The sequence below is a fragment of the Aulonocara sp. 'chitande type north' Nkhata Bay genome, linkage group LG10, assembly GCF_057382095.1.
Source record: "Aulonocara sp. 'chitande type north' Nkhata Bay isolate Kocher_YH1m ecotype deep benthic linkage group LG10, A_spYH_male_GT1.1, whole genome shotgun sequence".
Lineage (NCBI taxonomy): Eukaryota > Metazoa > Chordata > Actinopteri > Cichliformes > Cichlidae > Aulonocara > Aulonocara sp. 'chitande type north' Nkhata Bay.
The window spans coordinates 1,580,448-1,724,626 of NC_141353.1; the positions used below are offsets into that span (position 1 = coordinate 1,580,448).

Consider the following 144,179-nt stretch of genomic DNA (forward strand, 5'->3'; position numbering starts at 1 on the left):
AACAAACAAATGCATTATTTTAGTGAATAAATAGAAATCCCACATGCAATAATTATAGTGTTCAATATCTTTTTCATAACCACGTGTTTATGATATTACTGCAATTGTGAAGAGGAATAATTGCATGCTTTTATTTTTCCGGAAGTGCACCTTACTGTCTGACGCGTGTCTGCACGTGGACGGCTAACTTGCCAAAGATTTGACCACGAATGAGCCAATAGGCTGTGGAAGGCAGAGTTGTCCCTGTGGCCGCCATTAAAGAAAGGAATCCATGAATTCAAATGGAAACCAACAGGAACCGAGGCTGAAATAATGATCGAAATAATCGTTAAAATATAGGCCGGTGCCAGAATTCGAGAGGCTGCTACAGGATGTGTTTCGATTTTAGGCTAAATTTTGCGATGGAGGAGTGAGACAGGACGTTTTTATTTTTTTAAGCGGAGACCGTTTTAGGGCTAAGGGGGAGGGGGAGAGTTGCTTCTTTGCTCTCCTTTTCTTTTTGTTTTATGAACATTTTTCGCTTCCTTGAACGCGGTTTTACTGTGTGCTTTTGACATGTCGACTTAAAGACCACGCTGTCTTTTTTATCCGCTTTTATCCCCGGTGGGAGGAAACTGTAATCGGAAGGTTGTTGAATTAACTATCCTCCAGCCAAATGTTAGAAAAAATATTTCTCGCTGATTAAGCCTGTACATCTTAGAAAACACCGATCCACAAATTCTTTTTATTTAATTTCCCGGGAAGTGAAATGATGGAGAGTTGGATTTCGCAGTGAAGAAGGATGAGTTCTTGTTTTGTACCAAACGGGGCCAGCTTGGAGGATTGCCATTCCAATCTATTCTGTCTGGTAAGAGATTTAAAACTAAAGGAAAGCAGCCATTTTTAACTAGCTGAACGGGGGCTAAGCTAACGCTAGCCACAGAGGCATCAGTTGATAGCAGCTTAGCTAGGCTTACGGCCCTGTCGAAGCTGACATCGTTTTAGGACAACAAGGTGTCCCACTTTGCTAATATTACCGCGTACGCTTGTTATTTTAGTAAGTTTGGCCCCAGGTGTGACCGCTTGCCTATTATAATCTTCTTTCCATTACATTTCCGTTTCCCAGTTCACAAACAACACACTTGAGGTTAACGCCAGTGGCTTGCAAAGCTTCATTTACTTTATGTCATAAGACCCATACACACATACAGAGCAGCATATAGTCTTGTTAGCACGGAAATAAATGTTGTGCATTTTACTGCCAGAGGCAGGACCGTGCTGCCCTGAGTGGAGTTGTAGCACTTTCTCTCCTTTCGCCTCAGCACCTTGTTTATTATTAACTTGCTGCCTCGTTCTCATTGCATTTCCACTGTGTTTTATCGAGTGTTGACCCGTAAACCAAACATTTCATGGACTTCAGTTTGTGGCGTTTAGTCAGAGTCTGACGCTGTGGTGCCTTTGAATACTATTTTCTTTCCCGTGTGTGTGTTTGTGTGGCACTGACAACTCCTGGATGAAAGAATGTCGCTGCCCAACTTGCAGAGCCTGTCGATAGAAACACGCCCCTTAATAAGTCTTGTCTCGAAAGCTCTTTCCTTTTAACAGGCATGTTACTGATATTACCGCCGCAGTTGTCTGTTTGCAACCACTTATCTATTATGTCATCATCTTGTTTATTGGTGGGTTTAATCTCCTTGGACCTCATTTTCTAGTATTCACACCAACTAGGGCACAGGCCCCAGGCTGATTATATAATCTGTGGCATTCATCCCTGGGCACTACATCACACGGGGAAGCTACACACCTCAGCTACACCTAACGTTCTACACCTACCACCACCATCAGCATCTTGCCAGTTGTGGCTAGTTGGCATCACCCTAAATAGTTGTGGTTATGCTTCTAGCAGCTCAAAGCTCCCCAGTATTCTTTTAAATCCCGTGCACTAAGAGCCAGTCGTGTGGTCTACAGTCTTAGCCACAGCAGCAAATGTAAAGGTGCTGCTTGAGCAGAGCGTCTCTGGGATAATCAGGAACACGGTCTGAATGTGTTTGTTGTTGCAGTTAATTGGCTTGTCAGCAGGCTTAACTCCAGTTTCACTTGTAGGTTAGCCGAGGAGCACAATGTGCTCGTCTCCAACCGCAGGAAATTGTTAATGTGATTGTCAAGTGCTGAAATGCACCCTTTAGAAAAAGGAGACTTCTTTTATAGATTAAATGACATAGAAACCACTCTGTGGTGCAGTGGCAAGGCTGCAAAGTGCATAGATTGTGACTCAGTTTGTTAATGTTATTATTAGTTATTATATTATTATTACATGAAAACCTCAAACAAGAAGTGAGACTACAAGTGCATCACAAGTAATTCTGACACAGAATCTAGCATAATAACAGTTGAGTGAAATATTACACTGTTCTTACCACAAATTGACACAGCTGTCCGCCCCCTAAAGGTAACGTTTTGCTGCAGAAAATCCCCACTCTCTCAGTACTGCTCTGTTGGGTCGATTGTGTGTGCTGAACTCATAATTACAATGTTTACGACAGCACTTGAAGGCAGCGTTGGCTACAGTATACAGGCGAGATAGAGGCTGGTAGTTGTGGTGCTGTGCCTGTCTGGCTGACATTTTCCTGCACACTGAGACTAAGCATAACACCACTGCTGTTATGACTCACTTACTGAACAGACTCCACTTTGTGGTTTTATGGTGAAAGAATGCGAAGACTTTGTGGTAGTCTCTCCCCCCCGTTCATTTTTCCGTGGATACTCTCCTCTGGAGTATGATACTACTTGTTGCATGCTTTTTCTTTCTTTTTTCTTCTTGGCATTTTTAAAGTGGGCTTACTTGGAATAACTCGGAGTGTAAGGTAAATTTATCTGTTCCTCCACTATGAAACACAATTGCAGCTGCCTTGTTGTGAAATTTATAGTTGGACCTGCGATACATTTATGAGCTGGAGAAGGCTGTAAACTCTAAAGAACCACTTGGCAGAGATCTTCCTTTCAGCGATGTGCATCAGTTGAAACTGATTGAATTTTTGCATTCTCCTGAACTCGAAATGCAAACTCACACTTGTAGTTTCAGGTTTGTTTCCTGACAGTTAACGGTGGGAGAGGGGCAACAGGCAGGAAGAGGGACTTGCTATAAAAGGAGCATATGTGGTATGATTAGTGAAGCTTCACCTGTTGCTTGTCTCTTATCTTGAAAGGCATCTGCTTGAACACAGTGTTTCCATACCAAGAACCAGAACTCTTAAGTTGCTGGAGGGAAGGTGAGCAGCTGGCAAAAGCAGGGGTCATAACCTCCCCTGAGCAGGCATCACCTCAGGCAAACTTCCTGCCTGTATCCACTGGCTTTTTGGCCTTAGCTTCCCTCGTAATGCAGCAGTGTGATTTTTTTCTGGTTTGGCATATGAAAGACAAAACTTCTCGTGACCCACATCGCTTACGCTGCCGGGACATCTGTATAAGCTGCTGCTCACATACCTGAGCATTTACTAAGACACAGACGGGTGCCTGAAATGTTCAAGGCACACTCGTGCACACAGCCGGGACAGCATGAATGTTGGAAGGAAATACAGATATCCTTGGCATCCCCTGTTCTTTTTTTTGCGCACACACACAAGCTGCAACTAATTTATTTTGAAAGCACAGACAGAACAATTGCAGAAGGCACATTTATCCTTGATAGAGCAGTCTGCCTGTTGGATATTGTTGATGGGAGGCAAAGTACTGATGTGTCCGGCCTTCAGTCTCTTGCCTCTTAAAGCTCAGGACAATCTAAGGACAAAGGGAAATATGTGGTTTGATTTAGTACACTGTCACATGTGTTTTGTGTCAGGTTAAAGACTGTTATGACAGCTAAAACAAAGCAGGGAAACAAACTGTAAGCAGGCTGACTGAAGGTGTCTACATTTGAACTACATGAGTTGCAAATGTAATTTAACACCAGTGTAATTCCTAACTGATGTAGCCAACTGTGCGTCTGTGCACCCTGAGAGATTACTTGTTTAAGAAACAGGTTGTATAAAAGCCTTTCACATGTTGTTTAAAGGTTGCGCGCAACTCAAACGACAGAACGTCGCTGGCAGGCAGTGCTGCCGAGAACTTTATCACATGCACACAGAGACGATTTGATCATCTATAAATGCAAAGATGGACTTTTAGCATTTGATGTTGTGGTGTTTGAAGAATTATAATTTACATCAACACATTTTCATTCGTCTTCATTGAGTCCATCCGTTATGAATCAGCAGTAGAAATATTTGGCTTACTTCCCGTCTAAACAAAGCAGATTCTGCTTGACATCTTGCAGGAGGAGACGGGTTTTTATTACTAAGTGGCTTGAGACATTTTCTCATCCAATTCTTCCCAGTAAGCTTAGCGGGTACAGATGTGTCGATAAAATAGAGCTGCTTTTTGTGGTCTTTGCTTGGCAATCCTATTGTCAGTGGAATAGACCAGAGGAACTCGTCGGTACAGTATTTACCCGAGTAGCTCGGTCGATGTTACGTTAGGGTTCAAGTCAAAATTTTTCGTTTATTTCTTTTGTGTAAGAAAATGTGTCCACGGACAGATATGAAGCCATAGCAGAAATGTTAACCATTTGCTAAGGGTTCACTTAACGCGTTGCATAAGTTGTCCTACACTGTGCACAAGCTTCATAAAACTCAGTCTCCTGTATTCAAGCAGCCACCGTAGTTTTTGACTGACAGCATTTCACTGTTGAACCAATTCACCATATTTTCACCTTCTAGATAAGGATGAGGCTGTGATAACATTGACAGCCCTGTTAAGTTGTTGCATTGTGTAACAGGGATCATTTATTGCAAAGTAAATAAAAGAATAGAGGCGGCTGTAGCAGTTTGATAAAGTTTCTGTTAATCATAAAGTCACATATCAAGGTTTGGAAGTGTCAGATTTAAAAAACAAAAACATGCACAAAGGCAGGCAGTTACTTTTTCACTGAAACGATTTGTGTGTGTGGTGTTTTTAAGTTTTATTATTCTAAGTTGTAATTTGATTGCATACTGCACATTAACTGCAGTACAAGAAAGTGTGTAACAAACAGCTGATGGCTGCAACTGCAGAGTAAGATGAAAATGTTCTGTTTCATTCATTCAAGCAGAAGTGTTACTCAGTGTTTTAGCAGTGACTTTGGCATTAGTAGGTAAATCTCAGAGCCACACTGGATGTGGAGAGTTAACCAACTGTTTAATCTTCTCAGCTGATCAGTTTTTATGCATTTAAGTGCAACACGGTATAGTTAAGCCTCTTTTTTTAAGGAACTTGTCAGAAATACATTTTCACTTAATTGACTAAATATTAATGATCTTTATTGTTTTATTATAGATTACAACCGCTTAATTGCCTGTGAATGTAATACTTATGTGAAAGAACAGAGTAGGAAGTGATCAGATAGAAGAGCCCTGTAGCCACTATGTAAATTCAGGGAAGGCTTTTTATTGCTTGCTTGCTTAAGATAACTCGGCAATAGCAAAATGTCAAGGTAATGCTTATTCCAGTTGTATTTTCAGTGTTTCTCCATAGACGGCTCGACAGTTATTTAAAAAAATATCACAGGAAATATTTCAGATGGTGCAAGTATCTGGAAAAGATAATTATACAAACTGTATTGGCATTAATTCAGTATAGAAACTTGTCTGAGTAACGGCTGATGTACTGCGACCGACTTGCAGACTGTGTGCAGCGCACAATCACTTCTAAATGTGTGAAACCAATATGGATGAGTGTGAGAGGCCTGTAATAAAATCTGTAGTGCACTCAAGACCAAAACCTTTTATATGGTGAAATGCACAATGCCATGGGGGACAGGCCATGGTCAGTAAGCTGATGAGGGCTGTTCACTTGCTAATTGCCTATCTGTACTGCCTATGATCTGGTTTCACAGTTAACCGTTGTCTTCGCCCTCCCTTTGCATTGTGTGCACAGATGTTTCCGAGCGAGGTGCAGGTGTAAAGAAGCGCTTCTCGCACTCCAGCAGGAAGGAGCAGCCTAACTGCTGCAGCTCTGTTACACACAGTTGTACACAGACTCATTTCTGCTGCTTAAATCTTGGAGTTTGTCCTCAGCATGTGCAGCTGCTTTGAATTCCCCAGGAGTCTGGTTGTGCATCAGAGACCATGGTGTTTTGATCATACACATGACTATAAAGCAACCTTGGGCTTTTTTGTGTTTGACTCTCGGTTTAGTGGTCGAGCTTGTCTGTATTTGAACAAGCAGCCAGGCTGTTTGTTGCATGTTGTATCATATAGCGAGCCTTTACAGGATTCATGCTTAAACTGATGTTTTTTTTCTGCTTGTGGGTGGAAATATTCATGGTGTCTTGATCTCCTAACTTCTTGTTGTGATCCAACTCGGCCCCAGCTGACACAACACAATGCCTCCCTGTCCCAGCTAACACCATAACGCTAACGCCACTGCTTGACCACAACCGCTGGTAATCACTTGCTCTGGCTCAGCGCCTTTGCACTTGAATTAGGACGTCCCTTGAACTGTAATGGCTTAATTGGTTGAATATACAGACAGACAGCTTGCCAACTCGGCCAGAACGAAATGAAACTAAATGGTGGGAAGATGAACAGTCTGTGTTGTCGAAGATTACTTAAAATGATGTGCCCCTAAGGCATTGTGTGTATGTGTATTTTTTTATGGTAGTTAGCACGTGTGCATGTGTTTAGGTAGACATGGGTAGTCAGTCAGCGCTTGGGTGATAAGCTGCAGTGCCAGCCAGCAGCAGAGCGTAATGTTCCTGTTTTAACACTTAATAACCCCACCAGTGATTTACTGCCTATGAGGCTTTTTCCTGTGTGTTTTGTTCTCTTTATAAAAGCCAGACAGTGTTTATAGAAACCCCCCCCCCACACACACACAGTACTCTCCAATAATGAGGATTAAGCTGGTGAGACCACATTTACCAGCATTAGTTTTTTCCTGTGAGTGTTTCCAACATGTCTTTCATGATCGCAGCTGAAACATTAAGTACAAGATCTTTTACAGAAACAGTCGAATGTCCCACTTTGTTTGCGGCTGTTTCTCGTTTGCGTCTGTAGCGAAATGTTTTCTCCCTCACAGTCTCGACAGCATGGGGTGTTGTCAGGATAGTTAGGGGGTGAAAACCCCCATAAAAGAGGATTAATACTTACTCTTAACACTCTGCTCACCACATGTTTCCTCAGAGGTGCTGAGTGGGTCCCAAAGCAGCGACTCTGCACACTAACAGTTTCTCCCCCCCCCCTCTCTCTCTCCTGTCTTGCAGGCTGACTTGACAGGGATCAAATGGAAGAGGTTTGTGTGGCAGGGTCCCACCTCTGCACCAATCCTCTTCCCGGTGACGGAGGAGGACCCCATCCTATGCAGCTTCAGTCGCTGCCTGAAGGCTGATATACTAAGCGTGTGGAGGAGATGCCAGCAGCAGGGTCGGAGGGAGCTTTGGCTCTTCTGGTGGGGTGACGACCCAAACTTTGCTGATCTCATCCACAATGAGCTTGCAGGTGGGAACTCTTTTGCATACACAGAAGTGCCATTAATTAGAATAAATAAGCAATGCATGTTACATTTACTGTTTAGGTGCATTGCATTTCTGCAGCTTCCTCTCTCTATGAAGGTCGGAGTCAGTTATAGGATAATAGCCAGATTAGTACCAGAGTTCAGAGGAGCAGGGCTGTTTGATAAAGAGATGCCCCTCACAGTTTAAGAGCAGTTCATTTACACTACTGCAGAAAGATGAACAGATAGTGTGGCAAGTTGTTTGGTTTTTTTCTTTTAGATGATGATTGAGTACAAGTGGAATGTTCTTTTATTTTGTCAGAGAAATGACTCAAGGCAAAAAGCCATTGTAGGAATATGAAATTCTACTTCTGCTGCCTCTGTCAGACTGAACCAAGGTTGCATAGCTAAATGAGTAATGGCTGTAAAAGATAGCAGAAAGTGTCGAGGACTCGCAGCTTGTGTAACAGAAGCACTTGAACATGCATCCCCCTATCAAGAAACGTTATTGGTTGTACAATGAAAAATGATACAGATGTCACCGCTTGATTGTCAGGTAGGCACAGGGGAGGTACGCTGAAAGTGCGAGCCTCAAGCAAGTGTCGCTATCTGTGTAATCCAACACCTCCGTAGTGCCCCCACCCTTTGCCCTTCTCTGACTGATAACCCAGCCAGCCAGCCAGACTGGTAGTGCCAACATCTGCAGGGCTAACTCCCTCTCCCTGGAGACACTGGGCATCATGCTGTGTTATTATTACTTGTGTGTTTAAAACAGGGTTAACATGTCTGAGTGGTCCTAGGCTGCGGCTAAGGAATCAGCAGCTTGCCTTTTGGCTCGAACAAGCAAGTTGGAAGTCACATGTCACCGTTTTGCACAGGGTTAACAAAAAAGGAAGAAGGTATAAGAAGCAGAGCAGGGGCAGCCATGCAGAAATGAGGCACATGCACCCCCACCCCTGACCCTGCTCTGCTTCTTATTTAACTTTTTTTTAGTAATAGTACAATTACTGGTGGAAGATGGGAAAAGGCCATCTTTATGCATGCTCTCTGCCATGTAGATTGCAGTTTGGAGTCTGAGCTAAACCCTAACCCCCCCCCCCCCCCCCCCCCCCCCCCCCCCCTTATTATGGGGCATTGGGCCTGAAGTAGCCTCAAAATGGGAGCTGAAGGCTGCAATGGGCAGCACATTTAACTCTTAACAGGTCCTGGTAGTAACCCAAAGTGTTTGGCTCAGGTCTTCTGATGTAGGCTGCTGGGGTCACTGCTGTGTTCTGGCTTTGGGCAGATTAAACATATTTAGTGTTTCAGGAGATGGATATTAGGTAATCAGATATTGTCTAGAAAACCTGGACTGGTATTTTTCCTTCCAGGTATTTTAACACCAAAAGGATGAATCATGTTTTTGCAGTAGTCTCGGCAGCTCGTCTTTGAGGTGTGGTGTTATTTGAATTTTTAATTAACCTCCATTGTGCCTTTTCCTCTTGGGACTAATCTTGACACGGACAGTCAGAGGCTTTTTGCACCGTCCTTGTCTTTGGGTCTTTTCGTGGGGCTGTGACAGCTCTGTACCATTAATGCCAGTGCTGAGCGTGTGAGCGCTCGCAGCAGTATTCTCCTGAACAACAACTGTTGCCACTCAGACAAAAGCACCTCATTGCCACTGGTATAAGTGGAAACCAGAGGCTAATTCCGTTTGAAGTCGGAGATCGGAATCTCCGAGTTTTCGGTCAGAATTTACAACAGGAACACCCGATCAAGTCGTACTTCCTAACGGGAAAGTCAGAGAAGCCGCATGAACCCTGACTTAAGAGTCCAAGATGGCAGCAGTGCATGTAAACATTAGTGAAATTGTAAAATCTGTAGCATTACTGCCGTTTATGTCTGACTGGTTAATTAAGACACACAGAGCACTAACCAGCCTCTCTCCATCAACGTGCTGCAGGAGTGTTGTACTGCCAGCATGAATGGCTTCACCCTTCTGAGGAGCAATGTCAGTTTTCCTCGCTTTCCCGACTTTTACTATGGGAATGCACTTAAACTGAGAATGATGTCACTTCGAGGCAAATGGATTGCTTCAAATGAAACACTTTGTCAGAAGTTTTCTTTGGGGTTGCAAATTCAACAAGTCAACCCCAAATTTCTAAAGCCACATCTTTCCAAACTGTTGCAGCATCTTGTTGCAGCGTTTTATAACCCACCTGTATATCTCTGCGTTCCTGTACTGACGTATCATAAAGAACCGACGGGATTGTACGCTCCCGTCTTCAGCCCAGCGCACGGTTACATAAATTGCTGCGCAGGAAAACTTCTCAGTTCCCAGATTAGAGGTTTTATTCATTTCAGCTCGCAACAGAAAGTCAATTGAATGTTAATAAAGTAGAAAGTGATCATCCTGAACACCAGGACACCAGCTCGAGCTGAGTGTGGGTCTCTGGGCGGGTGTCCCAGAGGAAGCAGGGTGCTGAATGAACACTTGCTTGTGTTTATGGACTCTTCGGGGTACCCTCCCTGTTGAGGTGTGAACCAACCTGTGCATCCAACCGGAATGTCACAACTGTTGTCGCCTTTTAAGCGCCTCAAACTCTCTGTTGTCGTTCTCTTTTCTTTGGTTCCTGGCATCTTGGGAATTTGAAAAAGCTTTATTTTCTTTTTGTTTTTTTTCCCAGCCTCTATTTTTTTTTTTGTCTTTAGTGCAACGTTGGCGGTAAACATGAAAATCCGCTCTTGTCCTTTCATTTCAGCAGCTGAAATGGCGCTTGCTCATTCCCCCACACCCTCCTTTCCACCCTCATTAGATTAGCAGCCTGTGAAAGTCTTTTAATTTTGAGCAAGTGCCATTTCTGTATACCAGTGTGCCAGTAATCCCTTCTCTCCAGGGAGATGAGGGGAGAAGGAGCGAGCCAGAGAGATGGGAGTAGTGAAGGGCGGAAAACTTAAGGGATCTTTTAACGTCAGACTCTTAATCACCATTGAAGGAATGTAAGGGGAACAAACCACCAAGCCCCTTTTCCACACTGTTGGACAACCCGCGTTGCTTGCACTTACACAACGAGAAAACTAATTCTAATCTTCCCCTGGCCATGCACAGAAATTATTCCCAACAAGTGAATGCCATTGCTGAATTAAACCCCCCCCCCCCCCCCCCCCCCGCCCCAACTGGGTTAGTATAGGCATGTATTCTTATGCAAATGCAGTGCTCTCTTCATCGTCGTCTCCCCCTCAAAAGCTGGTGGAGTCTCCTGACCAGGGGCAACCAGAGCGAAAGATAAATGCCTGCCTTTTCCTCCTCTCAAAGACCCACTGATCTTTCTTCTTTTTCCTGTTTTGCATAGAAATTAGGGAGTGGATGTCTGTCTGTGAGGGTAATTGCTCCATTGCACATTTGTCCTCAGTCTCCACTAGCTCGCTCAGGTCCTTTTTCTCTGCAAACTAAGTCCCGCCGAGGCTTCTGCTGCCAGCAGCCTGACACCACGTTTCTCTGGGGTGATTCCAAGTTCAGTGTTCCCCCAGCTGAACGTGACCGTAGAGTTGGTGGAGCTGCACTCACATATCAGATTTTTACATTTTTACATTTCCATGTTACGTTTAAGCTGAAAAAAATAGACAAAAATTCTGAAGATTTTTTTTTTAAAGAATAACTGAATAGTTCAGTTTAACTTCAGTGTTGCTGTATTATAATAGCTAATGTCTGCCTCTGAGTCGACAGATTTCAAATTGAAATGATCTGTTTCTGCTGTCCAGAACGGATTATCAGCGGCCCCTCTCTGCTTCGGTCATTGGTGGCCCCACATCTATTCATTACTGGGTGCTGGGTTAGATCCTTGAAGAGAGGAGAGACGATGGGGGCGGGGAGGTTGCGTTTACAATGCCCACCTCCTCCGTCAGTTTGATGATGAACACACTGAGACGTGTTCAGCGATGGAGGGAAGAAAAGTGCAATTTAGCAGCACTCTGTGGGCTTGTTTTTGCACTGATCATCTAACAGTTGTTTAGCTTTTTTTGCTGTTACGCTGTAATGTGTTTGTAGCTTTGCCAAACTTTTGGAGAATTTTCTTTTGTTGTTGTCGTCTGATGACTTTTGTCTGTGTTTGAATCAAGGATGAAATCAAAACAAGCCTGCTTTGCACCTCAGGGCAGAATCTCCAGTTCCAAAGGGCATATTTCAGTAGTCGGTGAGGGTCTGTTAGCTGAAAGTTTCACTTTCTCACAGGTCGGCCTAACCCCACCCCCCCCCTGTGAAGATCTCTCGACTGCGTATTTATTGAACTGCCCTCAGATCTGTGACAGGTGCTCTGTTTGAAGCACGTCCTGCAGAATACAGATGCATGTTGACAATATTCACAAAATTCAAATATTAAGTGTTTGAATTACTGTATTTCCCAGACTACAAAGCGCACCTGAATATTAGCCGCACAAGCTAAAATCAGGGGAAAATCCTGTTTTGTACATACATTAGCCGCACCTGACCAAAAGCCGCAGGTGGTTCAATGTTGACTTATCATATGTAAGAGTAGAGCTGGGCGATATGAGATTTTTTCATATCACGATATGTTTTTTTCATTTCAGGCGATAACGATATCTATCACGATATAAGCCAAATAACTATATTTGTAAGATTTAAATGTGCCGTTGCTCACAAGTAAAATGTGAAATAATCAGCAGCTTGTTTTTATTTAAATATTTATTTCCCATAATAAGTTCAACAGGGTAGATGTACTTAAGGAACATGAGACTTTTTCAGATAAATAAAGGCAAATATTGCAAACTACACAAAAGGCAGCCGCTAAAGCGTTTAAGTTTCAAAATAGAACAAACGAAACAGACTAAACTGTCAATTCCACTTAGAAACAAAATATTAATTCTAAAAATAAATCTTAGTTTGTTTTACAGAAGAACAGACAAAACTGACTAACTTTTGTCAATATCAAATAAACTGAGAACTAAAAGGAAATTCTCAATCTCTCCTTGTTGTATAGCTGAGCTTTTCAAACAGTTTTAACAGTTACTTTAGTCTGACAAAAGCCGAATGACGAATCAGCGCTTCCAGTCAGAGACTGAGGCTACGTCCACACGTACACGGGTATTTTTGAAAACGGAGATTTTCCGTTTTCGTTTTAAAAAATAATCCCGTCCACACATAAAGGCAGAAATGAAGGAAAACGCTGCTATGAACATGCCAAAGCAGCAGGTGGCGCTAGATTCCTAACCGTGCAGAAATGTTGGCCAATCAGAAGTCTAGAAGCCTCGGTGGGAAAAAGTAAACAAAGCTGGGGCATAGAAGCAGAACCGAGTCGTATGTGTGGAGGGACAGTAACTGTGTGTATATGTAAGCATTTAAACACTGCAGAGAGTAGAATTAACAGTATTGTAGAAATTCATTTCACCGAAACAATAACGTGGCGCACAGTGTGACGCATGCACCAGTTTATTGTATTTCCAGACTTGCTTTCGGCACAATTTACAGTGCACGCTACTCTGTTTTTTGTCAGACTTGAAATATCCGAAATACCTTCACACTACGGAGCTTCTATGGCTCTTCCGTTCGACAATCTCTCCGGCGTTGGAACCATCATCTGTTTTCTCTTCGGTCACGCTCGGTTGATTTTTCTAGTCGGCACACTCATTTCCTCCATTACCCGCTGGCTGCTTCCCAAACAAACACACGTGCGGCTTGGCACTTGTGCTGTATGTAACAAGTCACGCGACGTGACGCTGCGGCTGTGATTGGTTCGGCTCTGCGCTACTTAATTTGGATTGGCTGTTCTTTTTATTTTTTATTTTTTATTTTATTTTAAGAGGACAAGAGTGGCGAGGTCTATCGCGATAGCTTAATTTCTCTATCGAGTAAAAGTTATATCGCGATACATATCGTTATCGTTCTATCGCCCAGCTCTATGTAAGAGAATATGCACAAAGCGAATTGTCAGGAAACAGATGGCTGTTTGGAGACACACCCCTTTTATTAATATTTTGAAAAACAAGTTATGGGTACATATTTGCATAACCTTTTAGGTATATGTACAAGTAGCGGTAATTACAAGTAGGACACATGTACTGTGCTTCATAAATGAGTAACAAATGTAGTACATAACAATAACCTGCAGCACACCAGAAAAATAGATTCAGACTACCTTTTAGGCTCAGGTGCAGTGACACGGCTTTAACAAGAAGAAAAGTCAGTCATTCACCATCTTTCTTTTCTTCCTGCGCACTGAAACCACCAAAGTCCTCTTCTCCAGTGTCGGATACAAACAGGCTCAGGATGGCTTCGTCATCCACTCTCAGCTTCTCTTCTTCGTCACTTTCAAAACCAAACAAATCCTCGTTGTCAGTGTCAGAGTCGAACACCCTCAGAAGGGCCGTGGCGGTGTCCTCCTCTCCATCATGCAACAGTCCAGCCCTTCGAAATCCGTTGGTGATCGTGGATGTTTTCACACTTTTCCACGCTGTCAGAATCCACCGGTGGAGTTGAGCATAACTTGCTTTTCGCAAGTTTATCACCACTCGTCATCCACGCCTCCCGCTGAACGCTACTTTGAAGTTTGTTTTTCGAGCTGCTTGTACGGCACTATGTTGCCTGGCGGATGGACATGTGACCAACATACCACTCTTGAACCCCGATACTGTGTGTCTGATCACATGCCCTTCCGCCAGGCAACGTAGTGCCGTACAACAGCGGCACAAACAAAACAAATCGTCTTACGATATGACAAAAATCACGGACAATCCAGAGAAAAGCCGCACCTGACTAAAAGCCGCAGGGTTCAAAGCTCGTGCAAAACGTAGCGGCTTATAGCCCGACAATTACGGTACACTCCCTCATTATTTAAGTACCATTGATTCTTTAAACTCCCCATTGCGAGTTTAAAGGTTGCCTCTGCTGTTAATTTTTTGTAAGCCATTAATTAGGGTCATTTTTTTTTTACATTTTTTACAAAGGTAAATGTGGGATGTTTCATACATGACATATCACCATAAGACTTTGTAATCTAAAGTGATTTTCTTTGAGATTAAATTACAAATGAGTCCAAACAGATGCTGTTGGTTACTGACTTGTGATTGGTTTAAAGCAGGGCTTACCCTTTTGAAATTGCTCTGTGAGCTGATTTATTCTGTGTGTAGCATGCTGATGCGTTGCATGTGGTAGCCTATAAGTGACTTTTTGCAATCTGAATTAGACAGATGTGTTTATAAAAGCAACGCTTTTATTAGATTGAGTAAATTTCCGTTACATTAAGCTCAGTCCCTCATCATTTTTTCCTTGCGGTTGCCTGGTTTGAAAGACGTGGTTGAGACTTGCGTCGGTCTAGGATCATATGCGTACATAGCAGTCATAGTCCTGGCACAAAAATGACGAGCCATCCGTTATGTGAACGTCTGACTCTGTGGACTAAGATTCTCACTTGGATAGTGACAGAGGTGATGACACGCAACACGACTTGTGATGCAGATTCAGTCCCACGATGATGTAAGGCCAATTGTAAATGCTGTAGCCCAGTGGATGCCCCAGGCAAGGATTCAGAAAGGAGAAACGCCACTCACTCTTTTAGAATTTCCAAAAATTATTGAGGCGGACAGCCCGTGAAAGTCAGACTGAATTTTGAAATCTCCAAGCTTTAGCTGTAAACATGAACAAAGAGTCCACGAAGCTTTGAAGTGGAGCGTGGTTGGCGTACAATTTAGAAAGGAAACATTGTTTCTTTTTCCTTTTTTTGGGTTGTGTGATTGAAAGTTAATGTCCTACAGATACTTTAAAAGTTGCATTTTGTATCTAATGATGCTATAAAGGATGTTTAATGGAAATACTTCTTGATTGCTACCAAACACTTCTGCCCACACATGCGGTAGATTTGTTGAGCTATACGCTGGGGATGTATAGTGGAGATTATTAGTTACACTTGGTTAACCCTAATTTGGGCTTTTTGGTCCCCTCTTCCTTTAAAGGTGGTTCTACACTCGAGTGTGTAATGCAGAGATTGATGAATAGATAAACCCAGAGCAGGTCTTATGGAGAAAAAAGTGGAAGAGGCCGACGGCTTTTTGTGCTTGGGGATCAATTTTCCAGGGCTAATCTCCTGCCTGTGAACCACCCTCCGCTTTCCTCTTTTCCTCCTGCTCCATCTCCCTCGGCCGCTCTCTCTGATGGATCTCCTTTGGCTGGCACGGCACAGGGACTCGGCCATGCATGCAGCTCTGGCCCATGGGTGCACTCTTCCCTCTCTTCTCTCTCAATCCCTCTTTTCCCTCTCTGTTCAAGAAATATTCATTAATTAGTAATGGAGACTTTACAGAGCACTGCTGGTTCTCTCTTTCCTTGCAGATAAGGATGAATAGAGGGAGAAAGTGGAAAGAGAGGAGAGAACCTTTTGGCCAGACTTGGTTAGAATACCCCTGAGCACAGTTGATCACAAGCCATTAATCTTGCTGTTTAATGACTGATTGCTGCCCTAATTGCTTATATACACAGTTGAACATATGTGTGGGTGGGAGAGGGGCCTGTAACATATATAAATACCTTTGAGATTGTCTAATGTGCAGCACATTTTGGTGCTTTTTGGTTTACCGCTACTTCACCGGTTACTCTCGTTGCATCATAGTAAGGAGAAAAATGGGCCAGGCCTCACTCTTTTTAAAAAATTTTTTTTCACCCTGCAGTTATAATTGGTAGGTTAAATAGAAGCGCGCTCTCTGTAGGGACAGAGGATGAACTTAAAACTTTTCACTATGTTTAAATTGTATCAGTCACATGAGACTGATCTCAGTCAAGTCAGGTGCAGTTTAACAGCAAAGAATGTGAAATGTTCATATTTAACCTTTAAAGCTGGCCGAACGTTTGCTTCAACTCACAATGCCCTTCTCTGTTTTTGTAAACACAGAGGACACGCCTCATCATCTGTGATGGCCGAGTTTCTGCTTGTCATTAATTTATGTTTCCTCTGCAACAGTTAAAGCTCTTTCCAAAAGCCTTGACAGGCAGGTTACACTGAGCTGAACTAACATTTTTAGTGCTTTTTATATCTGAGCGACTCGATATAAATGGATTGCTAGCATAGCAACATTAAGACAAAACAACAAAACAGACTTGTAATCTCCTACGTCAGCCTAAGAGCGATGGAGAATCTTCAAGTGTGTAGATGTTAATGGGCCTCGGACAGTTTGGCTCGTGGGGCAGAAAACTTTGCACCGAGCGGTTCGGCCCTTGTGTTCCAGCTTTTTTCAGTCAGCTTGTGTTTCTTTTCTATAGAAGTAGATGTGAGTTTGCCTGATACTGATGAGCTGCTGTGCTTCTGCCTAAGAGCTTTTATAAAGGTCAACTCATCTGGGTCTGCTGCACAGGAGGCAGAGACATGAAAGTGTCCTAACCATCAGCTGAGCCCATAAATCTTTGTTTAAATGAGGCCACTCATCTTTCACCCCCATGTGCTGACCACCGCCCACCACGCACCACATGTGCGCTCGTTGATCTGCCAGAAAGCTGGAATTTTGGACAAGTGCACATTTATCATGGTTTGGGAAATATTTCGAATATTTTTATTTATTTTCAGAGTCATTTCCAGTCAAAGATGCCAAACATTTTTCAGATGGGAGGATTTGATACTTTGTGTCCTCTAAAGTGAAGCTGATGTGTTTGAGACTATTGGGCTGACGTGAAAACGAGCAAATCGGTTAAATAAATGTAAAGGAATATTTTTATAAATAGTGATTTGTCAGTTAAGTGAGAAAATATTATTGCTTGTTCCATCTGGTGTTTGCTGGAACAGTTCAGTGTGTTCTGCAGCTCGTCACCTTGACTGTGACCTTTGCACGCTGTGAAGTGGATGGATGTTAAGTTACTTCAAGTGTTGGAAGTTTAGTTTCCTTCCTTCCTTTTTTTGTTTTTAAATGTGATTGTGTCTTTTGGTTTAGAGAGGCGGACTGGTAGATTTTGAGCAGAAAGTTATTGTGTCTGTCTGTCTGAAGTGTATTGCAGCGGGCATTGCATGATGAGCACGAGGTCGTTAAAAACACTTGAAGCAAACCAGATGTCTGTTTAAGAGCTACTTGGCGCTGGAGGGAAGGGACAGGCGACGGGGAGGAGGACGAACGGGGCAAATGTGGGTCTTGGCAGAGAAAAGCAAATGGGATAACCATGGCGGTCTTTACAGAGGAGGCCTGAAATGGGACTGGAGGTTTAAGCACTTACTTTGATGTTTTCACGATTTTTCGTCTTTTGAACATTATCGGTCTCAATGATCTGTCTCTCGAATCCTTGATTTCGGCCTAAATCCTATTTTGTTTTTCCCCCTCAAGTCCTTTCTTTTAATCTGCCATCAGTGCCTCAGTTAGTCGGCTTTCTTTTCTTGCTGACTTTTTGCCCTCTCGCCTGTAATACCTCTTTAGGATGGCCTAAAGACCAGATGCTAAATCGCTGAAAGCAGGCTTGTGTTAAGAAAAGGTCCTTCTTGTCTGTTTATGTCCACATTTTCTAGAAAGTTAATGGCTTTATGTTGTTGTTAAAATATTTTTAATCCACTGTTAGCGTTAATTTTTAATGGGGAAATTGTTTTCCTGCCCATTTCCTGCCTTTGCCGTACTTTTCAGTGTTCCTGATCTTATCCCCGAAGATATGTGTGCACCTGATGAATTAGTTTGTTTCTCTGAAAATCGTTGGGAACATAACCCCTTTACTTGGCAGCTAGCCTGAGGGTGTTTTTCTTTTGCTCGGCTGTAATGATTTAAAGGCTAGCCGGAGCTGAAGTTGACTGGATTTGATAGTGTTGGTAATATTTTCCTTCTGAATTGGGCGTCTTTTACATGGCAGGCAGATGTTGCATCCTTGCTTTTCTGGAGTTGAGTAAGCTACAAGCTCTCAGCATCTTAAACCTGCCAAGATCGCATAGAGCCTGTCTCATTCAAAAAAGGAAGCCAGTGTAATTTCCCATGTGAATAACCTTGCAATCATTTTAATTTAAAATGTCGTTACCTGAACTCGCATTAGAACAGCAAGCCAAGAGTTGGCTTAATAATTCAATAAAATTTTGATTAACTTGCTTCTGGGCTGACTCGTACCGCTCTGGCACACGGCGAGCTGACGTGAAGGTGGGTAGGTCACACTCGGTGTTTGTTTCGACTGCGCTCACGCAGAGACGGCACACTCGGGGAGATGTTTGCTGCAGACTTGACTGAAAGGAGCTTAAGTGCTATAAGATGTGAGCAGTGGCTGTTAATGAGATTAGGTCGGCATTCAGGCCAACACTGAATGTGAATCACAAAGCAGCTCTGATATGGGCCCGATCGTGCATTTCTTCATCCAGCGCGGCTAGATGGAGTGTAATGGGTGTCTTGTTTTATTTCAGTTGGACATGCAGACCAATTAAATACAGTCCTGTGCTTTTACGAGTAGTACAGCATCAGGTGAACACTGTAGCTAGGACATTAGGGCATTGTACTTTCCCAATACAGTGGGCAAAAATGATGTCTCACCACTGGACAACGAAGCTCTCTGATTCTCTTATCAGATTTCATTTGTAGCAGCTGTGTAAGTTCCTTCATAGAGAATAACAAGGGCAGCGCTTTTCAAATTCTTTTGCTGCCTCCAGGTCTCCACAAAGCTCTAATAGGTGAAAAAAACCCACACCTGACTTTTTGTACCCGAAGCTGTGGCATTACGCTGACACGTTGCTGTTGTATCGTAATCAGCCTACGGTGATGTCATTATCTCTTAAGGAATTTCCTCTCGTTTGTTTTCATTCCTGAGACGTCTCTTTCTTAAAAAGCTTTCCGCGATAAACATTACGCCCCATCAGCAGAGTGTTTACAGCTGCGCACGTGTATCGCGTGGAATCGGCGATTACTTTTCAGGAAGAGTTTGTGAGGAGGAGACTTATTGGCAGGTGAAAGCAGCGCAGGCATCATCTTATTATTATAGGTGGTTTGAAGTAATAATTCATGTCACTGAGATGTGTAGTAAATTTGTCAGGTCTGAAAGCAAATGGTGCTCGAAGTAAAAAGTGGAAGGGAAAGAATCAGTGCATGAAAGGACGAGGAGTCGAGAGGAGGAGGGGGATTCAGGTGCCAAATCATCATAAGGCTGATTCAGCGTTTGCATGCAGGAGCGTTTCTGCCATGCAAAGGAATGTTTTAATTTTAATAACAGTAAGAAAGTAGATGGGCGTATAAATATACTGGACCGATAGTGTTCACGTGTGCAACATTCTGAGCAAGACGATATTTAGTAAAGTCACTTTGCAGCATGCGTGTAACATTTAAGTTTTACTCTTTGCCTGAGACCAACTTGGGTTCCTACCTGCTGCTGTTTATGGGCGCACTGAGCGAGTGAAAAGGGAGTTGTTGGAGTCTGGAGATCCCTGCTCACCAAGAAACGGCATCACACACAAACTGTTTTATTTAAGGGGGAACTGGTGGACGTAATGGTCACAGACAGTGAATAGCAACGTGAATACAGCAAACATCTGCAGTGAAGTCTCGGTTTTTCCCCAGTGACCTGAAAGCAAAACCGGAGTACTGTTGAACTGTGAATTGTGCTCTTCCACTCCTGAACCCTGGTACTAAACACAAAACATCTGAAACCTCCACCACCTGAAAGCAGGCAGCGGCAGCAGGTTTCCACTTAACCGCTCCCTCTCTCAGTGATCGCACTCTTGTTTGCATGTACACGGCCTGTTTGCCATCTTTCTGACTGTTTTGCATTCCAGGAAATGTTTAATTTCTGTAGCAGAAGTGTCTCTGCGTCCAGACTGTGACAAATATCATGTTACAAGACTGTAACCCGGTCTCCTCTAGTGGTTAAATGTGAATTCACACCGCTGGTGTGATTGGTTGCCACACGTCAGTTTATTTGACAGTTTGTGATGCTGCAGGGTGTTTCATAATGACATCTATAGAATGAAAGGGCCATTTAGTCAGCGTGGATTTTGTTGTGAAGTCATGGACGCGGCGTGCTCGTGCTCAGTTTGTCAGAAGTTTATACATATTCAGCAGTGATGCGTTATTAAAAAATAAACACTTTCACAGCATTTATGTGTCGCCCACTGTGAAGTCAGATGAGGTCATTCTGGGTGATGAAACGTTTTTAGTGTAAACCTCGGTGTTGGGTGTGATGTGACGATATGTTTAGTTATGACAGTTGGCGTTGCCATATGTAATGTTGTAAACACTGATAAATATCCTTATTAGTGACAGAGCCATCTGATCAAGTGTGAGGCTGCTTCTCCTCAGCACAGCAGCGACACGCTCTGTGCTCTCGTGATTGACATGATTGATTATTTGCCCTGCAGAGTTCTTACTGTTTTCTCTATAAAAATGGTACAAAAGCACTCAAATCTTCACCTTTCTGATAGCTCTTTTCTGTTTTCTTTACCAGCCGAGGGCGATGGGCTTTGGGAGAATGGCCCTTCCTACGAGTGTCGCACTCTGCTATTCAAAGCCATCCACAACTTGTTGGAGCGCTGCCTCATGAATCGCAGCTTTGTTCGCATCGGCAAGTGGTTTGTCAAACCCTACGAGAAAGATGAGAAGCCCATCAACAAGAGGTAAGCTGGCACTGCTTGTTCTTGGCCTTATCCTCCTCTTTTTATTTTATAACATTGCTGTTTTGAGTGAGGCTGTGATGTGTTTGGGTGCAGCTGAGTGGGATGAGCCCTGACGTTAGTGGTTGTGTTCCCACTGTTCACTTGGCATGAATACATGCATTCGTGTGCTGGCTGTGGGGAGGAGCAGGTATTGGATAGTATGGATCGTACCAGGGATTTCCTGTTGTGTTTTTGCTGCAGATCCTCTCAGTAAACATTGTGTTTGGGCTGTCTTTCATGTTTGGCCCTTTTGCTGGAGCCCGAGCAAACAAAGGATCTGGCTTCATATGTGTTTGTTGATGTTTTGAAGCCTGGACTGACCTCAGTCCTGATGGGTGCATTTTTGCTGGGGAGGGGAGGAGGTACCCTTGTGCCAGCACCGTCTGTTTCCTTTCTCTCCTCTCACTCTGTGTGATTGTGTGTGTGTGTGTGTGTGTGTGTGTGTGTGTGTGTTGTGTAGCTGAGGTGTCCTCCACCTCCTCGTTGCTATCTGCTGAGCTGGGTTTCTTGCCGTCTGTGTCAGAGTTCATTGATAACAGACAGAGACACGGCTAGTGAGGACAAAATGACCATAGCAGTTCTTCCCCACCAGCTACCCTCCTCACTTTGTCTTCACACTGAACACACAGCCACTGGCTGAAAGCTCCATTGGAGGTCTTTGTAGATAATGCTTTTAAAAACTGCATTTGTAATGTTAGGTGCTGACTAAGATTAAACCATTTGGAGTTGGCATGGTGCTTTTGGTCAGATTTTCCAGACAGCTGATCACGGGGCAGTCCAGCTATTTGATCTTGTGTAGGCACAGCCACGTTTGTTTGTGTTTGCGAGACATTTGCAGCGTCCAGGTTAGAAATTGTGTAAACTGTATCTGCTGCCAGCTTGTTGTTATCACTGCCTCACTGTCGCGTACGAATACGTCTACTGTTTCACTCTCCTACATCTGTAGACAGTTACTCTTGTGTGGTAGCTTCATTTAAACACTGTTATAATAATAGACAAGATGGTACTGAAGATCAAGTAGCTTCTCTCTTGAGCTGTACACATGCCCTGTTTTTAGCTCTATCGCCTCTTTACCCAGTACGCTGATTGCAGAGGGCCCCGGTCAAGGGGAAAAAAACACAATGGTCTTTTCCTCTGCTCTGGAATTCACAGGCCACCCTGTCTGTGCGTCTGGCTTTGCCTCCCTCTCTTTCTCTCCCCTTCCCTCCATCCCCCTCTGCTGTCACGGAGCAGACTGGGCAGGTTATAAATAGTGGTGCAACTACCCTGAATCTCAGTTGTCGTCAAAGATTTTCTTTTCCTCCTCTCCTTTGGTGTGATCTGCAGTGCCCCAGCCGTGCTGGGATTTCAGAAAACACAGCGCCACAAAAGGGTGACAGCAAAGTAACCGGGCTAGTGTCACTGCCGTGTCCCGAACTGCTTTTAATGTAATGCTGTACTGTTAGTTATTCATAAATGGCTCTAGTAATGTTGAACACAGAGCAGAGTCTGACTGTCTTATCCTTCTTTGCCTCTTGTCTCCATGGCAATATTGAAGCTTGCCCTATCAGTACTGTGATAGAGAACTGAGTGTTTACCCCTCGGGAGACCTGATCGTGGTGTGCAGCATGACTCGTTATGACTTAAGTCAGTGCGCATATCCAACATCCTTGTCGATGACTGGTTGAGTCCACTGGGAGTGAGTGGAGTCGGAGGGAATTCCCACTCTCATTGTCTTGTGAAAACTCTACTTAACTGTACAATGTTTAACTCCCGGATGCCCCCCACCCCAACTATTGTAACACCATGTAGTTGGATTACTTGACACAGTCGATGTTTGCCAACATAAGCACCTTGCTCTCCTTTCAGTGATTTAATTTAGTGTGACTTTTTCTTCTAAAACACTAATCGACAAGCAAAAGCTAAAATATGAGAATCAGGACGTGGTAAGAAAACTGCAGGTGTGCATGGTCTTTGTAGCTGATTACTATAATCAGAGACGCTGTGTCCAGGAGATACTCATTGTCTTATCTTTCATTTGGAGAGATGAATTAGGAGAACAGTAGTTTTAGAGATCTCCTCATTGAAGCGGTGTAACATAAAGTAGATTTGAGGTTTCTAGACTGAGTCCACGACATCATTGTCCTGCAGTTATAGTGCCAGGTTTGTTCTTACTGTATCAGTCATAAAACCTTCACAGTGGCCTGCTTGTGTCGTCGTAGCATGCTGGCACCCCCAGTTTAGTGAGTGACTCTGTGATCAACATGTAGACTGAGCGCTTCTTGAATGGCTGTTGGTCTTTTTTAAAAAAGAAAAATCACTCCAGGTTGATTATGGGGGCTGTCCTATCCTGTTTGCCCCTCCTCACAATTCAAACTGACTTTAGTGAGATTGGAAGGTGAGAATTTGAATTCCATCACAACATGACAAAACCAAGTGTTTAGACTATTACTACATATATCGTTATTATATTACCTCAGTCAATGAGGTTATATGATCACCTCGCTCGCTTATGTCTTTCTTGATCTGTCACCTATGCAGAAGCATGCAAGAGCACATTTTTATATTCATTATTCCAGGAATAATGAATATAAAAACTGACTTAAACAGTCATGGAATTAAAAGAAAATCAATGAGAATATATTGTAAATTCTCACTGTGTGCATTTCTACATTTAGTTCAAGTCAAGTTCAAGTTCAACTTTATTGTCACTTCAACCATATACAGTTTAAAAATACACAGTGAGGCGAAACAACGTTCCTCCAGGAACCAAGGTGCTACAAGACAAGTTAGTGCAAAAAAAGATAATAATATATAATATATCTAGTAATAATATTGTGCAAAAGAGCATTTACAGGTTGGTGTGTGCGATGGTTTGGTGGTGTAGGTCAGTGTGTTTGCGCTTTGTGTTGGTTAGTCAGTCCAGTCTCAATGTTTTGAGGTATTTGAGTTAAGCTGAGTGATAATGTTAGTGTATGTGTGTGTGTGCGTGTTTATCAGTCAGTCCCTTTTTGCTGAGGAGACGGATGGCTTGTGGAAAAAAGCTGTTGCACAGTCTGGATGTGCGTGCCCGAATGCTTCGGTACCTTTTTCCAGATGGCAGGAGTGTAAAGAGTGTGTGAGAGGGGTGTGTCCGATCAGCCACAATGCTGGTGGCTTTGCGAATGCAGCGTGTGGTGTAGATGTCCTCAATAGAGGGTAGAGAGACCCCGATGATCTTCTCTGCTGTTCCCACTATCCGCTGTAGGGTCTTGCGGTCTGATATGGCACAGCTCCCAAACCAGACAGTGATGCAGCCGCTCAGGATGCTCTCAATAGTTCCTCTATAGAAGGTGGTCAGGATCGGTGGTGGAAGCCGGGCCTTTCTCAGTCTTCTCAGAAAGAAGAGACGCTGTTGGGCTTTCTTGTGCAGGGAGCTGGTGTTGAGGGACCAGCCGAGGTCCTTCTCCAGGTGTACGCCCAGGAATTTGGTGCTGTCAACGATCTCCACAGAGGAGCCGTTGATGCTCAGCGGTGAGTGGTCGCCTCGTGTCCTCCTAAAGTCAACAACCATCTCTTTTGTCTTGTCAACATTCAGAGACAGGTTGTTGTCCTTACACCAGTCCGTTAGTCTCTGCACTTCCTCTCTGTACGCTGACTCGTCGTTCTTGCTAATGAGACCCACCACGGTCGTGTCATCAGCGAATTTAATGATGTGATTTGAACTGTGTGTTGCTACACAGTCATGAGTCAGCAGTGTGAACAGCAGAGGACTGAGCACACAGCCTTGTGGGGCCCCAGTGCTCAGTGTGGTGGTGCTGGAGGTGCAGTTCCCGATCCGTACTGACTGAGGCCTTCCGGTCAGAAAGTCCAGGATCCAGTTGCAGAGGGAGGTGTTCAGGCCTAACAGGCCGTAACTGTTTTCAGATGTGATCTGACTGCAGTTGAATCCTCGCTTAAATCCAAACAGGCTTGATTGATTTTGCCCCTTCGTGAGTGCTGATGCGTTATTCCAGCAGTATGTTGTTCTGGATACAAGTGTCTGCTGCAGAGAGCCCAGTCTGGTATAGCTGGACCACAGAGCAGTGCAAAGGTTTACATATACTATTGCTGGATGTTCACCTGTTAACTTCTCACTGCTTTTTGTTTGCTTTGTTGTTCCCTGGTTGGCACTGAGCCACGGTGTATTTACACACTGTATTAATCTGTGTTCAACAGGGCCAAAGTACTTCCATGGAATTGTTATCATGTTGCCTCTTTTCAGTATTTTTTCCCAGTTTTGGAGGAAAATGCACGTGTGTGCTTTGTATCACTTTTATGCCTCTCATTAGTTTTGCTTCTGTGTTTTATGCACCTGTAGTTCAAACAATGCTTTATAGCAGAAAATGTTTGTTTACTTTGACGTTAAATCCATAAGATGCAGACCGACTGGTTGTTTATTGCTGTTGTATGATGGGCTGGTAGATCAGTTGTGTGTAGGCTCTTTGAGAAGTGGTTCTCATCTGGGGAAATATGAAATTGTGATAGGCACATTATTTTCTGTACATACATAGGACGATAAGTATAAGTCACAGTGGATATTTAATGCAATATACAGTGTAGTGTACATGAGTGTACTGCTGGGGCATACTTTTGAATTGGTCAGCAGTCCAAACTTCCAACATTGGAAAAAGATGTTCAAAAGCTGGAACTAATAAATACTGAAACATCTTGCTGGGTGTATAGCTAAAAATCAGATCTGCAGATGGGAAACGCCGGTCATCCCTCTGATCAGCAGGCGGCTCCTGTGCAGCATCCAAAGTCTCCAGTTGGTGGAGGCTGGGGCCAGCTGACACTGTTCATAACCTCAACCCCAGACCTCAGCACGCCCGTGTTGAAAAGCTTACATCATCCCTGCCCCTCCTCCTCCTCTTCGCTTCTCATTATAGCATGATGTATGTGGCAAACAGTTTTTCTCAATCTAAAAATAATAATAATTAAAATAAAAAACTGCAAAAAGTTGCTCCTCTAGTTATCTTTTATTAGATGACAGACTCGTTTCCATTTGATAAATAAATGGCTGCACGCTGATCAGTTAAATCCCTTTTGTTTAAAACGTGAGCTGCAGCAGCATGAGTCGATCCAGCTGTCGGTAATTCTCTTTGTTTGGTGAAAAGGCGGCTCCAAGTTGTGTAGCTTCTGTGAACCTTCTACTGCGAGGTACACTGGCTCCAAGAAAGACAGAGAGGGGGGGAGGGAGGCGGGGAGCGAAGGAACAAGCAAGGGAGAGCTCCTCTTGGTTGTCATGGCAGCAGGGAAATGCACCCTGGGATCGAGTGTTTCCAAGGTGAAGCGGGATGCTCGTGCTCCATTGGTCAGCTTAAGGCAGACTAACTCGTCGACTTGCTCCTAATTGGCTGTGCCACTGAAATTCAGAGCAACATTAAATCCAGCCTGCTTTGAGGTTTCAATTTGATCAGGACAAAAGGGATATTATTTCTTTATCTGCATGGCGTGTGCCGTGTACTTGAAGCGGCATTTACAGCATCGACAATGTACTCCAGCTGCGCTGCAATCAGTGTTAGATTACCACTCCACTGTATTTAAAATGTGTGTATTTTTGTTGTGCATGCAGTTGTTGTTATTGTTGAAAGCATCGTTAACAAGTCAAGCTGTTATGAAATGAGGCCAGTCTGCAGCAGCTCGTATTACAAGAGACACACACACTAACAAACATGTCTCCCACACATGCAACTGTCTGCACTTTTCTGCATGACTGTGGCTTATGTGGATGAGCACATTCTTCCGCTATTGTTTTGGCCCGATGTTGGGAGGTGAATGCGCGAGTCCTGGTTCGCTGTGGCAGGCGGAAGCAGAGAGCAGCACTCTGTTAAGTAGGACAGTGCAGGATAAAGGGCCACTGCCTCCAGTCTGGGGCTAAAGTGCTAAATTTATCCCCTCCCTGCTCCCAGCACAACACAAACACACAAACATGTTCGTCAACAATCAGTATGCGAGCCAGTCCACATCGAGGGCAGTCTCGGTGTTGGCACGCAAGTGGCTGGACATAGAACCCGCAGTCAGCGAGGAAAACGCACGTAGTGCAGTCGCACAGATATAGACATGCAGGAGAGTTCAGCACCTCTGCTCGGTACCCTGCCCCCAGCACTCGACTGCCTACCCCCTGATCTTGCCCACACTTCATCAGTCTCTCTCTGCAGCAACAGGAACTCCAGGGAGACTGGGCTGAGGGACCATGTGACCCGGTGCTCTGGATATATCATGTTGCTGGAGAGATCCTGTCCAGAAGATAAATATGGCTCTTAAAGGAAAATACCGATAGCTTTCATTGGTATGGTTTGTTTGCTTAATTGCTGCCCAGTGATACAATATTAATGATTCATTTCCCTTGGCGTTACATTAGTGTTACATTTTTAAAGTCCTTGCACCCTCATCTTAGTAAGACTCTATAATCTGTAGCTGTCACCTAAGCTTAACTACATACCGACATCAAACCTGTCAGCTGTGTTGCAGAACTCGTTACCTCATTACTGTAAATTGGTTACAATTTTGAATATCGGAGCAGTTTCCACTGTTTAGTGCCAACCAGAACTGATCAGTCTCTGTTTGTACTGTACCACTGAGAAAACACATTTTAGAAGTCAGCAGTGGAATTCAAGTGCAGCAGCATGACCAGAGTTCCTTGGTCATAGTGAACGATGCGTTCTTAGGTTTCCCCCCCACTACCTCGAAGTCACCCTCTCATTTCCTCAGCAGCCGGTGACCCGCATTCCTTCCATTCCTCTCATCTTCCTATGTGACCAGGGGCTATGGTGCAGTACAAGCAAAGGTCTCAAAGAAGTCGTCATAGTTAATCCGTCAGGCGTCACGTCCCCTCATCTGCTCTGCTCTTTTCTGTGATTTGTGTGCTACTGTCTTTAATCCCAACGTTCTGGCAGATGGTCACATTTAAAGATAATATCTTATGGTCGGGGGCATTTCACCTCATCACTGCAGACTCCTGTGCGGCTGCGTCACAGCCTGACCTAACCCTAAAATGTCCAAAAAAGATGGAGGCAGATTTATGGATTGCCAGATGTGTAATCCCTTCCATAGATTACATTGCCAATTACACACACATGTTGTCAAAATAATGACAAACCAGATGTTTGGTTTTAGGTAAATGCCATCTTATCTGGGCTATTATGATAAAAAAAAAAAGGAAGTAATCTGCAGCAGTACTCGCCAAGCACGCTGCTCCAAGCATCACGGAGTTGCCACAGCTCTTGTGTGGGTTTATTTTACCCCCAGTATCTTTTTATTTCTTTATGTAATCCCGAGCTGACTCCGTGATTTTGAAACTGGGGCTCTTTCAGGGCCATAGCGTCTGTTGCAAGAGTCCTTGTTCTTCCTTTTGCTTGAAGGTTTTAATTAATGGCTAAAACCTTTTCACCACATGTGCAGCTTGAGCTTTTAACCTGCTAGTAAAGTCTTGGGCCTCATACTTGCAGGCTTCTGATATTTGTTCTGTTAATGAAAGAGATTCTGCCTTTCTGTTAACCTTTCTTTGTTTCATGAAACCTGTAAATTTGGTCATGGCATTCATTTACATTTGCATATAGTGTCTTATAGATGGTAAAAGTGTTACATGCTTTTCAAAAAGCATATCAGCTTATTAGAAAGAAAAGGGACAAAGCGGGCCTTGTCATTGTGGGTTCACTGCAGAAGCCCAGCTTTAATCCGGGATAATGCTGACTAATTGCCCTTAGCTCCGAGTAATAAATCTTTATTATTACAACTGCACAACTCGCTTACTTGTGTCATAATGATCTAATGACCCAGCACACTTTTAAACAGGCTTAAAATTATTTTGTCATTACATACTAGCATAGTAAATGTCCCCCCCCCCCGACAGGTATACGCTGTTTTATCCTTTTGTCTCATCCTTTAGTTTATGAGTGTAGCATGCTTTGAACAGACTGAATATTTCAACAGATTGGTATCACACAGCAGTGACACGAGCTCCTCTTTGACATGAACATGTGCACCGTCACAGTTGTGCTACAGTTGCAAAGGGATGATGTAAATGTGGTAATGTGCGTAATGTCTGGCTCACATTGAGAAAATGGCTTTTAGCTGATTGTGTGTGTGTGTGTGTGCGCGCGCGTTTGTGTGTGTGTGTTACATGCTAAATGGGGAGGCAGCTAGAACCCGACTTGCTGTCAGGGTTATGTCAGTATTATCTTTAGTCAGCTACGGCAGTATCCGTGTGCGGTTGTGATACACTTGCAGAGGATCGGATTTCTCCTCTTTTTATGGACTTGTCGTTCTATCTCCATCCATTTTTCCTTCCCTTCCAAGTTTAATCTGACGCGTATAAAGAGACTCAGCCCCCGTCTCCGTTCGTGGCAGAGGGAAATCAATTCAGCGTAATAGAGCTCTGCATGTGTGAAAGTGCTGGCCTTAAGATTTTTAGTTTGGTGTTTTCCCCAGCTCTGAGCCTCCTGTGTACACCAGCTAGAGCTGGTGTGTGTCTCTGGGCCTTGTGTGTTTTTGTGTTTATGTTACTTGGCAGTAGACAGCAGTGTTGTTTTTCCCAGTGGTCAGGTGGCTAGACAGTAGGGAAGATTATATCACCCTGGAAATGTCCTCAAATTCACTGCTGTTTACCGCTTTAATCCTTTTTCTTCTTGGCCTTGCCCTGCTGAGCAAAATGACACAAATGAAAATCTTCTGTTTCATTTCTCAAGCCAAAGGCAACCGTGGCATTTTACATTAAAGTCAGATTTGCACCGCCTTTCTGTGTATGTCCTAGTAACAGGCATGCAAACTAAACAGTAACACTGTTAAGGAAAACAGACTGTTTTGTTCTTTGTAAGAGAAACGCCTTTCACAACTAACCACACTTTCTTAGCATGAACATGGATAAACAGTTGTGACTGAGCGGTGACATAAAAGACTCCGTGTGTGATTGCTGCCAGCTCCAGAATCATTGTTTATTAATGTTGTGCCAGAATCTGTGCCTATGCCAGCATGTCTTGTCACTGCTGCAGCACATGACCAGTCAAAACATGTTTACATGCCCCAGATTGTAATAACAAGCTGCTACAATGGCAGATAACCATGTATTGGACAGCCCAGAGGTGACTGATGTTTACAGTAAAGCAAAATGACCAGAAGTGAAAGGGCCTTTGTTTTCCCCTGAGGAAGGCGCACTGGTTGTTGTGCTGAGGAAGTGTACAGCAGCTAAACGGAAGCCCACGTCTTAGAGCGGAGCAGCCGGACGAGCTCGACAAACATCTGTGGAATGTCACAGCTCGACTGTAACCTTCCTTTTTCTCTCTTCTGTCTTTTCACAACTTCCTCCCCCCAAACTCTTCTTGTCACTTCATGCTCCGTGGCTTACAATCGACTTCTGATTCTGCACAGGTCAAGTTTCATATTACCTTTCTAACTCTGTGCGTCGGTGTGTCATTCCTATGCTCAAACAATACAACAGTTCCCAGAAGACTTTTTGGCATTCTCTAAACCTTGTTTTACACTCTCCCAATTAAAACTGGATTAATAACAATAATAAAATGCTTTATTATATGGTTTTATCCAACAAAAGGATGTCTTATAAACAGAAACAAATGTGAAAAGCAAGAAAGAAAGTTATAACAGTGATACCACCAAAGTGCAGTTCACATGAACTTAATGTAGCTCAGGCAGTGAATGGTTTCATTGATTTCTGGGAACCTTGGATAAAGATGATGGCAATGACAAAGGTAAACAGGTGTACTTGGACTCTGGGTGTTGTGCAAATAGAAAAGTGGCAAAAGGCAAGGCTAATTGTGTTGTATGTGAGACACTAAGGAAGGAACAAAGGACTTGTATCAATTACCCAGGCAGAGAGATCGAGCTGGAAAGGATGTGCAGCAGGCTGGGGTGATTAAGGATGTGCTAACGAGGGAAGGGAATGTGCTCAGATGGTGGAAGGAGCTTTTTGAAGAGTTGATGAATGTAGAAAATGAAAGGAGCACAGTGAATCAGGAAGTGCAGATAATTGGTAAGGAGAAGAGGGGGTAGCTGGGAAGAGGAGAAAGGTAGCTGACCCAGACGAAAGTAGCAAGGTTTATGTGCAGAGCTGTAGTAAAAACAGGGGATTAAGCTGTTGATCCACACCAGGAAATTATGCTGAGACGAGAGGTGATGATCATTGAGCAGCAGTATGGCTTCATGCTGAGAGAGAGCACTACAGATGTGATGTTTGCTTTGAGAGGTCAGAACGAGTTTCACTCTGTTTTTGTGGATGTACAGTGCCAAGAGAGCAACCGTGGGACTGCCTGAGGAAGTGAGACGTGGTAGAGACGTATGCCAGGCTGGTGCAGAATATATACGAGGACAGTGGTGAGGTGTGTGGTAGGAGTGACAGATGGGTTCGAGGTGGGGGTGGGATTCCACCGGGGATCAACTCTGAGCCCCTTCTTGTTTGCACTTGTAGTGATGGACAGGCTGACAGATGAGGTCAGGCAGAGTGAGCGTAGGGAGCACTCACTACCGGAGAGGCGGAGGTATGTTCTCCAGAGAAGGAGCAAGACAAAATAACATGGAGTCGAGGTAGTGAAGGTTGATAGGTTTAATTACCTGGGGTCAACCATCCGAAGCAACAGGCAGTAGACACGAGAGGGGAAGAAGAGTGTGGAGGCCGGGTGGAGTCAGGGGTGACAACAAGACGGTAGTGAGACCTGCTTTGGAGACTGTGGCACTAACAAGAAAACCAGAGGCTGGACTTCAGGTGGCAGAATTGAAAATGCTTCAGCCTGTGTGTGTTGATGCATGTGAAGGCGACAGAGGAATACAAGAAACTGAGTTGTTTGTTAGTGAGACGGTCATTATCATATCATCTGTTTGTGCTACTTATCAAACTATCCCTGCTGAAGGTGCTCTCCGTGCTCCGGTCCACCTGTGCCGCCGCACAGGTCGCTGGTCTTCAGCACCTCATTTTCATGCCAGTCCAGCCGAAGGCAAGTGTGCCCACCTGCCGCCTTTGGTATGTGGCCACGCTTCAAACCCTCACCGGATTGTCTTATTGTTTCCTTACCAAGCTGAGGGCCATTTGCATTTGAGAGGTGAAGCAGGCCTTGCCTCTGTGGACAATCAGAATGGCATGTGAGCAAGCGTCTGCTGTGTGTGACAGTGAAGAGAGTAAAAGGAGGAGAGCAGATCAGAGAGCAGCCTAAGCCATTTGCCAGTTAATAGATGAAGAGCAGAAGAGAGGGAAGTGGGAGGAAAGGTGGAGACGGATAGAAAAGATGATTAAAAGATCTCGAGGTTGCTTTTTCAGGCTACGTCAGCCTGTTTTCTTTTATAGTCGTTCTAAACATGACAGACATAAAAATGTGAAGCGGGATCCCACAAATCTAGTTAATGAACATAATACTCTGACAAGCATCACGCTGTTTTAAAGGCTGTTTAACTCAGCACTTTAGATGCACTGCAACCTGTTTCATCACATCATTCTTGAAATGATGCTTGAATTCCTTTAATAATTTGACAGACCAGAGGAGATACTTAGTTCTTTCTGTGTCCATTAGCTCGAGCTTTGTCTGCTGTTGACAGCTGGTGGTTTAATTGCAGCCACGCAGTCTTTTGTGGTACTCAACGCTGGCCTTGACTTTTGGCCTCTTTTTCCTCTCCAAGTGCAAGCAGTGTCTCGCTGCGGTGGAGATGACATTCTGAAATCCCAGAGAAGCTGAGTCTTGAGGCAGGTTCAGCACAAAGTAACAGACACAATGCGTGCCCCAAGGGATCCCTCTGGGGATTCCTGGTGAACCTTAGGCAAAGTATAAAGCTTCTGAATGAAGTCATAATTTCATTTGGAATCGAGTTGGGATGGGACTCCTACAGGGATGTCAGTGTTGCTTTTAAAGGAGCATCGTTTGCACATGATTTTTACATTTTTGTGATTTATTTTTTCGCGTGTATTCCGTACAGACTTGAGAGCATTACGTTTCAGCATGAAGGTCAGTAATGATTAGAGATGGGGGTGACTTGATAGAGCATTCTATCAATGCAAATATTCAGAATACTATAAACAAGAGGGTTCATCTCACGCACGACCATCCTGGGATAAGGTCAGCCGAGCAAACTTGCATCAAATTGGTTCAACTGAGAAATCATCCAACCCTGGACACACTTAGGTTAACAAAGTTGCCTCCTAATTCAAAGCAAGCTAATGGCACAGCAACCTCCTGCCATGTCTGGCAGGTTGGTTGCCCAGAGCTTGTTGCACGTTAACAGCAATTTCTAATTGAAAGGCAATAGGAAGCAACCTTTGTGCAAACAGTTGCAGTCTGACTTGGACCAAGTGCGAGTTTGTCAAAGTTGTGTAAATAATTGCTACCTGATATATAAATGCAGACAGAATGCCAACATGTTGCCATCAGTCTGAATTCATCTTTGTCACATGTTGTGTGGGCTCAACTAGGGCTGTGCGATATGACCAGAATCTCATGTCCCGATATAAGACAGCTGCGCGTCATGTAGCTGGAGTCGAGTGTTTTAACCGATGCATGAAACGATAAATTTTAGACATAAGTTGTAACGGCGCCGTTTTCTTTGTATTTATTACACGGCGTGCTGCGGGGAAAAGCCTGTTCTAACGTTTGAGTCTAAGCTTTATTTTTTAGCACCTGGCGGCTCTTTTTTACTTCTCATCTGTAAATAATCTGCTCTTTCACGTGATTCAGTTTATTTTGAAAAGTCTCAACAGGATCTTGAGCTTTATTGTGAAAGGTTTATGTGGAAAATAAACAAGCGGACACGCGATGCTGTTACCGTCGTTGTTGCTAACGACAACGCATAAAAACAGGCGCTTGTCTGTCAGCAGTGTGGGTATATTACATATAAGAGAAAGAGAACTTTAATAAATGAATATAACCACTACAGTGACCATCAGAACGATTAAAAAATATTGCTGTAAACAGTTTATTTTGCGACACCACGAAACAAACGACAGCGTAAAATGAAACGATTTTTATATCGTCATCCGATATATAGGGCTGCTTTGGGTATTTGGGTTGCTGCCCCAAACGTAATAATTAAACGCAACAGATGAGACTTTCAGTGATTTATCGCAGTTTATTGCCGTCTTATCAGAAACAGATTGCATGTAATTGCAAACTTGACCACATTTAATTTCAGACTGATAGCAGCGTTTATAGCAGGTTTTAGGGACGCTGTCATTTTGCAGCCACAAAACAACATAATTTCCTGTTTTTAAAAAAGGTTTTAAATAGCAATGCAAAATGCCATAATATAATCTATCTTATTGTGATGATATCATACCATGGGGTGTCTGCTCTGGTGATTCCCACCTATAGTAGCCATGTACCAAACTCATTTACTCAGAAGTCCCAGTACTGCTCGACTCATCTTAGCTAGCGGAACAACCCGCCACTCTTACCAGCAGCTGTTGGCCGCTGTATGTGTCTGTCTTGCACACTGTGTGCGCACATGGTTTTACATCCTCCAGCTTGCTGTGGGTGTTTGGAGAAGGATTAAAGTTGGATCAATGCAGTGTGTTTGCGAATGTCACACGTGGGGACAGGATGGTGAACACTAGCAGAGAGACTTGACAGTTTGTGCTACATTTAGTCACAGTGCAAGTTTTACCAAATCCTGCTCCTCGTGTGTGTGTGTGTGTGTGTGTGTGTGTGTGTGTGTGTGTGTGTGTGTGTGTGTGTGCGCGCGTGTGCGTGTGTGTGTGTGTGTGTGTGTGTGTGTGTGTGTGTGTGTGTGTCAGCAGTGAGGAAATGTATCTCATGCTGTTGATGTTGCGGTGCTTTTTAGGCCAAGTGCTGATCAAGCACCTGTTGACATTTAAAAGCATCTCTGTGCAAATTGCTGTGCAACTTGTAAAAATCACATTTAATTTGCCGGCCTACAGGATTCTGAAACACTGAAGTTACAGAAGGCAAAAAAAAAAAAAAAAAAGATTTTAAGCTGCAACTACATATTTAAACAGTTTAAAACAAGACGACAGAAGGATAACGTGACATTTGGGTGTTTAAAGCGAGATTCTCACACTGGGAAGTAATATGATAATTTAGTATGACTGTTTAAATGTCAGCAGCTGGCATGTCGAGTAATCTTTTTAACCTGTCAGCTGACACACTGACACACCAATCTGTACAATCACATTTGTAAAGAAATTGATTTGTGTGTGTGTGTGTGTGTGTGTGTGTGTGTGTGTGTGTGTGTGTGTGTGTGTGTGAGTGAGTGAGTGAGTGAGAGAGAGAGAGTATTTGGTTGTACTTCTGCCTGCTGAGCCACAGATGGCAGCCCTTTACCTCAAGCTTACAAGTGCCCCACAAACACAGATGTGTGTGGTGTCAGGTTTTCTTTGCATGTGAGAAGAGAATGGCGTGCTGTATTTCTGTCGATGTCTGCAGAATGTGCCGGCACATTTTTACCTCACTCCCTCCCTTCCTCTTTTTTTCTCTCTCCTTGTCACTCTCGAAGCTGTTCACCTCTTTCCTTCCATGTACATAAATACACTACTGTATTAGTAAGTTGGCCTGGTTGGCCAGCAACAAAGACACTGCATTCAGTGCACGACAAGAGCAGTCTATCCAATTCTTAGAAAGCCAAGAATAGATCCTGAGGGGGGGCGGGGACACCACTACCCCTGCAAGCCCGTACTAGTCAAAATTTGCCGCCACCTTAACAATTTGGCTCCACGCCGTGAAAGCGGGAGGGGTGCTGGTGGTTTGGCGACGCGTCTTGGCTCCATAACTGGAGGGTGTTTTTCACAGCGCACACACCCCGTAAGATACGCACTGCAGTCAAAGAATCCTGTTGTATATGGCTGCCTGGTTACCTGAGCTGCTGCGACACACCTCCCAGACAAAGGTGTCTTTGCTCTCTCCTATCATGTGGCCTAATTGCCCAGATGTCTCCTTGCATCAGTTAGTTAAGAAATGTCTCCTTGCCAACTTAATGGCAATAAATGTGATTTGTTATTATTTACATGTAGGTACAGACACGATCTGCGGTGGTTCTTCAGCTTTAGTCATTCAGAGTTTTACTGTAAAATAATTGTAAAACACACGTGAATCAACAGTGCACGAGAACCACGTTTAGATACGATTAGAAAAACGTGGAGTTGTTTAAGCCGTCATGTTGTGATTGCACAGAGGGTGCTGGTTCAGGCTGTTCCATTGCAAATGAATGCCACAGGTACAGCACAGCTGCACTATGATGTGTGACTGTTGCACATGTGACTTTGTTGTTTGGGGGTTAAAATAAAGGGGGGGGGGGGGGGGGTACCCAAAATCAACACTGAGAGGAAGTGTCAAAAGTCATAAGATAAGATAAGATAACCTTTATTAGTCCCACACGTGGGAAATTTGTTTTGTCACAGCAGGAAGTGGACAGTGCAAAAGTTATGAGGCAAAAATTAGAATACAATAAGAATAAATACAGTACACAGCTGTACAGAATAGAATAAAATACTATATACAGTAGAATAAAATAAAATAAATATACAATAAGATAAAAATAGAATACAAATACAAATACTATATACAACTGAGTAAAAATACAACGATGCCAGAAAGGATTATTGCACTTAGTATTATTGCATATGTATGGATGTGTGTGCTTGATCAGTTAAAGTCTTTATTATGGAGTCTGACAGCAGTGGGGAGGAAAGACCTGCGAAATCTCTCCGTCCCACACCGTGGGTGCCGCAGTCTCCCACTGAAGGAGCTGCTCAGTGCTGTCACAGTCTGCTGCATGGGGTGGGAGATGTTGTCCAACAGGGATGACAGCTTAGCCGCCGTTCTCCTGTCACTCACCACCTCCACTGGGTCCAGAGGGCATCCTAGAACAGAGCTGGCCCTTCGGATCACCCTGTTCAGTCTCTTCCTGTCCCCAGCAGAGATGCTGCCGCCCCAGCAGACCACGCCATAAAAGATAGCAGAAGCCACAACAGAGTCATAGAATTTCTTCAGGAGTGGGCCCTCCACCCCAAACGACCTGAGTCTCCGCAGCAGGTACAGCCTGCTCTGCCCTTTCCTGTAGAGGGCGTCTGAGTTATGAGTCCAGTCCAGTCTGTTGTTCAGATGAACACCAAGGTACCTGTAGCTGTCCACAGCCTCAATGTCCATACCCTGGATGTTCAGTGGTTGCAGTGGAGAATGCTTGTGCCTGCGGAAGTCTACCACCAGTTCCTTGGTTTTACTGGCGTTGATCTGGAGGTAGTTCAGCTGGCACCAGTCCACAAAGTCTTGAGTCAGTCCTCTGTACTCCTTGTTGTCCCCATCAGTGATGAGGCCGACTATTGCAGAGTCATCAGAGAACTTCTGCAGGAAGCACTGGGTGGAATTGTGGGAGAAGTCTGCAGTGTAGATGGTGAAGAGGAACGGAGCCAGAACCGTTCCCTGTGGGGCCCCCGTACTGCAGACGACCCAGACCAACCGCTCCAGGGTCTTCATCAGGTGGGATGTCAGAGCCACCGGCCTGTAGCTGTTGAGGTCCTTGGGGCGTGAAGTCTTTGGCACTGGTACAACACAGGAGGTTTTCCAGAGCTGTGGGACTCTTCCCAACCTCAGGCTCAGGTTGAAGAGGTGCTCCATATTTCCTGGATTACAGTTGCTTATTGATTTAATGATAATAACGACTGATATGATCTCTCATGTCTGTCGTTGTAACCACAGGAGCGATCTCTTGCAGTTGACTTGAAACAGTTTGTCTTCTTGCTTTTTTTTTTAATCACTCAGTAAAGCTGGGCTTACACTCTGCGATTTTTGTCCCATTTTAGCCGTGCGACCATTTTGGTGATCGGCCCGATTCTGGCCTTCATCGTGCGTCGTGTAGTATACGCCGGGTAACGAGAAGCGATTAACACCTCACGACCAGCTCCCGATCATCAATCGCTTGGTCGTGAGGATTTCAAACCGTTGTGAGGGTGTCACTGCAGCTGCTCACACTGAGCACGTGCAAAGACATAAACGTCGGTGAAAAAGACGGAGCAGCAGTGCAGCGTGTGATCTGGACACAAGCGATGGAGGCACAACTTGTAGAACTTTGGCTCATCCGAGCCTTTTCGATGTGGCCTCACAAAATTATCACGACCACAACAACCGTGAAAATAGTTGGATTTACTCTGCTGCTCAATCACAGCTGCCTGATCAATGTTTTTCATTAGCAATTTAGCAAAGTTGATGTGGTGGTGTGTCTGTGTGAGTGAAAGACAGAGAGGGAGAGCGACAGATTTTCTGTTATAACCTCATATATCCATTTTTATGGACGCACAGTGTGAGCACTCGGGTCGCATCAGAGCATCGGGCCGTATAGTGTGAGACCCTGCATCGTGACCTATGAACTTCTAACCCTGCGAGTCAATCGTGCAGTTTGAGCAGGAGCTGGATAACGCGACTGAAAAAATCGCAGTGTCTGCCCAGCTTAAGTGAGCTGCATATGCAGGGCAGATCTGCAGTGTAGAATCGAGGCTGAGGTTACAGATTGCATTAGTGACAAGAAAGAAATTGGACTTTGATTAACTTTATTCTAGCCAAACCTGATCCATCAGACGTGCCAAGTTCGGCCCAGGCACTGACCTTTGCAAGTACGACACCTCTTAGTACAAACAATTATGTGTGGCTCATTAAAGGCAAAGAAGCAATCGTGCTCTAAAAACCTCATAACAATGGAGAATGCCCGCTTGATGTGTGGAATTTGATTGCCATCTGCAATAACGCTCACTTGCTCAGGCTGCTCACACTTTAGGAGAACTTTATCAAGGCAATTTGTTTTTCTTTCACAAGACTGGAAGGTCTTTTCTCCCCATGTCGATCTGCCTCGCTCTGCTCCTTTCCTTTAATCCTCTGCACAGGAGGTGTGTCAGTGCCGGAGAGACGGGTAGAGAAGACTGATATTAGCTTAACCAAATCCTCAGAGGAGGCAGCCCTCTCTGATCCACTTCCAAATTCACTTCGTCCTTACCCATTTGGTCATTTGCCACACACGCTGCCTCTTGCGCTAACTGTGTGTGTGCGTGCATGTACACGTCAGAGAGAGGAAAGCCTGCCGACAATGCTGTGCATCCCCCCCCGGTCCCTTCTCCCTCAGTATGCCCCGTTCTTGCTTTACTTCTTTAAGTTGTTGCTGCTGAGGTCAGACTGGCACAGGCAGGCTTTGTTGTGAGCACAAGAGCGTGTGTGAGGGAGGGAGGGAGGGAGGGAAAAGGTACTGTTTTGCTGTTAAGCATTTTGGCCACAATGCCAGAAGTAGTCGTGGCTCGCCTTTCTGTTTTACTCTGGATGAGATGTACAGACGCACACTTGAACTCCAAACCACCTGTAAGCATAGCTGTGCAGACTGACTTGCATCCCGGTCTCTGCACATGCTATTGAAGTCTTTAAATACCCACTCATGTGTCATCGATTGAAAGGATTAGGATTGAACTCTGGAAACCTTTATCATCCACTCTGTTATCGGAATAAAAAAAAGTGGCGCAGGCTATCGGAGCAATTTAATAGAGGCATAGGAGGCAACTTTGAATCAGATAAATAGCTTTTACTCCCTCGGGTCTCTCTGGAATCGTTTTTTTTCTTTCTATCCAAAGTCTCTGTCATGTTGAAGCAGGATGTAGGTGAGACGTGAGATTCCATTATATCTGACACACACGAAAGGGAAAAACCACACACAGGTTTCTATAATCATTTTTTCTCTCTCTACCTTTCCTCTCCTCTGTTTCTGTCTTTGTGAATACGAACTTGAACTAGACTATGTGATCTGCTCATCCTTTTTTCTTTACTTTTTCTTTATTCTACTCCAAAGTCTGCTGGAGTTATTCACTGGAAGTCTTTTCAAAGGTGCATTTGAAAGTAGTGTAATCCCAAATGACTCATCTCACTCTCTTTCTCACAGTGAGCACTTGTCCTGCGCCTTCACCTTCTTCTTACATGGCGAGAGCAACGTGTGCACCAGCGTGGAGATCAACCAGCACCAGCCTGTCTACCATCTCACAGAGGAGCACCTTACTCTGGCTCAGCAGGCATCCAGCCCCTTCCAAGGTGGGTCACTGCTGTGTGTTACCCAGCCTTCAGTGACGTGCAAACATGTGACATAACATCAAGTCACGTCGTCATGTTGTTGAATTTGGTTTATAATGGTTTCAGCTGCATGGTGATGGGCATGTCGCTCCTACTTGTTATCATAGTGCAGGCATAGATATGTGAATTAGTTCAGCAGTCTTTTTACATTTTTCCTGAGCAGATTAAACTAGTGCAATATGAACAATTTATATCTTCACAACTATTGAAATGAATATTTAAACTGTCTTCTCGTTAAATTAATTTCAACCTGACCTTATGAATGAAGATCTGCTGCACACGAAGATTCCCCAAAGTCTGGTGACTGGCAAAAAATCAACACAAACAGGAAGTTCCTAATAATGTGTCAGGTTGATTTGATCTGCCAGACCTCACCCTCACATATTGTATTTTTTCAAATGGCAGTAAAATAATTTTTATGAGGGTTGTTGCTTGTTGTTTGCACAGAGATGCTTTTTTTGTATCTTTAATTTTGTGCATAAAACTACGTTGTAATCCAATAAAAATCTACCAAATAGTACAGAATGATCCCAAACAAATGAAGCACAATAAATATCACGGTTGCCCTGTATCGGCTGCAGGACTTTATTACTTAAGACTTAAAAAACAAAACTGGATTCTCTGGATTTTGCTCTTCAAACAAAAGGCTTATTTTTACACTGAATCAACACATTATTGCAAATTTTCTGCTGCTTGTCATTGTAAGTTTTTCTGAAATAGATTACACAAGTCATTACAACAACGTGTCTGCTGCTGAGGACACAAACCACAAAGTTTAGAATTAAAGTTGATGAATTATTCAGTGTGAGAAAAATGTCAGAGCTGTAAATAAAATCACATTTAAAGTTTCTGCCTGTTTAAAAGTCCAGAGCTGTTCAACCCCACAGCCTCTTGAACCGTTGTTCCGGTCAAATTTATTTTCTTCTTTGGATTCAAAGTAACAGGTCACTCATGCAGAGTGGCAACTTTTATCTTACAGTTACTTTAGACTGTTGAACACGCATAAATGGATTTTAATAAAATACTAATACTGCTTGTTTACATCATTGTATTTTGCACAACTCTGTTGCTTGTGAAGCTCGCACACAAGAATTTCACTCACATGTGCTGTACCAATGTACCTGCACATGTGATGTGACAATAAAAGTGATTTGATTTGATTTGATTTGATGGTTAACAAAAGTGTAGAGATATATTTTTTCTGAATGAAATGGATCAGCAGTCTGTGTGTTCGGTGCTGTTTGTAAGATAAATCGTATGTGATCTTCTGTCGCGCTGTCTTTCGCTGCTCTTTGGCTCGCAGACAGCTCAATGAAAAGTCACACCCCATCCAAATGTTCGTGTAGCGACTTTAATATGCATAGTTTCATACTCGTGTAGGAAGAAAACAGATTGCTTTATGAATACAGTCATTAGATGTAAAACTGCTATCACACACCCATCCTGTTGATTCTTCTATTAGTAGAGAGGTATGAGTGTCGTGTCATTATCTAGTACTCGGCTCTTTCATTTGCATACTTTGCTGACTTGCCTCGAGTGTTCTCTCAGCAGCGTTGGACCGCACAAATGCGCTCGGCTGTGATGTAACGTGTCCCCCTGCACAGAGATGATGCAGAAATTAAAATCATGCATAGCTAAAATGAATGTTTTGTGGAAATTTGACAAACCAGCCCTCACGAGGCTTATCTTTATTTAATCTTTGTGCACCAATAAAAAATAAAAAAATAAACCCAGTTGGATGAGACGTTTTCCCAGAGGAAAAGTTTGCCGCCTTTACCTTTCTCATTTATGGCTGGATAGATGTGATGCAGCTGTCCTCTTTTTCTCTGTACGCCCCCTCCAGAGTAATAATAGTGATCACTTCCTCCATTCGCCACAGTAATTCCTGTACAGACGGCCCCTTTAGTGTCTCTAGAGACCTCATGAAGGGAGGTGATAATACCTCTCAGTTAAAGACGAGTACTTTAGATAAAAATAAAAAGACTATCAGAATTTAGCATGCAGATACGTATGGTGATGTTTATGGGGTTTTCCAGTTATTTAGAAGGATTATATTGCTCACCAGCTAAGAGTAACTTGCGACTGTTTTGTTAGTCTTTAAATACTTAAATGGCAATATCTCGCCGAGTTTCCATCCTGGTCAGGTAATTGAGGGCTCAAGGTTTTCAGAGATGCACACTGACACCTCTTCTCTTTTCACTGAGTGATAATGCTGCTGAGTACGCTCATACAAGTGATCCACAGGAGCAGTTTATTAGAATGATGCATTCGTTTTTGTAGCATTGGAAACACCCTCATGCAGCCCAGCTATGTGAAACTGATGCGTACACCTGTCTCTACTGTGAGAGCGTGTGTGTCTGTGTGCAGGTGTGCGTTTTCACCGCCGCAGTGTGTATCCTCCTGGCTAACCAAGCATAGCACCGAGAAAGGCCTGACTTCCATCCCCCTTTATCCATCTATCTGCCCCCCCCCCCACTCACCTCTGCCAGCTTGGTTTACTGCGCGGCAGAGCGCTCTGGCGGGCAGACCTCTCCAGGATGTGACCTCATAAAAGGGCGCAGAGTGAATGTAATGAACTCTCAGCCCATTACACTGATCTGAGCACATTTGACATGTCTTCAGGGAACCAGAGATGGACTCACAGCCAGAGAGAGGGGCAGGAGGGGTAGCTCGAGAGAGGGGAGGATGAGGTGCGGTGGCGATCAGGGGGAGGGGGGTAAACCATTTCCATAATTGTGCTGAATTTGATCTCTCCTCCACAATTGGCCCGAGGTCTTACGAGCGCGTGTGCGCACAGCAAGAAGTGCAGAAAAGGAAGGAGCAGGGCTGAATTTAATCAAGGTTAATGTGATCGTCCATAGCTGGATGTTGTCGTGCATCTCAACGTAAATAACCTTTTGTTCTTCTCTCTGTTGGGTTGTTTTCGCTGAGGTAGTGCGTTCTGTAGGCTGAAGCGAAACAGTACGCCGAGGGGCGTTCGGGGCTCGCGTCTAGATGACGTGTTTTTATAGCTTCTTTCTTTTTTTTAAATGCTCTGAGGTTCATTTGACAGTAAAAAACCAAAATAACATTATTCCTCCAAGTCACCTGACTTTGTCTGGTGAAGCTCAACATTGCTTCCAATCTGCTGCAGTGCTACTTATCTCCCACTGCCACCTGCCAGCGCCGTCCTTGAAATATCCCGAAGTGTCGGATCTGTTTGTCACTTTTTTCCCTTTGTGTCCAAACAGTGTCGTTTAAAGTTGTAATCCTTAAGATTTCAGCCCTGGTCAGTTTGATAACGGGCATGGTTGGCTTGTAAAAGCAAGTGCGGTTAAATGCTGCAGAATTCTTTGAGCCCCGACTTTGTCAGAAGCACAACAGAAGAGCAGCAAGTGAATCTGTTTAAAGTTGTACCAAAAACAAACTTGGATTGCCAGTCAAAAGTGAGGATAATCAGGGTGTGACTTCAAGTTTCACTGAAACAGGAAGCAGCTGTTCATCTTGTCCAGAAGTTAGGTGTACAGCCTGCTGCCCTCTGTGGTTGCTCCTGAGCCTTTTCCGTTTCTCCACGCGGTATTTAAAAGGATCCGCTTGCAACCAAACCTGCCACAGCATGTGATTGTTCTTGTTTCCTGTTGCTCCTTCATGATAAGTCCACAGTTGGAAGCTTTTGATGCAAAGAGCTGAAGTTAATGATTCATTGTAACTGCTTTTTAACCTCCTCGATCATTTTTTGCCCCTCGTGTGTTTACTCAGGTGGGTCACTTCGATCCTGCTATTAAAAGCTAACATATAGGTTTTTAAAAATTGCTTAATAGAAATGTGTTAAATGGCTGCTTCCAATAACCTACTGAACATAAATGGGACTTTATCTGCACATGCTCAAAGCTCCAGGCTCTTTCCTGGAAAGACTATTTGTGCACACAGGCTTTCTTTTTCTACCCTCTCCTTTTTTTCCATTGTCTCCTGCCATTTTCCTATCATGAAAGCTGTTCTGCAGTCCAGCCGCTCAATCAATACCTGGGGACAGAGGCCATCGAGTCTAGTAATGACATACTAGGAAGGCAGAGCAGAGAGGGACATTAACAAATGCTCACTCACACACCCACCAAGCCAGTCTGTTCGTAGAACCATTATACCCCCCTTTCCACATTTCAATGCATAATAGACAAAGAGAAAGGAGAATGGATGCATAGCAAGATGGTGTGTGTGTGTGTGTGTGTGTGTGTGTGTGTGTGTGTGTGTGTGTGTGTGTGTGTGTGTGTGTGTGTGTGTGTGCATGTTTCCAGTTGGTTTCTGTGTTCATACGTATGCATTATGCATGTTAGTTTATGGTGCTATCTGCATTTGGCTGATGGATGTTGGTCTGTTCTGTAAGCTGACTGATGGGCTCTCTCTGCCACTCTCATATGTCTGTGAGGTCAAGTGTGTTTGCCAAGGACTGGCCCCTTTTATAAGCCTCTGTTTATGGGCTCTGAGAGGCTGCTGCTTCTCAATAATTGGCGTCTGGAAAGGTCAGAGCGCTCCTGATTCGTCCAGAGATGGCAGAATGACAATGAAAGGAAAACACATGTACAAAGAAAGACGAGATGAATGATGTGAAGAATTTAGCGACAATAAGAACAGACAGGAAAGGAATCGCAAGTGGTATGGATTTAGAGAAAAAAGGGACCAGGATGTAATGGGAAAACAGGAACTAGTTTTTAAGTGTAGTTGTGGAAGATGTGATGCAGAATGGAAGATTCCCAAAGTTATGCTGACTCTTTCCTTCTTGCTGCTTTTCCTTCCTCCCCCTTTTTAGTGATCCTGAGTCCATTTGGTCTAAATGGAACACTGACTGGCCAGTCCTTTAAGATGTCAGACCCACCTACCCAGAAGCTGATTGAGGAGTGGAACCAGTTCTATCCCATCAGTCCCAGTGCCAAGGAGAACGTGTCAGAGGACATGGACTGGGAGGATGAATCTCTGGCCTCTGTTGAGGTCCTCGTTGGTCAGTATTTATTTTGAATCCACAATCTTAAGAATACCTTTTTCACGTGTAGAGTTTCTAGTTTAGTTTGACTGATTTGTGATCCTGAACTTTTTGCATGTTTTGGTTCAGGTGGTGTGCGTATGGTGTACCCAGCCTGCCTGGTGCTGGTACCCCAGTCAGACATCCCTGTTGTGACCCCTGTGGGGTCCTCCCACTGCACTGCCGTCTACTCGGGTGGCCACCAAGTGCCTGCTTCCCAGCGAGAGCCCGCCATGTCTTTGGTGACACTCACCCCTCCCACATCACCCGAAGAGGCGCAGACAGGTAAAGACATAAGACTCCTGCTGAGTCCTAAGTTGAGGATTTCTCTTAACATGACTGGAAGAATTTGTCATCTTTTGTCAAATGGTCTGTTAACCTTCCTCTTTCCTTCCCCAGTGGACTCTCACTCGGCTCAGAAGTGGGTTAAGATGCCTTCATCATCTGATGCGTTTAGCGTGGACAGAACAAGTCACCACGGAGGAAAGATTCCACGCCGGCTAGCCAGTCAGATGGTGGAGCGTGTCTGGCAAGAGTGCAATATCAACCGAGCCCAGAACAAGTACGTGTGACATTGTGCAGAGTGCTTAAACATGAAAACTGCCACTAGGTATGCCGTAATGGATGCATCACCTATCAGTTACATTGGCTTTGCTCTCAATCAGACTTGTTTGTCTTCACCGTATGATTATGGGAAAATATTTGACAGTAAATTCAATTTAATTTTATTTACACAGCACCAAAGGCACTTTATAATGTAAGGTAGAGCCTACAATAATACATACAGAGAAAAACCCAACAATCATATGACCCCCTATAAGCAGCACTTGGCGACAGTGGGAAGGAAAAACTCCCTTTTAACAGGAAGAAACCTCCGGCAGAACCAGGCTCAGGGAGGGGCGGGGTCATCTGCTGTGATTGGTTGGGGTGAGAGAAGGAAGACAGGATAAAGACATGCTGTGGAAGAGAGACAGAGATTAATAACAAGTGTGATTCAGTGCAGAGAGGTCTGTTAACACAGTGAGTGAAGAAGAAACACCCAGTGCATCATGGGAATCCCTCAGCAGCCTACACCTATTGCAGCATAACTAAGGATTCAGGGTCACCTGATCCAACTATATGCTTTAGCAAAATCAATCTAGACCCGTGCATTAACTGGTACAAACATGGTCACTGATCATTCCTGGTTAAAAACGTATTATTTCAATATATGTGATGAACAGGAAGAAACCTCTGGCAGGATAAGAGGAGCAGTTACCTCTGTACAGAAATACTGAGTGTGTATTACAGCGAGTTGTGTTTATATACGTATATAAAATGTAGATAAAACTGAAGATCTGATTATTGCTTATTTGATATTAATTAGAAATATCATAAATAACCACATTACTTGCACAGACATAGATGAATTATTCTGCTACATTTCTGTCTGCTTTTTATTATTGATTAAACTCTGAGTTCTGAAGAAAACCGGACAGATATAAATGTCGGTAGTCAAGTAATAGCTTAAAGTTTTAGGCCTTGGGTTGTTTTTATTATTCTACAGCAGTGACTCTGACACGTTGGGTGCACCTTGGGATCTGTTGCCTCTTGACCAAGCACAAAACGTTGCCTATCGTTAGCTGTCAGCCAAACCATTACCGCTCCAAGGAGGGTGATAAAATCAGCCGTGGCTCAAAGCTTTTACCAATCGCTGCTGTATGTGAAAGAAAAATGGCATCAAAAGTGGATGGGGCTGTTCACATAAATGCTGCTTGAAAGAATTGGGGAAATTGAAAAGTCTCAATAGAATTTCGTTTCGACTTTTTATTTATTTATTTGAACTCCCTAGGCGAAAGTTTCCAGCTGCAACCAACGGTACCTGCGAGGAGGAGCCAAGTGAGAAAGTGGGAACCTGGGATTTTGTGGAGTCTTCACAGAGGTCGTACTGCAGCTGTTCGAGGTCAGTCGATGTGCAGTTCACACAGGTATTGCTCATATGTGTGCGCTCAAAGACATTTCAAAGAGGTTACATGGAGTCCACAGGGCTTTGAACACCGGCGCAGAGGGCCGTACTCAGCAAAATATCTGCAAGTTACATCTGCGTCTGGACTTTGACAAGCATATTATTCTTCACATTTTTCAATTTATCACTATTTTGTGTAAGCGACAGCCGTGGCGGGGCTGAAACCTCTGCTGGCTTGTGTGTTTCTGTAAGTCGGACGTTTTTATTCCCGCACTGACTGGAGTGATTTCAGGCGGAAAGAATAGTTTGACCTCTGATGTAGCTGTTGAGGGTGGTAAATGGAATGTGTGTTGTTAATGTGAACAAATAAGCTCAGATCATGTGTTTGCCCTGGTGTTTTATCAGTCTGAATCAGCCCAGCTGTCCTTATAAAGTCCTCACTGAACAACCTCCTCTGTATTTATTTAGGATAAAATAACACACCCATCATATGCATTAATATCATTTTGCATGCAGTAGTCTAACACCTTGTAAATGCTATTCTTTGTTTGCTTATGCCTGCAGACGGTTAATATTTGTCCTCTCTGGTTAATATATAGACATTCTTGTCTATCACATTTTATTTAATGACAGTTTTTAGATCATCGTAAACAGCATGCTGCTATGTCTGCGTCCCATGATCATCATCTTCTCTGCCTCCTGATAAACTGCAGATACAGGCAGCTGTTTAATCCGCTGAAACGCAAGCCTGACCACTCCAGTCTGCACATCTAACCAGTATACTCTATGCCTGGATGCTTGACTGGTTTTGTCAGAAGTCCAAACCAACTGAAAGAAAGTCCTACTTTGTGGTTGATAATGAAGCGCTATCTAAAGTGGATCTGTGTGCGTGTTTGGGGAATCCTCTGCACCGGGCTCGTGCACCTTGGACTGCAGATGAGCAGAGTGAATTGGGCCAGTCAGCTGGAGCATGTTAATTTGTTGGAAAGCACCCAACTCTTTGGCAGCACATAAATGGGAAGCTGTGCGTTGCCAGTTTTACTGTCCATTAGCTTTGTTTTGTAGATGGAAGCCATACGTGTCTGTTTATGTTGACAGCTGAATGCGAGGTCACACACAAAGCCTGCTTATTAAAGAGGGACACTGATGTGTAAGTGTTGCTTGCAGCGTGAGTGCTGAGCCGTCAAAACGGAGGGTAAAAGATGACCTCAGACTATTTTTCTTTGAAACGTGTCTGATGGGATGTAGGAGCCAGGTGATACCAAGGTGAGGTACGGGAGAGGGGCTTTGGTGAGGTGGGTGTTCTAGCAGGTCATGGCCCTGGTGAATCCTTCATATATTTTGTGTCTTTTCTTCTGACAGCACTCTGTGAATGTGCTTCATTAATTTCTGTTTGGCTGTCTGAGGAAAATACAATATTGATGTTTTAGAAGATGATTTTTTTTCATGCCATCAGTTTGACTGTGAATAATTAAAAAATGTATGACTATGCATTAGCCTTTGTGGTTTAGCTGTTACAGCTTTACTCTGGAGCTGATCCGTGAAGTGTTCTCTGCTAATTGTGTTGGGATAAATTTGGGGGGCGGTGCTGCCTTGTTGCTCGTGAGCATAATTGGGCTAATTGATGTTTTATAAGAGCAACGGATGCGATGGCTTAAAAGGAAGTTTCACACGAGCTGCACAACTTCTCGTAAAAGACTCTCTGTATGTGCGAGTGTTTTGCTCCTTGTCATCAGTACGTCACGGTCTCACTGCATTTCCCTGTTTTTGCTCTCCTGCAGATACAAATTAGTTAAGCAGCGAACAGCCAATAACACGGGCCAGCCTCAGTCAGCTGGCCAGCCATCCCAACCTCCGACCAAGCACAAAACTGGAGGAGAGAAGCCAGAGAAGGGTGACAAGCAGCAGAAAAGACCCCAGACACCCTTCCATCATCGCAGCCTGGCCAGCGACGAAGCCTCCATAGACACAGAAGCAACAGCTGGACAAAGGTTGGCCCTGAGGAGTCAGGATGGAGCAAGATTTCCTAGTATTCGCTCTGCAGATGTATCTGCCATCCAAAAAGCCCCCCAGCTCCACAGTGGGGGCGTTAGCACTGGGCCATCAGAACAGGCCAACTCCCCTCAGCCCCCACCACTTAGTCCCCACCCCTGTGAACGCAGTGAGGAGTCAGGGGAGGGCATGAAGAACCCTTCGACCCCCAATAGCCAACACTTTTACCAGCCGCAGCCGGAAGCTTGCCTGGTCGGGGTGAAGGGCAGCAGCGAGGAGCAAGGAGGGCCAGAGGCTCTGAATCAGCACTTCCAATCCCATCAACCCAACCCCCACCCCGGAACCTCAGCCTACTCCGAGCCTCCTGAGCCTACCGTGTATGTGGGTGCAGCGATCAACCTGGAGGACGACAGCTCCCACGCACCATGGAGGTTATTCAACTTACCCCGAAGGAAAGAAGCCGAGCTGCCCACGCCGCTGCTGCCTGGAGACAAGTTGAGAGAGGAGGCAGCCGCATCACAAGACAACCTGGTGTCGGTCACAGAGTGAGTGGCAATTACACTTCAGTCCCCGTTCAGTGGCCTCTGTTTGGGAAAGCCAGCTATCCCAGCTTTCCTACTTTGTATACGGTGCCAGTGAGCCGCTTTGAAGCACTTTCAACAGCCCAGAAAAAAATAGTTTAAAAAAAATAATAACACATCTGCCTCCTCTTTCCTCACCCTTGCTGCCCCTCCTATTCCTCCTGTTCAGTGTAACACTTAGCTACACACAGCTTTGTGACCTTTTGACTTCATACATCACCAATATGCAGGGCTAGCACTACTCAGTGATTCCTTCACACAAGCACAAGAGAGCAATGAGGGAGAGAGTAATGATGGAGTTGGATAAAGATAAAACACTGCTAATGTAATAGAGGTGGAGCTGATAAAAGTACTATCTGCTGGTTATCAGTTTAGCAGGTTCTAGAGAGCATTTGACTGAGCTGCAGCTGCTAGTGAGGTATCACAGATAGTGGCAGCATGAAGATAAGATAAGATAACTCTTTATTGTCATTGCACAGTCATACATAGTACAGTAGTACAATGAAATTGGAAAAACTGTCCTACGTCGGCACTACATATAACACAACACGACACGATATGACACATCACAACGTAACAAACAACACAACACAGTATATTAACTTAGTATAAAAAAGAAGAATAAGTGTATGTGTATTGCACACTGTTATTATTGCACATTAATTATTATTGCACCTTGTTATAAATATAAATATTATTGTTATCGTTTTAAACATTGTTACCTCCCCCTAAAAAGTCCAGGGAGGTATCCAGTCAGGTCAGCTATTTACATTGATCAGGGCTGTTGCCCTGTTGTAAAAGCTGTCCTTGAGTCTATTTGTTCGGGACCTCAGCAGCCTGAACCTCCTGCCAGACGGCAGCAGCTTAAACACCCGGTGTCCTGGGTGTGTGCAGTCCCGTAGGATGCTGCGTGCCAGGGTGAAGACCAGGGTGGCCAGAGAGGGAATTATCAGGGAAGTTATGCAGTCCTGAGTGGGGCCGGCCACTTGGATGGCCTATCCTAGCTGTAATCCCCCCAGCTACAGCTCTGAATATTGGCTAAGCTGTGACCCAGGTCACTGCACACCATCACCTTGCATCAAAGCTGGACAGGCGTGATAGGAGGACAGAAAAACACAGTTGTTGCTGGCAGGGAAGACCAAGGATAACGCCTTCTTCTCCGTGTCATCCCGGGCTGTTACATATGATGAACACGTAGGCCAGAGTCCGAGCTACAGAAGAGTTTTTGATGAGTGATGCAACAGGTGATAGTTCTGTGTGTCAGAGCCACCGTGTTCTCATAAAGCCAGCAGAAATGTAATTGTCTGACAGCAAACAGGAGGCTTCTTCTGCACGACGGCTGTCGGAACCAGTTGCAGTCACTGCCATTTCTGTAACTCCAGTAAAAAACACTGGTACATGATGTCACACCAAAACAGAGCAGATGGGGCAGTGTTCTTCTCTCACCCTGTTCACACACAATCGCAATCATCAGTTAGACTGCTACTTTATGAAGATCTTTACATTAAACACTAGGAGTCACTGCGTTTTTTTATCCCCTATCCAGGGTGATGTCTACGTCTAAATGGCCACTCAAGGTTTCCGAAGAACGCGTGCAGATGTATCGAGCCAGGAGGAACCAGCATCTTGCTGCTGCTGTAACAGATGGAGATCACGAGCCTGAGGTCGACCCCTACGCCTTTGAGGAAGGAGATGTCAAGTTCACATTCTCCAACAAGAAGGATAAGTCAGGCGGGGAGCGGGAGCCAGGAAAGAAACACAAGGTAAGGCCAGCCAAGTGGAGGAGCGAGGAATGCTCCTCAGCTGTTAGCAGGATATTCATACGGCTTTACTGCGCGCTGTAATGGATGCATTATGCCGACCTTGCTGTAAAAATGGCCCCTTTTGCTTATTGTTCTTCTGACAAGAACATCAGACAGTAAGCTGTAAGCTCTGCCTGCTCTCTATTACATTTTCTCCTATATGTCCATTACTTTATTTAGATGCATTCAGAATAGATTTTGCAACATTTTCAGAACTGAAAAAGTGTCACTTTCTGTGAATGCAAAATTACCTTTTGCACAAGTCACCCACAAGGTACGCTGCAAACCAGCTCTGCCATGTGCCATTTATTGGATGGTCTTCATTCTCTGATTTAGATCAAATTGCTTATTTGTGTAACAGTAATCTTTACAGTTATAATTGTAACTGTTGCAATCTAGATCTAAAATAGAACCTCTAACTGTGACCAGCACGGTATCCACAACATCCTGTTATTATCATTTACTCACTTTCTTGTCTCCATATTTGTGTCTTGAGCTCTGTTTGCACAGGACAGGGACACTGACAGCACGTTGTACTAATAGTTTGTAAGGTGAAAATGCAGAGGGGAATGATCATGTCCTGAACATCGTTATGATTTTGGTGTTTTTCTTTTTTTGTCGTTGTTGTCTTCACTACATTTCCCATCAGTCTCTTTTCCTTTGTCAGATTTATGGCTGCTGTGCTGGTGAAAAAATGAAAGTTTACACTTACAAAGTCAGGTGGGCACAGACTGGAGATCTATTCACAGATAAAGCGTAAATGATTATGGGAGATGAGATGGGTAGTAGGGCTGCACGATTTAGCATAAAATGAGAATCACGATTTTTTGGCTTAGAATTGAGATCACGATTCTCTCACGATTCTCTTTTCCAGTATAAATATTTATTGCACTTATTAACTGCACATCAACTTCGTAACAGTTGAGACTGAACATAAAAACAATAAATAAACATAAAAACAATAAATAAACATAAAAACAACAAATGTCTCACGTTTTGTTGTTGTCCTGCTTGAAATTCCGTCTCCACCGTTGCTCGACGCTGCGTGTACAGAGCAGGTAGTGCAACAATAGAAAAGTAGTTGCGGGACGGCACTGTGTAGCGTTTGTCTAGGGTGTTGATCGTTTTCCTAAATCCCTCGTTTTGCACAGTGTTGATGGAGCCATATCTTTGGTCAGGTGATAAGTGATAGCCTCCGTAATTTCTTTGTGCCTGCGGGAGTTCGACGGGTAAAGGGAAGCGCTGTATAAGGTTCCCGTTATTGATGTTTGGGTGGTTGACCGGGACGGATTTTCTCCTGTCACTTTCTCGTCATCCCTGACGTGCTCTCCGTTGTTTTTTCCTGCTAATTTTAGCATCACACGGCACAGCTTCTGTATCACGTGGTATAAGGCTCCGCCCTTGTCATTTGTTGAGCAGGAAGAGTGAGCGCTTGTTTTCATGCAGAGTACGTCCCGGATCAAAATGCGGTACAATCGTCGTCGTCTTTTTTTTTTTTTTTTTTTTTAATCGTTGTCATTTAGAAATGAGATCGCACATAAGTATGAATCGAGATCGCGATTTTCTAACGATTAATCGTGCAGCCCTAATGGGTAGCGTGCACTCTTTTCACAGGCCCAGCTTATTTAGCACAATATTATGTCTGCAGCTTGTAGTTGTTTAGCGCCAAATTTCAGACTTTGCTTATCTCCGTGAAAGTGTCGCAAAACACACAAATGTTGCTGGTAGTTTGTAAATCCCATGAAGTCTCCCAGTCGCACTGATCCCATGTAAAAAGGACTTGTTCCAAAAAAGAAAATTCCTTGTTGGTTTTAATATAAATTCATTTTATTCTAAACAACTTGTAACTGCAGCTTTAATATAAATGAGGAGTAAAAACTGCATGAAGTGACATTAAATATAAATAGTCGAGGCATGTTTGAGGATTAAATGTGCTTAGCTGCTTTCCTCTGATCATCGTAATGATTATAAACCTGAGTCAGCAGATATTCCTGTCAAAGGCAGATTATCACGTGAGACTTTTATCGTGATTTATCTGTGGATTTGTCACCTTGAAGTCCAGCTAGTTTTAATGCTGGTTTACCTGCTTAGAAAACAGCTGTGCGAGGCGGTTTGGCTGCTTTTAGTTGCTCTTGTAGCCGCAGTCCATCGGCTATATTACAGAAAGCTGCAGTAACAGTTTGAAGAAGGCGTGTTGGTGCGAAGCCTTTTTGAGCATCACCGCTTTATTCCAAGCCGTCTTTCACTTAGTTGCCTGGGGTGAAAAAGGGACAAGAGGGCTGATTTTAAGATCCGGGAGCAGGCGAGTTAGAAAATAGGCCATCCGCATCCTCAGCAACGCTGCACTAAAAATAACAGGGCAACCACTTTCTGCATGCATCCGCTTTCACTGCCAAAGTCTAAATGAGCAGGAAACCATTCCTGAATCACTATTGTTGTTTGCGCCCAAAGGAACACCAAATAGTTAGCCTCTCCAATTTCCTTTGAGTTGTGTTTTTCCTATTTGATCTGCCCTCTTCCTCCTTCCCCTCCTCGCTGTGTTCTCCTGCTCTGCTTCCGCCTCTGCGGCTTTTAGCTTCGGTTCCAGAGAAGGGCCACCTGTTGGCTGGTACGATTTTGAAAGGGAGATTCGATGTTTGTGTCCCCGTCCCCAGCGGGACGTCACAGTGCCACAAACCCGACTCACTGAAGCGTTGAGCCTTAAAAAGCGCACTCAACTATTTTCCTTCTCTTCTGTCTGGTTACGACCCCGCTGCACGCCCCCGATGTGTGCAGAAATGTGAGGGTGAAGGCAGCTCTCGGTGGAGTGAAGTCTCTTAAGAGCACTGTGTGCAGTGGAGCTCTCCCTCTGTCTGTCTGCTTTACTTTGTGTGTGCACATCCACCACATGCTCTGCGTGTGAGCGTGCACTGGTTATTTCTTAAACTAATAATTTTGTTGTCTTTCGGTTTGTTTTTGTTGTTGTTTTTTCCCCTTGAGTCATTCATCGTTGTAGCTGCAATGAATTTCACCTCCTACCTCAAATCAAATCAAATCACTTTTATTGTCACATCACATGTGCAGGTACATTGGTACAGCACATGTTAGTGAAATTCTTGTGTGCGAGCTTCACAAGCAACAGAGTTGTGCAAAATACAATAATGTAAACAAGCAAAATACAAGAATGGCTGCATCTGAAACTAATAAATATATGTACAATATATAATAGTATATGCATTTCTGGATGTGTATACTAAATATTTTTCTACGTGTGTGTGTGCGTGTGTGTGCGTGTGTGTGTGTGTGTGTGTGTGTGTGTGTGTACACATATTTTACAAATTAAATAGAGTAAACAATAAATAAAATACATAAAAATATAAAGAGTTGAGACATGTGCAAAACAGTGGCATTACTGTACAGTATGGAGTGCCACATATTTAATCTAAACCTTCAGAATCTGCCTGTGAAGGTTAACTTTACTGTGTCAAATTAAATCTTAATGTGAGATTAAGTCATTATTTTAATAACACTTATTTGTCGAGTCAGACATATTTACTGCTCATCAGACTATTAAATCACTTACTGGCGACTCGTCTTGTGAGACGGAGAAGAAAGCTGGGCTGCTTTCGAGTCTTTTGCCAGATGCTAACACACCTTCCCACCCAAGGCTACGCTATTGATAAGGGGTTAAGGTGTCTTTGCCGCCTATAGATTGCAGCCTTGGTGGGGATGTTGTGCGCTGCCCTGGATTGGGCCTCTAAGGGAGACAGATTAAAGCCTGCGTTACTCAGAGAAAACCCTGGAGCGTAATGAAATCAATGGCCGGGACATAACATTGCTGTTCCCCTCTCAAACTGCTCAGCACACAGTGTACACACAACACGCCACAAGAGCACGCTGGCACAGAAGGCCAGGCCTCCCAGATATCGATGTCTGTGTAGGAGCCTAACAGGCCATTCCTTGGATCGTGATTTCACTCTGGGCTGCACTGGAAATCTTATTTGCCTCAGCAGACACGAGAATCTACCGCTCCCCGTTTGTCTGCCTCTCTCACTGTACTTTTGTTATTGATAGGTTGAATTATTTTGCACATTGATTGGATAAGGTAGCATGTGGCTTTTGAAATGGTTCTCTTTGTGTTTTTGTAGTTCATCAACTTTATTTGTACATTTTCTGAATCACAGTTTTGGGCTTAAAAGATTTGACACGCCTATAACCATGCAGTTGTGTGAGAATTTCATTGATATCGGTGCAATTTAATTTGAGAATATTGTTTAATGAAGCTATGAAACAGCGTGTCAGTAACAGTTCAGTGTTTGTGTTGTTCTAAGCAGCCAATCTCTTTTCTCTCTCACAGGGTGAGGATGGAGGGACCGGCCCATCAGATGGTAAGCAGCCTGTTTCCAGCATCACCCCAACACACTCAGTTGTACTGTTGCTCTCAGAAGACCGACATAGTAACTCCAGCGTTTTTCATTTTAGTATTCAGATGGATTTTGGCGAGCCACCACAGTGACTGAAACCTGTTAGCTACATTTCCAATATGTCAATAGAAATTAATTTACCAAATAAGTAACATTCATTCTCAATTACTTTTAATTTAAATCTCATATAACAGATTTGTCATGCTGAAAGCATTTCACTAATTGAATTTTTGGAGAATTCTAACGAAACGATCACAGCTCAGAGCAACGTTGCTGCCTTCAGTGGATTCTCAAACAGCCGCCGTCTACTTGTGGAAAGAGAGAAGTATTTACAGCAGTGTTTGTGTGCGCAGACCCTCAGCGTGCAGCGCCTCACAACCGCGTGACTTCCACCAGCCTGATCCACGAGACGGACCTGGTGGTGTCCATCAACGACCTGGACAACCTCTTCAACTCAGATGAGGATGAGCTGGCGGTCAGTAGAGATCTTGAGTGTGGTTTTGTGTGTCTTTCACTTTTGTGCCAGAGCAGTGGTACCTCTGGTATTTACAAGCCATTTGTGTGTGACTAATACCAGGAATGAATTAATAGCTATATTTACTGACTCAAAAATACCGACTTAATCAGGTGTTTTATTCTTTTTCGTCCCTCTCCCTCCTACAGCCGGGTTCCAGGCGACCGGTGAATGGAACGGACGGGATATTTGGCAACAAGGAAAACAAATCATCCATCTTGGATCCTGTACCCTGTATGTATCGCTCAGTCTCCCACCACTGTCTCTCTTGCCCCCCGTTAATGTGCCATGCCTCCCTAGGCTCCAAACACAGATGTAGAATCAGATTGGTCGCACCTGTGAGGCCCCTGAAAATTAAGGATTATACACTGAGGTTTTGCCAGAAGCCACCTGAGACATAAACACAGTATTCCCCACGCTTGGTATTCAGCTGAGGTTAAAGGTTTCATATCCTTTAATCCACTAAATGAAGTTCATGTTTTACAGCTCAAACACAGTTGTTGCTCAGACTGGATTTGGCCACCTAGTGGTGAAAAGTGTGACTGTTCGCTACCAGACAGCTTAGAAACCTGCTGCTGCTGGAAGTTATTGGTTTGTTAGTCTGAGGTCAGCTGCAGCTGAGATTTTCTAAGCAACAAAAACAAAATATGTTTCTGTTGCTTAGTGTTGGTTGGAGCACTGGGACACTAGAGCCTTTTAAAGATGCTGTATATTTCACTGTGAGGAAAATTGGTCTCAGATCAACCGTTGTCTTTAGTTTTATGTACAGCCCAGGGCCGTGGCCTTTACTTTAAATTGTGTGTGGTCTCCCAGATGCATCTCACAATAGCAAAAGTAGTTAGTTGTTGGATATTCCCTCAGCATACTGTGGCCATCTATTTATTTAACCAGGATTCTGCTGCAGACTTATCTTTATGTAAATGCAAGACATGTAAAAAGGAGCTGCTGGTTTCACTATCATCTACCTTTGCAACAGCTGAGTTTCAACAGCCCAGCTGAATTCTGAAAATAGTCTTGCATTGAATACCTAATGCAAATGCAAACTTTTCCTCACATGAGGGTGATAGTCCTGTTAGAGGAATGTAAGGAATTAGACATTCATTGGTTTGGTAGTCACATAGCTATAGCTGCCTGTAGCACCACCATGGCTGTCATATTTGATTACAGAAACATAAAACATGCATCAGCAGGCAGAACACTTAGTAACACTTAAAGCTAAAATTGAAACATTTTTTGTGAAGCTATTTCCGTAGTTACTATCTTACTAAATGGTTTGTGAAGTGCGGTTTAAACATAGGATACAGACCTATAATTACTTGTATCCCCAGTGTAAGCTGTGTGATAACAGCAGTAGTCTTGCAATAGACGTTTGCCTTAAACCTCCTGCATTTGTTCCTCTTCAGACACGTTATAGCCTCAGTCTGACCTTCATCGTTACCCTCTGGTTCTTCTATTCTAGGTTCAGATCATCTAATCCAGATGTTTCCCACGCCTCCCTCCCTGGAGCAGCACATCATGGGATACTCACCTATGAACATGTGCAGCAAGGAGTACTGCACCATGGATCCCAGCACGGGCATGACAACAGTGGAAGGCCCTTCAACTCTAGGAGGGCACTTCAAGATTGAGGTGGAGGAGAGCTTCTGTAGCCCTAAGCCATCTGAGATCAAGGTGGGTGTGAGACTTACAGCTGACTGACTCTGTAGGGAGGATTTACTGCCAGAAACTGTAGATGTCAAAGCTGGTGATTATTGGTGGATTTGGTTTTTAAAACAGATTCGGAATCAAGGGCCCATACCACAATGCAATCTGCTGGATACCAAGAGCAAGAACAGCAATCTTTTGTTGTGATGCACAGAATTTAGAATTTCTTGTCTGTCGTGCTTCAGAGGTCTCTTCTTGTAGGGTGATCTAAACGTGCAAAAACATCTACTAGAAAATAAGGAAAAATGATCTTTTTTAACAAAAATGTAACTGGCCCAGTATCAAAGTAATCTAGTGATGCAAATATTGCAAACGGGATCTGGCCAGCACCAGTATGTCCTGCCTGTGCATGCATCTGATTTCATTTTCTGCAGCACGTCCAAACAGAACATGCAAACTGTCAATACAATAACTGTGTATCAGGTAATATCTGAATGTGAAAAGAAGCTGCCGCAGGATTTGTTTGGGATGCTTGTCATTCATCTTTTGGGTGTTTGTTTGTGGCTACCCCGCCCCCAAAGGACCAGACACAGTGATGCCTTATTTTCTGTCCATTTTGCAGGACTATTCTTTTGTGTACAAGCCAGAGCTGTGTCAGCTATTTGTAGGCTGCTCCATGTTTGCCCCGCTGAAGACATTGCCCAGTCAGTGTCTCCCACCTATCAAAGTACCAGAGGACTGCATCTACCGACCCAGCTGGACCATGGGCAGGGACATGCTCAACTCCGTGCCTGTGATGACCTACCTTAACAAGGACAGGTATGCTGCTCTGTTTCTGTGATATTATTTGGATGTTTACCTTCAGGTGTGACTCTGTAGGTCTTTTTTTCTCTCTGTCTTTTGACAGTCAGTTGAACTAATTCAGATATGTCAGCCTGTTTGAAAGAATTGTTCTGATTCAGGGCTCTAGTTGAGTGTGGTGTGCGAGGAAGTGTGTACCCTGCTCTCTGTCTGTCCACACAGCCTCTGGTCTATCCCTGGACACCACCTTAGCAGTCAGCTCAATTTCCCATGCATGGCTGCCTCAGGCGGAGCAGGGATCCGAGTGTAAAATGCCTTCTTGGTTGAAGGCGAGGATTATAACCGCAGTGGTGAGATGGGCCCCCACAGCGGCTCCATGCCACCTAGCTGCTCATAGCAGCGTGCCGGCTATAGTAGATCTGTCAGTGCTGCTGTTGGCTACACACATGCAGCTCTGCTATTTTCCACACAAACATGGAAACTTATTTCTGACCGTTTGGTTTTTCTGCCTTTCTTCGGTCGACCCTCACATTAGCTTTGTGTTTGCTGATTGCTATCTAGGCTCTGTTGCTCCTCTTTTACAATGATGCACTTCTTATTTCAGTATTAACCAGTGTTACTTTACTTTGTGTGTTTGACTAATACATGCATATTGATAAACTGCATAACAAACCATGTAATTTTCTATAAATAATAAAAACCCTTTAAAGCAAATGACTGAACTGGACCAAACGCTAGTTGTTAAAGATACGAGACGCGTTGCTTTTTACTTACAGGAAGTGCTCTTTCTCAGCTGGAAAGGTTGACTGATTTTTTTTTTTAATTGTTTTTTCCACAAGAAGTCATTTTTTTAAAGCAGAACTAATTGCATCTGCGGGGTTATACTGTCGCCTGATGATGCAGATCATTTAAGAACATTTCTCTCTCGAGTACACTGGAGCATGACTGCAGATGTAGAGCATAACAAGCAAAGAAGGTGGTCAGTGTTTTTGGTTTAAATATTTGAATAACTGTAACATTAGTAAGGTTTTGGTTTAAGTTATTGGAACGCTAAGTTGAGCCTGAGTGGGTAGACAGAGGTGTCTATAAGCACTTTGTATATTGTTGCTATGGTGCTGCCTTGCCATCTGCATCCCATGGCGACTGTGTCCCGGCTGGAGAGTGTTGTGCTGGGACTTCCTTCTAATGGGTCTGCGCCAGGAGCTGTTCCCCCGACATGCAGCTAGGGACACGATGTGCTCACCCACCCCCACCCTTCTCTGGCTCTCTCACACACTCTGTCTCCCTCTGCTTCCTCACAGTTGCTTGCAAACCCAAAAATGTCCTCACCTCAGAGGGACGCTTGCTGAAATGTTTATTGAATGTCTTCTCCCTCTGCTGCCTTTTTTTGTTTCGCAGTCTCTCCCTCCTGCATTCGTGTTCCCTCATGTGTAAACATGTGTCTGAACCCACTCTGCGTTCCTTATTGTACTGCCTTATTACTCAAATTGTCTTCGCAAATTCAGCAAGACAGGTGGATGGCAGTATGCTGTTATCTCAAGCGGTGTACTGAATGTTACTGATCTGGCACCCAAGAAGAACCATGTTTTGCATACAACTGTGTGGTGTCTCCCATATCTTTGCACCGCAGTTAGACCCTCTGTCCAGGGGACTCGTGTACGTGAGACGGATCTAATTTGTGTTCTTTAATTTCTCTGCGTTTCTCAGTAACATCCCCAGTGTGGGCAGCACCATGGACCAAGAGTACACCCCTCAAACCCAGACGCCTTTCATGATCAACAGCGCTCCACCAAGTAACAGTGGTGGCACCGGCATCCTGCCCTCACCCGCCACCCCCCGCTTCTCCGCCCCTACCCCACGTACGCCTCGCACCCCCCGCACGCCACGTGGCCCCTCCAGCGTCCAGGGTTCAATCAAGTACGAGAATTCTGACCTCTGCTCCCCAGCGGCGTCAACCCCCTCCACCTGCCGACCGCTGAATTCGGTGGAGCCGGCCACGGTACCCTCCATCCCCGAGGCCCACAGCCTCTACGTCACCCTCATCCTCTCCGAGACGGTCATGAACCTCTTCAAGGACTGCAACTTTGACAGCTGCTGCATCTGCGAGTGCAACATGAACATCAAAGGAGCGGATGCGGGCGTGTACCTGAGCGACCCGGTCAGCGAGGCCCAGAAACTTTGCAACTGTGGCTTCAGCGCCGTGGTCAACAGGCGCTATGGGAACGGCTCGGGCCTCTTCCTGGAGGACGAGCTGGACATCATCGGCCGCGGCACGGACATCAGCAGAGAGGCAGAGAAGCGCTTCGAGGAGCTGCGGCTTTCCTCGCTGGAGAGAAATGGAGCCGGGAGAAGCGACCATATCTCGGACGAGCTGATTCTGCTCCTGCAGGATCAGTGCACAAACCCCTTTTCACCCATTTCAGTTCTGGAGCATGACGCAGTGACTCGGGGGCCAGGCGGGGCTCCTATACCCCCATGTGTACGGGTAGAGGAGAGGGACTACCGCAGCGACTGCTACATGGCCATGGAGCACGGCAGGCAGTTCATGGACAACATGTCAGGTGGCAAGGTGGACGAGGCGCTGGTCAAGAGCACCTGTCTGCACAACTGGGCCAAACAAAATGGTGAGGACGTAACGCCTTCAAGAACCTGCTTTTTTAATAGTTTTTGTTTTGAGAAACAAAATAATTGTTCTTTAAACACCATGTTTAAAGTCCATGGTTTGTTTCCCCCCCGTAATGTTGGTGTTGTGATGAATCTCTGTCTCCTGTGTTCACCTGTCCTCCAGCAGTGGACGTGAGTGCGCTGTGCTCTCAGGATGTGCTGCGGGTGCTGATGTCCCTGCAGCCCGTACTCCAGGATGCAATCCAGAAGAAAAGGACGGTGCGGTCATGGGGCGTTCAGGGTCCCCTCACCTGGCAGCAGTTCCACAAGATGGCTGGACGGGGCTCTTACGGTAAATCCCGTGTTAAACTCTGAGACCTCGCTGCTATTCACGCGACGCTATTAGCGATTGACTGTTTTCGTTTCCTGATACAGAAGATGAAGAGGTGTCAGACTGAGTAAAATCCCTGAATCTTGCTTGTCTGAGTGCAAAAGTGCTAACTGAAAAGAATTGCCGGTCAGATCCTTAGTTTGTAGCATAAGGATGATTAAGAAACGTTGTGGATGACGTTTGAATCTCGAGGGAGCAAAGCTCTGGAGACCGTCACATCAGTAGTGGGTGAAGCCCCTCTGCTGTGGTTCTGCTGGGAGGAGCTGTCACGTTGCTGGGTGACCTCACAGTGAAAGTTTGAATGTGACAGCTTACCAGTTAACTATTTTCACTCTTTGGTTTATTTCTTGTTGCTTTCGGCTTCTTTCCACCCACGCTTGGTTTTACCTTCACTCTTCTCCTGTTTCCCATCACCTCCACAGGCACAGACGAGTCCCCGGAGCCTCTACCCATCCCCACCTTCTTAGTGGGTTATGAGTATGACTTTGTGGTACTGTCTCCATTTGGTCTGCCCTACTGGGAGAAGCTGTTGCTGGATCCCTTCGGCTCCCAGCGGGACATCGGCTATCTGGTTGTTTGTCCTGACAACGAGGCTCTGCTCAGTGGTGCCAAGACCTTCTTCAGAGACCTCACCGCTGTTTATGAGGTAAGGATTAAATGTCCATACGATGCCCCTTTAGTTTGTCACCACACAACAACTACTCTCGGCACTTTCTTTAGCTAAATCAAACTAATGAAAGTAAATCTATGTATCATACTCTGTTTTTCACACGCCGCCATTATCCATTTTCCTCCAGTCATGTCGTCTGGGACAGCACCGGCCCATTTCCAAAGGCTACGCTGATGGCATCGTCCTTGTTGGTGGCAACGGAGCCAAGACCCCCGTGGATCAGCCAGTCAGTGATTGGTTCCTCAAGGCTGCCAGCAGCAACAGTGACACCTTCGCTAAGCTCAAACTCTATGCACAAGTGTGCCGCCACAACCTCGGTACGTTACGCTGACATTTCCTACCACGTGCTTGATTCTGTGTGGCTGCTGGTTGTTCTGGTGGATAATATGGTTCATTCAGCTCTTTGGTGCTGAATTTCCACCTTTTAACACCTCTTGATGTAGTTATTAATATATTGCTATGTGATAAAAAGGCTGGCTGGAGAACCTTGACTGCTTGAAAGCGAGCAGAGCTTCCAAAGAAGCGTGATCAGAGTAGGAGGATGTTGAAAAGTAGTAAATGGAGTATCATTTTTTATTTTCAGTCTGCTTTATCTTATTGATAAAAGTCCAACGATGTGCGCTCTTCTTTCCTGTGTTGTTTCTCGATGCAGCTCCATACCTCGCATCACAGGCATTAGACAGCTCTCTCCTTACGCAGCCCAGCCCCACACCCTCATCCAACCAGTCATCATCCACACAACTATCTAACTCCACCTCCAGCACAGCCAGCCAGCAGGCTTCAGTGAACGCCGCTGGCTCCACTGTTCCCAGCAGCAGCGGGCCCTCCAACAGCTCTGCGCCCTCCAACAACCTCGTGACATCGTCAGGCCAGACCGGCAGCACGATACCTGCCAAGCCCGGCTCCTTTCCCCCCTTTGGGAGCATGGGCGGCCAGGGCCAGGGAGGCGGCCCCCAGAGTGGACAGCTGGGACAGCAGGCTGGTACCCAGAATACCGGTGCCTCGGGGGACAACTCCAGCAGCCAAGCCCAGGGGCCCACAGAGCCCCCCGAGAGGTATTGTCAGAACACAAAAGCCCTCATACATCCAACAGAAAAGTATTAATACTAAACACTTTCATGCAAAAAAATAAAGTTTAGCATTTATGATCTAAAGCGAATAAGTTGGCTGAGCGTAAAATGAGTCCTTGTATTTTCTGTAGCACTTTGGAGCGAGAGAAGGTGGGAGTGCCCACGGATGGGGAGTCCCACGCTGTCACGTACCCACCTGCCATCGTTGTTTACATTGTGGACCCCTTTAGCTACGAGGAGGCGGACAGGGGCGCGGGGCCAGTGCCCGCACAATCCAGCGTGTGGACGCTGGGTCTGCTACGCTGCTACCTTGAGATGCTTCAGTCGCTGCCTCCACACATCCGCAATTCTGTTTCTGTACAAGTAAGTAGATTTCAAAGGAGAGGTCCTGCATGTTGTTTTGATTTCATTCTCATCGTGGGAACTGCAGTGTTGTTCCACAACCATAACATGTGTGCTACTTCCCACTTTTCATGTTGCATGTAAAGAAGCATTGGTAAAGAGTTTAGAGTTTGGTTACCTGTCATTTTAAAAACTTTGTGTCCCTTTCGTTCTCTTCTGTTAAACCTCAGATTATCCCATGCCAGTACCTGCTTCAGCCAGTGCGAGGTGAAGACCGTCATATCTACGCCCAGCACCTCAAATCGCTCGCATTCTCAGTGTTCACTCAGTGCAGACGGCCACTGCCCGCCTCCACCAACGTCAAATCACTGACCGGCTTCGGCCCGGGCTTGGCCATAGACACTGCACTGAAGAGCCCGGAGGTAAATGCAGCAAAAGCCAGGTTGTAGGCGTTGTCAAACTCACAGTGCTCTCTTTTGGTCCTGTGAGTTAGTGTTATTGTCCGGGTATCCTCCTTTCTCTGATCGATCGAGAGCAAAGAGAGGGTGGCACTCCGACCCCAGCAGCAGTGTTTCAGGCCAAACATGAACCTGACCTGATGTGGTCCAGCCTCGAGCCCCAGCTGTGTTGAGTGTGCAACCAGAAAGAAATAGTTTTCAGACTTAACCATCCCCAGAGGGTTTTTTTTTTTTTTTTTTGAAACTGGAACCGGACCAAAGGAACTTGTAACCCTCTGCTCCTCCAGAGTTTTCTTTCCATTATGTGCTTGGCTAGCTCCCTGAGACCTTCATAATGGGATCTTGACTCCCAGTTTAGACAAAGGGGTGCTTTAGATCAGGACCTAATTCAGCTGACTTCCTTCCTCACAGCAATGCTACCTTTTCCTTTTATACACTGGAAAGCCTTGAAGTACCTTGGAGAAACAACTGGGATATGGGTGGGACAATGGGACAGACACATTAGCATATTTATCCATAAATAATATGGGAAGTCAGCCAAGACAGAAGAGATCTAGTATTTATCCTTTGGTGCAGAAGAGGTGAAACATAAATCCTGAATCTTTTTTTCCATCTGCAGAGGCCAGAGTGTCTGCGTCTGTACACGCCGCCGTTCATCCTCGCACCTGTGAAGGACAAGCAGACAGAGCTGGGGGAGACGTTTGGAGAGGCCTCGCAGAAGTACAACGTGCTATTTGTAGGTTACTGTTTGTCCCACGACCAACGGTGGCTTCTGGCTACCTGCACTGACCTGTATGGGGAACTGCTGGAGACCTGCATCATCAACATAGATGTACCCCACAGGTAGGACTGCATCAGCGTTACAAACCTGCCATCTTCACAGTTTGGACCGTGGCATGTTTTTATGAAACAAAACCTGGCTGTTTAATATTACTCTACACAAGTGTTTAACCTCGATGTCACTCAGGGTGTCTGCTTCATATCTAATCTGCACGACGCTTAGCACTCAAATTTAGACAACAGGCAAGAGGTTCAGCTTAGAGCTGGGCGATATATCGAGTTTTTAAAACATATCGATATATTTTTATACGAGATATAAGATGTGACAATATCCTTTATATCGATATAGTCTATGTTACGTTATAATTATAGTTGTGGAGCCGCAAGTTTGCCTCTCTTTCGTCCACTTTTGTCTCTACGCAACGTTACTCCGCCTCGCCTTCACTGAAGACAACTCCCCCTCCTCCCCCATTGCTTCACGTGCAGGAAGCGACAAGATGGACACGGCAAATCTCCGTTAACGAGTTACTGCGCATCGACCCGTGCGTGGGGCTGGACGGCGTCAACGTGTTAACGAGCTAACCGTGCTAACCCTAAAATCCTTGCATTTTCTCAAAAGTTGACAGCGCACCTTATGTATGAATTCTGGTTGTGTTTGATGGCCGTGAACCGATTTTATGTGGAACACAGCGCTCAGCAATCTGTCAAAAATGTTTTATTACGACTTTGGTAAGCTACGGAGCTGCACCGCTTGATAGTTTGTCGGCGCATTACGGCTACCGAGGAGCCTTCGCGGAGTGATACGTACTGTGCTTCAACGTAATATTACCCTACTGTGTATAAGGACCATAAATGGCACCTGTTCAGAGACGTGGTTACGAAGAGGATTTCAAACTCAATGCTGTCAGTCACAGAGTAGAAGTTGGGAACAGAGCAGCTGTGAAATCTGTCTTTGTTACTATGCTCAGCGTCTTTTAGTTTACATTTTGACTGCACAATTGTGAGCTTTTTGTTATGCACAAAAACAACATTGTTTTCTTTTATTTATGGAGCATTATTATTTAATAAATGCTCATAATTTATTTTTGAGTAAATTTTATGTACATCTGCTCTATGTTAATAAAAGTGCCTGTGTGACATCTGGGACACAGCTTTGACTAAGAACTCTCATTTTGTTCTTACTTTATGGCTTTTAAAAAAAAATATCGAGATATATATCTTATATCGCCGTCCAGCTAAAAAATATCGAGATATGAATTTTGGGTCATATCGCCCAGCCCTAGTTCAGCTTATCCTGCATTGAACCCCTGCTGAGTGGCTAACGCGAGGTTTTGACGTGTTTGTGCTGTGTGTGTTCTGCAGGGCACGGAGGAAAAAGGGGTCAGTTCGGCGTCTCGGCTTACAGAAACTGTGGGATTGGTGTTTGGGACTCGTGCAGATGACATCCCTTCCCTGGAGGGTGGTGATTGGCCGACTAGGCAGGATCGGGCACGGAGAGTTGAAAGGTAAGGAGGACAGTCGTGCTGATTCATTCATTCATTCATTTATTTATTTATTTTTAAAGTTTGCCGAGGCCAAAAACCAGATTGTCGAGCACTGAAGTGTTTTCGTACCAGTGTACGATTCACTCAGTCTCCCCTTTGTCTCGCCTCTGTGTCCCAGACTGGAGCATTCTGTTGAACAGGAGAAACCTGCAGTCGCTGAGTCGACGTCTGAAGGACATGTGCCGAATGTGTGGCATCTCTGCCTCGGACACCCCCAGCATCCTCAGCGTGTGCTTGGTTGCCATGGAGCCACAGGGATCCTTTATCATCATGCCAGGTACAACGTGTGCGCTTGACAAAGATTCTAAATAAACGTACTGATTTAATGTACACGTCGTATCTGAGTGACAGTACTTCACCCAGAGAGGCAACGTGTGTGTGTGTGTGTGTGTGTGTGTGTGTGTGTGTGTGTGTGTGTGTGTGGCATGATGGATGGTAGGAGCGTATCACAATGCCCCCCCCTTCCCTTCCCCGTCCAGGGTGGATTGATGGCAGGGAAGATCGTGTACCTTTCGCTCATAAAGCACTACCTCTCAGATACTCATTGATCTCAATGCAGTGTGATGGAGAGCCAGATCAATGGGTTTATTTTGGGAAACGAGTAGGGGGGGATTGTCAGTGCATCATGCTGGGATTCTGTTGAGCTATGCCAAGCTGAGGACATCTCCTTTCTAAAAACCCCTTCAAGCTGAAAGAGATTAGCGAGGCTGTGTTAGCCTCAGATGACTATGACTAAGGGGGTTGGCACTAAATGTAACAGCTGTTCTGACATTCAGAATCTACTTTCCTCCGTGGTGTGTATATATGTGAGGACGCTTTAAAATACGCTTTGAAAACCTAATACTGTGATTTTTAGCTGCAAAAATTAACACATATGAATATTTAATCAGTTAATTCTTTCAATTTTGAATGCCGTAGCTGTGTTAATCAGTTAAAGCTCTAACTCGGCTTTTCTGTTAACATAGTCACGATGGTGCGGTGAAATTAAATCACTTTTAACGATTGGGATGGGATGAATTTGCTCAGCGAGCACCAGTTTAATCACTTTACTTGTACTAGACAAAAGGATTGTGAATGGATTCTTGTTCATATTGTGTGTCTTCACTGACCCTTTCTCTCTCCTCTGTGCGTCCTCTCAGACTCGGTGTCGACGGGCTCGGTGTTTGGCCGCAGCACCACCTTAAACATGCAGACATCGCAGCTTAGCACGCCGCAGGACACTTCCTGCACCCACATCCTGGTCTTCCCCACCTCTGCCATCGTCCAGGTCGCCAGCTGCAATTACACCAACATCGACACCAACATCGACATTCTCAATCCCACCACTGGTCAGTCGTTCTCCTTTATCTGTCTTTCACTCAGCAGCTGTTTCTTGTTTGTTTGTCTCACAGCAACCCCCCCCCCCCCCCCCCCCCCGTTCAGTGCAGTTTGTTTCCAAATCCTCCCTGTTTACTTTTCTAGTCTGTTAAGAATGAATAGTAGTCATGGTTGCATACATGCTTTCTGCATCTATGGCACCCTCAGGGGTCTTCAGCTCATTTCTTTTGCGAAAAATACATTTGTTGGCAGAAAAAGAAGCTATATTTACAGTCACAATTTGCATTACAGTAAGTGGCACACTCACCCTCCAATCGCAGATCCTATTGAGCTGTTCTCTTCTCCACAGATGGCTCTGATGCTATCGGGATCTTGGCCCTGCTCGACCAGGAGAACGATTTAGTGGATCCAGACATCATCAACATCTCACCTACCACCTCCCCGGTGCACTCCCCTGGCTCTCATTACCACCACGGAGGTGATGGCAGCAAGGTACAACATGTACATAACGCACACACACGCTGTGCAACATGACGCTTAGAAAGCAAAAAGTTTATCTCGAGTTTCCACCTCGTTGCAGGGTCAGAGTACCGATCGTATGGAGTCCCACGAAGAAGTTCCTAACCTCCTGCAGCAGCCTCTGGCACTCGGCTACTTCGTCTCCACGGCCAAAGCCGGCCCACTACCCGACTGGTTCTGGTCAGCCTGTCCGCAGGCTCAGAACCAGTGCCCACTCTTTCTCAAGGTACTACTTAAGGATACTCCTGCATCTTTACTGGGGCTGTTCAATATGATGATATACATCTGATGACGATATGAAAACATTGTTTCATGTCACGCTATCGTTTGTTTCGTGGTGTCGCAAAATAAACTATTTATGGCAATATTGTATTTTTATTTATTTTATTTTGAAGCAGCCATATTAATTTTTTTAAGTTCTCTCTTTCTCTTATATTTAAAATAACCACACTACGGACAGACAAGTCACTGTTTTTATGTGTTGTCATTAGCAACAACGACGGTAAACCCAGCGTCTGCTTGTTTATTTTCCACATAAACCTTTCACAATAAAGCTCAAGATGCTGTTGAGATTTTTCAAAATAAACTAAAATGATGACAAACAGAAGGACCAGTCAAAACAAATCCAGCACCTTATTCCTAAAGGAGGGGCTGCCTCTGTAGCACGGACATGGGTTGGTTATGAAAAGTCTGACACGAACCAGAAAACTGTAATTATGCAGGAAGCCGGCCCCCACCTCAGACTCCACACGACAAACGTCTTCTACCACCTACGCAGCGATCACGTGAAAGAGTGTGGAGAGAGTTTACAGACGAGAAGCAAAAAAGAGCCGTCAGGTGCTCCAAATAAGCCTCAGACTCAAACGTTAGAGCGCGCTTTTCCCTGCAGCACGCCACCTAATAAATACAAAGAATACAGCGACCTTACAACTTATGTCTAAAATTTATCGTTTCATGCATCTGTCAAAACACTCGACTCCAGGTGCACGACACCCAGCTGGAAACTCTTCACGCAAGTCGAGCTGCCCGAGATTCACAGAATTTTCAGAAAGTGTAACATTTTTGTGATTTGTATTGTTGTCGGGCTGATAGATGTCTTATATCGGGATATGAGATGTTGGTCATATCGCACAGCCCTACTAGTGAATTTAAGGAGCCGTCCTGAACATTATCACCCAAAGCCCAACACCAGTGTCCTGTGTGGGTTGCAACCCTGACCTTTTTTCTTACCTGTCGGGTGTTCTACTAAAATGCACTGACACTTTTTTACGACAGAGCTCTGCGTGGCCGTTATAAACAGTGCTGGTTGTTAATCCCGGGCTCAGCTGATAGCTCTGACCGCTCTGGCATAGACTTGGTTCACCACCCCAATAAACCACAGCTATGTCGGAAATGCAGTAAATTTGTAAGGCTGGTGAAGAATGTTGCTGCTTGAGCAAGTGTGATTGAAGCCTTGTGCGTAATTGCACACAATCAAAGTGTGTTGTACTTAGAATAAGGTCGTTTTGTTTTGTTTGTCTTTTTATCCATTGCTTCTGGAATTGGCTGCAGACTCACTGCTGCTACCCTTCTGCTGTGAAAAGAGCTGTCATTATTTAAATGACATGTAATGAAAGGTTGATAACTTCATTATAATGCCTCTGACGCCACCTCTTCCCCCCGTGCTTCCTCTCAGGCCTCTTTGCACCTCCATGTGGCTTCAGTGCAATCAGATGAACTGCTGCACAGCAAACACTCCCACCCCCTCGACTCCAATCAGACCTCAGATGTACTCAGGTAAACAACACCAGCACACACTCTGCATCAGGTCGAGTGCACAAATTACTATTACCACCCTGCTGACTGTTTCCAGGGTGAGTTTTCTATTTGTAGCCGATTTCAGACTGACGCTGGTTTGTGCACAATGCTGGTAAAAGTTGCCGCATGTTTTAATGTTCATCGATTGAACGTTGAAGCGTAACCGTTTTGTATGCCTGTGTTCCTCGGCAGATTTGTGCTGGAGCAGTACAACGCCCTCTCCTGGCTGACATGTGACCCGGCTACGCAAGACCGACGATCGTGTCTACCAATTCACTTTGTGGTGCTCAACCAGATGTACAACTTCATCATGAACATGTTGTAAACATCAGGCTGTTACAGGAAGAAGGCGGCGGGGGGTCATAATGAGTGAAAACCAGTGTACGGAGCTGGATCCTGCATCAAGATGGGATCAGATGGTTTTCCAAGCCTAGCCAGTCCTTCTCCACCACGCCGCCCCCCCCCCTCCCCCCCTCCCCCGTGAGACTGGATATTCTGTCCCTGTGATTTAAAGACATGCACGTAGAGACAAGGGAATAAAAAAGAGGGGAAACTAGAAGCTGAATTGCATTCAATGAACGTGAAAGAATGACAGATTGGTTGTCATGATATGTAGCATGGCAGCACAGTCACTGGCCAGTCTGTATCGATGAGACAAGTTTATCTGTAAAATTATTGGAAGAAAAGGGACATATTTGATCAAGGAAAAAACCCAAGAATGGATCTTTGGTTTTAAGACATGAAATTCCTTTTTATTCCTTTGGATGTAATTGTATCCAAACAAAATGCCTGCATTTATCTTATTTATTGTAAGTTTTTAAATGTATAATTTGTCTTATTTCTTAACCTCTTTTATATATAAAAAATGGAGAAGGTTTATATCACCTTCCTGCTTTAAAGCAATTGGTCTAAGATATATGTAATCGTCTTAATAAAAACACCAGAGGAAAAAATCCCATAAAAATGAAAGTCCCAGTAGGTTGCTTTTAGAGTATTATTTTTTGTAATGGAGACAGAATATTTGTATTGTCACAATGTACAGAAGAATTAGAGTGGAGAACTATGTTTCATGCCTTTGAGCGTGAAGACCTTACAGCAAAGCTGTAGCTACAGAGGACTTGTACAGCAATGAACTTCACTGTGTTCAAATAAAGAGGTACATTGTTGTATATAGTATTTTATACCACACATTTAGACACAAAAACCAAACGGCAATATATATAAAATAATTCTATATGAATGCCATGCCAGCAGTCGGTGGTGTGGCTTCTGTTTTAGGAATAAAGTGCGTCAACTTATTTTCCTGTGCTTGTGTTTATTGCCTGGGGGAGGGGGCTGTGATGTGCAATTGGACAAGGACACCAATAGTGCAGCGGAGTGACAACTATTGGCATCTCTTGGAAGTAGCTGACCTCAGGTTTAATCTTATTTCTTTTTTTAATCCGTTAATTTTCTTCGAGAAGAAAATGAAAGCAAGACCGTGAGAAGAGACATGCAGTGTCCTTTTCAGCACATCCCTTTATTGTAGCGCGCCTCTCCGTACTCCCATTGGCTGAGGTCTGCCTCCTGGCACCACTTCTGATTGGTTATGGACACATTTAGACCAGTCCCATTTCAGTGTGAAAGTAAATGTGTGGTGTAAATGAACCTGTTATGGATGGCTGCCCGTTGGACATGCAAAGACAAACATGTTCTGTCTGGATGTTTCCTCCATCTACTGATGTTGCTCTTTATCTTTCATATTAGCCAGCGTCTGTTGGCTTGGAAAATTTGACCATTAAAATGTATTTGGTCTTATTTTGAGTGTAGATAAATACATTCAATATTTAATAAACCTATGAAAGTTTATTTTGCCATGTTTTCTTTTTTGGAAAATCATGGTTGTTTGCAGTAACCATCTGCGTCTAATATACAATATCTCTGCAAGCTTGTTACCACACTATTCCCATGTGGGAAAAGGCATTGGAATAACCACGCAGAGCCATTTGAGTGGGATATCTTGCTTGTAAATGGCTGAGTTGCCCCTGGGTGGCATGTAGTAGCAGCTGGCAGTTCATTCTTTTGATAATTTTCTGCATTTCTTCTCGCTGTCAGCGACAGGGGGATAAACGGGTCCTGCTCTCCGTTTTCCTTCCTCACCAACTGCTGTCTGTATATTCTTCAAAATGTGGAATTTATACTGACACCAGAAACTGTTTGGGTAAGTACAAATCAAGATTAAATGGAGTTAGAAATGGGCAGGAATCTAAAAGCCCTAATATCTCATCATAAGCGGTATTTGCAAAACATTAGTGTAATCAAAATACTACATATTATTGTTTTTTAACATTTCCACCAGTCTGGCATAAGCTAGAATAAACAGTTTCCATTGTTGTCTGTCCGTTATAACATAGTCAAACTATAAAAAATCAAAGCGTGTGTAATCTAGCTGTAACTATGAAAGAATCCCCATCATATACACGCGCCTATGATCAGAGAGCTCGCAGCACGCGCAGGCTGGAGTAGTCTTTGTTCGGTCATTGCTGCTTCACGGCACCGACGACATTAGTGCTTTTGCTTTCACAGTACCCACGGTGTTCCCTGTGGGTAACGATGAGATTTAGGGTATCTATAATGGAGTGAAAGTGCCAAACAACGGCAAAGACGTTTCCATAAACGTGCCGGTGTTGTGCCAAAAACTGATTTCCAATGTTTCCGTGTATTTTTTTATGTGTAATATCTTTACGTATGTTGGTAAATAGACTTCGGTGAACAGCGTTTACAAAGGGGTTATATATAGAATTAAAAGATTATCTGTTTTTTCAAGTATCTTTATAACTCTGTGTTATTGTACTCACATTATAACCAATCCGGTCCTTTTCCCCCACTTACAATATTTTTACTGAACTATTGTAATATTTGCTGCCATTTCTGCTGTCTTACTCTTACAAAAGACATTTTTAATGTTAATGAGATTTTTTTTAACTGCATAAATAAAGGTTCTATAAAAGTCGCTGCCAAAAACTGATTGCGGCTTCTACCTTGTTACACGAATGTTGTTTGTGGCTCAATATGACTTTGTGTCATCCATGAGGGATGCATTTGACATATGTTTCACATATTATAGGCCATCAAGTTACTTATAGCAGTTTAAATACGAGCAATCAGTTTTTGGCAAATACCGGAAATCACTTTTTGGCAGACAATCACTTTTTGGCACAACACCCGACACAATCCAGGACAAGTTCCTCTGGGGGCTCTCCCCGATCGTGCGACCGCGGGGGCTGACGGTACAGTCTGACGTCTGAAGGCCTCCGCGGCGATAACTGTTTGAAACAGTACGTGTCATCTTAATGAGCCAGGTAAGGGCGTTCTTGTGAATTCGTGTATTTATGTTACACTTACTTTATAGCTTAGACGGACCCGTCAACTCAAGGTTGTCTTGTGACAAACTAGCCTAGCTTTTAGCTCTTAGCTTGCTAGCAGTATGCTAAAAGTCTTTCCAGAAGCGAACTGAATGAGTGTTAGCTACTGCTAGCTCATATGTAGCCGTAAAAAACCCAGCTAAGTAGCCGAATTGCTGGTGCTTTAAAAGGCATATATTAAAGATTTCTGAAGGTGAGTCCAGATGATATTTTCACAACAATCCAGTAAACACTAGTTCATGTATTACTCCCAGCAGTTGTTAGCATTTGCTTCAGTTAGTGGTTATAGACGGCTGTTATCTTGTTTCTTTAGTGGCGTGTAACAGCGTTTCTGTTTGTAGTGACTAAACCTATGAACAAGTTATCAAACAAAATCATTACCATCAGCGTACAAGTTACTCTCGCGTTAAAAATGTATATCGAGGAATGAATGGTCACATTATGACAACCGTTAGCTCTGCAACTTAAAGTGTATGTACTGTTGAAAACAGACTAGCAGACTGTAGAAAAAAATGCATCCAGTTTTCCTCTTTAAACCGTCAGTTTTGTCTGTTTCCCCCAAGGTGTATGCACGGAGCGATGGGAGACAGTGCAGGGCTGCAGTTTGTCAGCTCCTATGCTTTTGAAGCCATGCAGAAGGTGGATGTAGTGCGCCTGGCTGCGTTAAGTGATCCGGAGCTGAGGCTGCTGCTGCCCTGCTTGGTGAGGATGGCGTTATGTGCCCCCGCTGATCAGAGCGAGTCCTGGGCACAGGACAAGAAGCTTATCCTCCGCCTGCTCTCTGGGGTTGAAGCCGTCAACTCCATTGTAGCACTTTTGTCTGTTGACTTTCATGCCTTGGAGCAGGACGCACGGAAGGAGCAGCAGCTTAGGTATGACTTATTTTCACATGGTAACACTATATACTGGCACAGTAGTGGGTTACAGAGTGGGAAAAGCTGCTTATCGGGTCATACATATACAGCTATATTTGTTACTGTGTTTTAAAAAACAAAAAAGCCTACTTGGAGTTCATTTTAGCAGTATACATAATGTACCGTCTCCTCTGCTAGGCACAAGGCAGGTGGCTCTAATGCAGAAAGCATCCTGGTGTCACAGCTGCAGCACGGCCTAACTCTGGAGTTTGAACACAGTGATCCCCTCAGGAGACTCCGTCTGACCCTCAGTGAGCTCCTGGCTATCATGAACAAGGTACAGTCAAAGCTCCCCTTATAATTCGGTAGATCTCTGGACACTGACGATGATAACTGAGCATCCACGTTGTAGAAATGTGGAACAAACATGTCACGTATACCTGGGACAGCTGTGTATATGTAAAGAAATGGAAGTATGAATCATTAATGAGTGTCACCTGTGGACTACAGAAACAAGATTGTGCTGCTTTCTTTAACTTTTCATTAAATTTGAAGTTTCTATCAGAATTACGACTAAATCTCTGCCAGCTGCTCTCGCTTGGAATGAAATTAACTGCGTGCTGCTGTTGTCCTTTAGTAGATCCATCTTCATCTAATAGGGTGAGTTGGGTGATGCGTCCCTGTGGCCTGTTTCACATTCCCGTGTTGTTTCTCAGGTGGCAGACTCAAATGGAGAGTTTTTCTTAAAGTCTTCTGAACTCTTTGAAAGTCCTGTGTACTTGGAAGAGGTTGCGGATGTCCTCTGCATTTTACAAGCAGGTAAAAAAGATTATACATTATAATAGCATTGCATTTAATGCAGCAACATTCAAAAACTAGAAAATGCATTTTCTGAAGAAACTGCAGTGTGAATGCTGATAGTTGAATGTTTTGAGCTGAAATGAAACAATTGCTGAATGTTAAGTTAAAAATGTTGAATGAGCTGAATTAGGGATGGGTATCGTTTAGGTTTTATCCGATACCAGTACCAAACCGGTACTTTTGAAACTGTGCCGGTGCTCAACCGGTGCTTAAAGAATGGAGAACACAAACTTTGTCCTAAAACCTCTCATGTTCAGCTGGTTTTTTTGTAAAAAGATAACAATGTTAGCCTTTTCTGCAGCTATGGGGCATATATGGTATCACTCTTGGCTGGAAGCTTAAACAATGGAAAAAACACAAACTTTGTCCAAAACCTCTCATGTTCAGCTGTTTTCCACTTTTTCTTTGGTCATTTTAGCCTTTTTGTCCAGGGTGAAGGGAGTATCTGCCATCAAACAAGAAGACAGCCGCATGTAGCTATGATGATGTTTGCTAGTTCACCTTACATGCATTAATGTAATAACGTGGTTAGATTACTCAACGTAAATTACACACGAACAACATTAAGCTACTCACGCAGAGAAGAACGGCTGCTGCTGCATCATCATCCTCATCATTTCTGCTACACTGGCAGGGCTAGGGGCCAGGACTCTCCTCTTCGGGTTTTTGGGGGATGTTGCTAACTCCGGGTCAGATAACAGGCACCACACCCGCAGTAGATGTGCACGGTGTGAGGTCTCGCAGCAAGCTATCAAATACGGCGCATTTCTCGGCTTTAACAAAACGCTATACGTCGCCAGGTGTTTCATCGGATTTAAGGTGTTACCTCCTTTGACAGTATCACAGTATCAGCTTAAAGCACTTGTTGCTGCTGAGTTTGCATCTTTTGCTGTGAAGTACAGCCAGACTTTTGACCGCTTCGCCTTGGACATTTTTAATCTGTAGCTCTGCTCTAAAAGAACGTACGTACCTGGCCCCGCCTACTACGCTCACAAAGGTAAAATGATTGGCTAGAATCCAAAGTGTATGACACGTGCCATGATGGCACTGGATACTGGTACCCATCCCTACAGCTGAAACATATTGAATAATTCACTTGAAAGATAAAGTGGAGAACTGTTGAAAGCTGAAGTTCACACAGAAGAAGTTTCAAAGTTTGAAAGTAGATGATGTTAAAATGTACATTAGAAAAAGCTGAATTAATTTTTTTTAGAAAAACAAAACATCTGAATGAATATTGAAGGTTCATATTCTTTTAATCACTGAATGACTGAAATGTGGGAGATTCAGCTACAGACAGGTAAAGGGTGTCAGTTCTAATAACCCCTACCAGCTGGGGCTGGTAGGTGTGGAGCTTGCTACAGGGGTGCTACTCTACCCTGCGGAGAATGAATATGATTATCTGAAATTCATCATACAGACTCAGGGTCAGCCACCAGATCGTGTTCTAGACTCTGGCATTTACACTGATGACTATTTCATTGAAGACGACTACAAGCAACAGCGCTGGACAGATAAGACTGACCAACAATTTCAGTACGAGACAGGATATCCATCCCTGGAGACTCGATACATAAAACTTAAACGTCTTGATGACCTCGAACAAATAACGAAGGTTAGACGAGGACCAGAAGATGGCCAAAGCTTATTTGTCAGCTTAATTAAAGAGATGTTGGCCTTGGATGCACACCAGCGCATAAAACCCTTGGAGGTTCTCCGGCATCCCTTTTTCAACCCTGGCCTCTCTAACAGGTTCCCATTCAATTCAATTCAATTCAATTTTATTTATATAGCGCCAAATCACAACAAAAGTCGCCTCAAGGCGCTTCATAGATACAGAGAAAAACCCAACAATCATATGACCCCCTATGAGCAAGCACTTTGGCGACAGTGGGAAGGAAAAACTCCCTTTTAACAGGAAGAAACCTCCGGCAGAACCAGGCTCAGGGAGGGGCGGGGCCATCTGCTGCGACCGGTTGGGGTGAGAGAAGGAAGACAGGATAAAGACATGCTGTGGAAGAGAGACAGAGGTTAATAACAGATATGATTCAATGCAGAGAGGTCTGTTAATACATAGTGAGTGAGAAAGGTGACTGGAAAGGAAAAACTCAATGCATCATGGGAATCCCCCGCAGCCTACATCTATTGCAGCATAACAAAGGGAGGATTCAGGGTCACCTGGTCCAGCCCTAACTATATGCTTTAGAAAAAAGGAACGTTTTAAGCCTAATCTTAAAAGTAGAGATAGTGTCTGTCTCCTGAATCCAAACTGGAAGCTGGTTCCACAGAAGAGGGGCCTGAAAACTGAAGGCTCTGCCTCCCATTCTACTTTTAAATACTCTAGGAACAACAAGTAGGCCTGCAGAGCGAGAGCGGAGCGCTCTAATAGGGTGATATGGTACTACAAGGTCATTAAGATAAGATGGGGCCTGATTATTTAAGACGTTGTATGTGAGGAGCAGGATTTTGAATTCAATTCTGGATTTAACAGGAAGCCAATAAAGGGAAGCCAAAACAGGAGAAATCTGCTCTCTCTTTCTAGTCCCTGTCAGGACTCTTGCTGCAGCATTTTGGATTAGCTGAAGGCTTTTCAGTGAGTTTTTTGGACATCCTGATAATAATGAATTACAGTCGTCCAGCCTGGAAGTAATAAATGCATGAACTAGTTTTTCAGCGTCACTCTGAGACAGGATATTTCTAATTTTAGAGATGTTGCGCAAATGGAAGAACGCAGTCTTACATATTTGTTTAATATGTGCTTTGAAGGACATGTCCTGGTCAAAAATGACTCCAAGGTTCCTCACAGTGTTACTGGAGGCCAAGGTAATGCCATCCAGAGTAAGAATCTGATTAGATACCATATTTCTAAGATTTTCAGGGCCGAGTACAATAACCTCAGTTTTATCTGAATTAAGAAGCAGAAAGTTAGCGGCCATCCAGGTCTTTATGTCTTTAAGACATTCCTGCAGTTTAACTAATTGGTGTGTGTTATCTAGCTTCATGGACAGATAGAGCTGGGTGTCATCTGCATAGCAGTGAAAATGTATGCTATGTCTTCTAATGATACTGCCTAAGGGAAGCATGTATAATGTAAACAGTTCCCATGTATTGACACTGAGAGACCACACAGAATCTCCAGAAGGGAGAAACAAAAGTGTGGATCATTGGGTCAAGCTACATCAGATGAGGCGAGAGTGACGCAAAAGAGAGGAGAAAATTTCGGACTTAATGCCAACGTCCAGTGGTTTGGCAAAGGAGGGATGCGCTGGAGCGGAGTCCTTCCTCGTTTTTATGAGGAGCTATCCACACAGAGACCACCTGACATATTGGTAATCCATGCTTGGGGCAATGATTTGGGACTCATGTCTGCTTATTAACTTCTGTCATTGAGAAGGAATTGATGCAACTGCACACAGAGTTCCCTCAATGACAATTGTATATTCATCCATCAACGAGCGTCAGTTGGGAGATATGGAAATCCAGGCAAAATCAATAAGGACAGGCAGATCGTGAACGCCAGCATTAGAAAGGCTGCTGGAGTGATTATTGAGCATCCATGCTTGAGGTTTTTCAACAACTCCATTTTTTTACCCGACGGAGTTCATTTAAACAAGAAATGCACTGAAAAGCATCCGCTCGGCGTCTTCAGTCACCTCACAGAAAACCATATGTTGTTTATTTTAGGCAACGTGAGCCACACTCTCATTTTTCTTTTCTTTTGCCTCTCACCCCCCAACCAGCCATGACAGATGGCTGCCCCTCCCTGAGCCTGGTTCTGTCAGAGGTCTCTTCCTGTTTAAAGGAAGTTTTTCCTTTCCACCGTTGCCTGGTGCTTGCTCTCATAGGGGATCATTTGATTGTTGAGCTTGAATTGAATTGGATTGAACAACATTTTAAACATTCAGGTGAGAGGTTCACATTGTAGGGAGCACTACAAAATCTACAAATAAAAAAATTGTCACGAGCGGCAAATGAAAATAAAGAAAACAATTTTTGAAAAACATCTCTTGCTGCTCTGTTGGCATGGCAAAGTGTTGAAAACATGCCGAAGCTCAAACACTAATTGTTTACTGCACTTTGTCATGCAGCTGATTTCTGCTTGAAGAGCAGTCTGCAGCCAGCCACTCCCATCTCCTCACAGCCTTGTCTTTTTCTTGTAAAAGGCAGTGACTTGCTTTTTGATAAATACAAAATAACTGAAAAATCGAAATAATCCAAATAATAAATAATCCACTGCTCCTGAGAGTTCAGAAATAACGCAGCATATTTAAAATAACAAATATTTCTGTAAACATGTCTGAAAACAATCCGTTTCTTTGACCCTGCCGTCTGAAGTGTGTTTGGATTTTCTCCGTCTTAGAGCTGCCTTCGCTCCTGCCGATCGTGGATGTGGCCGAGGCTTTGCTTCATGTCCGCAATGGTGACTGGTTTCTGTGTCTGCTGGTTGCCAATGTTCCTGACAGCTTCAATGAAGGTAATTCATCTGTTGCACAACGCTGCACATTCTGTCAGCAGATAATGGAAAATGGAGTGGCTGATTAATTGACAGGAATAGTTGGATATAGTCAGTGTGGAGGAAACAGGACTTTACCTGAGATTACCTCCAAGGTATCTCGCTTTATTAGAATTACACACTGATATCTACAACTATATGTGTTGTTCTTAATGCTGTTCACGGCAGTGGACCGAGAGTGCAGGCATTTGTCTTTGACTGATGATGAACATTATTATTATGTCATCCTGACTCCCCGAGAGCCCTTTGAGAGGCTCTCTGGAATAAAACACTCACTGTCTCCTTATCGCACAGAGTGTCAGATCCATGTCAGGCGCAGATTTGTGCTGCGTAGCGGTGATCATCACAGATTCCTTTTGGCTTTGCTGCTGCAGTTACTCTTTCATTGACATGAAAGTGCAATGGATTCATCCTTGGATGAAGTGTTTGTAAGGTTTGCCATGTTAAACACCAGCTGGCAGCCAGACTTCACCCTGCCGCCTCATCAATGGTGTATGAATGATCCAGGAGCAGCACAGATGGAAACTAATTCAATTTCAAAGCGTTGCCATAATGCCAGCTACCAAATTTACTTTTAAACAATATACAGTGGGAAAGTGAAGGACAAATATGCCAGAGAATTGATGTAATCATGGCTGTTGTGTATTGAAGGACATAACTGGGATCTGGAAGTATTCAGATTATACAGTGTTGAAAGTCTGCATACGTTTCTCCTCATTTGCTGTAAGGATATAGTAAGCAGAAGGTCCACAGTGTTTAAGCGTGCCTCTCTGTTGTTGCAGTGTGCAGAGGTCTGATTAAGAATGGAGAGCGTCAGGATGAGGAGAGCGTAGGTGGGCGGCGCAGGACTGAAGCGCTCCGGCAGCTATGTCAGATGAATCCCTCACAGGCTCTCAATATCCGGGCTATGGTGGTAGGTATACCGTTAGTATAATGGCGGGACTGAACTCACGCCAAACTCCCACTTTATTTACAGCATCCCAAAAGTCATTTATTTCAGATGAGAGATGAGTTCTCCCATCTAGTAGCTGCTCTTTTTCTACTCTGGATGCACATTTTCTGCAACATTCATTCTGCTGCCCTGTTTTATCCCATTAATTATGCATGTATTAAATCAAATTAATACTCGCACCAGCACATTTGGAGCATCTGCTCCTTTTTTATGAAGCACTCTCCTGATTAAATGTTTGGATAGCACGACGGTTGTGTTTGCAGAAACATAGCCGCATTAAATATTGATTGTGATCTCAATATAATTATTTGCCGTTAAAACATATCTTCCATAATTTTGCAGTTTCTCTTGGTAACAAATTTAACGCGGCACCCCAGCAAAGCTCATCTGTTTCTCTGCCTCGCTAAACGTAGCCTGCTGGTAACAGTCATGCACAGATTTCAAGAATGAAAATCAGTTTGACAGACAAATGTTGTGCTTACACCACTTTGTTAAATGATGAATAATTTGTAAGCTGTAGACGTTTGTTTGCTTTTAGCTCCTAAACGTCACTCTTTAGTTATTATAGACTTGACTAACGACTGGCTCTGCTGTGCAGGGAACTATTTTCTCTGCTTAAATCAACTCACCTGATAGAGGGCAGTAAAAGTGATAGGATTTTGCTCTTTAGTCATTTATGTTGTGGTACTCTTAGTGACGCTGTCCCCGAGGGGGAGAAATGAGTCTTATTTCTATCGCTCATAGAGGTTAGAATGTCGGCTATTGAACGAGGCAGAAGAAATTCATTGCCTTGCTGAATGATTCATTAGCAGAACTCGTACTTGGCTGGACTTTGTGGTCTCAAACAACAAGGTCTGGGAATTGATGGGATCCAGTGCTGAAAACAATGTCTGGTGAAGGGCAGTAGAGCTCGCAACCAGCAAGGTCAAGCAACGCGTGATGTTAGAAAATAATGTCGAGAAACATTAATAGTAGGATGACGAGGAACAGTGAATTTAAACAACAATGATATTTCGTTTGCACAGAAAAAGAAGACGACACTAATACAGCAATGCAGGCTTGTATTAGAACGACACCCATATTGCTAGTTCCCCTTTTTTAATTTCCTTTATTTTCAAACCTTGTTTTGGCTCATAATCACTCACTTAGCAAGACAGCTTCTTTGCTCATGTTTCCCCTCAGTAAGAAAAGGAGCTATACAGGGGTCTCGAACTCCAGTCCTCGAGGGCCGCTGTCCTGCAACTTCTCCATGTGTCTCTGCTGCAGCACACCTGAATACAACTAATAGGTCATTAGCAAGACTATAGAACTTGACTGCATGCTGAGGTGGCGACCCCTAACCCTGCTCAAGTAAATGTGTTTGGAACAATGTAATTCCAACAATGCTTTTATTGCACCGTGTTCATTCAGTCATGAGCTGCTGTAACATGAATCAAATGGCTGAATTGCCACCTCAGCATGCAGTCAAGTTCTATAGAGTCTTGCTAATGACCTGCTAGTTGTATTCAGGTGTGTTGCAGCAGGGACACATGGAAAAGTTGCAGGACAGCGGCCCTCGAGGTCTGGAGTTCGAGACCCCTGAGCTATACCTTGGAGACGCGTGTCTTTGCAAAGACCGGGAGCACATCAGCCCATAGTGATAATCAAACAAACATAGACGTAGTCATTATGAAAGAACATGATTAATATTTGATAGAACAGGTGACGCTCTGTAATTGACTGTGGGTGCTCTGTGTGTTCCAGGTGGAGGAGTGTCACCTGCCTGGTTTGGGTGTGGCTCTCACTCTGGATTATAAACCAGATGCAGCAGATGAGGCAGTCAGTCCTCTTGTGTCTTATGTCAGCGGACTGCTGCTTGGCACCAATAGCAAAGTCCGTACGTGGTTCAGTATGTTCATTCGCAATGGACAACAGGTAAGGCCCCGGTTGACTCTCGTATTTCCTGACAACACATAAACAGTCACTCCTTTAGGTGCAAGAGGTGGACCACCCACAATGTCCTCAACATGCTGGATTGTTCCTGTGATGTTTTTAAAGAACAGACAGTAATACAAACACTCGCTGAAATTCAAAATGAGATCCTGGTGGGAGTATCTTTCTTGTATTACTCGGTGTTCAGCGCTCGAGTTGGATTGCCCCAAATTTAAGCTAACATTCAAAATATCACAGCAGATATAAAGGAGATCACGAGTCTGGCTATCTGCTGGCATTTCTTGCAGTTTATGGAGCGCAGACACGCTTTAGTCAGCTTTTCACTGTAAATGTCATCATTTGTTTAAATTTCCCTTTCATAAAATGTTGGGGGGTTTTTAGGCGATAAAGCTCTGAGGAGGAACGGAGCTTCTGCTCGCCATTGGAGAAATGTCCTAAAATGTTCCTCAAGTTGCTGCTCATGCAACGAGTCAGTTAATGATCATAATTATCAGATTTGTAAATGAACTTGGGCAAACTGTTACCAAGGCCCAGCGGTGGAAGCATGAAAGTTAAATGGTGTCCTCTCCTCACTCGATCCTGCCAGCGTAAGAGGGAAAGCAGCTCAGTGCTGTGGCAAATGCGCAGACAGCTGCTGCTCGAGCTCGTTGCCATCCTGCCGCGTTCACGCAGCACCCATGTGCCCAATAATGGCGGCATGGAGGAGGAAGGAGGCTCGGGGTACTCTGGCCTCAGAGAGGAGCACGTGGTGAAGGCCAGCGCCCTGCTCCGGCTGTACTGCGCCCTCATGGGTATTGCAGGTCTCAGGTGAGTCAAAGATCATGATAGCTTTTGTTACATTTGATTTTATAATCAATATTTTATGTACTAGTTGTAACAATGTAACAATGTATTTTAATGGCTGTGTTTCCTTCCAGACCTACAGATGAGGAAGCAGAGCAACTACTGCAGCTGATGACCAGCCGGCCTCCTGCCACTCCTGCTGGCGTTCGGTTCGTCTCCTTGTCTTTCTGCAAACTGCTGGCCTTTCCTACTCTAGTCAGGTACATAACGTTTATTGACTCTTACTTTTAGACGTCTTTGTTTTATTCTGCCAACACAAACAGGCCAGGGATCACAAGCTCTTTTTAGCTGCCGGTGGTCTTGAATTTTGATTTGCCCGCTGCTTACCAAAAAGCCCTGTCGGTGTTTTTTGGCATTAATAGTATTCTTTTCATATGTCGACTGAGCATTATCCTCTGTGTGCCTGTGCAGCACTCCAGAGCAAGAACAACTGATGGTCATGTGGCTCAGCTGGATGATCAAAGAGGAGGAATACTTTGAAAGGTAACAATAAAAAGGCTTCATGGAGAACGCAAAAGATTAGAGAGTAAAATCCATCACAGGAAGCTGTCACATGTCTGAGTTTATTGTGACACACACGTTATTGTACTGATTTTATATGTCGTAAGCTTTAAATGTTCATCACATCAGCTGTAATAGGATGATGTCTTTACAGAATTAGTCTATAATGCAACATAAACCCATGTGTGAAAGCATTTGTGGCACTTAGATCCTGATCCTGTCTCCTATACTGTGAAACATTATACACAGCTGCTGTTGGTGGTGACCTCCTTTCATATGAAGAATCAGCAGATTTGTTTTTTAAAAAATTAATTTAATTTTTTAAAATTAATTTCAGGAAGTAGAGCCAGTACCATTCACCGAGTTTGGTGTCGGTATAAGACAAAGGTGCTGAGGTCAGCTTCCTCGCCAGTTTTGATTGGTTGTAACTGGTGCTGACATTGACTGGTATATATCTGACATGCATAGATAGCTGTATGGTGTCTTTTCTACTCCTGCCATCCATCTCAGGTATTATTTTTAAACAACCACAGCATACTTGTCCTAGAAATATGAATTGCTAACCAGCTACGGCTAAAACCAAAGCTGCTGTAGGCTTATCACAGATTTCTGTTTGGGCCCGTTCAGTGTCTTTTTCATAAGATCCAGGATAGTAGACATGGACATCAGAGGGGACTTTAAAGTCAAGAACCTCTTTTTGAATATTGGACATTATTAGTCAGTTACATTAGTTATGTGCATCTCCAAGTTTGGCCCGTTGTTGTTGCTCCAGTGCTGATGATGCAAGTGACAAGGATCAGTGGATTCACGCTAATCGGTGTGCCGGATTTGAACATTTCTTTACATTAGGCTCTGATAGATTTCAGTGTCAGATGAAGAGGGATGAATAAGGAAGGGCAGATAATCTAAGGATGCCTACACACACTCGGTTTCCTTGCCCCTTGACCAAGTGACCGAGGAAACAAAAAACGTTCCCACAATGAACAAGAAGTTGAAAGTATTAAATCGTCTTTATGTGTTGAACTCGTTCCTTGGAGATTTGTTTTTCCTGTATGAAGTCTCTGACCTGTTTCAGCACCTTCAGCATTGAATATGAATCCGTGTTTTTGTGACTCGAGTCCATAAACCATAAATCTGACAGGTTTGTCTGACTAACCTAAAGGCTGTGAGAGGAAGGTTCGGGTGTGTGTGGGTTGATGTAACGGTCATAATCACTTTTATTTAAATTCTGTCCTGCAACATGAAGGCTTAACGACAAACCTAAATGTCTTCTCTCACTTGCCTCTCCTGCATATGTGTTTGTCTTCCTCCTTACAGCGCCGCAGGCGTATCTGCTTCTTTTGGAGAGATGCTATTACTGGTTGCCATGTATTTCCATAGCAACCAGCTCAGCTCCATTATTGAGTTGGTGTGCTCTACTTTGGGGATGAAGGTAAGGTGGTAGGTGGGAGGGAGGCAGTGATCAATACATCAGTCTGGCTGACCAGCCACTGGCCCCTCTCGTCTGCTGCAGCAGTGGTGCATATAAAGACTATATCACTAATGAAACATTTGCAGCATACACGTATCTAGCTAGCTGCTCTACACCCTGCAGCCAGTTTTCAGTGTTATTACTTATTAAGTGCACTATTGTTTCTTGTCTGTGTGCTAAGTAGTTTCCCCGTCTCACTGTATTTCCCACTAAGATGTGTAATGTAATTGGATTTAGAGCCTGTTTGTTTCCACCCCTAGGGCAATCCTCTCAATTCAGTGTTGTGCTTGCCATGTAGAATTTTTCTTATGAAATATGAAAAGAGGGAATTACAAAATAGCAGCGCTGCTGCCTACAGGCTGTTTTCACTCACAGCGAGCCTGCCACTCTGGATGTTTTTCATAGTTTTTGTGTAATTCCTGCAGATTGCCATCAAGCCCAGCTCACTGAGCAAGATGAAGACCATCTTCACACAGGAGATCTTCACTGAACAGGTGTGTATGTATATTACAAGTCCATCATTGTGTATTGTTACTGGGCAACCACCGTTTTTGTCAGTGATTTGATTTAGATCTCTGACTCAACACCTCCATCCTTTCAGGTTTCACTGTTTACTATCAGACCAATTGGGGGGGGGGGGGGGATTTGCTGCTGAAACCTTTTTCATAGGAAGCACAGAAAGTTTTGACTTTGATATCTTTAGGTTATTACTGCTTGACGTTGGCAAACTGTCACGGTGCATGACAGAGTTTTCACACCAGTATAGACTATTAGCATCACTATAAGCTTCTTAAACAGTGTTATAAGAGAGATCAGACACCTCATGAGTCTTGAACCAGTAAATCCCATAATGGCAACGATGGTTGGATAGTTTTAACCCTATTTTGTAGCAAACCTTTTAAACTGTTTTTTCAGATTCAATTTGATATTAAAGTTAGGAGCTACTTTTGGCTGCTCCCTTATTTCCCAAGGATCGGCATATTTGATTTGGCACACATTTGATGCCCTTTGCCCTTTCTGATGCTGCCCGCCCATTTATCTGGCATTGGGACTAGGAGTGCACTTGGCTGGGGTTTATCTCCTAACAGAATTAAATTTACCATCATTCACATATATGGTGAATGTGTTACCACTGCAGACCCAGGACACGCTGGAGAGATTATATCTCTCGGCTGGCCTGGGAACGCCTTGGTATTCCCCCGGACAAGCTGGAGGAGGTGGCTGGGGAGAGGGAGGTCTGGACCTCTTTGCTTAGGCTGCTACCCCCGCGACCCGACCTCGGATAAGCGGATGAAGATGGATGGATGGATGGATGGTGTTACCACTGCACCACGGAGCAACTATATTATTTCGATAATGATTCAAAACGTAAACACTTGGCCAAAGATGATGGTTGGGCCCATGCTGCTGGTATAGAAGTAAATTTTCCTGTCCAGGAGCTACAAAAGAAATGTGGCACAAATGTTTATAGTCTTTACATTTCTGAACTGTTAACAACAGTTGTGTGACTTTGGCTGTGCAGGTGGTTACAGCTCATGCAGTTAGGGTTGCAGTGACCAACAACCTAAGTGCCAACATCACAGGATTTCTTCCCATTCACTGCATCTACCAGCTGCTTCGGAGCCGAGCCTTCACCAAGCACAAAGTGTCTATTAAGGTAATGCACACGTTATGGCTGATTGTGACTATTGCGTAACTTTGTACTACTGCACAGCTGTTTGAAACTGTTGTTGCCCTTGTGTGCACCTTCTAGGACTGGATCTATCGCCAACTCTGTGAGACGACAACACCCATCCACACCCAACTTATTCCCCTAATTGATGCTTATATCAACTCCATCCTTACTCCAGCTTCCAAGGCAAACCCAGAGGCCACCAACCAGCCAATCACAGAGCAGGAAATCCTCATTGTCTTCCTGAGCTCTGCAGGAGTAAGTCGCTTCCGAAGCTAAATCCGCACCCTTACAAAACACCAGTGCAGTGCATTTGATGGGTTATTGTTAATTTAGTTTGAAACATAATTACACTTTCATAATCCATAATTTTGCTCACATATCCATGTCCACGTTTGCTGGTGATCTCTTTAGCAAGCGGATGGTAGTCGAGCAGGACGGCAGCGCTACTCTATCACCACCCAACTGCTTATCCTGTACTACATCCTGTCTTATGAGGAGAACCTGTTGGCTAGCACCAAACAGCTGGGTATGTATGAGGCTGTTTCCCAACAAAAACACTGCGATGTGTTTGGCTTCCCTTTGTGCTCTTGGCTCACCTCCCTCCTGCTTCTCATTTTCTCTTTCTGGGCCTGTCTGAATTGCATCCTTTGTCATTTTCCTCACTGAAGAATGCATTGTGTGGATGATGAAGGGAATTTGTCAGCAAGTGAGAAGAAAAAGGAACCTTTTGTCCTCTGTTAAGTTGTAGGAGATGCTCTGGATGTGCAGTCATTCATCCTTTTCTCTCTTGGCACTGAATGTTGGCTGCTTCATAGAGAATAAATGGTTGGCTGACAAAGAGCCAAGTACAATGGCTGCGGGAGCAAAGCTAACTAGGACAGCTGTAGGTTAGATTGAGCATTAGCAGTTAGCCTAGTCAGTGTTTATTCTCTCCCGTGACGAGCTCTCCTCTTGCCCTTCATTAGGCCAGATTTATGTGAGAGTTTATGTCCATCTCTTTAATTGCTGTGTTTACCCAAGTGCTCTCTCAGCCTTCAAGGAAGGAGTAATGAAGCCCATCAGCAGTGGTAATGAACCCACGTCAATGAAAAATCACCTCAGCTTCTCGAACGCATCGGCACAGCGGCTCTGGTGTCCTCACACAATCAAATGAAACATTTATCCTCCATCTCGTCCTTATTTTGCTTCACATTTTCACTCTGTTTAGTATTTAATTCAGTATAGTTTCTGTGATCCACTCACTTGTCCTGTTTTCCTCTTTTTCTGTTTTTTTTAAGCCCTGATGCAGAAGAAGCCAAAATCCTACTCTGCAGCCCTGATGGACCAGATCCCCATTAAGTACTTAGTTACCCAGGCCCAAGGGCTGCAGCAGGAACTCGGGGGTGAGAGTCACTTTTGGCTTTTTCTTACTAAACACATGGAGAAAAACCCCCAAAACGTAAAAATTATTTGATTATTGTAGACTGAACGCAGTTTCTTCACTGATCCCAGGTCTGCATTCGGCCCTACTGAGACTGCTTGCAACCAACTACCCACATTTATGCCTTGTGGAGGACTGGGTGTGTGCGGAGGAGGTGACCGGTACCCTGCCCCTGTTGAGGAAGATGATGCTTCCCAGCAACACCTGTAGATACACCCAGAGACAGCTTCACCAGGGTGAGCACAGGAAATTTAAGATGTAGCTGCTGAATTTAAGTTAAAAATATTAAGAGAGAAACATTTTAAAGTAATAAAAACCCAGACAGATGATTGATGGCTTTACTAGCACCACTGACGCTAATCTAGACGCCACAGTTGGGCGAGTGAAATGCCAGATTATCTGTTTTAGGTTGGAATAAAATCATTTATCAATCTGTAATCTTTGTGGTTAATCTTTTATGCTGTGTTGATCCTACAACTGCTGAAGGATCAACAGTTTCAATAGATGTAGGTGATGTGTAGCTACATCCAGATGCTGTGTGCCGCTGCACGACAAACGCAGAGAGCTGGCGTCTCGTTTATTTGGCTCTGTCATGTGGTGTTCTTGTGTTTCTCTGATCTTCATTGTAGTAGTTTAAAAGAAAGTTGTTTGAACTGAGTGATGGTTACATACTTGTGTTGCGGAGCCTGTCTCTTAACCTGAACAGCTTACTCCATTTGTATGGCGTTATTTTTGTGCCACTATTCTGAGCGCACGTAAAAAAAGTTTGCATGTGCAAGTGTTGTATTTTGAGGAGAAATTTATTTTGAGCAAAGAAAAGCTGAACTTGAGTGAACAAAATTCATTGCTGCGTGCAAAAACTGTATTTCAGTGTTTGCTATTATCCACACACACAACAGCAGCCCCTCTCGCTCAGTTTTTGCATTTGCGCTCACTCGCAATGTGTTGCTCGCGCGCTCAACTCTTTCTCCACACCGTTATATTTGTGCCACAAAACCAGCCAATCACAGACTTGGATGCAAAAAAATCTGATTGGCTGTTTTGGTCTCCAATCAGCTCGAAATGACAAAATGCAATATCCCAGAATCCATTTCGTCCAAACTCAAACGAGGCAGTGGCGGAGGAACACAGAGTGGCGGAGTTCGGAGATGCCTGTTACCCACCAGCTGACCGCATAGCTGGACTGGCCATTGGGCATCCCGGACATTTGCCTGGTGGGCCGATGGTGATTTTTTTATGTTTGTTTGTTTTTGGGCTGGACCAATTACAACACATCCGTATTGAAGGGAAAAGGAACGCGATTAGTCCCGGACTTCAGCTAGAATCAAAAAGACAAAGCTGGAGTTATTCTGTCTTTACGCTGCACAGCTGCCTCTTCTCTCATCCTCCCTCTCCTGTTGCTACTTCAATCATGAAACTGATCAATGATCAGCTGATCGTCTCTCTTGTTTATCTCCCACTTTGCGCCAGAAACAGGAAACCAGCGGATGTTGCGCTAAACAACAGCAGCATGTTTAAGCTTGATCAGCTGTTGTTAGAATTTATTTAAAATTCATTTCTAGTATCAGCTGATGTTTGCTGGAGCCACAGCTGTAAAGCTGCTGGTCATGATATCGGTTTGGAAACATGAAGGTGATACAAATCATACATGTATACCAACAAGACAGTACATCACTGTCACAACAGCGTTTGTTTTAGTTCAAAGGATTTTTTTTTCTTCGTTTTTCCTGTAATACCTGGTGGTGTAGTCGGTGATTTTCTGTCAGTTCAGCCTTTTATATTATGTTTAACCCGAGTGACCACCCGGTCAGCTGGTGGGTAACAGGCATCTCGAAGACGTCAGAGCACTTATGCAAATATGTGATGTCCTGATGAATCGAGCAGGTATTTGAAGTTTACACAGAAACATTCTCGCATGAAAATATCTTTAAAGTTTATTTTGTGACCCAGAAAGAGTAATATTTCAAACTCCGCCCCTCTGTGGTCCTCCGCCAATGCCTCGTTTGAGTTTTGGATGAAATGCATTCTGGGATATTGCATTTCGTCATTTCGAGCTGATTGGAGACCAAAACAGCCAATCAGATTTCTTTGCATCCAAGTCTGTGATTGGCTGGTTTTGTGGCACAAATATAATGGTGTGGAGAAAGAGTTGAGCACGCACGGGCAGAAATGTTGAGAGCACGAGCAACACATTGCAAGCGAGCGCAAATGCAAAAACTGAGTGAGAGGGGCTGCTTGTGTGTGTGTGTGTGTGTGTGTGTGTGTGTGTGTGTGTGTGTGTGTGTGTGTGTGTGGATAATAGCAAACACTGAAATACAGTTTTTGCAGGAATGAATTTTCTTCGCTCAAAACAAATTTCAAACACTTGCACCTGCAAACTTTTTTTACGCGCGCTCAGAATAGTGGCACAAAAATACCGCCATACATTTGTAGGATTTAATCTGTGATTTACATTTTTCCTCTCTGACTCTTGAAATGCATCCATGCTGCTAAAGGAATCTGTTGATTAACCTCAACGGACAATCACAAAATAATTCTCAAGTGTATTTATGATACTGTGCTGTGCACTTGTTGTACACTGATGGAGATGCAGCCAAAGCTTCTCTATGAATCAGAGATTAAAGCTTATGTTTTCCTCCCAGCCTTCCAGAAGTTGCCATCAGGTAGTCCCAGGCTGATGCGTATCCTGGAACATTTAACACTGCTTTCACCTGGAGACCTGATCCCTTACGCGGAGGCCCTCACAGCCAGCATGGCTCTGCTGCTGGAGCCTGCTGTGCCTCGTCGTATACTACAGACCGTCAACAAGCTCTGGATGGGTCTGAACACCGTGATGCCCCGCAGGTACGTGCTCCGGACATGCAATCAGGAATTTGTGCCTTAAGGCATTAATGGAATCACTTGAGTAACTAAAATTGGTCTAAAGAATTTTCTTGTCCTCACTAATTAGAAGTTGACATCACTGAAGTCAATGAACTCCCCTGCTGCTGGTTAAATAATAATTATACATGTTTCCAGTAAAAGGCTTACAGGGGTGTTTGACTTGTTGCTTCCTCCTCTAGGCCTCACTCTGCTGCAGGGCTCAAAGGAGCACAGCTACCAAAAGGAGCCTGTTACAAGACGAGCTCAGGCAGGAAGACTGAGGGGGAGATGTAAGGGGTTGTCGGGGGAGCATGCTAGCGGGCCGTCGTTATTACCGTGTTGTTTGGAAAATACGGCGCACTTAAAATCAATCCTTTGATTTTTCTGAAAGTCGACAGAGCCCCTTATAATCCCGTGTGCCTTATGTATGAACTCTGGTCGTGTTTACTGACCTCGAAACGATTTTATGTGCACGGCGCTCGAAAATCTGTCAAATGTTTTAGTACGACTTTGCTGAGCTACGAAGCCGCACCGCTTGATGGATTGTGGGAGCGTTACGGCTATCGTAGGCGGAGCCTCGCGCACTGTGCTTCAACATAATGTTTCCGTATTGTGTGTGTATAACCTCTTTTAAGTTTTGTGGATGTTATACATGGTTATGCTGAGGATACGTCGGCCAGTTTCCACTGGAAATGCCTTTTGGTTAAACTGTCAGTGAGGAGTTTGCATTTGCACTGTTACATTTTTATATAACTTTAATGCAGATAAAAACAGCTGCTTGTTTAAGTGAAAATGCATTGCTGTTTTTTTTTTTTTTGCACTAATAAAGTTGAGGAGTTGTAAAGTATTTTGTCTCGTGTCAATTATATCGTCAGTTATATCGTTATCGCAAATTTTCAAATGATATCGTGATAAATATTTTTGGTCACATCACCCTGCTCTAGTCTGAATATTAATCTTGGGCGTAATACTGTCAGTTTTACTTTGAGCAGTTTTAATGTTGTCCCTTAACAAGGCAGTGTTTCTTAGTCTTAGTTAGGTCAGAGTTCTTTAAAAGCCGGGTACAGTCGGTGCTTCAGTTAACAAAACTGTGTGGTGGGAATGAAATTGTGTGTCTGTGTCACAGGCTGTGGGTGATGACGGTAAACGCCCTCCAACCTTCAGCGAAGCTGCTCAGGCAGCAGAGGTACACCCAGAATGACCTGATGGTCGATCCTCTCATCGTGCTGCGCTGTGATCAGAGAGTATACAGGTGACTACAAAAAGCCACGCATGGACTCAGACATACAGTCTCAGACGTGTTGCAGTAGGTGGGCTTTCATGTGGTCCACATTTTCACTGAACGTAACTAAAGAATTTCTTCTTATACAAAAGATGAACCCTTTATGACCAGGCAGCGCGGGCACGCTCCGTTTTCCGTAACTATTTTTAAAGCCCGGTAGCACTGGAACCACGTGAGCTAGCGCAATCATTTTTTTTTGCATATGAAACCGGAGGAGTTGTACTTACATCTTATGCCATCAGCTCGTCCTCAGTCACGGTTTCCTTCCACATACAGCTTTGCAACACCTGCATAAAAAGCACTTGCAGCAACAACAACATAATATTCCAGAAACAGGCTCGTCCGATCCGATCAGCTGTTCATAACACTTCCTACGTTGGAATAGACGTCAGCGTGAACTGTTGCATGCCCGCCATGACCTGCCCGGAACTGGAAGTGACGTCATTTTCACAGAAAATTTATTTTTTGTCCTGTAGGGCATTTACAAAGATATGCAGGTATTTTTAAAATAGATTTTGAGTTTATGCCTTTCTGTATCGTGTCTGGGAGGCTTAAACTCAAACTGCTGGAAATAATCTGTTTTGATGCTTTTTTTTTTTTTTTGCAAATTTGCATCATAATATTTATTTTCATTTTTCCTGCAGTATATAAAAATTAGTGTATCTCAAAAATAAAACTATGAAGACACTCAAAATAATTTTCCTGTGGTTGGAAACTATTTTGTGCAACTGTTTTGTATTTACAGTTTTGAGGGGTGAACCTCTGAAATTACTCTAACTGGAAATATATGGAAAAAAACAAAAACGATTTTCAATTTTTTTTTGTCATTTATTGCACTTTTTTATGTAGTTACTAAGGACTTAATGCATACATGTTATTAAAATTGAGGCTATAATGGTTGTATTGATGTATAGAAACTGCATGTAAGAATATAAAGATGAGCTCTGGCAGACGTGTTATGATGCGTCTTAATTGTCAGGTAACAATATTTGTTTTTGGCCAGGTGTCCTCCTTTGATGGACATTGTCCTTCACATGCTGAATGGCTACCTGCTGGCCTCGAAAGCCTACCTACAATGTCACCTGAAGGAGACGGCCGACTTTGATCGACAGAGCCAGACTGTGTCGAGCCTCGGTGTGCCGGGACAAGCAGATACGCCGGAGGTCACCAGGGAGGAGCTAAAGAACGCTCTTTTATCTGCGCAGGTCATTTGAGTTTTATAAGAGTGCTATGCATGTGACAGCATATTCATTCCTAACCCTGTTTCCTGTATCACGTTGTTTCTTCATCCCCCCCAAAATATTACACTGCAAAATTTTCAAATCTTATTTTTATGTGAAATTTCTATCTTACTGGTGTTTCAGTAAAACAAAAAATGCAAAAAGACACTAAAGTGTAACGGCGGGCCTTTTATGCAAAGTCATTATAAATCCTTGTTTTTGTCCAACTGCAGGACAGCGCAGCAGTGCAGATTCTTCTGGAGGTGTGCCTGCCAACCTCTGAAGAGCAGCAGCTGGGGGCCACCACAGACAGCCTGTTGAGGAGCATTCGGGGCCCCGTGCCAGGGAAATTGAAACAGGGAAGCCTGGGGCCTGCAGCCAAGGGGGGCGGGGAGGCTGCGGAGCCAGAGGGAGGTTTGCTCAGTGATTTGAGGGAGGTGCAGTGTCTCATCTGTTGTCTGCTGCATCAAATGTTCATCGCCGACCCCAACATTGCCAAGTTGGTCCACTTTCAGGTAATATAATGCTGGCAGGTTTATTGTGCCATTTTGTGCATCCTTCCACATTTTCCTATTGAAAGCATTACAGTCATTGATAATTGATTACACCGTAGAGCAGAAAATACCTTCAATGCGTTTTTCAAGAAGATCCGAATCATATTGACCCCATTAGTCATCAGATTGTGCCGTGGCGTAAGTAATAAGTGAGTGCAGCTCCCAGAAGCAGCAGACAGCCATATGGTGGACTTCATCAAACCGCTTCCTGTCACAGTAATCCATCCACGCTGCTGAGCAGGAGCTGCTGAGCAGGAGCTGCTGAGCAGGAGCTGCTGAGCAGGAGCTGCTGCAGTGTGCATCGGCGCACACGCATGTTTACGCTGGCACTCATTTACATAGACGACTGTTTGAATAAATGAACTGCTTATTTGCGATTTCTTGCTTATGTTGCTAGATTAATTCCAAGTTTCCCGTTTCCTCTTGTCTCCCTGTCTGCCAGGGTTACCCTCAAGCTCTGCTGCCTCTAACTGTGGCAGGCATTCCCTCCATCCATATCTGTCTGGACTTCATCCCAGAGCTGCTGGCCCAGCCCCAGCTGGAAAAGCAGGTGAGGCCTCCCAACCTCCCCTCCCCTCTCTTTCCTGGCTTTCACTCCTAGACTTGCCCTGGGTTTGTGCCAGAGCCTCTCTTACACTGTTGTGCTTTTATTTATTTATTTTCTCCAACCAGCTCTGCTCGCTGCTCTGCTGAGTGTTTGCATATTTGCTACATAAATAAATGTATTAAATGTCTCACTGTTGTTATCGTGTGTCCCTGCAGATCTTTGCAATCCAGTTGCTATCATATCTGTGCACCCAGTACGCCCTACCCAAGTCCCTGAGTGTGGCCAGGTTGGCCATCAGTGTCATGGGTACACTTCTTACAGGTCGGTAAACACTCTTTACGTCTCACACGCTCATGCATGTGGTGATATACTTCCTCTTTTAGTGTGCGTCTTTTCTCTGTCAAACATTCAGTCTGCTGCCTGCACTGTGCAGTTCATCTTACATGAATCAGCTGTTGGCACACAGATGTTTTTATCCCTGTGTTTAGCTGCCATCCTCTGGTGTTTAGCTGTTAGTGCAACATTATTTCTCTACACTGTATTAACTGTTTATCAGCCTTGTGTTTTGTGTTAATTGTGTATTCGTGTGTGTGTTTTGCTTCCTAGTGCTGACTCGTGCCAAGCGGTTCCTCTTCTTCATGCCCACCCTGCCATGCCTGGTGGCTTTCTGCCAGGCGTTCCCTCCACTCTACGATGACGTGGCAGCTCTCTTAGTACAAGTGGGCCAGGTTTGTTCTTCGGACGTGGCCACCAAAGCCCGGGACATCGATCCTTTTATCGCGCGTAAGCATGATTACTCGTTTTCTTGGCAGAATAATGTTGACACAAAAATATTTTGACCCGAATGATTTTTGTTCATCTTTTTAAAAATCCACAATCCAGATGTTGTAATTAAAGCCATCTGATCATTTCTGTCCTAAATGTCTAAGAATTATGAGAAAGAGCCTTCATCATTTATTAGCTTTGATGTGTTTGAGTGAAGCCTGATGTTGCCTTACACATAAAGACCAAGTGCCAGCCTGCTCCTCAGACTGAGGGTTTGAAGCTCGGTGTTGGTATCACTGCTGTTGGATCTGTACTCACTGTGGATGCACAGCTCATGTATTTCACTGGATCTAGTAAATGTGTAGTAGGAGTATACCTACCATAGACATTTAAAGGTGTTGTCCATGTATGCTACTGCAGACAGGCTTGATCTACTTTGTTTATTCAGCATTTCTGGACGCTTCGATTGGACATAGAATAATTTGTGTAGATGAGTTTAGATCTACCAGTGCTAAAGAAAAACACTTGTTTTTTCACTCAGGCTTGCAGTATCTTAAGGAGAAACCACTGGAGGCTGTGGTCTCAGGAGGACACCCCTGCAAGCTGACTCTACCCCAGAAGACAGCAGAGGAGCTGGGTGGGGCTGACCCTGATGTCCAGCTCTGTTACTGCATAGAGGCCACCTTCATGGACATTATCAGCTGCACCCTTCACGGACTATAGAGCAAACACACACAGAGACTCTGGATGGTTCAAAGGGACTTGATTAAACCAACAACTCCAAACACTCTGTGTTCATGTGCTCTGTGATGATTTGTAGAAATCAAAATGTTTTGGGGTTTTTCTTCGACCTCTGTAAGCATATTTTTTTAACTTTAAGTGCTACGACCTTTTTTTCTCAGGCACTGAAAAAAATGTTGCCTTCAGATGTGAGAGTTTTGTAATGTATTTGTTTGTAATAAAACAAAGGAAATATCCGTCTGAGGTTTATTCTGCAGTGGGAAGTTTGGATAGATGTGGCATCTCCTCTCAGCAGAAATCTGGACTCCTGGTTTTCTGCCCCTTGCATATAATTAAGATTTTATTTCTTGTTTTTACTGGAAATAGTTAACTTTTTTTTATGCAATCAAAAAAAGACCTTTAAATCCAGTTACAGTTAAGTCTTAGGAGTTGTTTACGTTTTTGACCTTTTAACATTTTAACACAAGTTCACAAACATCAAAGAAGAAAAAGGATGATTGGAGCAAACGAGTTGGTTCTGTTGGATATTTTTACAATAATCTTGATAAATACCTGAAATATACAGAAGAACCAATTCTTGTCAGTTACAATGTTTCCAGTAACTAAAGTCATTAAAATGGTTTGTTTGGTTTATAATGAAATCTTTGTACCTCTGAGCACAAACATGGTTGGTTCCTTCTAAAACAAGCAGCTGGTTTCAAAGACAGATAAATAGCACTGAGGCATATTCAAACATTCACACGCTTCAGATAATAACTTTGGGTTATGATTCTTAGATGACCTGCTGCTAGTGCACGTGTATAAAAATACTGTCCAACTTTAAAAAAAACAAAAAAACAAAACTTGTTCAGGCTTAAGCAAAAACAGCAGTGTTTATTTTCTAATTCTTGAATTCAGGCTGGGCTCGACCCCCCAACCAGCCCACGCCTATTTCTTAAAATGCTGTTGTGTGCACTGTAATGTGTAGCTGCTATCTCACATGTACCTCGGGATGCATCATCATCTGTAGGCCTCGTGGGCTGACATCAGCCTATCAGGGAATAAGATGGCATTTAGTGATGTCAGTGGCTGATCTGTATCTGTCGCGTCACGCCGCTGTTGCAGTAGGTAAATGTCCAAAGATGTCGAGATAAAGAGCTGGGAGGCTTTCAAACTATTTTTAAATGTGGAATTATTTTATTTTCCTGGCACAAAGGTGTTGATTTGAACTTATATTCTATTGGAGATTATGTATCGGAATTTCAGGAGCAGGACCTCCAAACACGCTCCAGAGGGTCCCCCAGTTCTGCAAGCTGTCGTTCTCGTTTACGTGCCCCTCCCTCCCTCCGTCCCTCCTTGTTCTCATTTCTTTAACTTCACTTCTATTTAGTACACGGGGATCTGCCAGGCCTGGGAGCCATCGCCAGTCTCCTTCGAGGCCTTCCCCAAACCGCAGCTCACTTCATGTCCAAGCATCACCTTTACCTACTAAAACACTGTCAAACCTAAAATGAGGACGTGGGCCCAGCGAGTGAATTCTATTCTACTTGCTTACTATTAGTTACTTCACATTTAGTGTAGGTTGTTGCTGCTGTGCTGTCCTGACAGGTGTATCCTGATAATTCACCAGAGGGCACTCTTGCCACACTAAAACCAACACGTCCACTCCATCAACAGCCATTAATTACAGAAACCGTGTTGATTCAGTGGTAAAGAGTCAGAGAGTAGTTTTCAAAGTTGATACACAAATATAAAACTGTTACTGTCAGAAGGTAAGAATGCAGCCGCCCTGTGATTTACAGTAATATGCAAAACGCTGCTGGAGGATTTTACATATTATGTGCCAGTACATAATGGCGCCACCGCTGTTTAAACGACCAGAATTACTGCACATAAAATACATACCGAGGGATTTTAGACCTAATTGCACCGGCAGTCACGTGTAAATGTAATATATGAAAACAAACTGGTAGATGATATGCATCATGTTTTGTAGCCTTTTAAGGGAGAGATGAGTGGCAGCCACAGTTTCTCTGTTTGTGAATCCATGAAGTGCTCTGCAGCAGTTTGTTGTGCCGCTGCAGTTTCCTGGTGCTGTGAGAGATGCCTGAAGCAAGTGAGGGTGAAATCACAGAGCAGTTTTGTTTTCACTGCTGTGCTTGTAACATCGAGCGCCCAAAAATACAACATCTTGCAAACTGCAAGGAGAAGGGTGCGGCGAGGGGAGAAGTAAGAGAGATGTAGTTGCTCAGTTCAGTTTGACAGAAGCTGAAGAAAATAAAGAGAATCTTCAGGTAACATTTATTATGTTTCGTGCTGATTTGGAAATACCAAACGATGGCATCTATGTTGTAATTAGAGTCTGTCAGCAGACCCAGAACAAAACTGCTCCAGTTCAGACACGAAGACGTTGTGTTCTGCAGGGATGTAGATGCCGTCACATAATCAGACCTTCACGTCTTTTAAAGAATGTTATTTAATGAGGGAAGCACCAAAACCACACTTTAGTGCTGATACTGATACAATACTCACAAGTGATTTGTCTGTCACGGCATCTTTCAAACAGCACAAATTCAGTCACACGTGTTTAGATCGCACGTATAAGAGCCGCAGAGTTCACGCCGCGTCCCTCACGTACAAAGTTAACATTTACAGTAACGATGCGGCGGCTGCTGATTATCTGCTGTCTCTCATTCATGAGACACAACCAAATCTTCAGAGATCAAATGGTCATTTTTAAATAATCAGTTTTACATTCAGTACATCAGCATTCGACAGCAAACAGGCAGCAGCTGCTCGGTGAGCATGAAGACTAACTGTAGTTTCACAACAATGCTTTCATGTCTTTAGAAATCTCCGAGATCACTGAAGGCAAAGTGGCTTTCTTAATGTACTCGTCCGAGTATAATGTTGCCCACATTTTCACTTCAGGTTGCTTTTGTTCACGTTTGTTTCCTGTTTGCTTTTGTTTACTGGCAGTAATAAAAGGCGAGCCCTTAAGAGGCAGCACATCTCCCACTCCAGCTCGTTACAAGAGTCGCTGAGGGTAGCAGAGCATTCTTCCCTTGTTTGTCTCAGTGGCTCTTAGACAGAAAGGCACTTCAGGTAAAATGCAGTAAAACGCCCACGTACTGCTATAACTATGCCTGAGACATCCATGTGATGCACACTGCTTGGCTCTCTGTTGCTCTTCAGGTATTTGAGTTTTCAATCTGTTTGAATTCTCTCATACAGAAACAGCGTTTTTTACACTGGTGAAATCAAATCTGCAGTGACGTTTCCAAACACAACTCTTTAGCACTCCAGCATCTTTTTACATCGTTTCAAATTATACACAGCAAAACTGAACACATCCCTCTGCAACATCCAGTTATTCAGAAAGATTTTGTCTTACAGTAACTGTAATTTGAAATATTTAGTGGAAGCACTTAACTAAGCACCTCCACTTAGTTAAGTGCTGTTTTATTTTGGTGTGAGTTTCTAACACCGGGAGACGCTGGCATTGGTGGAATTACTGAACTCTGCAGGTGCTCACATAGAAAGCCCACGTGGATCTTTTGGATATTGCACCGTTTCTCCAGCATACTTTAACCTGTGTGGCGTGCTCAGTGTTGGACAAGTTACTTTGAAAAAGTAATTAATTATAGTTACTAGTTACTTCTTCAAAAAATTAACTGAGTTACAAGATTCTAAAAGTAATTAACTACTGCGTTACTTTAAAAAAAAAGTTTAACCCTCTGGGGTCCAGTTCAATGTTCCCTCTAATGTTTCATGTGTCTGAGCGAACACACAAACTCCCTGAGCGTCCCTTGGACCACTGTGAGCAACAGCAGACGTGTGCACTGTGGTCACGCCAGCATCCAATCATGCAAGTTACATGTTTATTAAAGTAATCAAATTACAGCATTTATGTTAGACTACTTTTAATTAACTGCTTTAGCCCACTTACAATGAAAATTTAAATAAATCTTGTTCATGACCTGTGCAGCATGTTAACACTATTGGAAGGAAAAATAACCTGAACTCCAATTTTGAAAACACAACTTCTTCTTTTTTATTTTTTTATAAAGCTCTGACTGTATGATGAGTCTGTGGTCTGGGAGAGAGTCTGTAACTCTGTCTGCAAATAACAGTAAATAATGACCAATGCTGGGCAGTTAATTATATAGTTACTTCTTCAAAAAAGTAACTGAGTTAAGCAAACAAAGTTTTGCAGCTTTTACCTAAAAATGCAGCCAAGGCGTTTTTTAAACAAACATTTCAAACTATTTACAGAACAATCAGCTGTTCTGCATCAAATCTGATGCCACACAAATTATTTGTGTAACTCCAAAAATAATTTGTGTCCACTATGAGATGAAGGAGAACAACAGCCTGATACCTGCAGGCCTGACAGCAGCAGATGTATCACTGCTGTAACACCTGTAACACTCAGCAGGCGCCTCGTTGTTCTGACACACAACAACTACTGACCACACTACACACTCACTACAGAAGACAACACATTAACTACACACTCCAAACACGCTAAACGTCACAAATCTCTCACATCTCAAAACTCTCTCTCTCTTCCTAAACAACCAAATGTCATGTTGCCATATCATTTTTTGATTGGTCGACATGGTGCATTTTTCCACCAACACCAACAGGCTGTTTTTTGTTTATTTTTGTTTATTTTTTGCTCATAAGCAGAGCGTGCTCGCTGCGCTGTCCTTAGACAGCAAACGTGACGAAACTATTGAGGAAAAACAGGCGCACATCTTGTTTATCATGACTCTGGTTTTACGTGGCCTATCAACACAGTTTATAAACTGGTATATGTCACCTTGTTGCTTTGTCTTGAAGTGGTCATGTGATTGTCTTACGACGACTACTTTATTCTTCCTCAGTCAAACAGCAGCAGATTGTTTTGCCCCCTGAGCTCCAGGTGTTATGCCTAGTGATGTGCGGATCGATATTGAAATATCGATTCTTCCGATCCCAGTAGTAGTTCTAGAATCGATTCTCATATTAAAATATTAATATTTTAGTACTTTGGGGTAAATTTGTAGTTTTTCATTAACAGGAGCACAGTGGAAAGAAACTACATCATTCGGATCGTCTAAATTGGAAGGAACTACTTCCTCTTACGCCTTTCATAGTCATGTGCGAAACACAGCTGTGTAAATGTGTCGCAGCCCCTGATCAGTGTTGCCAACTCCTCAGTAAGGAAAATCGCTATTGGCTGTGCTGAAAGTCTCTAGAAGTCGCTAAATGACGTCATCGCTTAATTTGCATAATTGGTCATGCTGATATCATTGTAACCCACGTTGTTGGAGAGAAAAAAGAAGAGACATAAAGTGAGTAAAAACGTCCTAAATGCATTTAGAATTTATTTAGAATTACAAATTATTTTTTTCTTTAGCGATTATTGTTTTGTTGTTTTTTTATGTCACAATTCCAACTCTGCTCCTTTATCCAGGCCTGGACCGGCAAAAGTGACCCGAAATAGGCGCTCTGGTGGAGTTACTGTGTGTGTGTGTTTATAAGTAGTTTTAAACCTTGTGATCCACAAAACAGCATAAGACTAAAAGAAGACCTGACTGCGTTACAGTCAGTGCGGGAGCAGCGGCTTCGCTCATGCGCGATTCATTTGCCGTTTGGACGCACAGGTGTGAACGTCTCCTGCCCTGACAGCAGCTGAGGAGGACTGTCCTCCGCCCGTGAGCGCTTTGGCACGGGTGAGGTGCCCACAGCAGCACCGCTGCTTGGTGAGAGTAAGAGCGATCCGCGCTTTCACGTCAAAAAGTCGTCATAAATAAGTCTCCAATAACACCAGAAAAAGTCACCAGATTTGTCGCTAGTCGCTTTTTAGAATAAAAGTTGCTAAGGGGTCTGAAAACTCGCTAAATATAGCGACAAAGTCGCTAAGTGGGCAACACTGCACCTGGCGTGCGCACTCCCAACAATGTCCACACGTAAACAAAGTCACGTGTGGACATATTTTACCTCCACAAACAGCCAAGACGCGGTTTGCGATACATGTGGCAAGACAGTGAGGTGTTGTGGCAACACCTCTAACCTCGTGAAACACCTCAGAGTGAATCATATCACAGAATATGACGAGTGTATGTTGAGGTGAACTGAAGACGAGGACAGGTGCTGCTGGGCGAGGAGTCCTTTAGTGCTGCAGGCAGGCAACATGCTCAATAGCGCTCACCTTCAAGTTTTTTATTTCTATATGATAATTCTGCATCATTAAGCAATAAGAACAAGTAGTCTGATGTCCTGTAATCATTGTGAAGCTATATCCTTATATTATTATTACAATGACATAATGCAATTCTATATTGTATTATGAAATACAATGAAACAGGAAGTTTTTGTACAGAGTATCGGATCAGTGTCGTCGATACCACCCTGGATTTTACTTGGTATCGGATCAGAAAGGAAATCAGTGGTATCGCACATCACTAGTTGTGCCAAAAAGTGATCGTCGGGCAGAAAGTGACTGCTGTCCGCGGGAGCGCGCAGCTGCTTAAAGCTGTAGCGTCCAGATTACTTACAGCTACTTCTGTGCAACTGATATAAGATGCGGTAACCTGAACACAGCTTCAACCGTCTGTTTGTTGAAAAATAGTAACGCGACTGCATTTTCTTGTTAGTAACGGTAACGGCGTTGTAACGATAGAAACAGTAATTAGTTAGATTACTCGTTACTGAAAAAAGTAACGCCGTTAGTAATGCCGTAACTGTTATTCCCATCACTGGGCGTGCTTCAGGGTGCCATGTCAAAGCGTTTTATCGAGCTGGTGGGTAGCAGACGTCTGCAAAAACATCGGAGCACTTTTGCAAATACGTGATGTCTTGATAAACCGAGCAGATATTTGATGTTTACACAGCTACTTTCTCGCCTGAAAATATGTTAAAGGTTTATGTTGTGACCCAGAAAGATTAATAAGAGTAATTTTAAAACTTAGTAGCAGCCGCCATTGCCGGAAACTGGAGTTTGGCTGAGTCGCGCTATGAATTCTGGGATATGGTGGGCCACGAAGGACACACCCGACCCATCCTTCAAATTTAGGGAAATGAAGGACGCATTTGTCGGCCGCATTCGGAGGAGTCTACGAATTTGGACAGGCTTCGGCGCGTCGCTGTGACGTAATCGGTCTACAAATGCGTCAACGATCACCCCCAGTGATTCGCTGGCGCTACGATTCCGCACAGGAGGGAGGGGTGAGTGAGGAGCTATTGCCTTGATGTGAGCTTCTACTCAGGCTTTTTCTTCCAGTTCAGAGCAGAAATGTTTCTGTTAAGAAACTGGCTGTTGTTTTTTCCCCCACAATTTTAATTATAAGCTAGATATATTTCACTATTGAAATGAGTTTGCTAACAGCAACAGGGATGAGTCAGTGAGTCCGTTGGGCTTGTGAATCATGATTCACGAGTCAGTAAAGTGATTCTCGAGTTCTGAACGATTCGTTCATGATTCGCACATCACTAACCTTCACTCAATACAGACGAGTGAGAGCTGCGTGTCCGTGCCATCCTCTCACCTCTCCTCACTGTTTCCCCTGTTTAAGGGCACAACATTACATTAGTTGTAACAGTAAAGTAAAAAGATAATTCTGTGTTTTTACATTCATCAGGTCCCAATCAGCCCAAATAGCAAAGAGAAAATAAAAATGCCAGGAAAGAGTTCCTAAGTTGGCTTAAACACCTTTTTTAATAGCGTGGAAAAAGACTCATCGTCACGCCCTACTCAGCAATGACAGGAAAAGGTAACGGCGAGAAGAGGAAAACTACATGTAAATGCACATTAAGCTGTACTACACCATTAAAACCAGCAGACAGAAATAGCCTCCCTCCCCATGTGCGCTGACAGCGTGTCGGAGATACTGACACCATAATGACGCAGAATAAATCAAATATGAATACAACGATAATTAAACCACTGATATTATAAATAAATAGGATAAAAAATCATGTTGATTGACAAACTATCAGTCATGAGTGGAGATGATGGGCCTTTGCTGAGCCATACTGGATACTGAAGTCCATCCACATTAAAAGCAGCGTAATGTTATTGCAGGCACGAGAGCTTCAGAGCACTGAAAGCATTCACACGATTGCTGATCTGGTTGGAGGAGTAATCGACCTCGATGATTACCGGCCTTTTTAATCACCAGCTACAGCACCAAATGAAAGAAAATTTGTAGATTAGGTGATTTTCTCTTTATCCACATTTCTTCCATATGAAAAGAAGTTTGTTTTGCACGATCAAAGAACACGCAGAGACGATGCCCCCCCACCCACACCCACCCACCCTGTCGTCTTCTGCTGGTGGATGCTGAGGGAATTGATTACACGGAGCAGGAACACTTTGTCAGGCCTGAATGCGTTTTTCACAACGTGTTGCCGGGAACAAAGGGACACTATTAAAGCTTTCGTAAAACCCTCTAAAAACTTTTGATTTCCCTCTCGGTTGAGCAGAAAGCGTCAGGAAGACCGCGATTGAAAATTAATTGGCAGCGTGTCAGTGGTGTATTTACATTTTGTTCTTTTAAAGATGCAATTAATTACACGAGATGAAGAAATCTGCAGAGAGATGAGATGCGTAGCGTTGGTTGCTCTCCTCCCTGCAGACTGTCTCTGCTCTGAGGGAGTGTAGGCAGGCTTGCCAATTAGACACAGACTAAAAAACCCAACACTGCAATGTTTCAGCAGGTAAAAAAAGAGAAAGGCCTAAATTTAAATTGCCTGGAAAATCAATGTAATAGACAGACGGTAGCGTGTAGTTTTCACATTCTGATGCTTCAAGCTATACGAGGAAGATGTAAGAAGAATGTTCTCTCTCAAGAGTTTCCTAACTCCTGGAAACTGCTGCAAATTAGGTGCAGGGCTGGCACGGCAAGTGTTGTATGCAGTAAGTTAAGCTTTCTTATTTCTTCTCCTTTTTTTGTTCGCCAAATGAGGTGTACTTCATAGCAGAGCTAACAGGACTGACTGCATGTAAATGTGTCTGTAGTCACCTTTACATCCAGTCAGTCTGACATTCATCATCATCATCATCATCAATGGAGCAGTTACTCCAACATTTCCCAGATTTTCCTGTCTCGACTGTGTTTCTCTAACAAAACTCAGCAGACATTAGTAACATTGCTGTATGCTCTATTTTATGAAACCAGTTCATTTTTTACTATTGCGTCCCTTAAATCTTCTTCCTTTCTTACACTCAGTCGCGCAGTTTCTGGCCTTTACAGACTCTTAACACGGAGGCTAAACTGTCTGACCCCCGTCAGGACAAATGGAGGGTTAGGCCTTTTCATTCTTTCAAAGCTAAAACACAAAGTGAAGCTAACAGAAAAAAGGAAGGTTGGATTTGTCCCACCTTACAAACACGCGGCAGCAGTTGCTGCTGAACGCTTCTTTAAAAGCAACATATGCTTTTTGTACTGGAAATACATTCGACATAACAGGAAGAAGGAGCGGGCGAGGCAATTGAAGTTTGGCAATAACATCTCAAATGTCCCACATTTCCACTCTGGCAGTAAGTACGGAAAAGTTTTAAAAGAAAGAGACAGTTTGATGTTAGGACATAAAAAGGAGTAATGCGAGATACCTCAGGAGCTTGCTTGCCTCGCGCTTTTCAGTGAAGACCAAAGAGGGCCTTTTAAAAAGCTTTTATAATTGATTCCACCCAGAGGTAACCCAAGGCAATCACCTACCTCACCAAAAGCGAACACTGAAGCCCTGTGTAAAGACTGCCTGTTCCCCCCTCTCTATTCCCTGCCATCTTTTTTATTGGAGCTTTCATCTGCGAGTGTGAATAACTGCGAAGTGAGCCAAAGCTGAGTAAACATTGTCTGAATAGGTGATTGATGGATCAATTTGGGTCCCTCGTTTCCCAGCGCTGGTGGCGGCATTCACATTGATTATGTTGCCTGTGGTCGTTGGCCAAAATACAGTCCTTGAAATGAGTATGTCTCTTGGAAAGCGTCCAGCGCTCCTTCAGCCAAACAGATGGCTCCCAGTGCTGCAGTCATATCCATATTAATGACATGATTACAATGCATTACAATCAAGAGATCTTGTCATTAACTTTGCGATTTAAAAAGCAATTATGGGTTTTGATTATCCTCTGCTGCAGATATGAGGTGTGCATGTCTTCCTTTGCCAGTGGGCCCTTAATAAAACAGCAGATTGATTCCTCAGCTTTACCCTGACTGACAGCTAATGAGTGGAATGGCTTCTGCATAATGATGGAATGCAGCAAGGCTGAAAGGAGGGAATGGAGAATATGAAGATGGGCGTCATCGTGTCAGAAGAGGTCCTCTGTGTTTGTGAGCGTCCCCACAGACTGCAGCGTCGGCCGCTTCGTCTGTAGAGCTGTTGGAAATGTTGGATACATGTGTGGAGGGTTCATGTCTCACTCCTGATGAGTTAAGATAACGTTTCTGATTCTCTTTGTCGTCATATGAAGTTTTTATTTATCCAGATACAGACTGTATACTAAAGATGGAGAAAGCCAACATCAATCCATGTGAAGCCTTCGTGTGTGGCTACCACCAAATTATTTCACTGGAACCAGAAAAGTGAACGAAGGTTGGCGAGCTCGATTCACCGCATCAAGGATGCTGCAGGATTCAGGATTCACCACGACTGAAGGGCCAGTGTTTTGGACACAACGAGCTTTATTATTCGTGACATAATTTAATAATAGTGCAGAAAGCACTACCAGCACAAACACGATGGCGGGACATTGATGATGAGTCTCCAAAGCTCACAAAAACCTGTGTGTCACATACGATGAACTAGAAGACTTTAGTGTAACGCGCTTCCTTTGATGTGATGAACTGTGGCTGTGTGGTTAAAGGAGCAGTACTTTATTTCAGTGTAAATTAGTGCTGTCAACAGATTTAAAAAACAAACTAATTAATTGCACACGTTTCTGTAATTAATTGCGATTAATCACATTAGTTGATCAATAGCCTGGCTGCAATTACACTTTATCAACTTTATATTTGAGCTTGTAACAGACATTTATGCAATATAATGAAATAAATGTAGAACAAACACAAAGAATGTTAAATGCTTAAATTCAAAGAGAATTTGTTCAGTCTTTTACAGGCTCTCTCCTGTGAAATGCAACGAAACTAATATATAATATATATGAGTGCTGTCAAACAATTAAAGTGTTTAATCAGATTCATCACAGGGTTACTGTGGATTACCCACATGGAAAAGATATATATAAATCTTATAAAGTTTGTATCTGTCTTGTGTGAAACTTGTATGAAAAGCATATAAGAGTGAAAACTGATATAAGATCCCTCGAAAAATTATATAATGAAACTTGTATGTTTTGGATACTTCCTAAAACAATATATGAAAGTAATGAGAAAGTGGCCACTTTCATGAGTAAATCATGTAAGTTTTTACTATTTCTTTTCCATATGGGTAATTTTGATTAATCATGATTAAATATCATGTTTATTCTATATTAATCACATTTCATTTTGCATGAGCAAACAGACTCGAGAAAAAATGGAAAATATACGAACTTTATTGAACATTTGGAACATTCATGTTAACAGAAACCTCTGTAAACGTTCATCCTCTCTCTGTCACTCCTGGGGAGGCTTCAAGTCCTTGAAACGAGGACCCAAAGCTGTGTAAAGGTTCTCAGTGATGTTAACAGGTCTGCAGTTTGTTGCAATCCACTCGGCGTCAGTCGATGTGTCCGAGGGCGACTTACTGAGTCCCCGATGCTCCGTGAGGGGTTTGTCCAAGCTGGGTGATGCGTTAGCCAAAGTGCTAGCAGCATCCTGGCTAACGTATGCTTCGCGTCAATGTGATATTTTAAGCTGGAAGCGCTTCGGTGAAAATTCCTTCTTGCACAACGTCCAAGAGACTTTATGTCGGTCGACTGTTCCGGCTTCTTGTTTTTTAATACTCAAATTTCCCATCGAGAGGCCGATGTGCGTTTATCATCTTCCATATTGAGTTGATTGGTTCAGTCACTACCAGATCAACTGCCCATTTGCACATGTGCGAAGGTAACTCTGCTTGGACGAACTGCCCGAAATGCGCTGACAGAAACATTTCAGGGATTTTGAGTCACTCTGCTCCCCAGATACGTCAATTTTTTTAAACTGCGTTCATCGTGATGACGGCTTAATCTACACGTGAATTTTGACAGCACTAGTGTAAGTATTTCAAACACTGGGAGACACTAGTATCGGTCTATTGTTATTTGCAGTTGCACCTCTTGACACTATGCTAGGCAAGTTAATGTATTTTTCTCTAAAAGTTTCCTTTTTAAAACGTTGTAGTTCCCTTTAGTCTTAGCTAACTATGAAAACAGCACCGTGCTGAGCTCGGAGCCAGACTCTCACTTAACTTGATTCTTTAAAAGCTGTTGAAAAACTGCATCTGACTCGGTGGGCATGAGCTACTCTCTCCACAGAGATAGATGTGGAAGCTGTGTTAGCCTGCACTTGAACAGTCTTAGCACATTTTATCATCCAGATTTTAGCCAGGATCATGTGTGCCTAATCACAGTACTTCATCATCATATAACGTAAAAGCTTTATATGTGTTTAGAAGCTCTGAAAGCTTGACAGAAACCTTTAATTCACTTTAACCGTTACAATGAGTGACACGGAAATGCTGGTAAATCTGGCATCAGATGAATGGAGGCATAAGTTGGAAAAATGAGCACAAGTGAACTTAAGTGAATGTAAGACACTGTGCTGCTCTTTTAAAGCATGTGATAGTTTAAGACCTTGTAAAGGGTAACACCATCTTCCCTGATGAAGAGAAAAAGATGGGTAGCAGTGTAAAAATGTGATCCTATCTTCTGCCTCCGCTCTGTTATTACCTCAGGTGTGAAATCCTTTCCCGCTCACGCTGGAAAACCAAGCGGGCGTGCTCAGCTGTGAAATTGTATCTTTTCTGCTTTCTCTGCCCTCGCTGTAGCTCCTTTCCCCGTCCTTCAAAAAAAAGCCTTTTCCTTACCTTCAAAATATGTGCTGCTTTTTGTAAGGTGAAGCCGTCCTGCACCTCGGCTGAATAATCAGGCGCCTCCCTCTGCATGCCTTTTAATGAGTGACTGAGAAACCCCAGGAACACCTCGACACGGTCCTACGCTGGCTGAGACTGGGCTGCTGTCTGCTTGTAAGGATTTCATGCAGTGCTGAAAAGCGCGGGACATTTTATTGAAATGTAATGAAACCTTGACAAAAGGTCCCAACTGTTAAAATAACAGGTTAGTTTGAGCATATCTTTAAAAGCATTCTGTAATAGTGAGCTGTTGCTGCCAGGCAGCTTAGTAGGCCCAGTGCAGCCTATGCAGGTTGTTTTCCATGTCTTTCCAGCAATGGCCTGTTTTCTTTATGCCTTCCCCTGTGAGGACAGATTTCTCTGAAGCCTTTTAACGGAGAAATGAGAGCAGCAGTGCGCCTGGAGCTTTATGGCTCATAGGATTGACCTGAAGCTTATAGTGTCAAAGAACTGGAATGCGTAACTCAGAGGGATCCTCATCACGCACAGACTTCAATTGCTTTTAGTCATTCGGAGTACAGTGTTTACATTTGAGGTGATGGCATCTGGAATTACAGAATCTGTCACAATGCTAGGTCACAGCACCTCTAAGAGTCTCTTGTATCTGTATACAGTACACACAAACACACTCAACGTATGTTAATAAAGAACTGAGTCTGTAACACTACAGGCACCCTGTGAAATCAGAATCGCATGGCACCGTGAAATAATTTGGATATCTACGCTTTAAGTGTGCAATTCCCAGCATACATACTCCAAAAAATGACAAACTCTTTAATCAGAGTCGGGGTCGTTAATCGGTTTCAGCTGCTTTGGTGTTAATGAAATTAACAACAGATGCACAGATGAGGCAGCCGAGATGGACAGGGCTGTAGAAGGTCCTTAACCCACCAGGAGGACCAGTATCTGCTCCTTTGTGCAAGAAGGAAGATCAGCAGCCCACTGATGTAATGTCCTCTAGTGGGCCCGCTGCTCACTGCCTGGCACCGTGGAGCCCAATGGCAGGTCCACCACCCGACCTGGCCTGTGTTACTCACAGTCTGGAGAAGCCGTGGAGAACATCATGCAGGACCAATGTTGTCAGACATGCAGAGAAGCACGTGGGGGGCAAACACACGACTGTGTTATGAGCTGGTTTAATGAAATCGACCTACAGAGGGCGTCTTTGAATGCAGCCCTCTGCAGGTCGAAGAGTTTCACCTCCATCAAATGATGTGGCAGTGTCAGGACAGACAACCACTGAGTTCTGATGTATTTTCAAAGTGTTCCTTTAAGTATTTGAGCACTGTGTTCATGAGGTCAGCTTAACGCTACACAGAGCTGCTGGTACTGCTTGTTCTGATACGTTCGACAAAGGTGGAAACTGTCATCTATATTTGACGCTGAATTCAATAAAAGTGAATTGTGAATTAATACGGGTTGTCGTTACTGCTACTATTGCTCGTGTGATGAACTACCTGGGAGTGATTTCCAAACTCCGAGCTTGTCCCACTGGTGTGTCGACCTCCTGTGATTTCCTCCTGCTGCACCGCAAAACGTTGTAAAGCATATCGTCTGAAATAAATCCTTTTCCGCTGAAAACATTTTTAGGCTCTGCGCTGGAAGCATAAAAAATATTATGGCTTTTAAAAAGGCTATTACAGCCTCCATCAACACTGCAGTAACCACAATGACAAAAACAGTATTACATCAGTGAGTGAAAATGACCACAGAAAGATGAAATGTCAGCAGCCTTGGAATGCCTCTCACTAAGCCCATAGCATGGCTGAAAATAAGCACTGTGTGAATTCTCCTTTTCGAATATACCAGCACAATCTGGCAGCTACACATTTGGAAGCCTTTCAACAGGCAACACGAGCTCCATATCCTCTCTAACAGAATAGTGTTTCCCTGCCTGCAGTCCTCAGCGGAGTGAGGCTGACAGTGGGAACGCCTGCAGAATAATTTAACAGGACTGTGGGGAGAGCCAGAGAAAAGACAAAGCCCTCCAATATGATCTCCAAGGACCCCGTAGCAATCCACCGTTCGCCTTCTGCCATCGCCATCACTGACACTATTGATTATGGCCCTGGGAGTGATGATAGCATTCGGCTCTCCCCCTCTAGCGGAAGCCACAATCACGCCGTGTTGGCCAAATGATAGACTGTCTCGGAAATGAAAGAGGAGGAGAGGGCTGGGGAGAGAAAGATAAGGGTGATTGAGAGAGATAGGAGATTGAGGTGGTGGGAACGGAGGCATTAATATGGCTCGGTTAGTTTTTCATAGAGGCTGAGGAATGTAATGTTTCTGTCAGCGGTATTAACGCAGGGCTCCATGTCAGAATTGTGTCACAGGGGCATTGGTGAAACAACAAAACGCCGTAATTGCCTCTTTGCCCGTTTGAAGTGCTAACAAGAAATTTCGACATTTTTTACGGTTCAAACTGTGGAAACTGTAGGACATCCAAGCGGTTCAGGCTCTTATGTGGCTGCTTGCAAATGAGGGAAAGGGCCAGGCTGATGCTGCCGCTGAGAGTGTAGAAAATCTACTCGAGTATCATCTGGAATGTCTACACAAACAGGACACACACACACACACACACATGCGCACTGCTCTTCACATGCCAGGTGGCTCCTTGATTTAATTAGCACAGTGGAGCTCCAATTAGCTGCAGTTGTAAATCAGATGGTGCTTTTCATCAGAGCGTCGAGCTGATAGGCCCTGTAGGATCGTCTTCATGCCTCCCCCAGGGAAGGCTGCATCACAGTCGGCCTTGAGTGGGGGATTATACAGAGATTATAAGCAGACTTAAGCACTTCAAGCCACTTCTATATCTGGGTGACCTGCAGATGAGCCCATATTACAAACTGTATATTCTCTAATCTGATGGTCGATGGTCAATATGAAGAAAACGGCACAGCCCTGTTGCTGCTACGGCGTCTGACGGCGTCAGAATAAAATCTAAGCTTATTATTATTTTCCAAAACAAAATAAACGTGCACATTTTCACGGTATGAGCAGACATTACACAGTAATATAGGCTCATAGTTGGATGTGCTGGCACTTATCCTGGATGATTAAACATTTACACTCTACAGTAGACGGTGTACAGTCACTAAGCAGTAATGTTCTGGCTTTTTATCATTTCAAAAATGGGGAAAGAATAAAAGAACAAGATCCACATACACACCATGTAGCAGCACTTCCATACTGCTCTCATACCGTACGCATCGATTATGCTTTCAGTATAGTGAAAAGCATTGTGCTACTTTTGTGTTAGTACTTGTTGTTTATTTCCCTAATGTACAGTACTGTGCAAAAGTTTTGAGCCACCCTCTTCCTTTATATTTTGGCAGGAAAATCTGAAATGCGTGCAGCAGTTTATTAAACTAGGCAGACAGTGGAGGTATAGACTCGGGTCTTTGTTGGATTCTTTTTCCTGTTTCCTAAGGACGCGACGTTCAGATACTCTTCATCTGCTCCACTTGTCGAAGGACACACTGCACACCATGCCAAGAACTTGCCAAATTCAGCTTGTTGATGAGCTGGTTTTGTCACTGCCAGAGGCTACAAGCAGTAAAGATACAATTTAAAATAACTTGTCTGTTATTTGTGGACATAATACAGCTCAGGGACTCATAACCTCTGTCTTTCTCTAAGAATTCTTACAAAAGACGTTGGTGTGATGAAGAGTATAACTCACCTTATGGAGGGCACTTGTTGGTGTATCCTAATGAATGTTTTTGCATAGAAAGTTTGTGTGCTATCCACCTTTTAAGCCACAGCTGCAAAGATAGCAAGGCTCATCAAAGGACCAGATGAAAGGTGGACCTAATGATCTCAGCTCAGCTCTCCAGTCCAAACACAGACATATGCTGCTGCGTGTTCTGCTTGAAGCTCTGCTGAAGGCTGAGCAGATGGAGGATGACCTGGAAAGATCGGATCAACAGCCATGAGTGTGTGGCTCACACCTCGCTCCTGTTTTATATGTGCATTTTCATGCACACCTGCCACACTGAGCTGCTGTAGCTTTCCAGATGTTCTGCTCTCAGTGTGCAACGTTGTAACGAGATTGGTACAGTTTCCTCTGTAAGTCTACATCTCCAGCAGTGGCGCTGTTTCTTACCTCTACATTCATATATGAATGAAAAATGTGACTGTAAGTAAGCACCAAATGAAATGCACGGGAAGAAAAAGCACCGGAAATGTGGTATTTTTACACTTTACTAGTGAAAGAACCAGTATTGTTCTTATAAATATTTATTATCGCTGTCCACAGTGTGTGTTTTTGCCTCTCTCTGTCCCCTCACTCCCCACCAATCACAGCAGATGGCTCCGCCCCTCCTTGAGCCTGGTTCTGCCTCCAGGTTTCTTCCTGTTAAAAGGGAGTTTTTCCTTCCCACTGATGCCAAATACTTGCTCATAGAAGCTCATCTGATTGTTGAGGTTTTCTCTGTACTGTTGTAGGGTCTGTATTATTGGGGGGGGGGGGGGTAGGCCACAGACACACCGATGTCAGATTGTGGTTTACGTCGGCTGCACGAGCATCTGCAGATTTATTTTCTCCACACTGGTGCATTACTTCACATGAGTGGTTATACATCAGTATGCTCTGACAAAGTCAACATATACACTTGTATTCATCATCTGTCTTACCCTGGCTAGTGTTGGGAGTCATAACTCACAGGGGTTTGACTGATTGTTGGGTTTCCTCTCTATTAATATCGGTTCGTTACCCTTAAAGTGCCTCAAGGCAACTTTTGTTGTGATTTTGGGATACATAAATAAAACTGTTTGATTAAGGACAGGGGTCAGTATAGTTTGCTTTAGAGTGGATTCATTTTAAAATGAGAGAAAAACATGGCAGCTTGAGAGGACTAAGCTGGGAGTTGAACTGCTTACTTTAGAGTTGCAAAGCATAGTGTTTTCAGCCTAGAAAAACACCACCTATGTGCATGCTGTGGTTTCACAGCGTGCACACGAGCATGTGGAAACAAGCAGCAGTATTCAAGCTGTTGAGTTAGCAGTATAGTATAGCACACAACAGCCCACTTTGACTTTGGCTTCTTGTCCGACCAGCAGGGAAAAGAAACCCTGTTTGTGTAGGAAGAAGCCATGTAATCTTGGGACAATGCCTTGAAGTGGTGGGGCACTGGGACCTCACTCCAACATGGTCGTGTCCTCTGTCTCTCTCTGCCTCTGGCACCTTTGGTTGCAGTGTTTCTTGGGGTAGTGTTATGCAACCACACGTCAGGACAGGAAAGAATCTGATTTTACGTCAGCTTCTGGTACATTTCACTGAGTGGATTCATTTCTGTGCCTTTCAACGTCATTACAAATGAGCATGAGTCACGAGCCTTGAGTAACATCTACATAAACATGTTGGAGGCATTTCAATTAATGCTAATATTTAAAAGTCTGTCAACCCTGATTGTAGACTGTCAAAGTCTACAATCAAGATATGGATTCATGAATGGAAATGAAAAGTTTACAGCAGGCTGCAAACCTCTGATTTCACTCAGGACCAGTCTGGTGAGATTAGAGTCTGTAAAAACAACAAAAACAAAATCTTTGCACAGATGAAACCAAGACGGTTCAAAACACACCACATCATCTGCTTAACACTGTCGTGTACGGCTGCCAGTGGAACCAGGTCAGTAGTGTTTACTGCTGATGTAATTGCTGCACTTCACAGTACAAACTGGACAATGACCAAAGCATACTGAAAAGGCAAGCCAAAGGTTTTTCAATGTAAAAGAAACAGGATATTCCTAAATGGCCGAGTCAGTTGATCTCACACCAAAAGAGCGTTTGCATTAAATCCAATAAATACAAAACTGAATGCAGAAAGATCCACAAACAAGCAGCAACTGCAGCAAAGGTCCAAGGCACAAAACACAACGACGAACACGATTTCTACATTTCAGGCTGCACAGACTGCAGACATTTTTCATCCACGTATTAAACATTTTATATTAAAATCTGTTTGTGTCCCATTATTTCTGAACATTTGAAAATGGGTTAGTGTAAAAAAAAAATGGCTGCAAACACTTTTTTTTGCAAAACGCCTTGAATTAAAACGGTAATTTAAAGCACATATTGATCGTTTGATGTCCCATCTACTGTGGTGGTGTCTTTGTCCCAAACATGATGGAGGACACTTTACATTGTGAGGACTGACCGCACTGCGGTGAGCACTGAACATGCCCCCCTTGTCCTTGCAAAGAGTTCTTGTGAAACTTTTACAAAACCTGCGTGAATTAAAAATCTTTATGACCTGATGTGATTTCACAGATAATACGCATTAATATGAATGATGGTTGGTCAGTGCCATTAGATGTCCATCTGACAGGAGAGGGTGGGAGGAAATGAAAGATGCGAGGAGATTAGATGGAGTGAAAAATGGGCCGTTATGAGAAATACTGTTACCATGTAAAGCAGCAGATTGACATAGATGGATTTCCCACAGTTCCCTCCTGTCCAATATATCACCCAGGGGCTGACTTTGTCCTTCGCTGCTAACCCTGGTGAGTGCAGGTGAGTTGCTAGAAAACAAGTTAAAAATGTGCCCCAAATGTGCTCACAAAGTTAGCGTAAAGTGGAAATGCTTGCCTCGATTTATTGTTTGGCCAATTCTGGTTTGAATTTAAAAACAACAACCAAAATGTTGCGTTTGATTCCCACAATTCCAGCTGAATCATGGAAAGTCTGTTTGACATTTACTTTCCAAACCTCATATTTAGACAGATCATTTCCAGGAAAAGCAATTTTTCTGTGAACAAAATATTTAAGTGGCTCACAGGCACAAGTAAATGCTGGATAAACTGTGTGCTTTTAATCTGTTTATTACTGATCCGTTGGCTTTCTGGGTTTCTCTGTATTTACTTTAAATGTAATTTCCTCTGTTGAGATTTTGTTTTCTCAGATAAGTGGTTTTGTTTCTTTATGGGGTTTTTTTGTCCTTAAATAAGGTCGTTATTAATTTCAACTTATCTTGATTTTAAAAAGTGGTCTGGAACATTTTTTCCTGGCGAGTTTTCTTTACATCGTTTCGTACACAGCAACTTCTTCACTAACGTGTTAAGAGTACGCTGTTAGCTTCCATGCAGCAAAGTCTGAGCGCGCTCCCGGCGTGTAAAGATATTGGATGCTAGACTGCAACAGCTGAACACACTGAGGCAAAAAAGGCAACAACTTTGAGATGAACAGACAATAATCACATCTGTGGCTACTTCTGTTTCCATAGCTAACCGCCTTTGATAGCAGAACTATGGCTTTGTTTTGACCAGAAGGAGTGGAAAAGCTTCTCTATCAAACAACAACAGTTGCTCTCTAAACACAACCAATTAGGATGACGAATGACTTGCGCCTTGGCAAACGTCCCACGAGAGACATGAACATACAGCTCAAATAACAAGACAAACAGAGAAAAACAAAGAGCGGCATCAGAGAGAAAAACAGGATATTTTTCATCCTGGGAATTTTTGCGCCTTGATTCCCTCCCCTCGGTCGATTGTTCTTTATCAAGCCTGTCACTCTGTTCTATTTGAGGAGATTTGTAGTGCAGGTTTTGATGCATAATGGATGGGGTCTGACTCAGAGCAGTGCCTTGTGGGAAGATGGAGTTGAGCCAGAGAGGGTACGCCGCCATTGCTGATTGCTTCTTATTGAGCCCGAGCGCCCTTGGGAGCGTCGTTATGAGGTACTCGGCATGCAGGAGCACTGTACTGTGTCATGCCTCGTGCTATGACCTACACGAGTTACACAGAGTATACGAGCAGCCATTGAGTCCGCGAGAAAGCTGGTTTATAACTCATTAATGCGCCGTTATTGTCTTCACTTTCACACGCTGTGTGGGACGGCGAAAGTCTCCTTGAAGAAATAAACCAAGTTGTAAACAATGTCGAGATGAGCTCCAGGAAACCAAACCTTTTCTCGCCGAGAGCGTTCGGAAACCTCATTACCGAGAACTACAGAGAATTACTGGTGAGAAACCTCTTTAATGAGCACTCGTTACCCCGAGGACAGAACGGCAGGACGACAAGGGAATCTTTATTTAGTGGTTCTATATTTATCATTTAATATTCGGGGGAGGGGGTCACATGCTGCCTGGGGATATTCGGGATGTATAGGCTCACAGATACTAAAATATATCTTTAATGTGCCTTTTTATTGTTTCTTTAAGATGATATCTACACTCACTCAGGATCCATGGTAAAACCTGACACCAGAATTAGGATTAAAGTGTTCCAGGGGCTTTTCCCATCAGCCGTATCCTCTCCTCATCCCTTTATCTTGCTCCTGTCCGGTTCCATTTGCCTACGCAGCGGTATCTTTGTAAGAGCTGCCAAAGCCTACACAACTATATTTGAGCCCTGGCTCTGCTAAAAAAAGGAGTTATGTTCAGTGATGACAAGAATTGATTTCCAATTTCCTCCACAATGACTGCATCATTTCCAGCGACTCAGGCAATTTGGCCTACATTACTGAGGCTGCCAGGGGCTGTAGATCAGGGTGACAGCTGTCTTCACCTGAGGCCCCTTTCACTGAGATCACAGAGAGAGATTGACTCTCAGGCTTTCTGTTGATGGCGCCTCTATTACGCTGGTGATTTCCTGTAGAGAGTCCAGGATTTGCACTTGTTTTCTCATGAACTGAAACAAATGTGCTTTTGCGTTTGTATGAGGCCTTACAGCATTTACTCGCCTAATACACAGCGCTGCATTTTGCTGCAGTATTTATATTATCTGTTTTTTAAATGTGCTTTTGGCACAAATCTTGTTGGTGTATATATTTACTTGGTATGTATATGATGTCTAACAGTGTCTGCCAGCAGTATTTATTTAAAAAGCTTACCGGTCCACTGATGGAATAAACACTCCCAGACCACACTGTTGGGAAACATGGTCCAGCGTGCATCTGGGAATATTTCAGTCACACTTGATTCCAGAGAAAAGAGGGTTTTTTTGGATCATACAAAATCATTCAAATCCAAATGCAATACTTTTTTTCTTTTAAAGATCATTATCATTTTCTGTATTATCAGTTCACATAATCACGATTATTCAGTTTCATAGTTTAATAATGCCACAGATAAGTGATTCAGTAATAGCACCTAAGGTCACACTATCTACAAAAGATAATTGTAGCTATGACCCATTGGTTTTTAATAAGAATAAGAATAACTTTATACATCCCAGGGAAACTCGCATGTCTGACATCGCTAATGTACTGTTTGCATGAGGAATGATTTTCTGCATGTCTCTGATATACGATGAACAGAGAGGAGTCTTTTACTACTGATGTTTGTTTTGTTCTACAAAGATGTTACAAAGTGGCTGTTCAGAGTCGTTCTGTAGTTTTGGGGGTTTGATGCTGTTTTGTTGGAGCCTGAGCAACATTCCCGTTTATCAGCTGATGCTACCGAAACTGGTTAACAGTCAGACATGTTTGCTAATTAGGGCTAAGTATCTAATTAGCAGGCAAATAAAACAGTAGATTTTATGCACACGAATTATTTAGTCAGATAATCTCATTAAAATGCTTGAAAAGCCTCTGTCCTCACAAACACACAGGGTTTCAGTGAAAGTCCTGATTTGTGAGCCTGACTCCTGTGGTGTGGAAAGGAAACCATGAAACCTCCTTTATCTTTGAAAGACTTACTACTCGGGTCAAACACTATGTAGATGATATTTATGTCAGGATCACAGTAAATTCAGTGTCTTAAGAGTCCCTGAAAGCTGTCTAACAAATTGTTAAGCAGGATAATGTTGATTACTTGACAGTATAACAGAAAGTAGTCAGTGAGCAGGCCTTTGCATATTTAGCGTGGTTGAATAATGTTGATTGTAACTGTGCTTGGATCCAAATTTCACATTAAGAAGGTGCAGAGTGCCGAGGAGCACGTGACTCGATAACAGCAGAGCTCTCAGCAAAAACGTGCGCTGTCAGCTTCATGTGATGGCTGAGCAGCTGCTGTAGGTGTGACGTGTAGGTGGTCCAGTACCGTCCACCGGCTCTGTCGACTTTTCAGTTTCTCACAATGGTTCATTTGCTTTCTTTTTAAACCTGTCCATCCCAAAGAAGCAGCAAAAGTGCTTCAGTCTAATTTACAGTCACCTCCTCAGTGCCTCACAGAATTAGATCGACTAAAGTCAGGTCAAGGTTTTAAGCACATTGGTCCCAGAGTAGCAGTTGACTTGCTCTTATGTGGAGCCAAAGGTGAACTGCTTTTCACCGCTCTCCTCGCCGGTTTGTGCATTTCAAATAGAAAAAGGTTGAAGTTCTGAACCAGCATGTTTGTAGTTCCTGCTGTGTGTGATGGTGCTTCAAATGAGAGCAGAGACTTTGTTGTGTTTAGAGGATTTGATTGGTAATGAACCAGTGAGTGTCTAAGAGCACTTCATGCAGAGCTGTGACAGAGCGACGAGTCCTGTGGCTACACGGAGGTGTATGTGTTTAAACATCTCAAACTCGTGGCGATGGAGAAGTGGAGCAATCAAGCACTCGTCAACAATCAGCCTCCAGCTGTCAGCTTCTTCCACTTGTGCTGGCAATGCTGCAAATGCTGAGAGGGTCAGTCAGCAGAGAGAGTACACAAAAACAATAACGGGTCTTCTTTTTCTTTCTTGTAAGAGCGACACATGGATCCTCATCTGTGCCGACTTGCAGTTTGTCAATCCACAATCAAACAGATGCAGATCACTGTCGGATTCAAAAGCTGTCATCTTTCAATTTACACACTACCTTCGCAACCTTCGTCTATTCAGGGAAATTTGCTTTTATTTTATTTATTTGTTTGTTTCAAATCTTGAGTTCTCCTACAGGGATCCTTGCAACAGATCAGTGCGTTTTACTTTCGGTGTATCTGAAAGCTTCAGATGGAATTATAATGAGATGCGAGAGATTTAGTTCACCCCCCCGATGGTTCACAAAGACAATGAGATATAATTAAACTAATCCCAAGATAGCTTTCGCCATTTATGGCAGTAATTTCAGGAGCGATTGTGAAAGATTCTTTAAAAGCTCTAAATTGTCTTTGAGGAAGGTGTTTGTGTCTAAAGTAACAAGCATTATATAAAAACTCAAGGTCAGACGCACAATTGTGCGAGAGATTGCTTTACCGATGTTCAAAGACTGGACGGCTTGAAAGAGAAACAGAACGTAATCTAATGATCGATCAGACTGACTCAGTTTGTCACTGTGGTTATGGGGAGACTATGGGCTCTCCATTAGGTCCCCACTCATCCATGTAATATTAAAAATGGCTGAAAGTCTCTAAAATGTTGACTAATGAGTTGGCTAATCTGAAGCACGCAGCAAATCGATATATAAACCGGTGTCTGGATGAATGAGAACTGCCGCTCACGGTGTCAGGACGCTCAGCCTGTGATTGAAGTGAGAGAGGCAGGGGCAAAATCGATAGCTGAATTCATCTCCCAGATCACAGGAATGTATTAGTGTTGTTAAACACATTCCACTTAAGGCAGCAGATGAGAGCTTTTCAGACTCATAAAATGAGTCATCGTTTAAACTGTGTTTTAGTGGTGTGTCTCCACGAGCTATTAAATGCTGCCAGACCGTCATTAAGCTCCGTCTCATTTCTCGTCAAACGCTGGTGTCACAGGCTCTCAGCTGGTAGGAGAGCACCAAAAGCATCTCATCGATTTAAAGTTGTGCTGACCACTGACTTCAGACGAGAATACATCAGAAGTACGCACACTGACTGAAATTCTTATGACTGTAATTCACAGGGGGCGCGTTATACTGCAGAGGAGTCGGTCTTTCCAGGAACACTTATCTGCCTTTCACTGAGTGGAATCTGTCCTTGGCCACAGGGTGGGGATGTTTGACTTTAAATAATCCTGCAATTACACCGGATCAATGCACGCTCGGCTGTAGCAATCATTTTATGGAGGTATTTTCAAACTTGACAGGCATTCCTGCTGCGCTATACAGTCTGCATTGTTTGCCACCAGCAGCCTTAAAACACCATCGCTTTTGTCTCAGGGCTACTCAGTTAATAAGGTTTAGACAAGTGGGTGTTTTTATGCTGGACGTCCATTTCATGGCATTTCTGTGACATTTCAAATTGTTAAACACATTTTCTGGAAGGTGCAATTCAGTGTGTGGCACTTTATTGTAGGGCTGAGCCTCTGCTCTACAGTCGTGGCAACTATCTCATTAAGGCTTCGAGGGCTGGTGTCCTGCAGGTTTTAGATCTCACCCTGGGTCAACACACCTGAATCGACTGATTAGTTCATTACCAGGCCTCTGGAGAACTTCAAGACATGTTGGGGAGGTCAAATCAGAGGTTAAATCAGCTGGGTTGGATCAAGGACACGTCTAAAACCTGCAGGACTCCGGCCCTCGAGGCCTGCAGTTGTGCAAGCCTACAACACTTTGTTGCAGGGAGACCAAAGGGTGATGTCCACTGGGTTTCACCAGGGTCTAGGTACCCAGTGTTGGGGACTAACAGAGTATATGTACCGCTGTTACGTACTTAAAATACAAAATATGAGTAACTGTATTCTGTTACAGTTACCGTTTAAAAAGGTGGTATTCAGAATACAGTTACATTGTTGAAATAAATGGATTACACGGCGGTCTTTTCCTGTTTCATATGTTAGGCCAGACCTTCCCAAAGTGTGGGGCCATTGCAGGGGGGGCACGGTACGAAAAGGGGAAAAAAACCCCAAAAAACAACGCTTGGACACTGCCAGCACAGAGCACCACACAAACGCAAAGCAGGAGATGAAGCTGAATATGTTTCCAAACCAACTTCATTCTAAGACAAAGACTAGAAAATATGGTGAAGCAAATCTGCCCTTTGGCTTCACCTGCACAGGTGCTGAGGTAGGTCTCCCTGCAGGGTTGGTTTTCCCTGCGTCGGGAGCAGCGCTGGGCTGTTCAAATCACGGACAAACACATTCTTGAGTGTTCACAAACACTTGTTGTAATGACTAACTACTCCTGACATGTTGGAGAATTTTGCTCTTTATACAGCAAAGTTACAGCAGGATACAAATAACATCAGGCTGATCCTGCCACGATTTGTTCCCCCTGTCTAAATCACAGACAAACAGGATCCAACAGCTGTTTATGTGTTTAAACCCATTTTGCACAGAGAGGTGTTTTTTGAAAAATGTATTGATGCAATGTTGAACATTATTACACAGGAAAGACAACTACATGTAAAATAATGACACTGTGACGCCTCTGCCTTTGTAAATGGAGGGACAGTAACTGCGTGTAAAACCTGAAGATAGAGACAAAATACTGTTAATCAGACTATCTGCCATTCTGCAATTCATCTCATGTAAACAATAACGTGGCGCACAGCGTGACGTGAAAAAAGGCGCATACCTTTGACATTGTGTGACGAACTTTGTATTCCTCGTCCGCACGTAAACGCAAAAAAGGAGTTTTAAAAAATCTCAGTTTTCGGTGATTCGAAACACCGTTTACGTGGACGAGGAATACAGAGTTCGTATTTGTCTTGTAAAACAAAGGGGGGCTTAGCAAAAAAAGTTTGGGAACCACTGTGTTCGGCTACGCCCTCTCTATTTTTGGTAATTCCACGTCGGTGGAAACCCAAACAAAACACGCATTAAGAGGCTCTGATGCGTGGCCCATGTCACCCTTACTACACCTACACCTACACTACATAATGACGTGACAAAATATTTTTAAAAATTATTCAAAAATTGATTTAACCTGAAGGCAACAGGCAGAGTGTTACTGGCACCACCCTAAAGCATGCAGCCTGATGGGCAGTGTAGTCCGTGCTGCAGGGAGAATGGACTGCCATACCCGTGATGTGTCTGTGAGCGAGGGGGGAGAGAAAGGAAAAGTAGAAGCTGTCACCGAGCAGAAACGGGAGCTGGAAGCATGTAAATATAATAATAACCACTGCAGCCAAACAGAGAGCCTGACCAGTCCAGCTGTAAGTAAGCTGTTAAGACTCGACTGTACGCTGTGTTCGTGTTTTCCTCTGAAACAATAAGTTCTGTTGCAGCAGCCTTTCAAATCCTCTCTCTGTCTCTCACTAGCAAAGTCGACCCACACAACAAAGTAAAGCTAGTTTTCAGCTACGAGCCGACACGAACCCAACGTATCAGCCAGAGGTCCCTTTACTACGGTTCGGAGCCGCGGACCTGTTTTATATACGCGAGGAATAGTTTCTATACGAGATCGCTGCAAAAAGTGCAGCCTTACCTAATGTCCACCTACTGTTACTCATTTATATTAAGATTTAAACATCTAGTTGGTGTTGGTGTGGAGAGTAACCTTCAGTAACAGTAATAAATCACACAGCAATAGGACATTCATGTAGCTGTAAAAAGCTTAATAATATATTAAGTGTTCAGAATATGTTACTCTCATTGAGTAACGTAACGGAATACGTTACAAAATACATTTTGGGGCATGTAATTTGTAATCTGTAATTTGTAATCTGTAGTGGAATACATTTTAAAAGTAACCTTCCCAACACTGTAGGTACCATTCATTTCACCCACTTCTCCCCATTCAGTCCCTTCTCAGTCACTGTTTCCCTCGACAGAGCACTGAGCCAAACATTCTGACCCTGCATCCTGTTGCTTCCAGTCTCATCTCTCTCAAATAGAGTATACGCTTAATTGGCTCTTTTATTTTGGTGCAACGAGTCACCCTCTGCTCACAAGCTTTAAGTGGCCTTACCCGGGCACTAGTTAAGCTGTGTTAAGATGACAAGTCACCACACTGAGTTTTTCAGGATAGTGGTTACACAGTGAAATTATTTAATATACACAGCATCATAAATGGATTCAGAACCAATATCATGCTTTCTTGCATTTTAATTGGACCAGTATTTTCTCTTCTTTTGGTTTTGCTCGGTGTGCTCCATGATGCAACTTAATATTTTACAGTCTGCATGTGTCCTGGAGCTGTAGGGATCTGTTGTAAATCTGGAATAAGTGCTTCATTGTCACTGGGGGTGGTGAGTGGAGTGCAAGATGTTTAGAAACTACACATACTTAACTTAAGCATGTGTAGATCGTAGGTTCTTTACATGTACATCATGAAACAGATGGTGCTGTAACAGCTCCCTGTGTGAGCCTCATTCTTGTACATTGTTCGTGTAGTGAAGCATGCACACCAATCAGATATAACATTCTGACCGCTGACAGGGGAGGTGCCTAACACTGATGATCTCTTCATCATGACACCTATTAATATGTGGGAAATATTAGGGAGCATTATGTCCTCAAAGTCGAGGCGTTAGAAGCTGGAAAAATGTGCAAGCGTAAGGATTTGAGCAAGTTTAACAAGGAGCCAGATTGGGATGGCTACACACTGGGTCAGAGCATCTCCAAAATCACAGCTGTTTTGTGCTGTTCTCAGTCTGCAGTGGTCAGCGTCTATAAAAAGTGATCTGAAGAAGTGACAGTGATGATCCAGTGACATGTTCACGGGCAGGAGTGAAGGCTGGCCCGTGTAAACCAATCCAACAGACAAGCTACTGTAGCTCAAACTGCTGAAGAAGCTAATGCTGGTTCTGGTATGACCTGATCTGATTAAACACATTTTCTTCTGTATCATGTGGAAGCCCAGTCGCTTACCTGGGAAACATCTAACGCCCAGATACACTATAAGAAGAAGGCAAGCCAGCAGAGGCAGTGTGATGCTTTGGGCAATGTTCTGCTGGGACATCCATCCATGTGGATGCTACTTTCACACATACCACCCACTTAATCGTTGCTGCAGACCATTTACACCCGTTCCCTTAAGGGCGATTGCTACCACTTTACTTACTTTTACGGAAAATGTTTTTCCCGTTGGGCGTGGCCTCTGAGCAGGATAATGCCCTCTGCCATAAACAGGTTCAGGAATGGGTTGTGGAGAACAACAATGACTTTGGGTGTTAACTTGGCCTCCGGTTTCCTCAGATCTTAATCCCAGTGTCTGTGGGATGTGCTGGACAAACAAGCCCAATTCATGGAGGCCTCACAGATTACAGGACTTAAAGGACCTGTTGCTAATATCTTGATGGCGGGCACCACAGCACAGTTTCAGAGGTGTAGTGATACAATCCATTCATCCGTCGATCCATTCATCCATCCATCCATCATTCATCCACTCATCCATTATCCATCCATCTATCGTCCATCCATCCATCAGCCATTCATCCATCCACCCATCAGCCATTCATCCATCCATTCATCTGTCCATCCATCATCCATCCATTCATCCACTCATCCATCCATCGTCCATCCATCCATCCATCCATCCATCCATCCATCCATCAGCCATTCATCAGTCGATCCATCCATCCATCCATCCATCGTCCATCCATCCATCCATCCATCCATCATCCATCCACCCATCAGCCATTCATCCATCCATTCATCTGTCCATCCATCATCCATCCATTCATCCACTCATCCATCCATCGTCCATCCATCCATCCATCCATCCATCCATCCATCCATCCATCCATCAGCCATTCATCCATCCATCCATTCATCAGTCGATCCATCCATCCATCCATCCATCGTCCATCCATCCATCCATCCATCCATCCATCCATCCATCCATCCATCCATCCATCCATCAGCCATTCATCCATCCATCCATTCATCAGTCGATCCATCCATCCATCCATCGTCCATCCATCCATCCATCCATCCATCCATCAGCCATTCATCCATCCATCCAGTATCCTTGTAGCTGCTCAGCGTTCTCTTCAGGGGGAACTCCAGAAAGAGAAAGCATCCAGCCACGTTCTAATTCTTTTCTTTCTAGTTTCAAACCCAATGCTGTGTTGTATTCAAAAAATTAGGTAAATGATTCATTTATAAACTTCAATTTTGGACTTTAGCATAGCAGACTGGCAGGAAGCAAGGCAGAGGAGAGAAACAAGTCGGTAATGGATACAACAATGTTTGGAGAGCTGTATTGGTTAAAGAGGTTTTAACATCCTAATTAAAATCTGCTGTAGGCCCTCTGTTCATTAATACCATTACCTTTAAGGGAAAATTCTGCTTCCTCTCTCTTGTGGACACTAATCTCATCCTCTCTGTGTCTGCTGAGCTGTGTCATATGCTGTAGCAACAGAGCGAGACATATAGCAAAGGGGAAGGATGTTGGCATCAGCTATCAAAGGAAGTCATGTTGAATAGGCAGGAAACACACCTCACCTTGTATTGGATTAGATTATTGTTTGTGCAGGTGAAGCCGCTCTGTAGGCAGCGCGGTCATATGTCACGTCATGTTTTTGTGTCAGGCAGGGTTTCACAGGCTTTGTTCAAAGCATTCAGTATTTCTATGCTTTACACACTTGTTAAGCTCAAAGGATGAAATTATATTTCAATTTGTTTCAATGATGTGAAAGTTTGGCGTGACCACTTCATCACTGATGACAACAATTCAGTATTACTCTTTGTAGTAGTACTGAAGTGAAATACATTAGCAATAGAGTAGTTTAAATAGCTTTTTACTTAGTTTGCAGTTTAGTATACATTTAGTATACAGTCACAGTAATAATGCAAGACTCTGAGGATTCAGATTCAGAAAACTTTATTTATCCCCAAGGGGCAATTAAGAGACTGACCTTGCCGGACCGTACATACAATACACAAACATCACATTGGGGAGACAGGTTAGGCTAGGTAGCTGGCCGGTCAGCCACACGAGCAGCGACCCGAAACCGAACAATGGAAAAATGCACAACATCAGGAAGGACAAGGAGAAAAAAGAACTCCCCCCAAACTGAGCTCAAACAGGGAGATCAGTTTGAGAACAGAAAAAAACCACCTCAGCGCATAGCACATGAAAAACTCTTATACACCATAGAAACACATGACAAGCAACAGGGATGGGTAAAAGGTGAGAGACAGCCAGTGTAGACAGCACATCCGGGCCTGCAGCATATGCGCTGGTCCCCTTTGATCCACCGTCTGCATTGGGAGGAAATAAGCATCGAAAGCATTTGGAAGGGGAGGGGGGGATGAGTGTATATCTGCATGTGTATATGTGTTTGTGTCCAGAGTTCAGCTGAGAGAGTGTCCTTTGTCCTGCCAGGCTAAGTAAACAGTCTTCCAGCCAATCGAGGTGACCTTGTAGGATAGGAAGGAACAGACTAAACACCGTCTGTTATCAGGGAGAATTTGTTTTGTTCAGCTCCAGCCTTGAGACCTCAGCTGGCCCCGAAATGGTAGCCGCATGAAATGATGGTGGTTTATTCTTTTGTATGAACAGCTTATGTGAATTTCAAAGCCGTTCTAGCAGTCCAACACTGGTCTCTCAATCTCGCATTGGAGAGCCGTGAGCTTCTCTGAGATGTTATCCATGCTGCGTTCAATGAGCCCATTTTGAGAAGTCACAACTCGACCCATTGTTTCAATCACAGCGGCAGCTTTCTTTACAGGGAGTGCAGAATTATTAGGCAAATGAGTATTTTGTCCACATCATCCTCTTCATGCATGTTGTCTTACTCCAAGCTGTATAGGCTCGAAAGCCTACTACCAATTAAGCATTGTGGCGGAGGCGTGGCCCCGGGCGCAGCTGCAGGGGAGGAGTGGAGCGGAAGGCTCAACGGGGCGGCGCCGCGAGGCCGGTAAGAACAGCTGATATTGTTTATGGACTGATGATGGTCTCCTCCGCTGTGTTTATAGTGAGACGAGGAGGAGCGGCCGGAGGAGATCAGCTGGGCTCGAGCTGTCAGACGGTGCGACTGAGTCAGCTGTCAAAATACAAATATATCAATAAACGTGGAAGTTGGCTATACCTGCCTGTGTGTGCGTGTGTCTGTGCTGGGTGTACTCTACAAGCATATTAGGTGATGTGCATCTCTGTAATGAGAAGGGGTGTGGTCTAATGACATCAACACCCTACATCAGGTGTGCATAATTATTAGGCAACGTCCTTTCCTTTGGCAAAATGGGTCAAAAGAAGGACTTGACAGGCTCAGAAAAGTCAAAAACAGTGAGATATCTTGCAGAGGGATGCAGCAGTCTCAAAATTGCAAAGCTTCTGAAGCGTGATCATCGAACAATCGAGCGTTTCATTCAAAATAGTCAACAGGGTCGCAAGAAGCGTGTGGAAAAACCAAGGCGCAAAATAACTGCCCATGAACTGAGAAAAGTCAAGCGTGCAGCTGCCAAGATGCCACTTGCCACCAGTTTGGCCATATTTCAGAGCTGCAACATCACTGGAGTGCCCAAAAGCACAAGGTGTGCAATACTCAGAGACATGGCCAAGGTAAGAAAGGCTGAAAGACGACCACCACTGAACAAGACACACAAGCTGAAACGTCAAGACTGGGCCAAGAAATATCTCAAGACTGGTTTTTCTAAGGTTTTATGGACTGATGAAATGAGAGTGAGTCTTGATGGGCCAGATGGATGGGCCCGTGGCTGGATTGGTAAAGGGCAGAGAGCTCCAGTCCCACTCAGACGCCAGCAAGGTGGAGGTGGAGTACTGGTTTGGGCTGGTATCATCAAAGATGAGCTTGTGGGGCCTTTTCGGGTTGAGGATGGAGTCAAGCTCAACTCCCAGTCCTACTGCCAGTTTCTGGAAGACACCTTCTTCAAGCAGTGGTACAGGAAGAAGTCTGCATCCTTCAAGAAAAACATGATTTTCATGCAGGACAATGCTCTATCACACGCGTCCAAGTACTCCACAGCGTGGCTGGCAAGAAAGGGTATAAAAGAAGAAAAACTAATGACATGGCCTCCTTGTTCACCTGATCTGAACCCCATTGAGAACCTGTGGTTCATCATCAAATGTGAGATTTACAAGGAGGGAAAACAGTACACCTCTCTGAACAGTGTCTGGGAGGCTGTGGTTGCTGCTGCACGCAATGTTGATGGTGAACAGATCAAAACACTGACAGAATCCATGGATGGCAGGCTTTTGAGTGTCCTTGCAAAGAAAGGTGGCTATATTGGTCGCTGATTTGTTTTTGAATGTCAGAAATGTATATTTGTGAATGTGGAGATGTTATATTGGTTTCACTGGTGAAAATAAATCATTGAAATGGGTATATATTTGTTTTTTGTTAAGTTGCCTAATAATTATGCACAGTAATAGTCACCTGCACACACAGATATCCCCCTAAAATAGCTAAAACTAAAAACAAACTAAAAACTACTTCCAAAAACATTCAGCTTTGATATTAATGGGTTTTTTGGGTTCATTGAGAACATGGTTGTTGTTCAATAATAAAATTATTCCTCAAAAATACAACTTGCCTAATAATTCTGCACTCCCTGTAATCTTTGATAAGCCAGGGCCAAACCAGCTCCGATCAGCAAGAACCCTGTTATCATGGTTCCGAAAAGGTTGATGTCTTCAATGTCCTCCATCGACAGCCCCGCCAGGCACACGACCCTCCAGTTATGCCACCCGTCCATCGTGTCTCCGGCAGGGAACGTCCCTCCAGGACACTCAGTCTCACCCGAGCCCAGGCTTCTAGTTGAGAAGAGGGTGTCAATTGCATTCAGGGACCAGTTGATCAAATCCATAATTCCTTGTTTAGGTTTTAGAGAACAGACTGTGAGAGAGTTCCAGGGCAAGAGTAAAGAATAGACGAGACTAGACAAGGACACAAGAAGCTAAGCAGGGAAGGTCAGTGTTGGGAAGGTTACTTTTAAAATGTATTCCACTACAGATTACAGATTACAGATTACATGCCCCAAAATGTATTTTGTAACGTATTCCGTTACGTTACTCAATGAGAGTAACATAATACTTTGGATTATTTAATATATTATCATGATTTTTACAGCTACATGAATGTCCTATTGCTGTGTGATTTATTACTGTTACTGAAGGTTACTCTCCACACCAACACCAACTAGATGTTTAAATCTTAATATAAATGAGTAACAGTAGGTGGACATTAGGTAAGGCTGCACTTTTTGCAGCGATCTCGTATAGAAAACTATTCCTCGCGTATATAAAACAGGTCCGCGGCTCCGAACCGTAGTAAAGGGACCTCTGGCTGATACGTCGGGTTCGTGTCGGCTCGTAGCTGAAAACTAGCTTTACTTTGTTGTCTTTGCTAGCAAGAGACAGAGAGAGGCGTTGAAAGGCTGCTGCAACAGAACTTATTGTTTCAGAGGAAAACACGAACACAGCGTACAGTCAAGTCTTAACAGCTTACTCACAGCTGGGCTCGTCAGGCTCTCTGTTTGGCTGCAGTGGTTATTATTATATTTACATGCTTCCAGCTCCCGTTTCTGCTCGGTGACAGCTCCTACTTTTCCTTTCTCTCCCTCCTCGCTCACAGACACATCACGAGTATGGCAGTCCATTCTCCCTGCAGCACGGACTACACTGCCCATCAGGCTGCATGCTTTAGGGCGATGCCTGTAACACTCTGCCTGTTGCCTTCATGTTAAATCATTTTAAAAAATATTTCTTCACGTCATTGTCAGATGCGAGATTGAGACACGGGCATTTGAGCCTCTTAATGCATGTTTTCTTTGGGTTTCCACCGACGTGGAATTACCAAAAATAGAGAGGGCGTAGCCTAAAATATGAAACAGGAAAAGACCGCCGTGTAATCCCTTTATTTCAACAAAGTAACTGTATTCTGAATACCACCTTTTTAAACAGTGACTGTGACGGAATACAGTTACTCATATTTTGTATTTTAAATACGTAACAGTGGTACATGTACTCTGTTAGTCCCCAACACTGGGGAAGATAAACGAAGGGGAGAGGAGAAAAGTGTGACCACCTTTGCCAAGAGATGATGGACTTTTGGAAAATGAATGATAGGTACTCAGTTAATGCTAGCTTACTTGGTTAGCAAGCTGCATTCATAAACATCATGGGTAAAACACAAAGACAGACATATTGGCTAATTGTTGTTATGTAACAGACTAAGAAAATACTGAAAAAGTAATTCATCAAAACACAAAAACCTCTGTGATGATCTGAAACCCACAGCAAGCCTATTAATCAGATAATCCATTAAAAATATTCCACAAAGCCTCCTAAAGCACACACACACACTGAAGAGCTGCAATCTAACTCAAAGTAGTGGATGAAGCCTAACAGACAAACCTTTCTGGAGTCCTCTGTTTGGATACCTGTCAGTCAAAGTGGCCACACCCCCAACAACAGTGGCCCACAGCTCATTGAAGTTGGAGACCTCTGCACTCGAGGAACTGCAGCGTGTGGCCCGTCCAGGTCGGCTTAATTTTTGAGCCGTGGAGGTCGTCACTTGGTTAACACGAGACCGATGGTGGTCGGTTTATTATTTGGTTCACTGGTTCAATACGTGTCAGCATGGTGTAGCTCATTCTACAGCTTGTTTAAAAGTATGTCTTTATGCCTCATACCCAGCCGTAGCAAGCTTCTGCTTCACTGTGTTAAAGGCTGTTTTGACTCAAGCTACCACAAATCAGCATGAAATTACACAATGAAATTAACACAAGCTGTGAGTAATTAATGGAACAATAGAGTCATTTGCTGTTAGAGATTCAGCATGTAGCCGTTTCTTCATTCTTAATGAATCTTTTTACATAATTCATTGAAAAACAATGTTACATTTTACTGTAACGAGTACAGAGATGAATCATTTTGCAGATTTAGTTCTCCTCATGGCGTACCGATGATTTATGACAATTCCAACCTGGAAGCGCTTCGTGTGAGTCTGTTTCTTTTCAGACAGCATCAGAAAGCAGACAGATGGACACCGGCCGATAAAATAGAGCCAGACCAGCAAGTTTCTGAAAAACAGACAATCATGGGAGCGCACACATAGTTAACCTACTTTTCTGGTAGAATATACTACTATTGAACAGTACAGGGAGTGCAGAATTATTAGGCAAATGAGTATTTTGTCCACATCATCCTCTTCATGCATGTTGTCTTACTCCAAGCTGTATAGGCTCGAAAGCCTACTACCAATTAAGCATATTAGGTGATGTGCATCTCTGTAATGAGAAGGGGTGTGGTCTAATGACATCAACACCCTACATCAGGTGTGCATAATTATTAGGCAACGTCCTTTCCTTTGGCAAAATGGGTCAAAAGAAGGACTTGACAGGCTCAGAAAAGTCAAAAACAGTGAGATATCTTGCAGAGGGATGCAGCAGTCTCAAAATTGCAAAGCTTCTGAAGCGTGATCATCGAACAATCAAGCGTTTCATTCAAAATAGTCAACAGGGTCGCAAGAAGCGTGTGGAAAAACCAAGGCGCAAAATAACTGCCCATGAACTGAGAAAAGTCAAGCGTGCAGCTGCCAAGATGCCACTTGCCACCAGTTTGGCCATATTTCAGAGCTGCAACATCACTGGAGTGCCCAAAAGCACAAGGTGTGCAATACTCAGAGACATGGCCAAGGTAAGAAAGGCTGAAAGACGACCACCACTGAACAAGACACACAAGCTGAAACATCAAGACTGGGCCAAGAAATATCTCAAGACTGGTTTTTCTAAGGTTTTATGGACTGATGAAATGAGAGTGAGTCTTGATGGGCCAGATGGATGGGCCCGTGGCTGGATTGGTAAAGGGCAGAGAGCTCCAGTCCCACTCAGACGCCAGCAAGGTGGAGGTGGAGTACTGGTTTGGGCTGGTATCATCAAAGATGAGCTTGTGGGGCCTTTTCGGGTTGAGGATGGAGTCAAGCTCAACTCCCAGTCCTACTGCCAGTTTCTGGAAGACACCTTCTTCAAGCAGTGGTACAGGAAGAAGTCTGCATCCTTCAAGAAAAACATGATGTTCATGCAGGACAATGCTCCATCACACGCGTCCAAGTACTCCACAGCGTGGCTGGCAAGAAAGGGTATAAAAGAAGAAAAACTAATGACATGGCCTCCTTGTTCACCTGATCTGAACCCCATTGAGAACCTGTGGTCCATCATCAAATGTGAGATTTACAAGGAGGGAAAACAGTACACCTCTCTGAACAGTGTCTGGGAGGCTGTGGTTGCTGCTGCACGCAATGTTGATGGTGAACAGATCAAAACACTGACAGAATCCATGGATGGCAGGCTTTTGAGTGTCCTTGCAAAGAAAGGTGGCTATATTGGTCGCTGATTTGTTTTTGTTTTGTTTTTGAATGTCAGAAATGTATATTTGTGAATGTGGAGATGTTATATTGGTTTCACTGGTGAAAATAAATAATTGAAATGGGTATATATTTGTTTTTTGTTAAGTTGCCTAATAATTATGCACAGTAATAGTCACCTGCACACACAGATATCCCCCTAAAATAGCTAAAACTAAAAACAAACTAAAAACTACTTCCAAAAACATTCAGCTTTGATATTAATGAGTTTTTTGGGTTCATTGAGAACATGGTTGTTGTTCAATAATAAAATTATTCCTCAGAAATACAACTTGCCTAATAATTCTGCACTCCCTGTATAGCTTTAATGCACATAAAAAATCAGCTGCTTGTTTAAGTGAAAATAAATGAATGGGGTTTTTTTTTTTGCACTAGTAAAGTTGTGGAGTTGTATTTTGTCTCGCATCAATTATATCGTCAGTTATATTGTTATCGCAAATTTTCGAATATATATCGTGATAAATATTTTTGGCCATATCGCCCTGCTCTACTTTGCGGTTGTAGGCGGTGCTGTTGCCATACCAGGTGGTGATGCATCCAGTGAGGATGCTCTCAATGGCACAGCGATAGAAGGTCCTGAGGATGCGGGGGCTCATGCCGAATCTTTTCAGTCTCCTGAGGAAGAAGAGGCGCTGTTGCTGGGATGCGGGGCCTCCCTGCTACTGCAGATATGGAGGCGGTCTGCCTTCCTCCACCTCAGAGAGAAGGGTTAAATCTCCTGGGTCTGGGTATGGTTTGCCCCTCTGGGTGCAGGGGTACCCGGACCTGGGATATAGAGTACGTTTGGGGAGTGTGAATGTGTGTGCAGTGTCTATTTGTGTCTGTCTCCACGTCGGGTGAGTACCGAGTATTTGTTTGTGTATATGGGGGTGGGAATGCACGTTTGTTTCTGCGTGCGCCTGTTTGTCTGTGTCTATATGTCAGCGGGGTCTTAGACTCCACCTCTCTGGGAACATCTCAGGCTCTCCGAGTTATGGAGGTGTGTCTCCCCTCACCACACTCCCTGCCAGTGGCTGATGCCCTCAGACGTTGGTGTGTTGGTGGTTCTTGGTGTCTGGGCGCTCATGTATGTACCGACTCATTCCTGGTGGCCGATTGGCGGGGCCTGGCGCCTGTGGCCCGGCTGGGCCCCTTCCGAGGGTGGGGTGCCCTCAGGCCTGTGGCCTCTGGGCCTGAGGTCCGGTCCTCTCTGGCACAGCTGGCGGCCCGCGGGCTCGCGGGCACGTCACTGCAACCCCCTCTGGCCTCTGCTCCGTGGTTGCTGAGTGACCTCTCGTTTGGGGCTCTCCTCAGCTCTTCCCAGGAGGGTGGCACGGTTCCCCCTTTGGTGGTCCTCCTTGGGTCCTCGTACTCTGGGGCCTGGATCTCCTCCATTCCTGCTTCATACCCTGGGGGACGGGGCTATGGCTCCCCACACTCCCTAGCAGATCGTTACATGGAGAAACCTTTGGAATACAAGCGTGCTGATCCACACAGGTGTGCACACAGGTGTTCACTGACACAAACTACACCTTTCTTGGCTGCTGCCTCACAGCACATTGTGCGCTGTTGATCTTGCGTGCTGCACAATAACATGTAATATTTAGTATCTACTGTTATCTACTGTTAGCTAGTATATTGTGATGGTGTTGTATTTATTATGTTGCTCTTTCTTGTTTGTTTTCTCTTCTGTTTTTCTTATCTCCATACAGGTGATCCAGGTGTTTTGTTTGTTTTTCTTTCTTCTTCCCCCCCTTTCTCACCATCTCTTCTCCCCTCCTCTATTTTTCTTTCTCTCCCTCTCTTTCTTTCCTTCTTTCTCCCTGTCCTATCCCCCAGTCCTGTCTGTCCTGTCTGTAACAACCGAAAATCAAATCAAATAAATACATAATTATAATAAAGGTCAATCAAATGGACCAATATGGCAAGGCCATGATGATCCACTTGGTAAAATAAATCCGCTTGGCATCTTTCTTGGCCTTCAGACAACAATTCTGATGCTAAAGATCCAAACGGGACAGGTAAAAAAAAAAAAAAAAGACTGATCAGTCTGTCATTCACAGCTCAACTCAGTGCCTCTCATCATCGTTAGCCTAATCATCTTCCCTTGGCAGCTGATTGCTTTTACCACACTAATAATCCAGGAAGATAGACCCAACAGCACACACGCATACGCTATTATCAAAGAAGAACGTGTGCTGATGTGTGACAGCTGCGTTCAACTCAGGATCATCCGCCACGTTGAGTTGCTGCCAGAGGAAACAGAAAGAAAGTGCTTTAGTTTTGATTTCTCCAGCAGCGCGGTGAGGAAGGGAGAGTGGAGAACGGCAGTGAAATTCATTAATTCCACCCATTTGCCAGTCAAAGCTTCTGCTTTTTCTCAACCAGACTGAACATAAACAAACACAATCATGTGCAAATGAGTCCAAATGAGATGTGACAGTTCTATTGGGCTTAATTTATTAGCAGTGATTATGTAGGCCCGCTTTCCACTGGCAGCCAGCAGAGACGACTGAGCGTAAATGAAAGAAATCAGCAGCATTATGAAAAGTGGATATTATTAATAGTGATGGCTAAAGCTGCTGGCATGATTAGATTCATTTAAGCACTGATATGCTCAGCCTTTATGAGATAAATTGTGATGTTTTTTTCCTTTTGCTTGTGGAGCACTAAATTCAAGCCACAAACGAGCTTTTCGAGGCTGCCCTGGGCTCTATTGTCACAGCAGGGGTTAAAAGGACACTATGAATTTTTAATGCATTGTTTTGAGTTTCTACATAATATCACAGTGTGAAGCACTCTCGTGGCAAGTAATATAAATATATGTAAAAGACATGAATAACCTGAGCTGATTATCTGAAAACTTGCCCAGAGTTAGCACTTCAAAACTTGTACAAACCCGAAGTCTGTTAAAGTCTCATTCAGTGTCATTAAAGAAAGAAAATTAAATTCAGCTGAAATTGCAGAGGAGTTGGTGTTATGATTGTGCCGAACTTCAAATTAAACGTACGGAAAAGAAGCAGGTAGTGTATGGATGCGAGGTACCATCAAAAAGCGCAGGAAGTAAAAACCACCTGTGATTTAAACTGAACTGAGTTACCCTTAAAGCCATCATCCTGTGAATCCACAGATAGCCTTCTGGCTGCTTGTGCATAAATTTTAATCTGCAACCTAGCATTACATCTGCATTACTCATACTCTCATAACACATACTATAGGGCCCAAATATTAAAATTAGTATAAGGGTCTTTATTTTGACATGCTGGAGGGTATCCAGCGCACATCGCAGAGGCATAAATGTGATCAACAGAACACAACTATGACCTTTAAAGGAAGGCAGGCCACATTTGAATCAGAAACAGTTTTTGATTTTTAGTTTTTGTTACATTTCTCATCTTGACTCTCCAGCAAAGCACCACAGGATCATTTTCCTGACATTACTACAGTACATATAACACTGTATGCACTTATAAAAAAGATTTAATCTACATTTTACCCATTTGTCCTAGTCCCTGCCTTCAGGCTATGAATGCTTTACTATTTACACAGATGGGCAAAGAGGAAAAGGGAGTGAGGAGCAGGCTATCCATTTTCCACACTTAGATGACAGTTTGCAGTTAATGATCTCAGTTGTCGCAGGGGAGGTACTGATATCACGAGGCATTTGCATTGCTCTCACCTGTCATCGAGAAAATCAAATTCAGCGACATCCTTCTGATTGATAATGTGATCAGACTGTTGGCTTTGACTCTCGTGGCCAGGGGGACCTGAATAATGAACCAACTCGAGCCGATGGGTCGGCTCAAGCTGCCGTGCTGGAGACCAGGCTGATTTCTCACAGGGGAAGCTCTGCAGTCCTAGGGTCACACGATATGAAGTCTCTGGGTGGGAGCTGCAGTCACATTATGTGACACAGAAAGATGACTGGCTCTAACAACACAAGCTGCTGAATTTGTTAGAGGAGGTTTCATTTCTCTTTTGTTAAGCTTTTTAACAATATTTCGTCACCATCATTTAAAGTGGATGGTAACAACGACTGAACCACAGAATTAAAAATGTTTCTTCACCACACAATCGATTTGAACTCTAAGAGTCAGAAAAAGTCTTTTATGTGTGCGTGTTTGTTCCAATGTTTAATTTGCCACATTAGTATCATTTGCATGCTAGAGAAGAAAACAGAAAGAACACACAGAAGAGCCTTAATTAGGTGTGTGAATATTCTCCATAACTGCTGTAGCTTTGGTCGTACTGTAAACATGAGTGTGTGTCTGTGTGCATGCAGCTGTTGACGTTTTTCTGCCAGGTCCTGGAATAGTTGAAGACATGTTATAAGCATGGATTAGGTCTTATTGTTGCTCGAGCTATATTCAACACCCAGAGTCCAGTGTCTATCTGCTGTCCTCTTATGTGAATGTCAGGTTATGAGTATCAGGGAATACCTTTGGCAGGTAATTTACTTGTAGTTTAAACATTATTCCAAAAAAGCTAACTGACTCCTGTCCCAATGACACACACATTCACTGTTTTCTATGCCCAGGCCCAGCACTGACCAAAGCTGGTATTCAGCATCAGTCCCAAAGATACTTTAACATTCAGACTGCAGCAGCTGGGGAATCGAACCACCAACCCGTCAAATGGTAGCCTACTCACACTGAGGCACAGCCACTCTACTAGTGTAGCTAACATCTGCAGTGCTAGCAGATGTTAGCTACACAATGCGGTTATGCATTCCTTCAGTCAAGCAGGTGTCTGTTTGTTACTCTAATAAAGCAAACATATAACCACTTATATTCTGCATCAAAGTGCCACGGCGACGTCTGTCTTTGAGCATGCTATGCTAGTATGCTAGTTACTGGTTAGCAAGGCAGCTAGCAGCTAGTCATTAACATTCCTAAATTAAATGTCAGTTTACTGTATTCAGTATATCTTCCAAATGGACATCTGCAAAGTCAGAAACTGCTGCTAAGTTTGACTTAAAAACCTTCATAACCTTGTAATTCTACAACACAAACGTCAGTTAGCTCCACTTTACACACAACACTCACTGAACGTCACAAGAAACACTGCTTAAAACATTGACTGCTACGTAACAGATAGGGAACCTATACAGAAAAAGCTAACATTGCCATAAATACAAACTGTATGGTGGGTAAATTCTTTTTCAAACTAACCAGTTCAGACTAATAATAATATGGTTTATTGGGCAGTGCAGCTCATTACGACCTGTGCTCTAGGAGTTATTATTAGAGTTAGAGTTTCTATCTATTTGTTATAGAGTAGTATTAAATTTGAAGACAGAAGGCATGAGACTTTCACAAATAATGTGACATACACTAAAAACACAGTAGTAAAAGGTCAGGGATTATGTGCAAACATGTCAATCTTACACGATAACGTCCACATAACACCTAATTATTAGCTAATTAATGTAGTCTTTTTGCCAGGATAAGTTTAATGTCAGTTTTGTTGTCTTTTCAAATGGGAGAAAAAAATTCCTCTGCATGTTTCCTGACCAGCCAATGTACCAGTACGTCAGTCCTCCAGAGTGAACCTGACAAATCTGTCTAGACCGCACAGCGTACCTGCTGCTTGTAGGTGAGCACAACACTGTGCACATAAAAGCAGCCGAACCTTCTCAGTCCAGCAAAGGGAGTCCAAAGGAATATCACATTTTAGCTCGCTTGTGATGATCTGTTTTGGAACCAGTCGCATTCACTGACTGACGAGCTCGTAGCCAAAGCCTTAAAGCCCATTACATGTTCTGATTGTCTCAATCTAATGCACTAATTGAATGCTATCCCTCAGCTACTTTTCATCATTGAAGGGCCCATGCTGGTGAACTGATTTGGATATAATTTGCACAGCGAGGGCTTCAATCACAAGAGACAAACATTTTCCCTCTCATTAAAGAGCACATTAAAGATTATCTTCTCTAGTTGCCACAGTGACTCTATCTAATATGATTTGCTGGAAATGTGCAGAGAACAATTTCCCCGTGTGATCCAGCGAGACTTGTAGTTTCTCTTGCCTCGTCTCTTTTTTGCAGTAAGTGAGTCTAAAGAGACCTCTTTGATCTTGTCTCATTGCTCTCAATACTCCAGACTGAATTTAAATCACAAGCCCGACTATTTTAAGAACAAAGCTGCCGTTGTGCTGAACAAGGGAAAAGAGGAGCTCGCTTTTATTTCTCCCACTACCCTGTCAGAATGAAATTTGCTCAGTAGTACGGGAAGCTGTGCTCATTAGTGTGTGTCATCTGAATCCGCAGTGTAGCTGTGCTAAAAATGAGCTTCATGGGTGTGTGTGATGTCACTGTGTGACAAATCTTTAAGACAATTATGTCTTTGTGTTTGTTAATAACACAGAAACACATGTAGAGATGACTGAGGTGTGATCATTTAACACAGCGGTCCCCAGCCTTTTTTGCACCGGTTTATGTCCGACAATATTTTCACAGACCGGCCTTTAAAGTGTCGCGGATAAATACAACAAAATAAAACCAGTACTGGTTCCAAAAAAAGATGATTTGTTCATAACACACAGGAAAAGACCCAGGGAAACCGAGTTGATAATAAAAACGATAAAAACCCTGAAAACCATAAATTTCACATCCGAGCCTCAACTCGACCCGGTACCAAACCACTCACGGGCTGCTACCGGATCGTGGGGTTGGGGACCGCTGATTCAACAAACCACAGGACAGCATACTGCATGCTTACAGAAACTGCTTTGACTATGAGCGCTCCTTCTTGCTTTTAAAATACATGCATGGCCCTGTTTACATTTGTTATGGCCCATTTATGCTCTCTGTTGTCGTCCTCACGTTCGGTGGTTCACCACTCGATTTTTTTGCAAAAGCGTGGAGCGATGGAGGGCTTCCCTTCCATCTGTGAGCACACTCAGGTCTCAGAACAGGCCATGCTTCTCCTAGTAGACCGAGCTGTGAGCCTTTATTTGGCAGGTTCAGCCTCAGTTATGGACATCTTGTGGTAATTATCATCCTTTCTGTATATATTTGGGTCACATATCCTTGGTACTGATCGCTAAAATATTGCATCCCTTTGTGGTTTGCTCTTACTTTGACTCCCCAACCGGAGTGGTCAGTATCAGTGTTTAAAACAGTCTGCATACGTTGCAAACACTGTCAGCATTGCAGAGGTGTTTTCTCTTCTGCATTCAGCCTGTGTGAAAAGTCTTGCTCTTATTTTTTATGATTGCCCTTTTCAAAGAAGCCAGCAAACATGCCACCGGAAAGGTCAGGAGGATCTGAGTAACATTAACAGTCTTCACAGCCACTTTTCTGCCCGTCTCAGCCAAAAAAAACACCCACCTCATCCACAGGTAACTCTTAAGGTGGAAAAGCTGTTTGCAGACCTTGTATAATAATCTGTGAGTGTTGTCTGTCCTCTCCGACTCTTGCCCTCACACACTGCTGGTATTTCTACTGCTTTTATTTTGCTGACTGACAAGAAAATCACTGGCACAGTTTTTCTCGCCGTAAACAAGGAGGGGAAGTGTCAGAGGTTGGAGACATGGGGATTTAAGCTCGAAGAGGATCCAGGCTGAAAGCCACGTAAAACCATGCTCATAAAATTGCAGGACTCTCTGCAGGAGGTTTGAAAGATGCATGTAGCGGTGCTCTGACAAACTCAGCATTGCTTGGGAAAAATATGAGACAGGATGAGCTGCTGTACTGCCTCTGGATTCTCTCACATGGGGGCAGTGTTGCACCATCTGTTGTGCACCTCCCCCACCTCGTCCTCTTGGTGTGTTCTTAATCATCTGGAGGCATGCAGCAGGCGGCATCTGCTCTGGGCCTCCTATTTCCTCCTCTGATGTTGTCTGTGATAAAAGACAACCACAACAGAGGCAGCCAAATCCCACAATTATCAACTTCATGCGGAGTAACTAAATTATCTAGACTTTTATTTTTATTTGGGGGGGGGCTGGTTGACAATTCCTCATCCTTCACTGCTCCCCCCATAAACTAAACTGATGATTTTGGATGCAAATAAAGATTTAAATAATCATTTCTTGTTGATGTCATTCTCACAGTTTGCTTTTCAAAATTCATATTTGCACATATAACATGTGGTTGTACAGTAATGCCTTTACCTTACCCTATAAGGTCTGAGCCATTAAATAATTACCAAAAACAAACAAACTGGAGGGTTTATTGAATCTTCTGTCAATTAAATAAAATAAATAAATATCAGTGTGTAAAAGTCAAAGTAAACTTTATTGTCATCTCTGCTACAGTGTATCGAGAGACGAGACGACGAGGCAAAGTGTGCAAAACACAAACAATAAATATAAGAAGAGTAAGAAATAAATATACACTTTAAAATATATGAGTTTTCTTTTTTTATTATTTTTGCAACACCTGGAATTTTTGTGCAAATTATTATGGATCACACTGATGATGTAGAGCTCTCCCAAACGCCCTAACAGTACCGTAAATATGACATACGTGGGGTTACAAACTAAAAAGTCACAGACCTGCGGGAAGCACAGAGGGAAGCTCTCTGTTTAAATCGAGTTTAAAATAATTAAAAATAGAATATTTTTAATTTAAGGATTTAAATGTTTGTATTCTTTCAAAAGGCTGAAAATAAAGAGGATTGTTGACAGCAGCATGCCAGCCTAATTAAGAAGAGGGACCTTTCAGAAAGTATCAAGTGACCCCAGTAATAAGTGGATGTGTCCCCTAATACGAGTGAGTGTCTGGTTTATTGGCTCACAGCAGGATAGTTTTCTTCAGGGTTCACAGTACCTATTGATTTGGCGAGCCGATGCTGGACTGTTCCCTTGGCACTCGGTGGCATCTCTCCTTTCTTTCTTTTGTTCTTTCTTTCCTCGCCCCAGTCTGGCACCAGTCATCTCAGGACAACTGCCGCCCAGGAAGATGGTATCTGTTGCGGGTGGGCATGTTGTTGTTTGTTTCATTAAACATGACCCGAGTGCACAGTAGATGAGGCGCTTCACACGGACAGTGCATGCATTTATTTTGATGGTGCTGGGGGGAACGAGAGGAAAACAAATTGATTCTGAAAAAGCTTTAACAGCATCTGGATCCTAATAAGAAATGGGATGTTTGCTAAATGAGCTCAGCAGGAAATACTTCCTATTAAATATTCCGTGTGCCGATGTGATGAATTTCCTCTATATCACATAGACAAATTATATTTAACCCATGAACTGTTTCCAAAAAGGAAGACTGAGCTATAGTGTTTCTGCTCTATGCGATAATGAAAAGTGTGACCTCTGACCTCTTTCAGAGGTCACATTATGGTAAGGAAGAACAAAACAGCCAAAGAGAATATTGGAGCAGGCTCTCTCATATTACCAGAATCCTATATATTCACAATTGGACAGACTTTTGCTGAGCTGTGTATTTTCCACCTGCTGATTGAAAGAGTCTCCCCCTGCCTTTCTCTCTGGCTCAATAGGCTGGCTCAGCCTGCTGGATCTCCAGGATGGATGGAGGGATTTACAGATATACTGATACAAAAGGACACAATCTGTAAACCAGTGAGAGCGTGGTTGGCAGACAGTATATTCCTGCTGACAAAAAGTACGATACTGACAATACTGATACTCACTTGCTCATTTCTTCCTTCTTGCATCTCTGCCCACCAGCCATCAGTTTTTAATTCTTCTTTCTGGGAACGTCTACATTCCTGCAGTAAAAAGTCACTGCTGGATCTGATTTCAGACCACTCTGTGCTGAGAGCACATAGAAATAAAGACACATGGAGATTGTTCCTATTTCAAGGCATTTCTGTCAAGCTATGTTCTAAAAACTGCAGCAAAAACATTTAAGCTGTAAACAATCTGAATAAATGAGAGGATGAGAATATCACTCACATTATGACCTGTGAAAAAGCATTATTATTGACTTGTTCATTTCATTTGATCTTTAAATAAAGATTTATTTTCTTTCCTTTTCTTTTTCAACACTTGTCCAGGTTTGAGTTTCAGGACCAGCAGCCTAAGCAGACGCGTCCCGAGCTCCACAACCATGACTTCCAGCTCACCCTGGAGGCATCCAGCACATCACGTCTGAGTAGAAGGAACGAACACCTAAGAGTCAGTTCAGGGTCTGGCTGCTGGGCTGTGGTCGGCATGGCTTTGGTTAGCTTAGCATTAGCATGCTGGCTGTGCAGGTGCTTGCAAAGCCAAAGTTGTATTAACAGCATAATGCAACTCTTACTGTCCTAGATGCACTGTGCTGTGCGCTCTCATCCTTTTGTGCAATAAAAATCAAAGTATTTTCCATATCCACGTTTAGACTGCGCCGCTACTTTCCTCCTCAAATGCACGACCAACACTTCCCAGGAATTGGACAACTAGGTTCTTGATTCCCATCCCGATTTATTTATGAGGTTAGTCTGAATTCCTTTTTTTTTTTTTTTTACCCAGATTTGAGCTGGCACAGTGGAGTTCACTGAGAAGTCAGAAATTCATCAAG

The 144,179-nt window shown here is 43.7% G+C and overlaps 2 protein-coding genes and 1 pseudogene across 3 annotated transcripts; all 3 read left to right on the plus strand.

Moving 5' to 3' along the window:
• The first annotated feature begins 217 nt into the window (after positions 1 to 217).
• On the plus strand, positions 218 to 71,561 carry med13a (mediator complex subunit 13a). The gene is made up of 30 exons (XM_086307753.1): positions 218 to 847; positions 7,256 to 7,490; positions 20,849 to 21,017; positions 39,912 to 40,057; positions 44,880 to 45,068; positions 45,180 to 45,374; positions 45,489 to 45,651; positions 46,921 to 47,031; positions 48,816 to 49,571; positions 51,154 to 51,370; positions 55,746 to 55,776; positions 56,166 to 56,287; positions 56,476 to 56,560; positions 57,786 to 57,997; positions 58,593 to 58,789; positions 60,479 to 61,395; positions 61,560 to 61,727; positions 62,189 to 62,412; positions 62,564 to 62,753; positions 63,089 to 63,491; positions 63,638 to 63,869; positions 64,079 to 64,270; positions 64,926 to 65,149; positions 66,449 to 66,591; positions 66,749 to 66,907; positions 67,770 to 67,958; positions 68,297 to 68,439; positions 68,528 to 68,692; positions 70,142 to 70,242; positions 70,456 to 71,561. Exons 1-30 carry the CDS (start codon positions 782 to 784, stop codon positions 70,586 to 70,588), a joined length of 6,477 nt encoding a protein of 2,158 aa, XP_086163879.1. The 5' UTR covers positions 218 to 781; the 3' UTR covers positions 70,589 to 71,561.
• Positions 71,562 to 73,447: 1,886 nt separating this feature from the next.
• ints2 (integrator complex subunit 2) lies at positions 73,448 to 96,704 on the plus strand. 2 transcript variants are annotated; one of them, XM_086307755.1, is made up of 25 exons: positions 73,448 to 73,604; positions 74,231 to 74,539; positions 74,720 to 74,858; positions 75,238 to 75,340; positions 79,743 to 79,856; positions 80,678 to 80,808; positions 82,591 to 82,761; positions 83,366 to 83,586; positions 83,697 to 83,822; positions 84,034 to 84,105; positions 85,441 to 85,555; positions 86,020 to 86,088; positions 87,117 to 87,251; positions 87,348 to 87,524; positions 87,681 to 87,795; positions 88,547 to 88,651; positions 88,761 to 88,925; positions 91,332 to 91,533; positions 92,678 to 92,803; positions 93,837 to 94,038; positions 94,287 to 94,568; positions 95,050 to 95,157; positions 95,370 to 95,475; positions 95,761 to 95,937; positions 96,461 to 96,704. In XM_086307755.1, exons 2-25 carry the CDS (start codon positions 74,235 to 74,237, stop codon positions 96,640 to 96,642), a joined length of 3,648 nt encoding a protein of 1,215 aa, XP_086163881.1. In that variant the 5' UTR covers positions 73,448 to 73,604; positions 74,231 to 74,234; the 3' UTR covers positions 96,643 to 96,704. The 2 variants fall into 2 exon arrangements, with proteins under 2 accessions (XP_086163881.1, XP_086163882.1); XM_086307756.1 differs by lacking the exon at positions 73,448 to 73,604 and adding an exon at positions 73,675 to 73,860.
• LOC147319986 (uncharacterized) lies at positions 76,658 to 79,593 on the plus strand (annotated as a pseudogene).
• Positions 96,705 to 144,179: the final 47,475 nt, after the last annotated feature.

What these genes read in the sequence shown, in the direction of transcription:
- med13a (XM_086307753.1), top strand. Translation starts at nt 782, where the DNA reads ATGAGTTCTTGTTTTGTACCAAACGGGGCCAGCTTGGAGGATTGCCAT. An exon ending in AGCCAGGAAAGAAACACAAG is followed by an intron (nt 51,371 to 55,745) that starts GTAAGGCCAGCC and finishes TCTCTCTCACAG; the next exon opens with GGTGAGGATGGAGGGACCGG. An exon ending in CAGACCTCAGATGTACTCAG is followed by an intron (nt 70,243 to 70,455) that starts GTAAACAACACC and finishes GTTCCTCGGCAG; the next exon opens with ATTTGTGCTGGAGCAGTACA.
- ints2 (XM_086307755.1), top strand. Translation starts at nt 74,235, where the DNA reads ATGCACGGAGCGATGGGAGACAGTGCAGGGCTGCAGTTTGTCAGCTCC. An exon ending in TGTGATCAGAGAGTATACAG is followed by an intron (nt 92,804 to 93,836) that starts GTGACTACAAAA and finishes GTTTTTGGCCAG; the next exon opens with GTGTCCTCCTTTGATGGACA. An exon ending in CATGGGTACACTTCTTACAG is followed by an intron (nt 95,476 to 95,760) that starts GTCGGTAAACAC and finishes TTTGCTTCCTAG; the next exon opens with TGCTGACTCGTGCCAAGCGG.